Source organism: Glycine max, chromosome 8 (assembly GCF_000004515.6).
Source record: "Glycine max cultivar Williams 82 chromosome 8, Glycine_max_v4.0, whole genome shotgun sequence".
NCBI classification, from domain to species: Eukaryota; Viridiplantae; Streptophyta; class Magnoliopsida; order Fabales; family Fabaceae; genus Glycine; species Glycine max.
This window is the reverse complement of record NC_038244.2, coordinates 43,627,283-43,770,215: the sequence shown is the minus strand read 5'-3', so window position 1 is coordinate 43,770,215 and position 142,933 is coordinate 43,627,283. Positions and strand designations below refer to the sequence as shown.

Below are 142,933 nucleotides of genomic sequence, written 5' to 3'. Positions count from 1 at the left end.
TACCTAACTTCAACTGAAATATATGAGCAAATGAAAATTGTCTTAACATCTTTGTTAAATATTCAATAACAAATTAATAATTGACCATAACATACATTTCTTAAGGCAATAACAATTTTTCCTTTAATATTTGACTCTTACTTCATTGTTGTTAACACTTGAAGAAAATACAGCTCTTAACTAAGACACTATATCAAACACCTAACCATAAAAAATAAACATTTCAAAGAAAGGAGTTAAAAACACAAATGTAGGAGCAAAACATTAAAATTTGAAACAAATGATCATATTTAATCAATAGGCATTGTTGGGAACATGCTCAAAAAAAACACAACAACCAAACGACCCAACACGTATCAAAAAAACTGAACTAAAAAGAAGAAGAAGAAAAAGGAAGGGTGTTAACACATTTGTATCAACAAGGTGGGTCCATGTCCAACAAAATATTAGGTTCACGTTCAATTAGAGAAAAAAAAAAGAATGATAAGTGTTAAAATATTTTCGGGTTGAAAATGATGTCATGTCTTTTATGGAGTTAAGATGAAGAAGATGAGAGTATTTTAGACTTAAATTTTTATTAAAAGTCATGTGATCAATATGTGTTTACTTTCTGTTAAATTATTAAACGGTGTTTAAGAGGAAGATAGTCTAAGTATAATGTAAGTTAAACAATTAAGAAGTTTTCTGTAGGGTGCAAGAAAGGAGGAGTGTCGAGTAAACTTGAAAAAACACAGGGGATGCAAATTTGAGGAAGAAGATGAGGGTGTAATGAACATGTGCTTACTTTTTATTAAATTATTAAACTGTATTTAGGAGGGAGGAGACTTCAATGTAACGTAAACTAAATAATTAAGGAATTTTTTGTAGGATGCTAAAAAGAAGAGATGTCGAATCCAATTTTAAAAAAAAAACACAAAAAATACCCGTGTAATCTATCTCTACAATTTTTATCGCATCTATATGGGGAAATTTTTTACCCCTCCTTTTAAATTTGGATATTAATTCAACCTTCTGTCACAATAAATAATGGAATGTTGGCAGTTTGGATGGATATACCATAAAAAATTGGAAAGAGTAAGTTTTGATATGTTGGTCTCATCACCCTTTTGAATCACTTATTTATTGATCATGGAGAAAATAGCAAGTTGTCAAAAAGTGGTTAAGAAAATAATTTTTGGTCCACATTAATATAATGGTTTACAGGCTTTAATAAAACATGGTCTAGGAAAGGGTAAGCTAAGCTATGTATTACCTGAGAGAGAAAATGAAAAAGAAGGGTGTACTTATGCCTATGATTAGGCGAAGATAAAGGAAAACAACCGAAAATCTAAGCCTTTAACGGCTTGAGAAGTGGTTAGAGTATAGTTCTGCTTTCTATTCTAATTCTTTACCACTTTTTTTAATAGGGTATGAGGGTACCTCTTTTCTTCCTTGATGAATTGTACTAATATTAAAATGTGTCACATTCAATGTAATTGCATATTATACATTATATTTTATCCAGAGTTGCCTCCATTCTCTCTCCCTCCCTCCGGTCTTTTCTATATTACTATTTAATAAACTTAAAGCATGAATCACTCATGTACCATAATAGTGCTAAACTACCTGCAAATTGTCTTGTTTTATTTAAAAGCTTATTTGCACTGAATATGTAAGATCAATAAAATATCATATTAATGGAACTTTTATTGCAGGAATTTGATGTCATATTATAAAGAAATGTGATATGCTAAAAGCATTATCACATATTGCAATTCTATAGAGGTAAATTCAACCGTGACTTGAATAGATAGAGAGCCTGAATCAAACTAAACGTATTATTTGAAGTTTGATCAAACTGCAAGCCAAATTATATATCATCAAATTAGATTTTTAACTCTTATAGTAAGAGATTTGTATTAGATAGTAAAGTAAAAAGTTATAGTCTAATTGGTAGGGGTTAAGGTAGCTTGCATGAGGTCCTAATCAAATTTCACTGTCGTCATTACTTAGCCATGTAACTTCTCTTACATTGATTAATTAATTTTATCTGAAATTTAATTAAAATATTTTTTTATACTATCATCCAATTACATATTATTTTGTATCATAAATTTATTTACATTTAAATAACTATATTTACAATCATATCAGTTATTTGTAATTGGTTGATGATATAAAACATTTTACATTAACAGTGCAAAATAATTATTTGTATTTATAATTTTTATTCCTTTTAATTATTATTTCTTAATTTAATTTTAATTTGAGTTAAATTTTAAGTCTCGACGCATGTCTTATCTTTCTTTTTTAGATTAACTGAATTTTGAAAATATTGTAATATTAATCAAGCATAATTTGAATTTGTTTTTTAATTTCAAAATTTGAAATTTACAACAATTCTTATTATAGAGATAGATGGTGTAATGCATTTTTTGGATAAAAGAAAATGTCAATGTAATATATAGGAGTGTTAGAGTAATAGATTTCAAATAATAAATAAAGAAGGTTAATGTAAAGATAAAAGTAAAGAAAAATAGCATTGACCTACCTTTAATTTATGAGCATGATCTAACCTAGACTTAGGTGAATAAACTATAAACTTCCAACAAATGAACAAATTATATATACAATTTTAAATCTAATCATAAACATACTAAACCTTTTTTTTATAATAGTTTAATCATCTTCAGCCAGTTAGGTAAAACTGAATTTCAATAATTCAATAATGTTGTCGATGAATATATCAGCCCATCTTTTCTTATACAATAAATTTTTGAACGACTCAACATTCTACCTTTATCTAAGATGAGTTTTTAGATGTGATCTGATCCACTAACATGTCAGTACATTATTAAGAGATTGAAACATTATTGATAGGTCGTAATAATCAATTTTCTTTCATAATTGTATGCCGCAATATATTGAGTGTAGAGGAAGATTGTCGCCATGAATGCATGTTCGGTCCCAATACATTTTTAAAATATCCATAGTTTATATTATGTTGTCATGGCGATTGTAGGGAAATGTCTAATTACGTCAAATACATAAATAACTGTGACTTTAAATGTCGTGAAGCAATTCATTCCCAATTACTAAAAGTTGGTGATAAGCCATTCATTTTTTTATAGATAACTTGTCCATTTTCGTCTGAATGAATGAAATTCTCAGCTCTCACTTATAAAATTTTGTGGAACACATTGAGAATATGTCACAACAATCAATGTGGAATAAGCATTTTTCCACACAATGAAAACAAGGTCTCTCACAGGTTACATCACAGGAAAAAAGGTTGTGGTTTTTGAAAAGGTGGCACAATCTATACAACAAGTAGTAATACATACAAATCCTTTCATAGGTAAAAAATCACTTCATAGGTAGAACAGTGACATGTTTCTCCAATACATTAACTTTCTAAGTAGTGTAAAACTCGAGCCATATCTTTTAAATAATCTACTAGTAACTTCCTCCAGTTAGAAGCACCTCAAATAAATGATTATAGCTTCAACGTAAGACTAACAAAAACAACTTGTGCAGAAATTGATAACAACAGAGCACTAGTAGTATTCATCAAGACAAAAGTCAATAACTTTTTTAATGTAAAATTTTTTTATACTATTATTCAATTACAAATTGACATGTATGATAAGTTTGCTACTTTTACAATAACTATTTTAAAAATCATACCAAAGATCATTTCTGATTGAGTCTAAAAAAATACATTGACAACAGTGCATAAAAAAAAATAAACTAGAGAATATAAGAACCATACCCACTTTCTTAAGTAATCATAATCATTCTTATCAACCTTGATAGTAAAATTTTCTCTATTTATCGTCATTGATGTTCTTTACGGGTTTCATCAGCTTGAGTGATACTTTAGTTTATTTCTTTCTACCTTTTCATGTCACTTCCTAAGGATTCAAAATCAAGGGTTGCCACTGCCAGCCCATGGTTTATCAATTTATGACCGATGGGAACCCGCACAGGTCCCAATTTGGGCTGTTTTTCACAAAAAAGATACCTCAACAATTATAGACCAAAGCATGCATAACGTGTTTTGCTCAAAAATCATTCTTAAAAAAAAAAAGCGCACATATCATGATCCAACTACATATCCCCAGCATCGAAGACAACTAATATCAATTCATCTACCACTACAAAATACAAAAGTTACAAGTGGCTCAATTTGAATTAGTTTTAGTCAAAAAGAAGCAACCCATAAATTTATGTTTGATGCCAGCAATTAAATTGTTGATAGACAATGAGACAGTTCGTACAGTACAAACCATGAGACATAACAAGGACCCTTCACCATTAAAAGCTGTGAAGTAAACACATGATACAAAAAAGTAGAATACAAATGCAATTGTATACAATGTCAAGTTGGTTTTGAATTTTATACAAGACTATTAAATAGCCAAAGCAGAGAAACAAGAGACGAGAATCCGCACTACATATTAGTCTTGTAAGAGAATTCTGATAAATAAGACTGATGATGAAAAGAATAAAGAAAAGACATGAGTAGAAAGATAAAATTAATGGAAAAATTACAGTATAATGCATCTGGCCTTTGCCATCCAATATGGATAGTGCATTATGATTTTTTAATCAATGCAATTCCCCCAAGCCTAATGTTAGAGCTAAAATGTTTTTGGATTAAAACATTTCACATTAAAAAAGTGAGATTTTGGGATAGTAGAGTTTGATGGCCTTCTTTCAATTTTTCATCCAATGTCAAGATTAACAATAAAAGCCTCTAAATATGATGGCCTTCATTCAATTTTTCAGACTGGGACATAAAAAAATTGCCTGTTTTATCAAACTTCACATGGGTTGTAATAGGCATTTGCCAACAGCCAATGAAAACTTTTTGAATCTTTCATGATATGGAATAAACAGAAAATCAACTACAATTGTAGAACACTTGAGACCATATGATGAAAATCCTTTAGTAAAGACTAGTTCTATATGGTTTTATTGAAAATTTGATAGTTAACAAAAACCAATGATGACTGATCCATGTAACAGACCCACCTAGTACTAGTAGGATACAATTTAGGTTGTTGACATTGGACACAAACTCCTTCCCCCCAAAATAATCACATGAATAACAACAGACTTGTTTAATAACTCATCATACACACTTGAAACTACAACTTTGTAAAGATTATATTCAAGATAACTTTAGCTGTCCAAGTCCCATTGCTTACTCAAAACAACAAAGCCTAGGAAATAGAGAAGAAAGAGAGAATGAGAAAACTCATGACCATGATTAACCTAGAAATAATTTTATAGATACAATTAAGAAGTGATTCAAGTAATTAAAATTGTAACAGTAAGCATTCCCTCACAATTCTTAATTACTGAATCTACTTCTTGTCCTACAATCATGGTCAATGGCGCAAAGTTGCAAACTAGCTTTTGATAACTAAGCAGTCAAGATGTAAAGTCAGGGAAAAACTAGTATATCAACCCTCCAGTTCAGTAATGGCAAATTAAGTGAATTATTGATCTATTGAGGATAATAAGATGCTTGGTAATAATGTTGCAGACCAATCCCACCATAAGTAGAGGCTCTATCATAATAACCAACAGCTTGCACATGTGGCTCTGACGAGCTAAGATGAGAACCACCAAGACTGGGGTTGCCGCTGGGACCCATTGGGACACCATCATGACCATAAGGCCCAGCTGAAGGACCTGCATAAGGAGGAACATTTGGGGTAGGAGACACCATGCCAAATGGCATGGCTGGCAAGCTCATGTATGGATTTGGATGCTCTGTAAACAAACCTGATGGATGGACAAGATGTTGCTGGTAGTGGTGTATAGTTGAATTGACATTATTGACATTCTTGAGGACAGCTGCAGATCCAACTGGTGCTGATGCTCGAGGACGCTTGATCCCAGTTTGCTGCGGCTGCTTCTGCATATTTCTCTTTTGCTGCTGTTGTTGCTGTTGCTGTTTATGCTGAGGAGGCTTTGCAGCAGAAGTCGGTGCAGCATGTTTATTATTTGTCTTCTGCCTCTTTAATTGCTCTATATGCTGCTCCAGGCTAGCAAGTGGGTACTCAGATTCAAGCTTATAACTCTCAATAGTCTTGATCACCATTCTCAGTGTATTAATTTCTCTAGATGTACTCTCATTCTGCAAAAATACCTTAATAAATATAGGGTTTAGGGCACCATGCATTGGATTTATTAATCAAGGTGACACTTACCAATGACTTTCCTTCCTGGAAAAGTCTTTTACCAAGTTTCTTAGCTTCTTCTACACAAGCTTTCAAAATAGGAACAGGTGAAATCCTGTCAGCAAGATTAAACTCAAGAATATACTTGACAGCCGGAATATGTTTGTCCTTATCTATAAGTTTTTGAACAATATCTGCAAACCACAAACGCCTTGTGTTAGCAAGAAAACTACTTTAAGTGGGTAACACTATAAATTAAGCATCATTTGTCTATAATATATTATCAGAGAAACATAGAAGTGATAAAACTCTTGTATCATCGTAAATTAATGAAAATTCACTCTTGTTCCTATAACCTACACCACCCAGTGCCTCCACTCGCATACATGCCACATGCATGTGTGTGATTGTGCATATGCTAGCCTCCTTGTATATACAGTTTAGCATCCTCTAAATGGACAAAAACCTACTCAATTTGGAAACATACAAATTTTACAGAGAGATAAATACTAGGCAAATTTTACAGTTTTCAATTTTTTTTGTTGTAACATAAAACTATGTTTTTACCTGTGAAACTTGTGTTGTTTCCAGCTAAAAGAATGAAATTTTTGTCCTTTTTTAAAACTTGGAGGATGCTAACATACACATTAAAGGAGGAGGTACACTACACACCTAACATTTTACCAAATCTCTTCCAAGACAAGAAGCCCTTTTACGAACTTCACTTTGCACACAATAAAAGTAATATCTTTAGGCTGCAATTAGTGTGTTTTTTTATTACTTATATTCATCATTTACAAACCATATTTTTTGTTTTCACATTGTTTCCTATTTTTATCATTTCTTATGGAGTATCTACAAAACAGAAAACAAAAGTTTAAACAAGAGCCCCATTTCAATTCAAGTTACTTGCACATACAAAGCAAGTGCATAACTCTCATTACCATTCATTTCTTCCCTTCTCTCTTTCTTATCCTTATTCATCAATACCAACAATTCTAATAACCCTAAGTTAAAATATGTGCACAAAACTCAGGTCCAAGAATCATTTCTCTTTCAAACTATATCCTTATATTTTGAAATACTAAACTCCAACAACATACATAGCATTGGTATCATCCTCCAATCAGTCAAAATATCAAACACCATCAATTCATAAAAAAACGTCAACATCCTTACCGGGAACTCTCTCCGTCAACCCGATCGTCCGGCACAGCTCCGGGAAGTCCTCCTCGTTAGTCGGGGCAGCGACCGAAAAGTCAACAAGCTCATCCAAGCTGAATTCAGAGACAAAACCAAAGGCACAAATCAAATGCAAAAGCCCCAAAGCTCCAAACATATTGTCCTCATCACCCACCAACCTCTCTTTCCATTCCAAAGCCAACTCTCTAGCTCTCACACTTGCCTCAGCACTCACACTCAGAGCAGCAACCCTGAACTGCTTCAACAGCACAATGCAAGCCTTCCTAATCCTCCTTAATTCCCATTCCTTCAATTCACTACCTTCTCCGTGAAACACCTCCAACGCTCCCAGAACCATCGTACCGGCGTCCGGCGCGTGCCGAAACGCGCCGGGAAGCTCCGCCTGAACCCTGGTTCTATCCTGAAAGTTGTCATTGACGTAATTCATCAACCCTACACCGTCCATTTTCTCGCATAAAGCGACCAATTCGTTCCTGGGCGTGACCGGGCCCGGAACGACGTCGTTCTGGAGGGACACCCCAGGTGATGATTCGTCGTGATTCGATGATGGGTCGGTAGGGTTTGACGAAAAGTTCACATCTTGGGGGGTGTGGGGTGGTGGGTCGGGAATTGGGGTTAGGGTTTGGGAATGGGATTGGAGGAGGTTGAAGCGGTGGGTGAGGGAGTGGTGGAGGGTGGTGAAGTGGGAATCGAGGTCGAGCCATGAGAGAGGGAGGGGGGAGAGAAGGGAATGCAGATTGTCGAAGGCTTTCTTCAGATTCTCTTTCTTGGAATCGACAAGGTTCAGTGCTGCTGAGATCGTCTTCAGTGTAGCCATTGTTAGAGCTTTGTGAATTCAGAGGTTAATCGAGTGGGAGGTGCTTTCTAAAATTAGCATAAATAAGTATTTATTTTATACAATCAAAATTTATAATTCATAATAAAATAAATATTTTTAAATACATAAATTATATCTTAAATTTATAATAAATCATTTATATTAGGTTATATTATTATTTTTAATTATTGAGGATTTTTAAAAAAATATTTAAATTTAAATTAGAACTAAAAATATTAAAAATAATAAATTAAAAGAGATTGAAAAAATTAAGCTAGATCATTTCGTTGATATTAAAAATTTAAGATGGTATATTATATTATGTTAGGATTTTATTTAAATTTAATATATATATATATATATATATATATATATAAGATGTTATTTTGATTATTAAGTTGGACTAAAATATTAATAAAAAATTAGACTAAAATAAAATTTTGTATTTTTTTAAGAAATTATACCCTAGAAAATGTAATCAAGTTTTTGTATTTTGGACCAATTTGATTTTCAAACTTTAAAAAATATGTAATTTTAAAAATAAATTATGAAAAAAAAACACGGTGAATTGTTAGAAACAATGAACTAAGTCTACATAATTATTATTTTAAAAAAATTTGATAATCAATATAAAAATACAATAAACTTTGATAATGTTTGATAAAAAAAATAAATAAAAGACAAAATTGTAAATTTGATTCCTTATTTGTTTCTAATTTTAATTTTGGTCTCCCTTTAAAATTATTCACGCATTTGATCATCTTTTTGGTCCCCGAACTCAGATTTTGACATTAACAGTTGAAAATTTATATTGATTAACGCGTGTCAACGATTGATTCTTCGCTAATAAATGCATCATTTTTAACTCAATAAAATAATTACCGCAACCCTTCAATGGTAATCAACGATAAAGAGGGATGCGGTGAGAGAAGGAAGGTGAGAAGGGGGGTGGAGGGATTTTGATGAACTCTTGAACCATGGATTTGAAGTTGTTGGTGAGAACGGTGGTGAGTACATGCCTTGAAGCTCTACTTTGTTTCTTTGAGTTGCGTACAAGGTATTTGGTATGTGGGGATGATGGGAGTTGTTGTCTTGCATTATTATTAATGTTGTCTTGGTCAACAAATATTGATTTGTTGTTGTTGGTGTTGCTAATGAAGATGGGAGGCTTTCATGGAGGGTGCAATAGGGTTCAGATCTTTGGCCTTGATAGTCTTAAGTTTAAGAAGGAATTATGGGGATTTGGGTGGGATTGTGAATTGTGAGAGAGAGTGAAGGTAGTTTGAGGAAAGATCAAACATTGAGGGATGAAAAGGAACAAGAGATGGTTGTTGCGAATGGGAGATAGAACTCAAAATGATAACTCATTAATAGACGAATCAGTCGTTCACACGTGTTGGTTAACATAAATTTATAAGAGGTTAATGTCTAAATCTGAATTAAGGGGCTAAAATTGTGTGATTGGATATAAAAAGAGGACTAAATGCATGAATAATTTTAAAAGAAGACCAAAATTAAAATTAGAGATAACTAGGAGATCAAATTTATAATTTTACCTAAATAAAAAACACATTTTTCTTATTTTTTGTTTCAATTTTATTCTATATATTTTTTAAGTTTTAAAATAATTCCCTAAATGAAGACTCTTATCCCGATTTTAAAAGATTAAATTAAGTTATTAACAATTTCACAATAATCAAAATTATGATTAAAATCTAGTTAAGTGTAATTTACGTCATATTTTCTTAAGTTGAAAACATAAAGTTGTTTATTCAAATAAAAAGAATTCAGAGTTTTTAAATTCTAAGTTGCCATGAATTAAACTTTATATGTTGTTTATAATCACTGTGAGAAGTTATATTTTTTAGAATTTTTTATTATTCTCGAAACAGATTTTCACAATCAACACAGACATGTGTCCATTTTCATGTTTCACCGTGATATCCATGTAATTGAATACTCCCTCCCTTACATAACTTTGGGTGTTTTAACTTTTTATTTTTGTTTCAAATTTTGGTGGTTTTAGAATTACAACATATTGTTTCAAAAAAAGAATTCCAACATATACATATGCAATTTTTTCCAGTTATAACCTTTTATGTAGTTGAGTATTTTTTTAATTGGCAGGAATTAAAAACAAGTATGAAAGAGTCATTTTACTCAACCAATTAAATTAGATTATTTTGGTATATTATAGTTGAATAAAAATATATTGAAATTATTTAAATCATTTGGTGATAATAAAAATCAGTTTGAAATTTAATATGGACAGACGTGTTTGAGATAATTATAAATTGAGTACTTCGAAATAACAGAAATTTATTTATAAGAGTATAATGAAGTGAATTATATTAATAATATATAAATGTGAAATATGAAAAATTAGAAATATCTTTTTATTATGCGGTAAAGTCTTTTAATCATTGTTTTTTTTTTTGTTGATGTTGTGATTCGTGATTCCTACGTCTGGCGTGGATGTGATTCTAGAATTTGAAAATTATAAGCACTTTAAGAAATGAGATTCACTTCGATTATTGCAAGAAAAATAAAATTTAACAAAGCTCGAGAAAAATAAAATTTGATTATATAATGAATTAATAAAACATAAGATCATTTAGATAAGATTTCATTACTAAAAAATAAAATTATTACTAATTTTATAATTTAAAAATTCAGGGGATGAAAATTCATTGTTTAATAACTAAAAGATGATAAAAGATAATATTTAAATAGAATTTCCTAAAAAAAATAAGATTGTTATTGATTTGATAGTTTAGAAAGAAAAAAAAAAGAGATAAAATCAGATTATATAATAACTAAAATTTAATAAAATATAATTTTAAGATGAGATTTCTTTTAAAAAAATCACTTAATAATCTATTAGAAAGAAAACATTATTTAGAACAAAATATTATTTAGAGCAAATTAGCTTTCAGACAGCAAAACAAATCAATTTGCACACCTCTTGGATCTCCGACTGCTTCAACCGCGCGGAGAGCCAGAGGTGGCGCTGGAGCGTCTCCGGCTTGCTGGCGGTGAAGACCTTGCAGAGGAAGCGTTGGAAGGGGAAGAGATAATGAATGGATAATTTGGAATTTCTAACAACAAAAAAAAGAGCAAATTTTTAATAGAAATTAATTTTAAAAAAAAATATGTCGTTAAATGAGACCAAAGATATGATTTCAAATGAGGGTATGCATGTGTAATTAAAATAAAGTAAATTCTACGGTGCCCCAATTCATTGAAGGGTTTTTAATACCCTCAATAAATCAACAGTATAATTTCATGTGTATTAATTTGTAAAAAAAGATATAATACATTTTATATTCTAGAATAGGAAATTTTTAACTCTAGGAGAAATCTTATTTTGGAACAATAAAAAAAATCAAATAAATACTATCAATTAAAAAAAATTAAATTCTTATTTATACAAATTAATTCTAATATATATTTAATTAATAAAACACTAATAATTAAGGAATTAATAGCTATACACTTTGGTAACAAAAGAAAGCTATTATGCCATGATAATATAAAAAAATTTACATCGTTAACCAATAATTTTTTTATAATAATAATGTATATCAATTAAACTCAATATTTAATAATATTATAATAATATAATTTAAGAAATTAAATACATGAAATAACTTAAAATATGTTTAAGTTGAAAATATAATTATAACGTTATATTATATTATTATTTTATATTAAGGTGTAAAAACATTTTAAAAAAATGTGTGTAACAAAATATATAAATATTAAAAGTAAAAACATTATATAAGAATCTCACAAAATGTGACATTAAAACATTAATGAATAAATATTGATATCCAAAATATTAAAAAAATATAAATATTACACTTAATAAAATGTTTTCAAGATATAAAGTACTATCAAAAAGTACTATAATTTGCTCAAATGATCTTGTTTGCTGAGAACTCAAGAGCTCAAGTAACCTTTCAATCATTTTTTTAGGATTCAGGCTACGAGGCTTCAAAGCCAAATCTAAGGCAAGCCGCATTCTTGTTCCATTGTTCATGTATAAACAATTTTTTATTCAATTATTTTTTAATGGGATATAGTTGTAAAATTTAACAATAATATAAAACAGTTAAGTAAAATTAATATTTAAACTTACTTGTATTTTGTAATCATTTGCACCTATTTACGTCATCCAAGTGCTAGCCAAATACCACAATCATTCCTATTTTATAAAATCATCAATTTTTAACTTGTAATTTAATTAGTGTACATATTCAATAAACTAAATATAATAAATAAACTTACAAGTCATGCTTTTGTATGTCTCTTCCTTTAAGATGCACAATTTCATATTTGCTAATTTGCAATCTCTTTGTTGAGGAACATAAGTAGAATGATGCATGCTACATAATTTTTTTTATATATAAAGTCTACATAGAAAATTCATTTATTACATTAACAATGACAGTTGAATTAATGTCATTTTAAACATTATAATAGTAAGTAATATTTACTAATAGTTTAACATTAAATTTTCGTTCATCTCTAGTTGATGTTGTTAAAAGTGAGTCAAAGACAACAATCTGTTTCTTTGACACATCAACAATCATTAGAAACTAATGAAAGTTTTTCTCGTTGACAAGATCAAATATCTATTCATACACAAACAAAAAAATTAGACTATCAAAATGTAAGAATAAAATGACAATGAAAGTTTATTGATGTTATTCACCTTTGTCAAAAATTTAAATTTACCCATAAAAGAATCTTGATAATATTCTCTCACTTTGTTGGGGGCTTAACTAAATCAAGAGGACAATGCTACCAAGTGAAAAGATACATTAATATTATTTTTTAAAAACAAAAAGTAAAAATAATGTTCAAATTAACGGAATAGAATGATGTCATATGGAAAAAAAAATACTAAAACATAGGTAAGCATGAACCAAACACTTGGATGGTTTGATTTTGATCTAACTTCATAGGTCATCTTATAGGTCTCCAGATCAAGTATTTATAAATATTATCTGTTAGTAATGTTAATTGATAAATAAAAAATTAATAGCAAAAGAAAGATAGATAGATATGATTACTTCTTGACAAATTTCTTTTTTTGGCGCCAAGTCTTTTAATATTTTTCTACTACCACTACAAAAACCTTTGGGTGTAGTTATTAAAATCTCATTGCTAAAATATTACGAATAGGTAAATTAAAATCCAATAACAACAATTATGCAAGTTTTTTTTTTTGAAAAAAAAATCAAAATCATCTCACTTCAATTCATATTCAAGGCAACTATCATTAGTTTTTAACTAAAAAAACTTACCTCTCCATTTTATCTACATTTGGTTTTCAAAAAAATGTACAATAAAACATAAACTTATTCTATGGTTAGACGGATGACTTGGAGTAGGTGTACTTCAAGCAATCCACTTAACCGCTACATGTAGGGACAAAATATAGTAGGTCTATTGTTGATATGATACCCTGCATTATAAGTTGTGATTTGCAAAACCTTCGAAGGTTTCATATTTTTTTAAAGGTGAGAATAATTTTTTTCACTTGCTTTCTTCTAGAAGTGTTTACTATCACCACTTGCATAAAAATTAAGTCAACTTCCTTGTTTGTAAGGCATCTTGAATGGTGTGCCAATAGTAACGTATTTTGTTAAATTCAACACAAAATCATGAAAATCATCTATGTTTTTCTTTACATCTTTCTTCTCATCCTATTCATTGGAAGAACATAAAAATTAAGAATGATTTTATTCATATGAATTTGTCACACACTTTGTAAGAAACCTAACAATAAAGAAGGCAAAACATATATGGTTACTCCATGTTTGACCTGATCAACCTCTTTAAAATTTGTTTGAACATGATTTTCATTGTCATGAATATTTTGAACAGATTGTTGGGCATACCTAATATACTTTCATCATTGATAGTTTTGTGACCTTTTTTGCGATTTATTTCACCCAAAGATTTCATTGAGTTGAATGAATATAAAATCTTATTTAATCTTGTTAAGAAACAAAAATTAAAAATGCAAAAAAATTATTATAATGTATATTGCAACTAGTAGGAATTTACCTTAAAGATGTTGATAATTTATTTATTGGAGTTTTGTTTGGAAGACCTAAACCTCTTTGTGTTGATTATCTTTAATTTAGGTTATCTTAAAAAATAATTGGAAAAGAAATTTATAAAAGCATAATTATCCAAAATAGAAAATGATTAATATTGTGTTAAAGTAAAAAAAATTATTCTAAATTATTTAAAAATAACATTTAATAATAATAAATAATTATTAAAAAATAATGAAAACATAACTGCACATAAACAGAAAATTAAAATAATGTAAAATAATTATTAAAATTGAAAATTATAATAATATAAATTCAAATTATTCAGAATTAAAAAAATACTCTTAATAACTATAAAATAATATTAAAATATATATAATTATTACATATTTAAAATTAAAAAAAATAATAAAAATGTTGAGTAATATTATATATATTATATAATTTTGAAACAAATATAAAACAATTCAAAACAAAACTATTACTGCACATAAATAACATATAAAAAGATAACGACGGATAAATGGTTAAGAAAATCAAATATACCAATAAAGATAAAAAAAATGGTACTTAATTGATTTGTAAAAAACAAAATAAAACAATTGCATAATATAAAAATTAAACTTCCTAAAATTTGCAACGGTTTTTAAAATATTATTATCTTATTTTTAATATATATATTTTAAAATGAGACGGTACCAAACCCGTCAAGTATTAACTGCATCGAAGCAAGCACCTTAAAATAAATCTTAAAGAGAGGTTAGTATAATTTGCTCTGTTATTTAATAAAATAAAGACCATTGCAGATATTTGTAGCGTTGCTCTATTTCTTTCCTCCCTCATTTTTTCTAGCAATCATCAATGGTGGCATTTCCAATTTCAACATGCAGACCAATAATATTCTATTGAATTCAAAACTTAGAAAAGAAAAAAAAAAGTCGAGGGGACCCCTCCCTTGTCCGTCCGTTCCTGTTTATAATTTTTACGTACCTAAATCTAATAAAACAAATTTTATATTTTATATAAATAAAAAAATATTCAAAATTATATTCTAAAATCAAAAATAATTTGAAATAATTGTTCTGACTAACGTTAAAAACATAAATAATTATATTGAACTTTTTAAAAGATAAAAAATTAATTTAAATATAATAAAAACATAAAGCACTAATAAAAGTATATTATAGAAAGAAAAAAAAAATACACCACTTGTGTTTAAACTTATATAGTAGGACAAACTTGAAAAATTTTCAACACTTTCGACTAAAATTTGCTTCGTGATACCATATGTCTCTATGACACCATCATCGTTGACGCTGTTTAGCCATGCCATGCATGGTTCTGTCTTCCTCAACATCATTCACGTGGAAGTGAGAACATATATTTGGTTTCCATTGAACATGGATGGGAATTGATCATACCTTAAAAGATCACAACTGCTCATTGTTTTATAAGTGTTTCCGTTGGGGAAATTTATAACTAAATAGACACATCAATTGATTCAACTTAATTTCACAAAAGCAATATATACACTTCAACTTACAGAAGAGATAATAGGTCCAATTGTTTTAGATATTTGTAGGATCGATTTTGGAAGCATTATTTTGAAAAAAAAATATTTAAGAAAATGATTTGTGTTTGGGTATGATAAGTTAAAAGTGAGTTGAGGAAAAAATTGTTTCATTAGTAAATAAAATTACTTCTAAATTAAGTATCTAAATACATATAATAAAGTGAACATTTGATTTCCACCTTTTGAATACCTATTTTTCTAATTTTAGCTATTATAAATCACCTATTATTCTATTTTAATTTCATTTCTCATTTTCTTCTACATATTTACCCTTTAACCGCTATATATAAATCCCCATAACTTCTCGTATCTTTTTTATTTGTCAAATGGAGGCATATGAAGTGCCTTTCATCCATTCATTGTTTTAAATCTCAGTTATGTATTAGACCGATTATGCATTTGGTCCGACTAGACTCAATCAATTTGGGGTAAATTTGACTATCTGGACCAATTTTTAAAATCCGTTTCACGTAAAAAAGTAAAAACAAAAAAAATGCTAAAAAAAATTGAAAACTTGTGTAGTTGCGTTAGAGAATTATTATTTGTGAACTTATATTATCAACTTTAATATTTCAATTATTATTTTAGATTTTAAAATATGAATGAATTTTTCTTAATCAAATAATGTTATTTACATAATTTTAAATTTTTTAATATATATCGTATTAAACCGAATCAATTACTGATCCATCAGATGGACCACTCATTGACTACTTCAATCAGATTAATCACCGAGTTTCATAACTTTGTTTCCATTAGTAAATAATAAGATTATAATTTATTAAGAAAAGATTTTAAAAATTAATTCCACCAAGCATAAAATTAATTTTGGAAACCACAAAAACTACCCAAACACCTTCAATCTCCCTGTACAAATTGATTATAGTAATCGCAAATTATCATTTCGCCTTAGACACACGCACTTCAATTTTGATAAAATTGATCATTTAACCTCAGTGTAACTGTGTAAGTAAAAATGTCCTTGTACCCCCCACTTATAATATGCGTTCTGTTGGCTGATAAAAAAGAGTGTATTAAAAGCAATTTGCGCGTTTTATGTTTTTAGTTTTTACAAAATTTTAAGGATATTAATTTAAGCTTAATTAAGCTTGTTTAAAGAATTTCTGATCATGTATTAGTACAAAACATTAAAGGACACATGTGGCTATTACTTATATCAAATTCTTGATTTGAAAAAGATTTTGATTTCCATTCATATTAATAATTAAGTTTATTTATAGGTTGTGAAATGCTGGATCATAAACTCTAGCAGTCTCACATATTACGGAGCACTATCTCACATACATACTTAGAGCTGCAAAAAACTTCATCTTACGTTGCAAAAATGGGATATTGAAGATGGCAATTTCGAAGAAAAGAAACACAGTCACATTATTCTCACACTGAGAAATTATGTGGTGGATGAAAAGATAGTACTATAATATATCTCTCAACATGTGACCTCATATCTTCACATGCATCACAACGTTATTTTCCGTTGAGATATTTCTTTTAACTAATACCAACAAAAAAACCGCATGCAAAACTTTCCAGCTACCACTTGGTTTCATTATTGAAAGGATATGTTGTAAAGCCAGCAACTATAATTCCATCTTATCAATTAAGTGCCCCAAATCAGGCACACCGTTTCTCAGAAAACCAGCCGTGGTTTCTAATAGTACTCGATCAATGACTCATATTTTTCGTGGCATACGACACTATATATGCTTAATTAGTAGTTGCAAAGGCCATGCAATTTGTTCATATCACATGTTCTTTCATGTATCCATAATTCCATTAAGTGCAAAAGCTAAGGCTAGGATATCACGGGTATAAGGTTGGCCTTCAAAGTATTAAGGATTCATATCTTTTGCCAGTTATAATGCTATACTACACATGTTTTGCAAGATTCATGGAATAACAAAATACTTCAACCCATGATTATCAAATTCTAGAGTTAACTTGCTAACTCTTACGAGTTTACGAGTTTACTTGTCTTCTAGTTAATAAGTTAAAAAAATTAGACCAAAATGTAAGTTATTTTTTTATTATTTTCTATCTGTTTAACATTCAACATATATTTATTTAGCGTGTTATTCTTAAATACAAAATTCCTACCTTTAATAATATCAAATTCTTGTTCTCTAATAATATCAAACTCTCGATGAAAATGATTTATCACTACTATAACATTTACAAGTTATGGTCTAGTAGTAATATATTATATTACTGGACTTGATTATTTAAATATTCTAGACTTATAATTTACTTTGTTACTTTATTATATTGTTAAAATGTTTAATTAATATATTATTTATTGATATTTTGTTATTACGAGTCTACGAATCAAGTTTATAAAACTCTCATGAGTCTGCGTAAACTCTCAAATTTGATAACCTTGTTTGAACCTTTCAAATATGAGGGTTTTTTTTTTTAAGATGAAAACTTCGTTAAACCTAAAAGGTTGAACTACGAACCAAAATTAAACTAGATTTAAGGTGTCATTCATGCACACAGAATGATACAAAGTTTTTCTTTTGTTTGACGGCTTGATAGAAAGTTATTGCATCCGAGATACACCACCTTAAAACATTTGTACCTAAGTTAATTGTGAAAATTGAACACTGCTACAATGATTTATCTTACTCTTTTAAAGTATAAACTAAAAAAGTAAAGACAAAAAATCACGAAAAAATTCTCGTTATTATTTAGTCATAATTATCTTAAAACTTTTTATTTAAATAATTTCTAAATATTCAACAATCTAAAATATTTAACTGACGTATTCTCCTTGATTTTCTGTATATATAGCTCCCACCAATGGCTCCTCTTTTCTTGTTTATGTGTCCCATTCTACTACTTCTCACATTAGGTGGTGTTTCTTCAGCTTCTCTTTTCTTCAAAAGGCAATTGATTTTTCTTCATGGTAATGATCACTACCTTTCTCTATTTTGCATTATAATTCTTCTGCTGAATCTGCTAAATAAAACCAATAGCTACTGACAACGTCCAACACAGTTATTGATGATTCGTTTTCTTAAACATGTTGGTTATGTGCCTGTGCATGCGTATGAAAAAATTATTGAAAAAGACAAGATCTACTTAGTCTTAAAGATTAATTTCATGACTTTTGATTAGAAGATATAAAAAAAAAAACAGTACCCATAAGATTTGATTTCTTTTTTCTTATTTGCCTCTTGGATTAATTTTGATCAGAATTTCGTGCATACTAATATCCGAGGATTTTTTTTCTTTAATTTTCTGTTAGAAACTGAATCTTTATATGAATTTTTATGATCGGTTGCTTACTTTCTTCCTTTTTTTTCTCCCACAAATTATAGTTACCATGATGATTTTGTTCTCTGAAAATTTGAACTAAGAAGCAAAATTTTGATGGTACTGTGATCTATGTTTTGGTGCTAGATGCCGAGTGTTAAGCCTGATGCATCTGACAAAGACTCAGAACCATTTGTTGAAGTTGATCCAACAAGAAGATATGGAAGATACAGTGAACTATTAGGATATGGTGCTGTGAAAAAGGTGTATAGGGCATTTGATCAAGAAGAGGGAATAGAGGTGGCATGGAACCAAGTGAAGCTGAGGAACTTCAGTTATGACCCTTCCATGGTGGATAGGCTTTACTCTGAAGTGAGGTTGCTAAGAAGCTTGACCAACAAAAACATCATTTCCCTTTACAGTGTTTGGAGGGAGGAGAAACACAACACCTTGAACTTCATCACTGAGGTCTGCACCAGTGGGAATCTGAGGGAGTACAGGAAGAAGCACAAGCATGTGTCCATGAGGGCCTTGAAAAAGTGGTCCAAGCAGATCTTGGAAGGGCTGAATTACTTGCATTTGCATGATCCTTGTATCATCCACAGAGACCTCAACTGCAGTAATGTGTTTGTGAATGGGAATACTGGCCAGGTAACTTTCTTTTTTTCCAAATGAATTTTTTTCTTCAATCACATGTTTTCTTTTGATTGTCAAGATGAAAATCAACCAAAAGAGAAAAAATAATAGCAATTGTGGTCTCATTGGCCACATTTATTTACAATTTCCCACAACATCATTTTATTTTAAAACCTGAGAAATTGTTAAGTGCTTATGATTTTATGGAATTTGGTTTCATTTGATACATGTTTTAAGGTATAATCAGTAAACTTTAATAAGTCAAGAGGTAAATCTCTTAAATATATCTCAATACTTTGAGAAATTAATCTCGGCTAGGGGATACCCAGAATTTAAAAAAAAAAAAAAACTTAACATGTCATGGTCAAATTAGCAATAGTTATGATTTACTTTTTTGTTGCTCTTAATTTATTGCAAGATGTCAAGAGTGATATTTTTGTTTTCATGTGTATTAGGTTAAGATTGGTGACTTGGGCTTGGCAGCAATTGTGGGGAAGAACCACTCTGCACATTCAATTCTTGGGACACCAGAATTCATGGCACCTGAGTTGTATGAAGAGGACTACACTGAAATGGTTGACATATACTCATTTGGAATGTGTGTGCTAGAGATGGTGACACTAGAGATTCCATATAATGAGTGTGACAGTGTTGCCAAGATATACAAGAAAGTGTCATCAGGTGTGAGGCCACAGGCCTTGAACAAGATCAAAGATGCTGAGGTGAAGGCCTTCGTTGAGAGGTGCCTTGCTCAACCAAGGGCTAGGCCTTCTGCTGCTGAGTTGCTCAAGGACCCCTTCTTTGATGTGCTTGATTGTGACGAAAATGATGATTCTAATGCTTCATGACTAAAATTAATTATCTTATCTTTACTTTATAAGATAATAATACTAGTATATTGATATATTGATTTTTTTAAATGATTTATCCCTTTTTTGAGTTGATAAGTCAATTGGGGTAGGCTTGGTGACTATGTTATATTTGCGTTTATCTTTCTCTTTTTAGGGTGTGTAATTGGATAAGGGTTGAACATGGGTGAACAATGAAGATACACAGGGGGAAGTGTTTATCTTCTTTTTTTTTTTTTGCTCTTCCCTTTGTAGGGCTGTGAAATTGGATAAGGGTTGAAGGGTGGGCTTGATTGGAGATATTGTCATATTGTACATTCAAAATTCTACCAAAATTTAATATTTTTCAGTAAATGTTACAAGTGTCCAGCTTAAGTATCTGTGACGGCAACAACTAAGAAAATGAGTGGCAAATAAATTTAGTTTTCATGTATTACAGTACTATATAGTACCAAGTTTGTCAACTCTGCAATTGTAGTTTAAGATTTGTTATTTTGTACTCATTTCTGAAATTCTTAGAGATGAAATGTTTGCACTTTGAAATAGTATGTATTCTTAATATTTTAGTTTGAATCAAAACATTTGCTATTTTAAAAAAAATTAAGAAAGTATTAAATGGTATTTTTAAATAATATTCTCATTTATTCGCATATCACATAAATTCGTGTGGTTTTCCTCATTTTTGTTATTGGTATCTTAAAACAAAGAATATGATACGAAAGTATTAACTAAATCTCTTGTGTAACAACTATGAGAATAGAAAGATACTAGCTAGTATTTCGTATAATGAACTATCTGTTTCCTTGCCTCCTCTTGATCATGATAATCAGATCTTGGAACAATCCAAAGCATTGGGAATTTGAAATATATGTACATCATTTGATTTGAAGTCAAACATAAAGTGTAGTCAAAAGTTTGAATAAGTCTTTGATCAAAATCACATATATAGGCTTGGAGGCCAGCACAGAGATGATAACTTCAACAAGCAAATGGTTTGTTCAAATTTTGAAAATTGGCCTAATGACTTTTGAAGAAGAGGAAAGGATCGTGATAAAGGGAAGAAGTGGATATGACGAAAGGATCAAATTTGTTGGGAAATTATGGTAGTTACCAGTCTCGTTTGTTTTTCCTAACAAGCAATGGCAGTGTTAGACTTTGACTTTAAAATTTAATTTGATTGCCAAAAGAGAAAGAAAAAAATTGATTGGTAGGTTTTGAAAGGAAGGTTGCTAATAGCCGGAAAGTCTATTCAATTATAAAAAAATTACGCTGGTTTTGGTAACGGACTTGTAGATCAATATTCAACAATTCAATTCATCCAATAACATAAAATCCATGGCGTATCTAATAATGGGGTTTTAATGGGTCGGTTTAATGGCAAGGATGGAAATGAAGATAAGGAAATGATAAACTTTATCTATTCTAAGTCATTATTTGGTGAGATATATAAACTTATCTTATTAATTTACAGGAAAAAAAAAACTTATCTTATTGATTAAGTTAAATTAAAAATAAGAAATGATAAACAACACTCTTTTTGGAAACTCTTTTAAATACTTTTTTTTATGGATATCATGCTTTATTTAACTAATATTTTAGTTTGTGTATTTCATATGATAAATATTTATTTTTGTATAATTAAAATTCATAATAAGTATTTTTTAAAACATAAAAGTTAAATACTTTTAAATATATAAATTATATTTTGAATTTACAATAAATATTTTAAATTGTGAGACAATTTTATTTTTTAATCTATTGAAAATTTCTTTTAAAAAAACTGTTAAACTTCAATTTGAAAATAAAGATAAAAGAAAATAAATTGAAAGACATAGTCAATTAAGAACATCAAGTACACATATAAAAGTAAAAGAAAAGTAATTTGAGATGGTTGAAAGATAATTTTTTTAGAGAAAAAGATTATTTCTTTTTTGGTGTGAGAAGATAGAGAAGATTAAATTAATAACTGGTATTTTAGTTTGTACAATACACATAATAAGTATTTATTTTATATAATAAATTTATAATAATAAATACTTGTACATTTTAAAATTATATTATAATTAAATTTTTAATAAATAGATATTTAAATATATAGAGTGTTTTTTTATAGATTCAATATTTTGCTATAGCTAAAATTAGCATTTTAGATTTATGATAAAATTTTTATTGGGATACATGATTATTATTTATTATTAATTATTGATAATTTATTTTTAGAATATTTAAATTCAATTTACAACAACAAAAAAAGATGAAAATAGTTTTAAAAAATATTTTATATGTGTATTTTTTTTAAATATAAAATATATATTTCAAAATTAAAAGAACGAAAATATTAAACCACATTTAAATATTACTTTTAAATGCAAATTAAATTGGCAGGGTCTTCTTGATCTTAAAGCATCAACTTTAATGAGTGGCACTCCCACAAGTACTTAGATTTTAGATTTGCTCATTTTCTGGTAAAATACGATGACAACAGTCATGGTATATGCTTTAAACAAGAGACAACGACACTTTTCTCTGAAAGTGCTTCTGCAAATTGCAAGGACTTCTTATTTTGCACTCTCCTCTTCAGTGTAAATATGCATTGCCCGTTTATCTATATTGGTCTCCATGTGATTTCAGTAATGTAAATTAAATCTTGTAAAAAAAAAAAGGTAATGTAAATTAAATGAATATTGTTTATGGGTTGAAATTTAACAAGTTAGTAAAATTAACTATCTACACGTTTCAAAAAAAAAAATTGATCTTCTGAATATTGTGGTGTATCACCACTTTAGTTTTTAAAGATTATTATATTTATTTATTTTTATAAGATATTAAAGTGATCATTAAAAAATAAATATTTGATAAACACTTTCCGATTTTAAATAAATAATTTGACAGTAAAAATATTTTATAAAATTAATACAATGACGTGCTAATTAATATTTAAAAGACAAATCTAATAAGAATTTATTTACAACATTTAATTTTATTTACTGACTTTTTGAGCACATTTCTCATCGTTTCAACATATAATAAGTGTTTGATGCATTATACAAGTATTTAAGAATATATAATAAGGTATAATATACTTAAGATACTATTAATTTAATTGATATAAATGTTATTGTATCGATAATAAAAAGTTAAACTCAAAATATAAATAAGTAAATTTTTAAATTTTTTAAACTTTGAAAATTTTAAAAATTATCTTCATAATTTCATGGATGTTGCAAATTCTAGTTTCTCATTAATTATCATTAACTAAAACAAATATATAATGTTAAATATTTAAAGTTAAGCTTATATATTGTTCAATATCATACTAAATTCGTATAATCTTTAAAATAATAATTAAATATGAAATATCATGCACACATGGTATATATATATGATATAAAAGAATTTGTTACAATTTGATCTAAAATATGTAATTTTATTAAAATATTTAGAAAAATAATTTTATCTTTCATAGTAATTTTATCTTTTTTTATTGATTATGATATTAATATGAAATAAATCTCACACGCAGCCATGATGATTCATCTTTATGGGATTCTCAAACACACAGATAAAAAAATTTAATGGTAATTATATTCTATATGACTTGTTAAGATTATATCTCATAAAAATACCTATAATTTATATCAAATAAACTATCTTTTTTATCTTTTTAAGAAATAAAAATATAAAACACTTATTACGTCGGTGATGTGCATGGAACTTTTAACCGTTAATAAAGAATTGCATCAATAAATTAATATTTTCAAGGTAAAATAATCCCTATTTTAGACGGTTCAGAAACTATATTTATTTATTTTAGAAAAACACTAGTCATTTCTTCAACATAGTGAAGCTCCACTAAGCAACAAAAGCTTCTCTTTGTGGTATATTGAGGATCTATCACATCCCATTGTCAATACCATTAGAATCAACTTGGCCTTTTATGGGAATGCCTCTTTAACGTGGAGACATTCTTGTAAAAAAAAACGTGGAGACATTGATTATTTGAAAGACCAAAAGAAGACCAAGAAAAAGAAAAGGTAAAAAGTAAAATGTAAATTCTTTATCATTATTTTCAAGAGGAAAAATTTGCATATACTTGAACAGAAGTCAACATGTGACTTGGGACTAGTTTATTTATTTGACTCACCGAATAACCTAGATTGGAGAAATATCTCAAGATTTTTATTCCCAGCAGTAATCTGTGTGACTTCTTTAAATTATGTCGAATCAAGTTCTTAATTACGAGCATTTTTTTTATAAAAAAAATGCACTTCTTTTTTTATCATTCAGAAACAAACACACACATATCCATTTTATTTCTGTTTTATTTTCTTCTTATTTTTCTCTTCATTTCCTATCACATTTTATTACGTATCATTTTATCTTTCTATTTTTTCTCTCTCTTTCTTCTTTCAATCTCAATTTATCCTAAAATTAGATTGCCGTTTATTATTTTCCATTTAAGAATGATCTATGAGTTATAGTTTTTAAGTTTAAGTTTCTTAATATTAACTCAAAAAAAATTTTGGCCGTGTATATAAAAATTGTTTTATTAGAAGAGGTAAAATCCACCTTCTAATCTTTATACTTCCAATAGATTAATTATTAGACTCGATTAAAGGCATTTTTTACGAAGGAGACGCACACACATTTCATTAAGAAAAGAAATGCAAACTATAGCTAGTAAAAGACTATATATTCTCCACTCATGTGGTTAGAGACATCATGGATTCCAAGGGAGAATTATCAAAAACAGAATAAAGGTTTAATTTATACTATAATAAAAAGATTAATCACTAAGTATTTAGTGAGAAAAAGTATAGTTACTAGTAACTCGATCACTTCAAATGGGCCATGAGGTTATGAGTGGGCGCACATGGAGCAAAAATGCAAAATATGACACTGACTGGAAAAGACAAAAACCAAATTATAGATGCTTCTTCCAAGAGATTTTTAAAGATTGTAAATTTCTGGGGACATGATTAAAGATAAACTAACTCATGATTTTATTAAGAGATGAGGGGGCAATAAATTAAGTAGCACATGCTTATAGCAGTTTTAGTTTTTGGTCTAAAATAGATGTATCAGATAGAAGATGTTTTACATATAACAAGTTAACTAATTAGTGACAAATGATGTTATTGATTTAGGTTCTGGACAGTATTTGAGAATTTATAATTAGCCAATGTGTCGTGGTTCAATAACCCAAATTCTTCAACTGAACCTTAAACAGATATGCATCCAAATTGATTCGGTTCTGAATGAATTATGACGAATGAAAACAAAGTCTTAAATCGTTATAATTCAACGTGGCATTAATTTTTCATGTCACTTCACAAAAGAAATGCCAAGATAACCAATTTAAGAATGATATACATAAACCCTATAGGGTCTAATTAAGCTATATAACTCTATAACCTTATCTTTCATTTATATCTTGCATATATATATATAAACTTAAGCATCAAAAGACCTTATTAGTATATCATCGAAGTTTAGCTCTCAAGAATTTTCAGATATTTCGTACGAATGTGTGCATAAAAATTACAGTAATATGAAAGTGTGCATGCATATGATTTAAGACCAATGTTAATATATTGTGAACATTACGAGTTAACATAGAGTGCAGAACAGTTTAGATTAAGAATTGGAAAATGATTGTCCAGAATATGATAGCATGTTTTTTTCGGGTGTAATCATGCAAGACTTGTATAGAGTAATTCTGGAATAATAGCTACATTCAACGAACAGTTGAAACTAACCGTAGAAGGTTAATTTGAAAGAGTGTTTATATTTGTTGTTAACAAATTAATCTCTCAATCGATAAACAAGAACAAGTAGTTGCGTGTGGTGCTTATGCCTGTTCATGATTGGCAGCATGTACGTAGAGACCACCAATTTCAACCTATGAAACACAGACGTCAACACAGGCACGAACACGAACACTACACGGACACACGTGGATATCTATAATATCCAAAATATAGAACTTAGTATGAGTGTTGTGTCGGTGTCAGACAGACACTGACACGGACACGTGTCGGACACCGGACTCGACAATTCATAGATTTCAACGACATGCAAATTAATGTGTAACAAATTCAGTCATGTATCAAACCACATGACACATGCCACATACAGGACATTTTAAATGTAACATTGACGCTGCATTGTTTAATTAAAAAGAATAGGAATCGTTGGAGTAGCAGCATCCATTAGGAATCACTCCATCTTGTATCCGGGATCTCTTATTCAGCTATCCTAATAAAATAATATAAGTATCTTGCAGTAAACAAAAATATAAATAAAAATAAGTGAAGCAATGGTATTCTCTTTACATGAGTATATAAATAACTAATCTCAATATTAAAATTTATTTAAAAAATTGATCTCTTTCGATATAGATCTTTTTTATACATACAATGATCATATTTGAGGATCAAATATTTGATTAAGTGATTAATTAAGAGAAATAACTATTCATATTATATCAAGTTGATCCTTAATTAGAAATAAAGTAGAATAATAGTCATTAATCAAAAAATAATCATTGATCATGAATGAATCATAAAATTTGGCTTTGAATCCTTTGATCTTAACTTTCATCCATGCCGAGGATTCATGATCATGAATGATTTGATCAATAACCTTCTCATCAATGTCCAACACTTCCTCGTTAAAAATAATATTGTTCCAGGCAGCTGCTGCCCAAACCGTTTGCCATGCCCTTTTTGTTAACTTACTTCCCAAGCCCATCCCATGTTGCATGAAGTGAATCGTTGGAGATTATGGCACTGATACAAACGAATCCAAATGGTATGGGAGAAATTACAAGAAAACATTAAATGAGACAACTCTTCTTGTTCTTGATAATGGCCGACATTTGGTGGGCCCATGGTGAGATAAAAAATAAATATTTTTTATATAAAAATATATTTCATGAGAAAATACGCTTATAATTTTATTATAAATGATACATTTTGTTATTATGCACAAAACATAAAAATTATTAAAGTAAGTTGTGTCTCTTCTAACAAAACAAACTTTATACTTGATAGTGTTTGGATAGTTAAAATTTAAAAATTGGATGAGTTTTAAAAATATCAACAAGATGAAGTTGTTGCTAAAAGAATTAAAAAAAGATAAAACATATATCTTTTTGTATTTGCTAACAAACTTGATTTTAGTTCATATATTTGATCAAGGATCATATATTTTAAAAAATAGTTGGATTTAGTGTCATAGGGATAAAATTGAATGATTTAAGATTATAAGGAATCAAAACTAAGTTTGATAAAAAAATATTAAGATACAAAACATATTTTAGCCAAAAATATTTTTCTAAATAATAAAGTTATCTCAAAATTTTTGGAATCCTTTCAACCAGGGGCCCTGGGTTAACCCTAAGGTTGACATTGTTCTTGATGACAAAAGGGATCAAAAGAGACAGAATTATTATCACAAAAATATGAACTAATCAAGTTTGATTGTTAAATATTTGACCAAAGTTTATTTATTTAATTAATTAAATAAATAAACTCAAAGCTTGATTATTTAAATAAGTCAAACCTAAGCTTTACAAACTCAACATTAATAGCTCCTTAATAATTTGTTTACTTGTTTATATATGGGTGAGTGAGAGCGAGAGGTTGAATTGTGATTTTTGGTGTGAAGGTTAATGATTTCTTCTTAATAGTATGTTTCCTTGTTTATATATGAAATTTTAGGCAAATTTTTTAGCGAGTAAAAATAAATTAAGGGGGATGTATTGGATTAGGATTTTAAAATACCATTATGGCATAAATAAAATCTATGGGTTTTAAAAGACTTTGTAAGAATATAATGAATTTTAAGATTTTTTTAAAGGAATTTAATTTAACGATTAGAATTTTTTAGTTTGGATTTTAATATGTTTATAAAATATGAATTCTTAAGATTTGAAAGACATTATGGATTTTTAAGATTTTAAAGAATTTCGTGAATTTTTTTAAAATTCAAAATTATTGATAAATATCTATGAATTTTCTCACCTAACATTTAAAATATAACTCATCCTATACAAAGAATCATAAATTTATTACATAACAAATCAATCTCGTGTAGCATATTTACAAGCATGATAAGCTCATTCTCCTTTAATCATCAATCATGTTAATTATATAAAAGCTATATACTGTCATGTTTGCTAGTACAATGAATATTTGTAATCATTCTCACAATAACAATCCCACCAAACAAAAAATATGTCTAACAATTGTTTCAAACTTCATTTATACATGTACCAAAAAGAACTCATGTACAAAAAAAAATTATATATTTATCCACTTATGCATGAGTTAATTTCTCCCATTCACTAAAACCAAACATGTAATCAAGATGTCCCAAATTTAACGAATTCTGAAGTTCTCTCATATTATTCCAGGACATGTTATCCATGGGTCGAAAAAGTTAAAAAAAAATTATGAATATCTATCACTTTCAACAAAGATACAAGGGATTATGTATGATGAAAAAAAAAAACATGTGAGATGGCAGGAAAAGAAAAAAATAAAGTCTCATGAAATCTCAATGATTTGAGTGAGATTGTTTGATGTGTATTTTTTACTAAAAAAATCTCATAAAATTCATTATAATAAAGGATTAATCAAAACCTGTATACTTTCGAATATGACAAAACTTTTTTTAAGTTACTAAAAAATCTTAATTAAATACTAACAAAATTTATTGACTTACTTAAAATTTTTAATAATCTTGATTGAATATCACATGAGTTATTTTTATTATTTAAAAATCTTAATTAAATATTTCACGACTTTTTAAAAAATATATTTTAAAATCCTTATTGAATACCCCTAAAGTTAGCTAAAATAACACTAATACATAACCTAACTCTAGAAGAATAATTCTTTATTTTCATATTTTCTTAATTTAAAATTAAAATATGAGTTACTCGGTATGTCATATTTATTTAACGTACTATCAAAAATAATTTAATTAATTAAATATATAAATAAAAGAAATAAATATATGTAAAACTAAAGATTTAATTAAAATTGTGAGATTTTTAAAATATGAGAACTAAAATAAAAAAAAATAAAAACTAAAATTGCAGATTAAAAATTAAGGGAAAAAATCATTATCTTCTTTATTATACTAAATTTGATTAAAATTTACTTTACCACGCTAAATATAACATAAAATTATAATCAGTATGATAAAAATATTGATTAATTATTTATTTATACAAGCTAATAAATAACTTACCGTATCAAATGAAATACAATAAAGTACACTTTTACCAAACTCATTAATTGCATGGTGATGGTGGTCACTGATCAGAGACTCGGAGCATTTTTGTTATCGTGTCCATGTGTACGTGTTAAAATTGGATTGCCTTGGGTCAGATTCTGGATATATTGAGTTTTTGTCTATCTAGGTAGCTTACTGCATTATTAATTAAATCTTTAATATTATAGAAACCTTTCAACTACTTAATTATTTGTTTATAATGAAGTGCTGTCGTGACATTACATTACTATATAATAGGAAAAAAAAATCTTAATTATACTTTTATTCTCATAATTTAGTTTACTTACGAATTTGATTCATTTTAATTACTTGTATCTAACCTTTATATTTTCTCAATTGTTAAAATTAAATTTCTCCTCTTCAAATTTTATATAATAATGAATAAGAATGCAATGAATATGACATTAACTTGTATATAGATTCATATAGAAAAAATATATGTAAAATGATTAAAGAAAATAAAAAATAAAATGCATAATAACCTAATTTCCCACAAATTAACGAAACATTTTTTCCTTATCTTATTCTTGTTGTCATTGTGTGCATGTTTCTTAATCACATGAACTTTCTCGTGCATATAAATTTGTTTATGATCCTTTTTTTTATGATACTCTTGTTTTATGTAAAACATATTCTCCAATTACTCAAAAGAAATATCATTTTCTTTTATATGTTTGAAACTTCTTTTGAATTTTTTCCATGAAAGAAGAACCGAAGAAGTTTGTTTATGGTTTCAAGAAGACAATGATGACTTCATTCATCTGACTCTTACGTAATTTATTCTAGACTCTTTATGGCCACTTAGGCCCAAATAAACCAATAAAGCAAACATGTTGGCCCAACTCTAAAATTAAGCCTAATTATATAATTGTTGCACAACACTTTTTATAGCTTGAGATTTTCCCTTCTATATATCAAATTTAATGCAAATGCAAAAAATTGAATCATAAATGCAATTCGTTTGTAAAAAACACGGGTCCGGTTCGAGCTTAAAAGACTTAATCCACCAAAAAAAACACTACTATAGCATCCACTGAGGGGTAGGGAATAAAAAAACCTAGACTTTTATATCCACGTGAGTGATAACTCTAATACTTGGACATTGGATGCTTATAATTAAAAATGAATATATAATTTAATTAAATACTATTAATAAATCTTTTATTAAACATTATAGTAATTTTTCACAATAACAATTTTACAAATTTATGAGTCTGATGTGAAGGTGGTGCACTCTCAAGTTGTGATACTCTGGAGGGGTGCAGTTTTATGGGAATGGGTCGTAGGGAGGGAAAGGAAAGGGATTTGGGGTTTTTAATAGATGACATCGATGGATTGAAGAGAAAGACAAGATTAAGGTTTTAATCTTAGTAGTGGAACCAACACCTCCAAAAATACTCATGAATGGAGATTTGGTTTGGAAAGTGGATTTGGTGCAATTGAAAAAGGAAATGAAAAGGGGAGGTGAAACATTGTTAGAAAAAAAATGAAATGTTGCGATCAGTAATCGCGGACGGTGCTCTATGACGATAAGTGTAAAGAGGAAGATGAATGCTGATTAAAAGACATGTTCCTTAATCATGTATGAAGAAAAAAGACATTTTGGGAAGATGTCCTTAAAATATATGTTAGTATTTCAAAAGATTTATCTGAGTCTCAAACTAAGGAATATTCAAATTTTCAAAATAATATCATTGTGACTAGTTGTAATTAAATGAATGTAAGTGCAAAAATCACAAGAAATATGGTTGAATTACGATTTAAAAATTTGTACAATTCTTTTTACAAAGAAGATTATCGTCTAATCAGCATAAACTTAAAAAAAAGTTTTGATAAAAACATGTCAAACAAAGAACTTAAACAAATTTTAAAGAGAAACTTTTCACAAAAACAAAATCACAACCCGGTTAGTAAAAAGATAAAGTGAAATAATAAAGATCAAACATTTTTGTATTGGTCCGTCTTTATCATTTAGATTATGTCTAGTTCTTGACAACTCATAAAGTTTTTAGTATCTTGCACACAAAGATACAAATAGTATTCATTGCCATTTTTAGCTCCACTTAAGTAGATTTACAACAACTTCTCCAAGCTAATAACCCCAAGCATTATTTCCTACCAAGTCATTTTTGACTTAAAATAAATCAATAGATTTGATTAGGTTGGGTGTACATAAACTATGCTATCATCTTACACATGAATATACAAGTTAAGCTCACAATCTTCTTCTTTCAGGATTTACAAAGTGTTTTGAGAGCGTTTACAACTTAAGAGAATTAGAAATAAAAAAGTTTGAAAGCTAGAGAGACTGCTTTGTTCAAAGTGTGTATCTTCAACTTGTAAAGACAGATATCACAAGAAAGGGGGGTGAATTATGATTTTAGAAAATTTTAAAGTCTTTTCACAAATAGACAAATTTTTTGTCTAAAAGAAAAACTTTGTAAAAATAGATAATAGATTTTTAAGGCTCGGTTAAACGATATAAAACAAATTTCACAAAGCAAAAGAGATTTTCGAATTTCTAAAATAAATTCAAACCCTAGGTCAGTTAAAGCAGAAAGAATACAAGTAAAGATTAGATGTAGGAAATAATACTAATTCATCTCTACCATTGAGGTTACATCTAGTTTTTTTGGCAAACCATCAAGTTCCACTAAGTTTTCACAAGTTACAAGTATTTTGTCACAACCACTTCTAGCTCTAGAAATCAAGTTCTACCCCAAGTTTGATGAAATCTATTATTCTTTATCTTATCAAGTCACTGCTGGCTCTAAATAAATAAGAAGAGATTTGTTGTTTGTGTTTGCACAATGAAGAATTTTATGATCGTCTTATAAACAATTTTGCAATCAACACTTAGTTTTTTCTCTCAATATGTTCAAGTGTTTTGAGAGTTTTTCTAATCTTTACAAGAAGCTTTTTACATAAATAATGTTGAATAAATGTGTGTAAGGTTTGTATCTTTTTATTCAAAGCTTATGGTATTTACAACCTTCATTCTTAAGTGTTCGTTGTCTCACAACGGATAAATTTATTCACTTGTTATTTGTCTATTGATCATGGGTGTTATTAAATGTACACCCTTTCTTCATGTAGAAGGTTTACTCTAGTTGACTTTTGTGTAAAGTACTTCAGCAAAAAGTCACTTTCCATTGGTCAAAGCATGTCTACACAACAGAGTGCACCTTTTGATGGAGTTTGGCAACTTTCATATCTTGTGTTTCATTTATTCTTCATAGGATTCGATAGATCATAGGAGAATGTTTATACAAAACGAATCTCAGACACAAAGTATTAAATGCCGACTCTTACATGTTGTATCGGATCATGACTTTTAGCTTGCTATTGTTTGATGCTTCAAGCGTAAACTTGTGAAGCATGATTTGATGACGCATAAGACAATTTTTAATATTTGTATTTATTTGCATGTAATCAAAATAATTAGGAATCATGATTTGCATTAAGACACAAATGTCTTTTGGCTTAACACAACTCTTCTTATATTAATTGGCTTCATGAAAAAGTAATCATTGTCTCTAAACGACATTCATTATGCATCTTAGTCATCGTTTGAAACTAGGTGTTTGTTGGAGCATTTAATGTAACATTTAATGTTTGTTAACTTTCGGTCACTACAAGCTGATAAAACAATCTGCTTATCTTTCTTGGAGAGAATTCCAAATCTAATCTTAGAGGTCAAATCGTCTTTTGTTCCGTGAAACACACACTCTTAGTCTTAAATGATTTACAAATTAACGTTTGTCTACTATGGTCTTATACAACAAATGTAGATGCAACACACACACACACTTAGTCTTAAATGCTTTACAAAATTAACGTTTATCTATTGTTGTCTTAGACAACAAATGTAGAGGCAATATTAACATTTGTTAACATTTCACACACAACTTTTTTAACTTAGTATTTATTTATATCAAATTAAAATTATTAAGACTTATGATTTATATTATAATTTAACAATGAAACTTTTTAAAGTAACTTTAAGTTAAGTGAATATGTTATTTATTCTTCTCTTAATTATAAAAAATAGTTACAAAAATAAAACATTTTTTTTCTAAAATAACATCCTTATATTGAGTAAATTCATCTTCATTTTTAAAACGAATTTTAATCATTATTCATTCACATTTTTTCTAAAAGAAAAAAAAAAATCTGTTGTCATCTCTTGGCTCCTCTAAATTTTCTTGCACTAGAGGATTTGCAGTCTCTCTCTCTATTTATATATAATAATGTCTCTCCATATGTTAGCTACAAATTCCTTTTCCTTACATTTAGATTAAGGAAGTGGAATAACCAAGAACAAGAGATTTTAAAAAAAGAAAAACAAATTAAAAAAGCAAGAGAGAGAATAGATAGAGGATGATGGTGAGCACATCCTCTGTTTCCATTCCCAGTTTGTTCTTTTCCTCTTCCTCCCATTGAAGCATTTTTTCACAAGCCCGTGATTTTTTCGCCATCTCCATCATCAAATGGTAAATTTTTCTCATCTGGGTTGCTCCTACTTTCACCGATCTCTCGTAAAGTTTTTGAATTTTGTTGTCTGATCTAGTTCCTTGTTCTTTTTCCTTGATGGGGTGTTGAGATTAGATTTTCTGGTTCGGGTTTTGATTGATGCTCGGAAGATCCGATGCTGCTAGATCGAATTTGACAAAACCCACTTCGTGTCTGATCGAAGCAACAACTGGGTTCTGTCTGAATTTTGAGATAAGGTGTGTCTTTTCTTCTCATCTGCATTTCTGATCGGTTTTTGCTTTGGTAGAAAGGTTAGATTTATCTGTTTATATTGAAAACTGTGCATTTAGATTGATTCCATGGCTTGAATTTTGGCTATCATTCAGTGATTTGGATATGGATTATTGAATTGTGAATTTTTTTGTGCTTTGAGATGAAAATTTTGACTCAAAATGTGTGTCCGTTTTGAATTTTGTTCAATCTCAATATTGGAAATTTGGAATTGGTGATTGATGGTCTATTGGTGATGGTTGGTGTTGGAACAGATGGAATCGGATCTTGGCAAGCTCTTCATTGGGGGAATATCTTGGGACACTGATGAGGAACGTCTAAAGGAATATTTTGGGAAATATGGGGAGGTGATAGAGACTGTGATCATGAGGGATCGAGTAACCGGTCGCGCTCGCGGCTTTGGTTTTGTTGTCTTTGGTGATCCTTCTGTTGCTGAGAGAGTCATTATGGATAAGCACATAATTGATGGCCGCACAGTGAGTTGTTTCTATATAGATACTTGGCATTGTGTCAATACTTTGTGTTTTAGCTGATCTGTAATGGAATCTAGCTAAACTTTTGTTCAAAATAGAGATCATTGTCTCCCATGCTTAGATTTTCTACTTTGTTGATGATCAAAGAATCATTTTCGCTTTTGGTGCTATTCACTTTCATATGTACATTGGATCAAACTCGGCCCTTTTTAGTGTATAAAATAAGAAAGTGGAAATGGGTTGCAGATTTTGATCTGTTTGATGTTCTCTTAAATTTCAGGTTGAAGCAAAGAAAGCTGTTCCTAGGGATGATCAGCAAAACATTAATAGGCAATCTGGTAGTGCACATGTGTCTCCCGGTCCTGGACGCACAAAAAAGATTTTTGTTGGTGGTTTACCATCAACTATCACTGAAAGTGATTTTAAGACGTATTTTGATCAGTTTGGTACAATTACTGATGTTGTAGTTATGTATGATCATAATACACAGAGGCCAAGAGGTTTTGGCTTCATCACTTATGATTCTGAAGAAGCTGTGGATAGAGTTCTTTACAAAACTTTTCATGAACTCAATGGAAAGATGGTTGAGGTGAAGAGGGCAGTTCCCAAAGAACTTTCCCCTGGTCCCAGCCGAAGCCCATTGATAGGATATAACTATGGTTTGACTAGGGCCAGTAACTACCTAAACAGTTATGCTCAGGGTTATAATATGAGTCCAATAGGAGGATATGGAGTCAGGATGGACGGTAGGTTTAGTCCTCTTACTAGTGGTAGAAGTGGGCTTACTCCTTTTGGCAACACTGGTTATGGAATGGGAGTGAATTTGGATTCAGGATTGAGCCCAAACTTTGGAGGGACTTCCAATTATGGGAGCAATGTAGGTTATGGTCGAATATTTAGTCCTTTCTACAGTGGCAACTCTGGCAGATATACCACTCCTATAGGCTATAGTGGGGGTAATGGGAGAAGCAATTCTCTTATGAACTCACCTTCTCGAAATGTATGGGGAAATGGGGGCATCAATAATGCCAATAACCCTGTGAGCCCAAGTCCTTTCTTAGGATCTGGAAGTGGTGCTTTTGGTGTTTCAATTGGAAATAGTGGCACAGGTTGGGGTCCATCCATTTCAGCTCAGGGTGGAGGGGCTGCTTCTGGCTATGCTTCTGGGAATAATGTTTATGAAGGTGCAGATAGCAGCTTTGGATTAGGTGGGGGAGGGTATGGAAGAAACAGCAGTACTGGTGTGGCTCCATCCTCTTCATTTAATGTGTCAACTGGTGGTTATGAAGGATCCTATGGGGACTTGTACCGCAGTGGCAGTGGCTCGGTTTACAATGACTCTGCTTGGCGTTCTGCTGCGTCTGAGATTGATGGTTCTGGCTCATTTGGTTATGGTCTTGGTGGTATAGCTTCAGATGACCCAGTAAAGAGTTCTGAGGGTTATATTGGAAACTACAATGTTACTAGTAGACAACCTAATAGAGGTAAGATTTTAAGCTACATTCTTGTCTCGAAAGAAAATCAGATTATTTTTTATAATTTGTTTGCTTTTGATTTCCAATGATGTGTTTCTATGCTTCTGAAGATGAATTTTTCTGAAGGAACTTGGAAAGGAGATCTTTATTGACTCGTTTTCTTTACACTTGTCTTTAAGCTTAAGACCAATATATTTTTAACTGTGATATATTGATGAAATTATCATGGCTGCTTTGTTAATGTGTTCTTTTACTTATGCTGAATACTTCTTGGTTTCTGACTTTTGTTATGCATGTCTTCTAATTTTATATCTTCAGATTCTTGAGCATTCTCACGAGTGTTTACTGCAATCCAAGTAGAAATATTCCTTGCAACTTCCTGTACTTATGTGTAGGTTTCGTTATCATTTCATTTAAATTTATTCGACTTTGATTCTATTTGTAAGTTATATTGGGTCAGTTTGGATAAATTTCTCAATAAACGCTTATATAAGAAGAAATTTTTAAAAATGAATCAAACTTTTTTCACTAGTTAAAATCAACCTATGCATGTTAGTTTTTTGGAGAACTCGGACGAGAGCTTCTATAAACCTATGATAGAAGCTTCATTTTACCTTCAAATTTTCTTCTCCTATAGGTAGTTAAGTACTTATTAAGAAGTTTATCCAAATTGGACTATTATATTAACCTGAAAGATGCTTAAATGTGGATAGAGATGACGCTTAGAGCTTTTATAAAGTTGAAGTGCATAAGTTAATTTTAACTTGTGTTGCGAAAATATTCATTTTATCTTATTTTCTTCTCCTATTAGTATTTATTGAGAGGTTTATCCAAACTAGACCGTTATATTAACTTGAAACTGTTAGGTGGTTTTTAGCTTGTAGTTGGGTCTCATGCGACTTGGTGTATCTTAAATGCTTTGGTGTCTTGAGTTGGGCACAACTTGTGCTCAATTTAAGCATCTTTTATAATGAAATATTTTGCTTATAAAAAAAAGAGTCCACAATCTCAAGTTGAATACTATGAATGATTATATTATCACGAAATAGGCACAGAAAGGTGTTACATTTCTGTGTTATTAGATACTTATTCTCTTGAAGTATTTAAATTTATAATGATCAAAGACCAAAAACTTGAATCATTCTACTCATTTATATGTTCTCATCTAGAATCAGTACACCTTTGATTATTGTCAAGAACGAGTTTGTTATTGGTTATCCTCTGCGTATTATATTCTTGTTAATTGGTTGACTATTTAGCATGTTCTTTATATTTTTATGATGTTCATAGTTAACTTTATTGCCAGCTACTGATTTTCTTTTACTGAATCCCCTTGCTTTCAGGAATTGCTGCCTAGGAGATATGATAGTTGGAAAGCTCATGGTAGCAGTAGATCAAGGAAAACTGGTTAAAGGTTAATGAGGTATTGTGAATTCATACATCTCCATCACCTAAGAGATACAGCTCATAAGGAAATTCGACATATATAGCTAACGGTGTTCTTTCTTCTTTCATTTGAATTATACATATTCAAAGACAAAGCAGTTACAAGTGATTTTGTGTAAGGCTTGTTTTTTTTTTCCCCCTCCTTGTTTTGGTCCTCTTCATTTTTCAAGACTTAGGTTCCTTTCTTGGAATTGGATTGAGGTGTAAAATCAGATTTGCGGGATATACTCAGGAAGATTTGTTCCATGATAGTGTAATAGTACATCTCCGGAGAGGCGCTCTGTGTTAGTTGTTTTAATGTCAGATTATTAATTTTTGAATTTCTTCTTTCTTTTGCCACTGTAATGCTTGGCATGCAAAAGTGTTGGTTCTTGTCACCATCTTTTTCTTTTTTTTTTCTATGGTATATGTAACTCTGATCAAATTGTAAGCGAGGTTCAGTTTGATTTATCAAGTGTGAAACATGAGTGGGATGCCCATGTAGGATCCCCATCAAATAATTAAGTTGTTGAACAGTTTTATTAGTTTTTGTCACACTTTTGTCATACAACTTTGCATTTGGTCTGTTATTGAAGTCAATTGCATGCTCTTGATTTTCAAGATTAGTCAATTCTTACATCCTATGTGTTGTTGTAGCAACTGTTTGGTGAAAATAACATAACTGTTGTTGAATAGCATAGAACAAAGTTGATTGGTTGCATGCGACTAGTGGGTATGACTCAATATAGAAACTTTTTTTGTTTATATAACTGTTTATTTTTATGTAGCTTATTATGCTTATCACTAGCAACTTTTATGGCAATTTAGCATTCTGCTTGTTACTTTCATGGGATTCCATCCTAATAAGAATTGAGATTTGGATCTTCAAATGAAACATGTGTGGCCATGCTTTCACCTTATCTTATGGATTAGGATTTGTCTTAACCCTTTTATCTTCAACTGAATTTTGGACATCATAATCATTAATCACACAACTTGTACATAACAACGTTACTTTTGTGAAGTTGGGTCTACGGAAAATGATATTGGCCTAGGTTTGATTTCTTGTTTCTTGATTAAATAAACTCAAATATTTCTATTCTCAAAGCTAAAATCTTTTTGATAGTTGTCGACAAAAAGTGCTAATCATTCAAAAATTGCATTTCTAAGTAATGTTTTGTGCTTGATAATTTTCCCAAAAGAGGATTAAGAGAGATATTCTAGGGTATAGTATTTGACAGGGTTGATTGAGACAAAATAAGAACATTTCTTTTTCGACGGAGAAGAAAGTGACAAGTTATTAGTTTATTATAACTTCTTGGTTTTATTGTATTTATTTATTTTATATAAAAAAAGACTATTTAAAAACACCAAAATGGGTAAAATCTTATTTAAACAAAATTTCAAACTTCTGATTGGTTAATTGTGTAAAAACAAATTATACTGGCTGCATAGAAACTAAACTCAAACAAGTGCATTTGCAAATCTCCTAAATAGAAACTATTTGCAACTTCAAAGGTAGACTTGTTAGGTTTTAAAATAAAAACTTTCTTACAGAGAAAGTTGCATACCAAATAAAGTTGAAATAGCTTTTGTTTATAATTTTTCTCTATTTATTCGTTAATAAGTTTCGTCCACAATCTTGGTTAGAACTAATTCCCGGTTTTATTCTAGTTCTTATGCAATTAGGATGTTTTAATAATAAAAAAAACTGCGTAATTAAAATTATTCAGATAGATATTTTAATTATATTTAACTATTCAAAATCAATTTAATAGAACCGTTTTACTCAAGACAAACGAGTTCTAAGAACTCTTCTTTTTAATAAACTTAAAAACCTTGTTGGAATGAAAAAAGATTTATTTATACATTTAAAAATATAATTTATATTTTTTCTCAGTTTCAATGTAAGAATTAAAAAAAATATAATTTATACATTTAAAAATATTTATTTATTATAAATTTTAATTATATAAAATAAATATATACTTTGTACATAAGATACTAATTTTATATTAAAATATATATTATGAAATTAAAAAAAAAATTGGACAGCTTATATAAGCTACTGGACTAGTTAGCCGCAATTTGCATTTTGCAGAGTTGGAAATTGCAAAAGTGGAAGGGCCCACTACAGCTAGTGTATGATGTGACTGCCACTAAGATCATACATAGGGAAGAGGCCCAATCAAACTATTTTTTGTTTTTCAAGAAAGAGACATTCATAAAAGCTTTTCTGTAAGTAATCTAATAGGATCTGATTTCTCTGCTGTTCTGTTCTTGTGTGTTGTCTCTTAATAATTACACAATTTTAAAATTGAATTATAAAATTAAATATTAGTACAATTATATAGATAACAAAAACAGTTAGAAAAAAGACAACAAATAAATCAATTTTAACTATATGCCTTGCAATTGCATGTCAACAATAACTGCACCAAGGAATTGTAGTTTAATCTTTTGTCATACAATTTCTTTTTTTCCCTATTAACATTAAGATTCAAAAGTGTGTTTAAAATCTTATAAAATTGTTTTCGAAAATGTGAGCTTGAGCATGCATGGCAAATAGCCTCGAATTTGTAGATATTTATTCGAATTCGTCTTAATTTTAACAAGAAATATTCGTTTTGATCCAACTTGTGTATGCATTGGCCCACTTATATAAAGTTCAGGCCGTGTAAATGTATTCCTTGAATTTTATAAGTTACATATAAGTTTTTAATTTTTTTTCTTAGTTAAAAAATTTGTTTCACTGGTTAGTAAACATATTTTTTTAAAGCAGTTTTTAAGATTTTTTTAATGCGACTTGAAATAGCGTTTCTTTTTTTAATTAGCTTCTAATTATTTATATTTTATTTTTTTTATCCTTAAAATATTTATTTAATTTTTTAATTATCCTTTTTAAATATTATTTATGTTAATTTATATTTTTTAGTTACTTCAGTTAATTTTATCGAATATTTATATTTTAACGCGTTAGCTTAAAAGCTTTTAATTATTAGTTACTATCTAATTTTTTTAATTTCAAACTAATTTTTAAGTAATTTTACTGAACATAGCATAAACACTAGCGCCAAGTAAGCTTCTTTGGCCCTACTAATCCAAGGTTTGGGGACGGAGACGAATATCTAATTATCTCCGTTCTTGCTATGGTTACATTTTTTTTGGATAATTTTTTGTTACAACAAATAGATATAATATATATATATATATATATATATATATATATATATATATATATATATATATATGTATATATATAAGATTTTATTGTTTATTTTTTATTTTTTAAAATATAAGTTAACTAGTTTGAAAGTTAAATAATTTAACTATAATAATAATAATTAAATAACAAACTTAAATTGTACATTTAACCAAAAATATAATTTAATTCTTAATTCTTTATCTTTAATTTATTTGTTATTTATTATTTTTTTGAGTTAAAATATAATTAATAACTCAATATATAATTTATTTAAAAATATATCAATAAATTAAAAGAATAAAACAATGTATGTTGTGTTACTTATGGGGTATACCTGAACCCGATTAAACTCGACATGAATGAGAACTACAATTAAAATTTTAAATTTGTCTCTTTCATATTTGAATACATACTAACTTTATCTTTTACAAGAATAGGGATAGGGAGAATTGAATCCATCCTCAACCTGGTTCGTTATCATGTCTAAGCTTAAAAATGTAACATTCTCATGCTTAATCCAAGTAACAAAAATTTATTGTCGAACATTTTTTATTCCTAAAATATACATAGTATTACACATATTTTTAACTCTTTATTATTATATAGAAGGGTGAGGGAATTATAGTTTCTTGAAAATATAAGTTCTCTCACCTCATTTTACTTTATCTTTTTTAATGTTTTTACTTTTTAATTGAAAAATTAAAAATATTCTAAAGAATGATAAGTAGTTATCAAACATTTAGTATGGGAATAATATACTAATCCCAAGAATATCATTTTTGAAAATATAATTTAGTTGGTGAAACAAACACTTCCTACGTAAAGGAAAAATAGACTACCTTTTCCCCTATTTTATTTTATAAAAATTAAAACTCTCTTGGCAATTATGCAATCTTTAGGTTAATGATTCTCACTTTGTTAAGGAGGTTGTCTTGATTAGCAACCCTTCCAAATGGGTGGGCTCAAATAAACACGTAAGGGGCCAATGGCATTAAGCATGACATTAGAGTGATCGCAATTGCTTTCTGCACTTCAGAAATACTTCCTGCACCTCCTTTAACTTAAATTTTTTTTTACAACATTCTGAAACAACTTGCGTGACATAATTATTATTTAGTAATTTTCCAGAACGAGGAATCCGGAAACAAAAATATTTGGTGGAGCCTTCTAGAAATACAAATCCAGAGTTACTTTTTGATAATTTCAGACCAAGCAATTTGGATAGGATTGTTTTGTGATACAAATTGATTAATCCATAAGACTATTGGGTATTTTGTGTATTTCAGATTAGACAATCCGGAAGTAATTTTTTTTTTCTCCCGATCAAGTGTTTCGAAATAGCACACATATTTCAAAAGGTAATCCGAAATAAAAATAAAACATTATTTCAGATGACCTAATCTGATAAGACTATTACTTTGTTTTGGCATATTCATGAAACACAACGCCACTTGTATGATTCTTTTGCCTCCTTTAAACACGTCCTCTGTGAAGGCTGGCCATTTTTTAATAATAATAAATATGTTTTTTTGCCTTTTAAAAAAAAAACTTAATGTGTGATGTTAATTTGTGCTTGCACTGTGTAAATTGTAGATCGAATCCAAAGATTATACAGTGAGTATTCAATATTCATTCAAGAAATTGGCAAGGACACTTGAAGTTGACCAGGGGCACTTATGAAAAAAGAGAGACATAAAAATGTAGGGTTAAGAGAATAACTGAATAAGTCTATTATATGAAGAAGGATAAATTTGAAATTTTAGAAAATATAAAATTAAGAAGAGGTACAAGAAGTATTTGATGGGGTGCGGGAAGCAACTTCCTAGAGTGATTTATTTCCCCCATTCAGGAAAGATGACTTTGTGGTTTCAATTTTATTTTTCCATTTTACATCTATAATCACTTGTGTTAACCTGCATTAGTGAACGGAATTTAATTAGAATATATTCATAATAAAAAATATCATATTGTTATTTAATTATAAACTTTAAGGTATAATAAGATTTTTTATTTTCTGTAGAATGATAACACTGATATTTAAAGTTTTGAAACTATAACTTTATGCATACTATTCCAACTCCCACTAGACCAATCCTAGTGGGTTAAAATATAATAAGATTATTAACCTTTTATGATAATTATTTTAAAAAACATATCTAAAATTAATTTGCAATTAGTTAAACGTGTAATACAGTAACAGGGTTTCAAAGTCAAACGAAACAAAAGTAAAATCTGAATCACCGAGGTTAATTAGTTGTACTTTAAACTTTGAAGAGGTTTATTAGTCGGCAAAACATATATTTGTTCATAGGGTCTACCATAACGTAGACAAAATCTCACGCGGTAAGGCACATTGCTCCACAATATCCGTTTAACACAAGACCAAAGTCTAAAACAGTTTATTTATTTTTTGCTTTTTTCCCACTATATCATATGATTGTCAACTTTGTTTTACGCGATTAGTTTATATTAGCTACATAATAATGGACCCGTGAGTAATCCAAAAAACAATCTTAATTAGACAAAGACAAACACAGGATTTCTTCACTATTAGGATCCTTGAAAAGTGGTTAAACTTGCCCACTAACTCACCTCTTCTCCCTTACTTTATAGGATTCTATGTTTATTCTTATGGGAATGAGGAAGAAAAGAAGAAATCATAAACTTTACACCGTGCCAAAAGGTCAAAAAGCAGATACCCTACACTCATCAATGGGCCCCACATTCATTCACGGTAGATTTATGGTAGAATTCAATCAAGTGAAGTTCTTTTTTTCTTGTTGAAAAATGATATCAAGGTGAGACTTCTTTGTTAATTACATGTGTTAGTAACTACAAGCAATACTTTTCCAAAATAATGGGGTTTGCAAAGGTTTTGTACAAGCATGAAGCATGCATAAAGAGGCTTTTCACATTGGAAATTTTGACCAGGTGTTGATGCACCAAACTTAACATGAAAAGGAAATAGCTAGGATACGTGAAGAATCAATGTCAGTGAGAACATTCATTTCTTGCTAAAGAAACACCATCAAGCCAAGTTAAGAATCAATCTCAAATGGTTCTTATATTTTTTTATATATTTAAATTATAAAATTAAATAAGAAGAAAATAAAAACTTTTTTCATAAACACTTATACAAGAAGAGAATAAGAAAATAACATGAATTGAGTTTATCACAGAGACAAAAATAGACCTATGTACTTAACTTTTACATAAGTTATTTTCATTTAACTTCTCCAAAAGTTAAGGTACATGAGTTGATTTTTAACTTATGGAAAAGTTTAATGCATTTTACCTTCTTATTTTCTTTCCTGATAACTGTTTATGGATTAAACAAACAGGACCCTAGTCCCTTTGAAGAACTACATTGTCAAACATTTGTGCATTGTCTTCCATAGAAGCATTTGAGTTTAACATTGTTGTTGATGTTCTGGTAAGGACACAAGTCCAAGCAACTCTGAAAGAGTTTCGAGGTGATGGCATCAAACCAGACCCTGAAAGAGCTACAATGGGTTCAGCAAGCAATCAAATCTGAGGCCCTAAATCTGCAAAGTATTTCCTTCTACCTCTCTCAACCAACCTCAGGCTGTTATCAAGAAACAGACAACTCCATAAGCATAAACATTTCCAAGGAAAATCTTCCATTCTTTTCCCTCCTCTTGACAACACTAGCAGCACCTAGGAGTACCAACTCTTCCTCCTTGAGAAACTTGGAGTTCCACAGAGTTGAATGGGACTCACAACATGTAAGAAATCTTGGCACCTTGCTTGGGAATAACCAAAATGTACAACAAGTGGTTTTTAGAAGAAACAGGTTCAATGGAAAAAGCCTGTTAGAGCTTTCTGACATTCTGAAGACAAATAAAGTGATCAAAGAGATCATGCTTTCAGAATCAGGTATAGGGTCTGTTGGAGCTGGACTCATTGCTTCTGCTCTTATGGTGAATGATAGTTTGGAGGAGCTTCAGATATGGGAAGATTCAATAGGGTCAAGAGGTGCTGAGGAGCTTTCCAAGATGATTGAAGTTAACTCAACTCTTAAGCTTTTGACAATTTTTGACTCAAATGCCATCACAGCTACCCCTCTTATATCTTCCGTTTTGGCAAGGAACAGAAGGATGGAAGTTCATGTTTGGAGTGGGGAAAATGGGGACAAAAGTTCCAAGGTGGTTGAGTTTGTACCTGAGAACAACACACTTAGGATTTACAAGCTTAACCTGTCAGGCACTTGTAGGGTTACTTGCTCTTTAGGGATGAACTTCACCGTGAAGTTGCTTGACATGACTGGTGTCAAGCTAAAGTCGCGGTGTGCTAAGGAATTTCGGTGGGTTTTGGAACAAAACCAGACCCTCAAAGAGGTTAACTTGTCTAGAACATGCCTTAAAGACAAGGGCATTGTGTATGTTGCAGCTGGCCTCTTTAAGAACAGAAGTCTGCAAACCTTACATCTAAGTGGAAATTTGTTCAGTGGAATAGGTGTGGAGCATCTACTATGCCCTTTGAGTAGATTTTCAGCACTGCAAATGCAAGCCAACACTACCTTGACATGTGTTACTTTTGGAGGAGGGAGAACAAGAATAGGAAGGGATGGTCTAGCTGCTATTATACAGTTTCTTATAACCAATGAAACAGTGAGGAAATTGGGGATTCATGATGATGAGAGTTTGAGATCGGATGACTTCGTTAAAATTTTCAAGAATTTGGAGAAGAATGCTAGCTTGAAATGCTTGTCTCTACAAGGCTGCAAACGTGTGGAGGGAGAGACATTGCTGCAGACAATTATGGAGACACTGCAGATAAATCCTTGGATTGAAGATATTGATCTCTCAAGAACACCTTTACACAACTCTGGAATGACTCGGGGGATTTATCAGAGATTAGGCCAGAATGAGAAGACTGAACCAGAAATGGATTTGGTCAAGGACATGCCACTAACAGAACCCAAGAGTTGCAGAGTTTTCTTTTGTGGTCAAGAATGTGCGGGTAAGGTTGAGTATAATTTTTTATCTTTAACAAGGTATAGATCTGTGCATTGCAGGGTGTAGTAAAATTGTATAAATCGTATAATTTTAGAGACTTCATATAAATTATTAAAATTGAAATCATTCCATAATTCTTCAAATAACAAAAATAATGGCAAACATTAATCATCTTAGAATAAATTTTGGTATGACCGAGAAACATTTTTTTGAAGAGACTAGAGAGAAACATTATAAATTAGTAATTGTGAATTCGTTTGTGCATTCATCAAGTTAGTGGTACTTCATAGATTTCTATGTAGAAATTTGCTCTGAAGTTCATTTTACTAAAAAAGAAAGAGATAAATAAGATCAGCATTGACATACCCAAATGTAGCTATTCTGTTAATCTTACTGATCCAAGTGTAGTTTGTATTTAATATCACTTGTGATAGTGCCTTTCTTGGTATACCTTACCATCTTTTCTCCAACGTTCTCGACCTTAAATTTTTAGATAGCCAAAATATACTTATGTCTTCACCATTGTTCTATCTTCTTAAATGAACTGTATTGTGGAATTCAGTATTTATCACTTATTTATCAATAATTATACTTAGTTAAGAAGTATCATAACTGAAACATTCTGTCCAATAAATTAAATATTAAAGTGAAGTGAGAATTATAATAGAATGAAGGATGGATGATGTGGTTTCATAACAAACAATGTTCATGCTGACATGGCATGATAAGAAAGAATGTTCATGCTGATGTGTCAACTCTACAACTCAGGCTTCAGGTTTTTTATAATATAAACAGATGTTTTACTATTGATTCATTTCATGGCACACTATCTCAATACTATATAAATAAAATAAGTTCATGGAACCAAATTAAGCTCCATTCTTTTAATATCAGCACAAGCTAATGACAGATCAACTTGAACCATAGTTAATAGTTTAAATTCATATTTTTCAGGCAAAACCACACTTTGTCATTCAATATCACAAAATTTCTCTGCTTCATCACTTCCCTACTTCGATCAAGTCAGAACAATTGTGAACCCAGTGGAGCAGGCTGTCAAGACAGCAGGAATGAAGATAAAAACTTTCAAGGATGAGGATACAAGGATTTCAATATGGAACCTTGCTGGTCAGCATGAGTTTTTATCCCTCCATGATCTTATGTTCCCAGGGCATGGAAGTGCATCATTTTTCATCATCATATCAAGTTTATTCAGAAAACCAAGTAACAAAGAACCAAAAAGTTCAACTGAAATTGAAGAAGACCTGCAATATTGGCTCAGGTTCATAGTTTCCAACTCTAAAAGGGCAATACAACAATGCATGCTACCAAGTGTTGCTGTTGTACTCACACATTTTGATAAAATCAACCAACCATCACCAAATTTGCAGCACACAGTAGATTCAATTCAGAGATTGAGAGACAAGTTCCAAGGTTATGTTGAATTCTACCCAACTGTATTCACAGTTGATGCAAGATCATCAGCATCAGTTAGTAAACTCACTCATCATATCCGAAAGACAAGCAAGACAATTCTCCAAAGAGTGCCGCGAGTTTATCAACTTTGCAACGATTTGATACAGATTTTATCAGACTGGAGATCTGAGAACTACAACAAGCCAGCAATGAAGTGGAAGGAGTTTGGTGAGCTATGCCAAGTTAAAGTCCCGTCGTTGAGAATTCGATCAAGAAATGATAATAAAGAGAGGGTGGAAATGAAGAGAAGAGCTATTGCTACCTGTCTTCATCACATTGGTGAGGTGATTTACTTTGATGAGTTGGGGTTTCTAATTTTAGATTGTGAGTGGTTCTGTGGTGAGGCACTTGGTCAGCTGATAAAGTTGAATGTTAGGAAGCAACACTCCTCAGAAAACAATGGATTTGTTAGCAGGAAGGAACTGGAAAAAATCTTAAGAGGAAGTTTGCAGAGCCCTATTCCTGGTATGGGTTCAAAGGTATTTGAGAACTTAGATGCTAGTGACCTTGTGAGGATGATGTTAAAACTTGAACTCTGTTATGAGCAAGACCCATCAGATCCAAATTCTCTGCTATTGATTCCCTCAATTCTTGAAGAAGGAAGAGGAAAGCCTCAGAAGTGGCAGCTAAGCATGCAAGACTGTGTTTATGCGGGACGTCATCTTGAGTGTGATGATTCAAGCCACATGTTTCTAACTCCAGGATTCTTCCCTCGTTTACAGGTAACAGTTTCTATACCACACCTTTTTCCCTAAGTTTCACCCTCTCCAATTGTTTCTTGCAACAACTTCTTTTCCCTGAAATTATTCCCTGCACTTGATATCTCAAGGTTTATCTGGTGTTGGTTACTTTCTGATGGTGGATAACCTAGGTTCACTAAATGTAAAAGCATATAAAATGTAGTTTGGAAAGAAACATAATTAGGACTCACCTGCTTTGGTTAATGGTTAGGACTTAGGACACATCATACATTGTACCATTAATTATAGGACTAAAAATGAGTCGAATTGAGTTGAATTTGTCTTAGCTCAACTAGACTCAATAGGAATTGATTCGGTTCAAAACCTGAATCAATATAATTTTTTTTTTCTAGCTCGAACTTCATTTGAGTCAAGCTCGTGAACAACTCGATGTCTTGATGTGTCTTCAAATTGCTTATATTTTGATCTTCACTCCTAAGTCTTTAAAGCAACAATAACTAGGATTTCTGGATTTTTCCTGGATATAATTTTGGATTTTCTGACTGAATTTGTTCCTTTGGTGTTGCAGGTGCACCTTCACAACAGATTAGAGGCTTTAAAGGATCAACATGGGGCAACTTACAGTCTTGAGAAGTACCTCATTTTAATCAGCATTAATGGAATCTACATAAGAGTAGAACTTGGAGGGCAGTTGGGTTACTATATTGATGTCCTTGCATGCTCCACAAAAAACTTAACTGAAACTTTAAGAGTCATTAATCAACTTATAATCCCTGCGATCCAAAGCATTTGCCATGGGATCACCTTGACTGAAAATGTCATAAGACCTGAATGTGTGAGAAAATTGACACCCCCTAGATACAGAAAAACTCAATTTGCTTCCCTGCAGCAACTGAAACAAGCACTACTTTCACTTCCAGCAGATGGCATGTATGATTATCAACACACATGGAGTCCAGTCCTAGACTCTGGTAGGCCTATTCTCCAAGATGGATTTGATTTTGCGCGAGACCTTTTATCCGATGATGACTTCCGGGAAGTGTTGCACCGAAGGTATCATGACCTGTACAATCTTTCACTAGAGCTGCAAGTCCCACCTGAAAATAACCCTGAAGGGCAAGGTCAATCTGTAACCATGATTGATGAAGCTGCAAAGGTTGAACCAACCTTTGGTGGCATTGCAAAAGGGGTTGAAGCAGTTTTAGAAAGACTCAAGATTATTGAACAAGAAATCAGAGACTTGAAACAGGAAATCCAGGGGCTGAGATACTATGAACATAGACTTCTCCTTGAACTTCATCGCAAAGTGAACCACCTAGCAACCTTCAATGTCCAGGTTGAGGAGAGGAAAGTCCCCAACATGATCTATTTTGTTAAGACAGAAAACTACACAAGGAGACTGGTCACCACCATGCTTTCTGGCATGAATGCTCTCCGGCTCCACATGTTATGCGAGTTCCGGGGACAAATGCATGTTGTTGAAGATCAGATGGGGTGTGAAATCATGCAAGTCGATAATGCAGCCGTGAAGTCTTTGGCTCCATACATGAAGAAGTTCATGACACTGGTAACTTTAGCTCTTAAAATAGGAGCTCATCTTGCAGCTGGGATGGGGCAAATGATACCAGACTTGAGCAAGGAGGTGGCTCATTTGGCTGGCTCTTCGGTTCTGTATGGTGCAGCTGGGGCAACTGCAGCTGGTGTTGTAGGGGCAGCCGCTATAGGTAGCAGAAACAGGTCCAGGGAAGGTTCAAGGGACATTCAACAAGACTTAAGAGCAGCACAGCAATGGGTGGTTGATTTCTTAAGGGAAAGAAGCTGCTCCTCAGGGAAGGATATTGCAGAGAAGTTTGGACTGTGGCGAGTAAGGTATAGGGACAATGGTCAAATTGCATGGATATGCAGGAGGCACATGTATGCCAGATCTGCAGAGATAATTGAAGTGCCTGTTTGAAACAGTTGAAATCCTTATGTAGCACTAGGAGCCTTAGCCTCCAAGTTTCTTCTCTTTATTGTTGTGTGTTTATATTTTCCACTATTAATATGGCATGTAATGATGTTCTCCAATACATTTAAAGGAAGCTCAATGGCTCATACACACACTACCTTTCTGATTATGAGCGTGTATTTCAAAATCATTAAGAATGAGTTTAATTCATGCACTGTCAATGTAAAAGCTATTAGCCAATAAATTTGTTATATAAGTCAATAAATTTACTATTCATGACTATTTGTGATTCAAGGATGGTATAGAGACTTTTAAAAATTTGAAGTATGAGTGCATGTATGAATAAATATGACCATTCCAAAAAGTGGAACTAGGACAAGGAAATACGGCCTGACAAAAGATAAAAGATCTAGGATCCTGTATGTTATGAGCTTTTTCATGCGAAAGAAAGCAAATTTTTGTAGATTTTGCTTCATCTACACTTTGGCTTTCACCGTATGAATGTGGGATCACAGTATTACAAGTGCTTACTGATTATACACATGATTAATATCTTGTGAGTTGAAATAAGATTTCAAAATTATTGGCATCCAAATCAAGAGAACGACAAAGGAAGAAGGTAACACAAAAGTTCATGTAGCAGTTAAGATAGCAACAAGCTTGTGAGAGTACAAAGTTATATTCCCTGTAACCTACAACCAACCAACTTGTGATGAAATACAGAAGGGGAAACCACACAGGATAGTACATTGATTATTTCACTTCACTACTTAATATCAGTTTTCTTCTAAGGATCTACAGCGACTGCCTGTATTCTCTTGAACAAGGGAAGCAAAAGATCAGAAGAAAGCTCTGCTGCCATAAAACACGCGGGAATTATTGCTCTTTGATGGCTGTAGTTTCTGCTCAGTGGTTGAATTTCCTGAACTGGTTGGTTCACTTTCCAAGTCCATCGGAAGCTTCATTTTTGCTAGCGACTCAGTGAATTGCTGCATGCTTTTCATGTACATGTCTACTATATCCTGCTGCACAACCTTTGGCTCAGGCTCAATGTTCACACTCACAACAGGCTTAGGGAATGAATCAATAGGAACCCCACATGAGGAATCACTCTCACCATCTTTGGCATCCACATTTTTGTCCTCTTTGGTGCCTGAAACTTGCTCCTGAATGGGAGACTTAGAAGCAGCAGCAGCAGCATCAGATGATTCTGAGTTTGCTGGCACAGAAGGGGAAGAAACCCCATTTGTCGACACACTGCTAGGGGGGGAATCGACCTTAGTTGGCTGAACAGACTCAACACTGCATGCTGAGAAGCTTTCCACAAGCTGAACACCGGCTTCGGAACTGTGATTTTCAGCATCAGAAGTAGCCAAGCTATCAGAACACTGAGTCTCCTCACACCGAATGCCGAAGTATTCTGAAACCATCAAGTGGTCTTCATTCACAATCTTTGGATCTGGGAACTCGATTTTGTCTAAATCCCGGGCCAGTGACTCGGACGTATCTGAGTCCTGCACGGTACCATCTGTGGCCACCTTGTTTGGCATTGCAGAAATTGCCATAACATCAGGTGAAGCACCAGTGTAGGAAAGCGACAACTGAACAAAACCTGAAGGAGAATGGAATAGATCAGTTGAAGAAAGAGAGAACTCTTTCTCAAGTTTCCCATTCTGGACCAGTACTTCAGACAAGGGTACCAAAGCAAAACCAAGCAACTGGTCTTCAAGGTAGTTCTTCACCCTGCTAAGCATCCATATCTCACACTTGAGAGATGCATCAACAGTCCTAACATCAATACGAAGATTCTCGTTGAAAACAGGGTTCCTTCCTCCTCCATTGATGGTTTTGGTAGACATGGTGGTCTCAGGATTACTGGTCAGACTAATCTTAGCATAAACATCTTGCTTGTGGTATATGCAAATGTTTTGAATGTCCCTGGCTTGATGTATGTAAACATCAAGCACTCCAAGAAACTCCTCTACATTTGACATGACTACTTCCTTGCCATTCACTTCAATGTCCTTGGACAAAGGACTAGAGTTTCCTGAGAAAACATCAGACTTGTGCTTCTCACCCTCACCCAACACTGAGCTCCTGAAGGGTGACACAACAGATTGTGGGGAATCCATTATGATATCACAGTAACTGGCAACCTGGCAAACCACAAAGAGCTACAAGAAAGTCAATTCACCCTTAAGTTTAAGAAAACTAAGACACAAGACCACAGCAAGAAACATGTGCTACATCAAATACTAATTACTAACAGAGCAACCTAGTACTAGCTGAAAAACACAAAATTCACTAATCCAAAACCTAGCTCAACAAAACACAAACTTAAACAAACCACCCAAAAACCTAGGCTTAAGCAGATCCAAAAATAGAAACAAACTTTCACTGCGTGTAAACCAACTTAGGCAAAAGAAGGAAGGAAGGAAAGGCAACACTCAACCCCAAAACGTGAGAGAGAAGTAGTAGGAAGCTTGAACTTGACTACTTGAGTTCTGATTACTTGAGTTCCCTCAAAAGGCAACTCAGAATTTAACAAAACCAGAAGCAGAAGCCCCCCCAAAATTGAAAATTTCCAGTGAAATACTCGAAGACCCAGAACCAGCAAAGGTTAAAAATTAGCAAGAGCAATAAAGGGTAGTGCCAAGTTTCATCATATTCCAATAAAGCTACCAACTTTATCTGTTTTACTGCACAAAAAAACACTAGCAGCGGAACCCAAGGGAGGGCACGGTGACCCAGAACGCGTTAGTCACAGAATTCTAAAACCACAAGCCACTTTAAAATTCCTCCTTCAAATCACACACCAGCACTAGAAAACAAAAGAGAATTCAGAGAGAAGAAAAAAAAAGATTCAAATACAAAAAGAAAGAAAGAAATATGTATCTAGAAAGGGTATAGACAAAGGAAGATGATGAGATTTTATTTGATTTTATTACCTGGTTTTGGGTTGAAAGTCAAAGTCTTGGGGGTGTGGTGTAGCTCAAAATGAAATCCAATAATCCACAATCAGAGGATGACCCAGTTCGTGAATCGAGGTGAAAGAACAAAAAAAGCTGTGAACTTTGTTTGGTGTCTTGTGGAAAGGAAAGGGGTGTTGTTGTTGCTGACTGGTGCTGAGAAATAGAATGAAAAATGTTTTCTGGGAGTGTATGGATCCGTGTAGGGAACATGCTCGCAGAACAAGTGTGTATTTGGAACAGTATTATATAATATGGGACATGATAGCCGCAGCAGATAATACTATATTTCTTACGTATAAAATCAATCATATGTTTTTTTTTTCTAATGTACTGTATGGATACGATAAGTATTTGATCCGGTGATATAATTATTTTAAATATAAAGTACGATATGCATGACATATATATTTAAATTTTAAAATATAGATATAATTAATAGAAGTGAGATAATTCTTTATAAGATTTTAATGTGTTGATATTATGTGAGAGAATTATTTATTTAAAGATAAAATTTATATGTTTAAATTTCTGTCCTTAAAATTTTATGACCTGAGCTTGAAAGACACCTATAATAAAAAAAATTATAATATATATAGAAATTTATAAATATAATTATAATTATATATATTCAAATTAACAACATACTTCTAAGAAATTATTTAAAATTAAATAAAAATTATAAATCACTATTATAATAAATCACTTTATATTCTCTACAGACTAAAATTAAATTAGTATTGAACTCATCCCTTTCTTAAATTGATTTAAAAACAATGCTGAGATGTTTCTAATTTTTTATATTATAAATATTTTAATGTCTATTTTCTTTTTTATGGTTACTTTCATATTCGAGATCTTATCTATAGAGAGTCTAGTAACACTTAAATTAACGATTTGTTATTGTTCAATGTCTCGAATGTAATGTAATTATATTGATTTTCATATTATTTTTTAAAGGCTTAGATATTTTACAAATGTATAAAACATCAGTGTTTTAAACGTATCGACTATGAATATATGAAACAAATTATAGTATTGGTGCTTCATAAATATACATCAACAATAGTAATGATGTTTGAATTTAAGGGCTCGGGCAAACATTCTTTTTTTAGGGCTCGTGCAAACATTCTAAACATTTATTACTAGGCCATTAAAACAATCGTATATATGATTAAATATGAAATTTACAGTGAAGATCAATTTATATAATTAATTTCACTCAATTTGAAATTAAATATATCTACCTAAAAATTTAGCTAGTTAGTTGAATATGATGTGTTAATTATTTTTTTATTCAAAATATTTTTTTTAAAAGAAACATAATTATATCATTTAATTTTATTCATGACTTGTGAAACAATATAAGAGACATAATTAAAAACATGAGAGTTAATATAAAATTTTGAAGCCATTACTAAGTTATGAATTATTAGATTAATTTGTCTCTTCACAAAACCCATCCTTGACTTTGAAAAATTAAAAAAAAAAAAAAAAAACCTGCTCTACATCTATGAAGAATGGCATGGAAATCTTCAAGTGGACATGCAAGCAAAAACTTCAAATTGTAACTTCTCACAAAACATATGTATGAGAACTTGTGCCCATTTCCTGTATAAAAAAAAACTTTTGCCTTGTGCCCTTATGTTTAATACAGAATACAGACATCAATTATATTTTAATGTTTAAATTATTAAAATTTCCCGCAACTTTTGTCTTTTATTTGTTCTTCATTTATTTTATTTTTTTATAATCTTATATAGAGTTATCAAACATATTAATTTGATTAGTATTGATGATTCAAATCAAACTAATTCAATCTTAATCAAATTAGTTTAGTTAAAACTAACCAAAAAAGAGTATCAAAATCCATACCAAACAACTCATTGAATATAATGAATAAACTTACACTCAAAGCAATTCAACTTATGAACACTCAAAATAAGTTCTGCTTTCACAGGAGAGTCTCATCTTTTTCTTTGTTCTTTTCCATTTATTTTCATTCTAACAAACAAACAACGTATATCTCCTTTCTTTCCCTCATGAACTGCTGATGAAATTCAATGACCTTCTCCAAAGAAACAAACCGTTGGTGAAAAGGACATGATATAACTATAAATTAATACTATATACTCCATTTTTGTAGCATAGTAGAGGGATGGGGTATGGGACACACCGTCCCACGCCATGGCCCCATCTCCACACAGACCAATCAGAGAGCATTTGAGTGGGTTTTTGCAAGTGGGACATGATGCTTTTAGTGCATTTTATGTCACTTTTCTTTGCATACAGCATACAGTCCCACACCTCTGCCTCTGCATCAATCAACAAGAGTTATGTTTCTATATTCCAACTTTCTAATTTTCTATTCTACTTAAGGGATTCTATTTTTAAATTCCTTTCTCAAGAGCATGTTCTAACTGATTTCAAGAGCATGTGATGTGATAACTGATGAGATATGGATCTTATCTTGCTTTTTTTTTTCATTCTCTTTCTAAACAAATAAACAAAACCTAAATCTAGAGACGTTTATGAACAGAGAGAAAAAAATGATACTCACAATTTATAAAGTTTTTTCTTTCGATATATACAATTTATAATGTTTTTTCTTTCGATATATACAATTTATAAAGTTTTGATTCATACAATTTTCTTGTTTTGAAATTCATGCATTTGAACTAGCTTTGGTGGTAGTTCCAGCTTTTGTGCTTGAGTCAAATTTAAGACTGATATCAGTTTATCTAGTTAGTGTAGTTGAATTTATTGAGTGACCTATTATCATGGCATTATTATTTGCTAATATGATGTGTCTTACAAATGTTACACTCAAAATAATTAATATTCAGCCTAAACTATGTTAAAAATCTTATATAAACAAATAATATGACAAAAATAAGATGTATAAATAAAAAATAACTATAATTTATTAGTTAATTTTTTAAATTTAAAGTTGAGTGCAAACCTACAAATTCTAAGAGATATCAACATATTCTCATAGTTATTTATAATTTATAATTTGTTAAAGAGACTAACCCAATTAATTGAGTAACGTGAATAAATTAGATGTTATTTGTTTTTAATTCCTACTTGTGTGCACATAAATTATGGTATTATTTTTAATGTTTCATTTTAATTCTTCTTCTTTATCTAATCTTATATTTCCTTACATAAAATCGAATTTTGTGAAAAGCAGTTCATTACTATATAACAACACATTTTGACCACGAGAGATTCAGGTCCACCGTAATTTTCATGGAAGCGAAATCATTTGCGGTGCAAAAAATCATCATGGCTATTTTGTACTGCCTCCAGTTTTAAATATAAGATAAAAAAATAAAATTACGTTAGATAAGAAAATTAATTAATTACATGTAATTATATTAATCTCAATTAAAAATATTTTTTTTTCTTTCATTAAAATTTGATATAAGAAATAATAAAAAAAAATCATTGAAATTAAAGCCTTATGAAAATTGAAAGTTAATAATCATCCATACATTAGATGTTACATATCTAAAATATTTTCTTTAAAAGAAACATTTAAAGTGAATTAGAATGAACCTAAAAGAGAAAGAAAACAGGTAAGAATATATTATTTCATATTGTGATTAAATTACATTATAAAAATTCAACAAAAATAAATTACATTATAAATTTTATAATTTCGGTCAAAATATATTTAGGTAGCTAAACTTTACATGTTTATATATATGTACTTAAGAGAGTGATGAAAAAAAACATAGACTTAGAGTTAAGAAATTTATGAACAGAAGAAACCTAATCTTATCGATATAACGAACCAAAATTTAATTCTGTTGAGAGAAAAGTCTAGTTAATGTTTGACCTTTCCTTAAACAATATTGCTTCCAAAATAGAATATCTGTGGGGGAAAAAACAATTATATGAATTTACAATGCTTAGTTTGGCTTTATTTTCATATAATTGTTTTTTCCCCACAGATATATGACAAGAGCTTTTGCGCTTTAATTCTAGAAGTTTTCCCTTAACTTAGTTTTCTTTACCCAAATAAAAATTGAAAATAAAGGCAGTTGCTTAGAATTTACTCTACTATCCCAATCAGATAATGGGTAATTAATCAAATAAAGCCAAACTAAGCATTGTATTAAGTATTAACGGCATCACCATCTTCTTGATTAACCTGAATAAAATATATATATATATATATATATATATATATATATATATATATATAGCCAAATTTGATCACACAAAATCGTATGCAATGAAAAAGCATAAATGATTACTTGGACAAAAATAGTGTAGAACTGAGATCAGCATAAAAAATCGCCCACTTATAACAAGAGCTTTTGCGCTTTAATTCTATAAGTTTTCCCTTTTTATTCATGCATTGGCCCCAAAGAATCTTGTTCGTTCGCCCAAGGTATCGTGCAATTATTTTGCACCATACATAAATTGTGCATACAAATCATAAGCTTAATTATGGTAGGATCTTGTGTTTTATGACTATATTTGATAAGTCATTTTATTTATATTTTTGTTTTTTTATTAATTAAAAAATTTGTTCGATTATTTCATAAACAAATTTAAATTAAAAAAAAAGAATTATACAATTAGGTAATGTGACAATATAAAATATATAACTATATAGTCATTCAATCATATCCTATAATATATGATAAATTGATTATCTTTTATAATAATTATCTTAAAAATGATATAAATAATAATTTATAATTAAATAATTATGTAAAATTATTTTATATTATAAGTATATAAAAAGTGTCAACGTTACACCATTCAATTAATGACTCTTAACTACTTATCTTTGAAATGTTTCAAATTCCATCCAATGTAGGCCTCGAGATTCCTAGAAATGGCCTACTGTTGGTACTAAGTTGTCCTGCCTCTTAATGATTGTTGCAAGAATAGGTTGGGACTAGTTATTCGAACTGAAAACATAGTCACTGGGCAATTTGATTAGAGATTTTGACTATTTTTTATGTATTACACAATAGTTATTTTTCACAAAAGAACATCTATAATATAAGGGAATTAGTTCTTTTATTCTCTTCATAAGGTTTAAAGTCGACAGTTAACTTAAAAGAAAATTAAATATGGACATTTAGCATAATCACTCATTAGTAGACTTTGACTATCTTCAAATGATATAATTTAATGCCCAATATAAATATAACTCATTAAAATCTACTTACTAGTTTAAAGGTGGTTAGGTTAATACTTAGTTTGAATTATTTTTAAAATAATTTATCTTATCCTTTTTTTTTCTTTCTCTCTACAATCAGCAATCGAAAAAGTATGTTACAAAAAAAACAGTCAAAATAGTACTAACTTCTTTCTATATTTGTAGTTGTTTACGAGGTTAATGAACCTAGATTAAGAAATATTTTTTAAAAATAAAATATTAAGTTATTTTTAGATTAATTAAAACATCATTATTTAAAGGACTAAAATCAAAACATAAATATTTAGTGGACTAGAAAAAAATTATTTTATAGAGACTAAAATGTTATTTAAGTCTTCTTATTACTACCTCCATTATTTTATATAAAACCCCTAGCACAAATTCACATAAATTGGAAAAATTATTAATTTATTTAATAATATTAAATTTGTTAATCTTTAAATTACTCTAAAAATTATTCAAATTCATGAATTTACTTTTTCACTTAATTAATTAATGTTTTTTTAGTTTTTTTTATTAAAACTCGTCATATCAATTTTTTCTAGTCATCTTCTTGGATCCTCATAAAAGAAAAAAAAATAATCTGATTAATTTATAGTATTTATCGTTTATTGAGAATAAAAAATATAAAATAATTAATAATATTTTAGTAAAATAAAATTAATTCATGAAAGAGACGGTTTAAAGAAATTCTTATAAAAAAGACTGCAAATTTCTCAAAATGTTTTTATATAACACATCAGAGTTAATATCTCACTTTATTTAACTCTTCCAAAAAAAAAAACAGAGTAAGAAAAAGAAAAATTAAATTTAATAAATATGCACGCACGTAGAGGAATAGAGGTAAATAGGTGAATTTGTACTACAACAATGCCAATATGACCCAATCTCATGGACACGAGACTCACACAATTACATCCCTTCTAGTAGTCACTTCCAAAATCATAGAAACAAGTTGATACATAAATTGACAAAAGATTGTTCAATTAGACAACGCGAGACTTTACATTTTGGAATACCTCCAAAATTACAACAAAAACTCCAATATGAGATTTCTTTTGAGGAGAAGGTGCATGTATATTAAGAGTTGTTTCATGTGCTTTTTCTACCTTTGATCACGTATATCGATTCCGTAATTTGCGTGTGAAGACTTCGAACAATATTAGACAAATAAATGAAAACGACCGACCCAATAAGCATAGAATTAGATTTCAACTTTCAAGCTCTTTGGGATAGTATTTAATTAGGTGACAAGTGATTGGAACTTAAGATATTGCAAACTTTCACTTTGTCAATATATATGGGGTGAATATTGTCTCTTCTAGAACAAAAAAAAAGATAAGTTTATTGACTGAGTTATTGGAGCTAATTAGTTTGGGATTTGGAAAAAGTAGTTACAAATTCTATAATTTGTCTTAACTTTCTTTCTTCGATCCTTGACCATTCAACATATAGTAAGTCTTGCATGACTAGGTATTTTCATAAACAGTAATAAGAGATATTTAAGACTACTCAATTTTCATAAACAGTAAGTCTTGCATGACTAGGTTGTTTCAACTATCGGATGCTCCAAATACTAATTAATTATCTTCTCTGAGGTTTAAACTAATTCTCTTTTGATCATAATGTAACTTGCTTAACATGGGACATGCTCTTGTGTGTTTCTCCATAACTCTACGTGGATAGTTTTTAATTAGAGTGCGATTGTCTTAAAGGTCATTATTTTTTTTTTCTTGAGGAACTGAACTTAAAAAATATGATATATTTTTGTTTTACACTAGAGCTTTGAGAATATATTTTTAGGCATTATTATAGTTTCTACAAAAATGACATCTTATGTTTTGCTTGATTTTTTTTCCCCACCAAAAACGAATTATTGAGCAAGCATGTTTTTTGCAAGAGCATTTATTTTGACAGGCCCAAGTTGTTTAGAAATTGTGTGAAAAAGAAGAAGAAGAAGAAGAAGAAAATGGCTTTGATTTCCGGTAACAAGTCATAGTACGAGGGTATCATTTTAAGCTTAATGTCTTTTTATTTATTTGACGGTTTTAAAATTAATAAACAATTAAAAACATTAATTTGTTGATTAAGAAGCCATGGTGTAGTGATGTAAAATATGAAAAGAAATTGTTAAAAGAGTTATTAGACCGCAAGCTAATGTTCATTTCTTCCTCTTTTTCTTTTGTCATTATAATAAAATAAAATAAAAATGATTATTTTATAACAAGGCAATGACGCAGAGGATGATTGCATTCCTAACTAAAGAGAGACAGCATTCAGCAAATATTGACTATAAATTGAAACCATATTGTGTGATTACTTGAAGAATCAACATGCTTTGAAAAATTTGCATCTCATAACCCTTTTCATCACTTTCATGTGTTTTTCTTAGATGGCCCTCTTTGACTTAGAAAACCCCGTGCCTGACATGGAACTTACCTACTCCCTCATTAGTCATTCTTGATGTACAAAATACATAAAAAAATCATACTTTGGGAACATTCATGTCCTTTTAGCCACCATGGGGAACCCACTTCTCAATGTAAACTAATTTAGCAGCAAGGTAACGGTGTCCAAATTTTCCTTATATTAAAGTTAAAATATACATTTTATTTAATATTTATTATTTCTCTCTATCTTTCTCAGCATGTTTTAGATCTCTGGTTTTGTTTGTATAAAAAAAATCTGGTTGTTAAACCTAATCTAAGTCTAAGTAGGAGTTATAAAAAATAATTATTGTATTTTTCTCTTTTAAAATTGACATGATTTTGAGAGATACATACATTGTAATAACAAGCCTTCAAGCATACATTTTTTTGTTATATCATATCATCTATCTATTTTTTTTTTCATCTTTGTCCCTCATTAGATGTTAAATATGTTGAGATGTTTTTGGGGTTGTAGAGTAAAATTTTCCAAGAATAAGAAGTCTATTTGATATATTTTTGATTTATTGGAAGAAGGCTCTATAGATTGTATAACTTAAGGATTTGAGAATATTTTTTTAGTGGAAAATGGTGTTTGCTGAATAAACATCCAAGGGTAACTTTGAAGGATCAACTTGATGTTCAAAGGGTTATTATGATAAAATCAAGAATATGTTTTCGAGGCAGAAGAAAGACATCTAGTGATGGAGTCCAAGAACAAAAGTCGAGTAGGATTGGTTGATTAAATTGATGAGTAACAACATTTATGGGCGCGTTTATGGTTCTAATGATTTGAAAAAGCAAGGAACATGTGTAGTTCTCAACTAGGTGGTTGTTTCTCAAAAGACACATGCATGTTCAAGGCAATTTATTATTCCATTATTTTTACATTTCTATAAATAAGTAATTCTTTGTAATCTTTATTCGATTTTTGAACAATACATTACTCCTACATAGCAATTATGGCGTGCTCATCGTGACAATCACGTTTTATGAAACATGCATGTTCTGATCCAATTTTTTCTTTTTGTTTTTCGATTCGTTTAGTTTTACTTCCTTCCTCTTATCTTCCTCTAAATAACTCTTGGGACCTCTAAATAACTCTTGGAAATAAATATGTATGCATAATATTTAATTTATTATGTTATTAATTTTAATAAATAATTATTTTTTATTTTATTATCATATTTATTGTTTTATTAAATTATTAATTTGACAAGTTATTGATTAAAATTAAAGGTTTATTATAATGATAGACACTATGATAATAAAAAATAATTTTTTTTATAATTTTAATCTAAATTATTCTTGATCATAGTATTATTATGAATAAGATATCAATAATCTAAATATATCAATATATATAATAATCTTTATTAAATAAAGATTAATAGATCTCATTTATTCAAATGCATTAATTAAAAATTCATAACAGTTAATATTACTTTGACATGTTAAGAAAAAATATATAATACTTTTCTTTGACATGAGATTATCATGATAACTAACAAGTTATTTGTTATATTTTAATTCTGGACACCTAATGTCGTAGGACACTAGTTGAATGAATATTGGATATGATTAAATACCTATAAAATTAATGATTAATCAAGAAGGAATCCATCAACTCTAGGTAATAAGTTTGAGTTCTATTTGAATGAAAGAAAGAAGAAAAGAGTTTTTCAAGTCACTCATTGATTAAATGTGTTAGTTTAATAGAATTTGATAATGATACTATATTCTAGAATTAACATTGAGCTATAAACGATGAAAGAAATATTATATTACTCTTCCATTGGTTCTTGAAAGTAAAAATGTTACTTCGTGCTATTTGGACGTTAAGAAATGTTCTTAGAAGCTTAACTTAATTAATAAATTCATTATGATTAATTTAATATCGGTCTAGTATTTGACCTACGAGGTCATAGATAAACAAGTGTTCCAATTGTTGTAAAAGAAAATAATATGATAATTAAAGCATCAGGATCTTTATCTTATACCAGGAAACTTCTTAAAATAAAATATATGAGATAATTTTTATTTTTATAAAAATAAAAATATATGAAATTATTTTAAATAAATTATCTTTTTTTCTTTAAAAAAGACTTAAATTCATCTCTTTAATATTATAAATAAAAACATTTGCACAAGGCAAAATGCAACAGACAAAAGTAAAGAGAGGATTTGCTCATCCAGCCATAAACATTGAAAAAAAATTGTGTTAATTCAAGAATACAAATTCAGGTACACAAATTTATTTTTTTCTATTTATTATTATTATATATTTTTAAATGTAAACTAAATCATAATTTTCCACTACAAGTATTAGAAACACTATATGTAACTATCAATAACTCCTCTTTTGGATTGCATTTATGATATTATTGAATTTATATCATAAATGTTGTTTGTGCAAGTATTGCAGACCAAGATCAATTGTATTTGATCTTAAGAATTTGTCATTTTGTCAGAAATACAAATACTTTGGTTAAAATCTATGTAATTGTTAAAATTTGATTTTAAGTTAACAGTTTTTCAAATTGAAAACAAACTTTGTTGCTAGTTTGATTAAAGAATCTTAAAGGCATTTTGATTAATGTAAAGTCCCGTATAAATATCTTATTTATTGATTAAATCGTTTTTCGAATCTTTAACAAAGTTCTCTATCAATCAATTGGCTTCGAACCCTTAAAGGCAGTTTCGAACCTTAATTGTTGGCTCTCTATGCATCTGAGATTTAATGAAAAATTATTGAATTAAAGCACTTCTAAAGTTATAGTCATGAGTAAAATGCTAAATAATCATTTTTTTTCAAGATGATTTAATTCCAACGGTCCCCAGCTACCATTTTAAATTATTCACCAATAATCACTCTTTTGTTATACTGAATTACTATAATATATAAGTTGTATTAACAAGGTGCGGTCCCCTTCAACGTAGTTGATTGCCACACTAATTTTGTATTTACACGGCTAAGGTACTGTCTACAGACTACAATGTTGTAGCACTCCAAGCAATGCTTCAATTTTTCTACACTAACACTCACTGTGTATTTAATTGAGATAATCAAAATAGAGAAAATAGAAATAGAAGAGATATTTAAATTAACGTATAATATAGAAGGTATAAGACTTAGGCAGAATTCATTATATTTCTTCTCTATTTCTCTCTTTAAGTTGATTGACTTTTAATAATTCAAATTATAATTTAAGATTACATAATAATATAAAATTATTTTATACTATCATTATATCAATATTAAACTCATATTTTATTGAATAGTTTTGTAAACAGCTGCAATATGGGCTTTTGGTCCAAAACAATTTATCCTGCTTTTGTTTTTGCTTGTCTTTTTTTAGTGCATTTTTTGGATTGGACTCAATTGGTCTGTTTTCATTTTTCTTGTTATTTTTGTTTTTTTATTACTAGGTGTAAAATGAATGTCGTTACCTAATCATTTAAGATAGAAAAAAAGAACATATATAAATAGAATAAAATAAAGTAGAACAAAATTATGTGTTTGCCACACTTTATAGCAAAACCACTTTATTGTGAATGAGCTTCTTATAAATAATTTATTTTTTCGCAACTCTTAACATCCTCGGTAACTAGTTTTAAACCCCTACTATTGACTTTAAAACTTTAGAAAATAAAATGAAGATTATAATTCCAAAGCGAATTGTATATATGATTCTATAAAACATTGTTTCATCTACTAAAATCCTGAAATCAATAACACGATGTTTACAACCAGTTATTAGTGATCTTATAGTTTATTTATACTATGAACTAAAATGTATAATTTCTTAAGAAAATGAAGTGTTAAGGATGTTAGTGCAGTTTAACTATTTAAACCTCTCTAGAAAAGGAGTGTAATTTGCTCTAATAATTAAAGTAAAGTTAAACCTTTGTATTAATAGCAAATAACAAGCTAGAACGAACTAATTGCAATATTCCTTATGAGCCAGAACATATTTATGAACTCTTCACCTCATTTCCTTTATATGCAAGTAGTTTCCAGAAAGAGGTTAATTAGTAGCAAAGAACAGAGTGGAAAAGTGTAGCATCATTGCATGTCATGTGGAAGATGCAAAAGAGTGCAAATGGTGTTCTTAAGGGCTAATGATGAAGAAATTGGGTACTTGAGTTGATATACTAGCAAATGAATTGGCCAGGCAGCCTTTTCTAACCCTCCAATTCACATCATGTTGGCACCAAAATGCTAGCTGCAGCTTAATCATGTTTATAAATGAACATCATTTATTAAAAGTTATATAGTGTGTGGAAAGGGTTGATCAGTGTATTGACATATGTCAAGTACTTATGTTATATCTTAACATGCATTAATGTATTCGTGGAAATAGTGTGTGTAGCTACTCACTCAAGAGACAAAAGTATCTTAAAACGTGAGGGCATGTATATACATACACAAATAATTTGATATTTTGAGAATATACTGTAATTAGTAACCACACCTCTTATGTCATCTATTTATTTCGAGTGATTTGGTTGAGTTCAAATAAAAAGGAAAGAAAATATAATTTTTAAAAATTAGGTGGGTTTCACACCTTTATTATTTTATTTTAATTTTAATTTTTTTTCATTCCATTTCACTCAACCAAATCCAAACTTCATGTTTTATGTGCTCTAATAATCAACTAACCACTCTTAAAAAAAACCTAACTAATGCATTAAAAAACAACAACTAACTACTACTAGTACGTTAGATTTTTTTTTTTTTTTTGCGGTTTAACTTAGCTTTTCTTTTTCTGAATAAAAAATTGCTGTTTAACTTAGCTTGTTTAATGACGATTTATTTAAATAGTCTTTTCATTAAGATTTGTAAAGATTAAATTCATAACTAAATCAAAACATAAATAGTACTAAATGGATTATATATTAAAACATTTTTTTTTATTTTTCTCTAATTAAGATTTATCAATATAATAAAATATTAATTTATACTCTATTAAATATCTTTATATTTCTTATTGTTAGTTGTTTGAAAATTGAAAAATATCCTTAAAATTATATTTTCTAATATCATATGACAATTCTAGTAGAAGAAATTTAGTATTATAATATAGATTTTATTATATATTTTAAAATTATATACCTAATATCTAATTAAAAATTTAAACTATTGTTTGGCCAAATTTTCACAATTTAAAAAATTCTTAAAGAGAAAAAAGTTTGAGTTTAAAACTTAGTGTGCTTGCGTAAAGAATAATCGTGGTGTAAGAAATAATCTTGTAATATCAAATTATGCATGGTAAAAAAAAAATATAATCTGTGTGTCATAGACTAGATTTAAGAGTGAATTAAAATAGTTTTGTTGCGGGTTTTTCTTCATTATCTTTTTTTGAGTTTTAATTTCACTAATATTTTGTTTGTTTTGCAGGGAATATGGACGAACAAACAGAGGAGTGAAAGAAAAGTATTTTTTTTTTAATCCATCCTTCATTTAGTAGGAAGAGAGGAGTCACTTTTGTGCAATCAACTTTATTTTTATGCTTTTATAAAATAAATACTTTTTGATTATCATTATTATATAGGTTGACCTGTCTCAGAAAAAAAAAATACTGCTCACCAAAAATTATATGCGATGATCTATGGGTATCAATAATTAAAAGAAAGTGTAATTTTGATTTCCTAACTTTTTAAATTTATAATTTTTATTTTTTTATTTTTAATCATAATATTTAATCTTCTAATTTTATAAAATTGTAATTATAGTCCTTTGATAGTTAAAATCTAAGAGACCCAAATCATAAATTTATAAAACTAGTTTAATTAATAATTAATAATTGATTGTTAAAGATGACAGGAGGGAAACGGAAGCCAGAGTCAGTCCCTCCCACCGGCCTCAACGACTAGTTATTTGAATCTAATTTTCTGCATGGACAATTTTGACCCTCGGTGCCTCATCAGTCTCTTGGAGCGCTTTCTTTCTTTTAATTTTTTCCCACTATAAAAAGTAATCATTACTTTGGTTAATTTGAACTTTTAAAAAAAAATAAAAAAGAGTTTTGGGTAATTAAAAGAGACGATATGAATTTAAAATGTATATTATAAAATTATTGATTTTATGTTGATGTCATTAGTCAAGTAATAAGTAATAGCACTTGACTTTTATTAAATAAATATTATACGTACTACAATTTATATAACAAATTTGTAAAGTTGATTGAGTAAAAAAAGAGAGAGAAAATGTTGTGTGTTTGATTCTTCTACTAAAAAACTAGTAATTAATCAGTAATATTTGTTGATAAAAAACAATTGATATAATATCAATTTTTTGTTTTTTTTAGAGAAATCAATTTTTATACTTATATCTCGTTATCATTGTAACATGTAATAAATGATCTGCACATAAAATAGATATGAAATTTATTATATTAACTGTTGAATGAATTATTATATAAATAATTTTTCTCTTTATATAGTAAAAAAAACATTTTTTTTTATAAAATTTAGCCCTGATAATGATAATATGATCTATGTAAAAGATTTTTATAATCATATTGAGTTTTTAACCATTCTCAATCAAAACCATCATAGTAAAGATTTTTATATTGTCAATGACTTAAATTTATCTTATAAATAATTTATAAAATAAATTTTCAAAAATTAATAATATTATCACACATGATAATTGATAATTAGATGACATTAGTTATTAACATTTTTTTATATAAATATTTTGGTTAATATTTCTTTTTTTTATACAATAACATGTTTTGTTAATAAAAAAATAACACCTTTTAAAATTCAATGCATATATACGCACATAACAATTTTCAAAGTGTAGTTCTCACCATGTTATGACAAAAATAGATGACCTGAATCATAGAGATTAAATTACAGTAAAAACTATCATATTTTAAGCTTACCTTATTTAAAAGCAATCATTTTCCCATTAAACCAAAAAGGACAATTTAGGGATTTCAGTTGAAAAATTCATAACGTTCATCTTGGCTCCCCAATGAACTACTACTCCAATTCAAACACTCTTCATCTTCACTTTCACTCTGCATCCAACGTTTGAATCCAAACTCTCTCTCTCTCTCTTCTGAGCTAATTTGCCAAAAATCATGAGGCAAAAGACCAACAACGCAGGTTCTAGTGGTTTCTTGGGAAGTATATCTTCCAATTTTCTCAGATCCATCTCTTCTTCAAATCGCAAACCCACCTCTTCTTCTTCTTCAAACCCTAAACCACCAAATTCTGACGCTGAAAACACACCCCCTACTACCCATCCAAACATTCCCCTCAATATTCACCACCAATCAAAGCCCAACGACCCATTTTCTCACAGCGACTCACATGTGAAGGCAAGTTCACAATTTGCTTTCTTTTGGGTCGCATTTCAATATTCAAGCTGTAGTCTGAAACCCCAGAAACGAGGGTGTAAAAAATTTTATTTTGGCTTATGATATGTTTTGTTGTTTTGGAGCAGGTTGTGGTGAGAATTAGGCCTGAAAATAGTAATGGAAAAGAGGGAGATTCGCAAATTAAGAAGGTTTCTTCAGATGCCTTGTGTGCTGGGGACAGAAAGTTCACGTTTGATGAAGTTTTAGATGCCAACTCCAATCAGGTATGAACTTCACTTCACTGTGTAATTGTGATTTGTGTTTTGAATCTTCAACTATTTTGCTTGATGTAAGAAAAAGGGTAATTTGAAATTACATTAGTTTGCTGCTATAATGAGGGAATGAGGACTTTACCAATGTTGTACTTTTTTGCTTGGTTTACGTATGATGAATGTGATTTGTGAGCTGCTGTATGTTCAGGAGGATGTTTTTCAGTCAGTGGGTGTTCCCTTGGTTAGAAATGCTTTAGCTGGTTACAACACTACAATTCTGTCATATGGCCAGGTACATTACTACATTTTGATGCTTACTATATTTTTTATGTTCTTAGTGACAATATGTGTTACACTTTTGATGGAATATTGAGGGTTATTTTCCATTTTCACTTGTGTTGTACTTCCTTTCTAGTCTGGAAGTGGAAAGACTTATACAATGTGGGGTCCCCCAAGTGCCATGGTTGGTGAGTCCTCGCGATCTAGTCAACAGGGAATTGTTCCTCGGATCTTCAGAATGTTATTTTCTGAGCTTGAGAGAGTATGTTCTATTTCCAACTTTAATTACTAATTCTAGTAATTTTTCATATGTGTTTTTTTAATTTTGAATGATTGAGTTTGAATTACAATATCAGGAGAGGCTTGTGTCAGATCAGAAACAGTTCAACTATCAATGCCGTTGTTCATTTCTTGAGGTAAATTTGAACTTGAATTTCTTTATAAAGCTTCCTGAAATAGCAATGAGCTTGTCCCTTAATGCTGCTAATGAGTTTCTTCCTTCTACTTTCGTTCTGTGTTTTAAAACAGATATACAATGAGCGAATTGGGAATTTACTCAATCCTATCCAGGAGAACCTTGAGGTAGGCATATGATGCTATCCTCTATGCTATCTTCTGTTTCTAGTTGCTTCATGCTTATTAATTATAATTATGACTTGGTGCAAATGATTGTAGATGAAGGATGATTCCAGCAATGCACCATATATTGAGAATCTGATTGAGGAATACATCACTAACTATGATGATGTGGCACAAATTCTGGTCAAGGTAGGGAACCATCAAAGCATATATTTTGTTGAAGCTAGATATTTATAATGCAATTTATGTGAAGCTGAAATCTTTTTTTTGTTAGCTAATACTTTTGGTCAAGCAATTGTATGCACTTGTCCATTAATGACTGCTGTTCATTTCTAATCTTATCAGCTAAGTTGAGTTTTTTATGTATGCTGCAGGGTCTTTCAAGGAGAAAAAATGGAGCAATGAGCTTAAATTCTAATAGCTCTAGATCACATATAATTTTCACATTTGTCATTGAGTCTTTGTGTAAGGTACTGTCAAATTTTGTGATTCTACCCAACATTACCAGCAGTTGTGTATGGAAACTGTTGTTTTCCTAAGATTGAAGGCAGGTTTATATTGTTAAATTTTTTCGTTAGTTCTGTTGCTAAACATGATTTTCGTAAACTGATGTTGCAGGGAACCGCAAAAAGTTTAAGTACCTCAAAGACTAGCCGAATCAGCCTTATTGATCTTGCTGGACTGGATAGGGATGAAGTTGATGATGGAGGTAGCCAATGTCCAAGGGCAAGCGGACATGTAGATAAATCATTATCTCAGCTTGAGTAAGATGCCATGACTAAATTACTTCTTAGAGTTTGTTTGGGTAAACAAGTTATTAAGTACTTATTGAAGCCTAAAAAAAAGATTAAGTACTTGTTGAAGTGCTTATCATGTAAGTGCTTATGTATAAGTTGTTTCTAGTTCTGTAATTGAAAAGATAATAGGGTTAAACAATTTCCATATAAGCTGTAAGTTGTTTTTATAAGCTATATTGAAGATTTTGTTGAAATAAGCTGAAAATAACTTACGGACACATCATAAGCTATTTTCATAAGTTCTCCCAAATACTCACTCACACAAGTGCTTTATGTCAGAAGATAAGCCTAAATAAGTTGTAAACAAGCTCTGACAAGCAGACCCTTAGTTCTGATTTATAATTTCTGCAGCCTGATTGGATGGGTTTTGCTGTTATGTAGGTTGAAAGATAAAAATAACACATTACTCTTCTTATTTTACTATGCCAGATAATTCTATATATTGCTGTGGTAATTTTTTTATTCTTTGAAAAACAATATCCTGGTCCTGGTACTTCTGAGCAAGTTGCTTCTATCACTAATTAATGGCCAAGTCCATGACTATGATTGTTTTCTATTTGTAACCACTTTTATATTTCATTGGTGTAGGCATTTAGTGGATGCTCTAACTAACAAATCTCAGTCTGGAAAAAATGAAGACATTCCACACAGCGACTCCTGTTTAACACGCTTACTACATGGATCACTTGGTGGAAATGCCAAACTCTCGGTGATATGTTCCATCTCCCCTGATAACAAGTATATATTACCTGGATTGAAACCATAATTTGTTCATGTGTAGAGAGTAGTGGGAGGGTATTTTTGAGTTTTGGAAATAAAGATTGTGTTTGTTGATTGTAGGAGTAATGATGCAACACTGCACACACTCAGATTTGGGGAGCAAGTAAGATCCATTAGAAATGAGCCAGTTATCAATGTACTAAAGGAGGCTGATGTTGATTTGAGTAATAATATCCGACACTTGAAGGTATATTCCTGGACTTGTTACTGGTAGTAGTTATTGAAAGATTAAACTTATGCAAATCTTTGAATTACAATGTGTTTTCTATGGTTTAGGAAGAACTTATTAGAGCAAAGGCTGATGTTCATAGCTCAGCTGGGAGTAAAGATGGATACTTCCAAGGACATAATGTGCGGGAAAGCCTGAATCAGATGAGAGTCAGCTTAAACCGCTCTCTTCTCCTATCTAACATAGATAGTGATACCAATGAACATGTAAATGTCAATGAGGATGACATAAGGCAATTACGCCAGCAAATTGATGAATTGGATAATTCATCTGAAGGGAATCCAAAGGATATATCTGTTGATGAAGATTGTGTCCAGTTTTATTCTGATGAGGAAAATTGTGATGCAGACACCATCACCAGTGGTGATGAAGTTAAAAATGCTGAGGTATACTGTGGAGAAACATTGAGCAACCCCTCAAGGGAAACTGAATCTTCACTCAGAGATAGTATTTCAGTCAATTCATGCAATCATTCTCCAACACTTATTGGACCACAGTTGTCTGAGTCTCCAAAATTCAGCAAAACTCAAAGGAAAAGTGTGGCTATTTCGTCAAGTTATCTGGGAAGTTGGAACAATGTGGCTGAGAGTTCAACATTCAGTAACAATGTGTTAAGCAAGCCATATAAACAGGGTGAGCATGTGCAATCCTCATTACAGTCTAGCAAGGCCAAGTCCTTGGCAGCAAGCCTTCAGAAGGGATTACAGATTATTGACTATCACCAGCAGAACTCAGCATTGAGCAAATCTTCAACTTCCTTCTCCTTTGAGCACTTAACTTTGACACCATGTCTAGACATTGACAAGGCTGAATCTTGTGACCAAACAATGCGACAGAAACCTTCCAGTGATGAAGTAACTGCTGCTTTCCTTTGTGCATCTTGCCAGATGAAAATATCAAATCAGGATTCCAGTGAGGTCCAAGCGGGAAATCCTGATGAAGTGACAGATAAAATTCCAAGAGTATGTTCTGATTTAATTTTCTCAAATATCTTTTTAAATACTGTTTCTTGTCGTGTGACCTCATTTCTCCATTTTCTCCCTTTAAGCATTTGGAGAATGTAATAGCAAAAAGCATCAAGAAAGAGAAGGAGCTGGAGAATGTTTGCAAGGAGCAAGCAGCCAGAATTGAGCAACTAAATCAGTTGGTATTAATATCCTTCCCATCTTCCTTTATGAACTGTGGTTTGGATTTTACATTTATTAACAGCATGTGTCAAATCTCCAGGTGGAGAAATTGAAAGGAGAAAAAGAACTGGACTCCATTATTATGTACAACTCAATGAAAGATGAAGAAAAGGTCAGTTGAATGTTATACAATTTATAGTCTATAATATAAAGTCTATCCAGTTGAAAGTTAGTTTTCATTTGTTTTGGCTGATGTTGTTGAAAGTTAGTTTTCTATTTGTTTTGGCTGATATTGTTTGCAGCTTCTAAGGGGAATTTCCTCAAGTGGTCATTTACCATGTATTATAGAGGAAAAATGTGAAATTAAAGAAATCCAGGAAGAGTTAGCCCAAAGAGGTGTCTCTTTTGATTCAAATGAGAAGGAGTCACTTCTTAAGGAAATTCAGAATCTAAGGAGCAAGCTGCAATTATTTAGTGATGCACAAGTTAAAAAGTCTACAGACAAACTAAGGTCTTCTTTGGTGTCAAGATCCATACAACTGCAAAAAAGCGGTGTATTTTCTTATGAAAATGGCAATGAAGACCTAGATAATGAAAGACAGAGATGGACAGAAATGGAAAGTGAGTGGATTTGTCTTACTGATGAACTTAGAGCTGATCTTGAGTCCTACCGCCAACGTACAGATAGGTTGGAGATGGAACTGAAATTAGAGAAGTCGTCTTCAGTGGAGATGGATGATGCACTAAAGAGAGCTGTTATGGGACATGCTAGAATGGTAGAACACTATGCTGATCTACAAGAAAAATATGATGACTTGGTTACTAAGCATGATGCTATAATGGAAGGGATAGCAGAGGTGAAGAAGGCAGCAGCAAAAGCCTCGAAAAAAGGTCATGCCCGCTTTGCCAAATCTCTTTCTGCTGAGCTTTCTGCATTAAGGGTGGAAAGAGAAAGGGAATCAAAATTATTGAAAAAGGAGAACCAGAGCTTGAAGATTCAACTTCGAGATACTGCTGAAGCTGTACAGGCAGCTGGTGAATTACTTGTTAGACTAAGAGAAGCTGAACATGCAGCAGCTGTTGCAGAGGTACTGTTCTATCTCATTAAGTGGTTTCCTAATCAATGTATCATATTTCAAAGGTGTTATTCTGGTATCAATTAGGGATGGTGTTTTGGCACACCAATTACCAAATAAACAGGAAAAAGAAAGGTGTTATTCTGGTATCAATTAGGGATGGTGTTTTGGCACACCAATTACCAAATAAACAGGAAAAAGAAAGGGACTGGCATAAATTATACAAAATTAACAAGGAAAGACTCTATAAGGAATACAGAATGAATTGTACTTCTGCCATTCTATCATTTATATTCCCCTAATTTCTTGGACCAGTAACTGCGGTTCAGGAGATTGAGCATAGTTCTGTCTTAACACATTTCTGATTCTTATGTTATACAGGAGAACTTTGCAAATGTGCAACAAGATAATGAAAATATGAAGATGCAAATTGAGAAGCTGAAAAGAAAACACAAGACAGAGATTAATACCATGAAGCAGTACATTACAGAGAGCAAATTACCCGAATCTGCACTGCAACCACTGTATAAGGAGGATTCTGATGGGGCGCACAATGCAACTTTCTCCTATACATATGATGATCAGGCATGGAGAGCAGAATTTGGAGCAATATATCAGGAGCATTTCTAATTCAACTGTAATATTAGCAGTTGATCAATTTGATAGCAGAGACTGCACATATGATCAAACTCAACTATTTGTCTGGCATCAGATCCTACTTGGATCAAAAGCATCCCTAATGCCACATTCTTTTTTGAATTCCTAGAAATTCATTATATCTTTTTCCATGTTGTGATCATTCATGCCGTGTACTGATATGATAGGTAAATTCATTGTTCTTTACCCCTAGATTTTTCCTGGTAAACAAATCTCCTTGATGCTTTTCATTTCAGATTTCTTTTATTCCCAGAACAGAAATGCAAATGCTGCTATATGTTGCCAAAACTTTTCGCTAAATGCAATATGATTCAGACGTGGCAGACCGACCCACCATTTCAGAAAACATTGTTGTTTTGTGTTGTATGAGAGTCAAACAGAAAGTCCCATTTCACAACTCTTTCGTTATGCTATTAATAAACAGTTTAATTTGGTTCCTTATTTTTTTGAACTTCATCCCACTATTAATAATCAATGTCAAGTGAATTTGGACGGAAGAGACCAAATTGTATCGATTTGGAATTAAGGGACCCAATTAAACCTTTAATTATTACCATGTCAAAATTGAATAAAATAAATAAATAGTAAGACAAAATGGTAATTTGAGTTTAATAATATGTACTGAACCATTAAAAAAATATTGATATGAATTTTGAAATAATTATAATAGAAGTTAACAAATGTATCATACTTGCAAGGGATTGATAGTCTAAAATTACTTCACACTGACAATGCTTATTATTTTTCATAAATTTTTTAGTTTAAAGACTATGTGTAATGTATGTATAATTTTTTTTTACATTATCAATCATTTAAAAATAACTATCGATATAATTTTTAAGGTAATTATTGACTATTATAAAGGTAAAAAAGTTATCATATATAATAATTTGTGATTAAATAATAAGTATAGTTGTTTTGCATTCCGTGCATAATCTATTTTTTCCACTTACTCATTTTGAAAAATATGAGACCTAAAACCGAACATTTAAAATTTTTGGTACCAAAATTGCTGAAGTAAGAGGATTAAAGTACTAATCCAAATCCAACTTGTTTTGTTACAGTACGAGTTCACCAAACCTTAACATGTACAACCCAAATTTTCACTCCAATTCAAGTAAGACTTTTGATGGCTAGTGACTAATGAGTGACCACCACATTACCGCGGCACCACACCCACATATGCAAACCACAAATTTGATAGCCAGGAACAACAAATTTATCATATCTTTTATTGATTCCAATGGATCATTAGTTAACTCGGAGTACATCAAAGACAAGTTTAAAAGATTTTCGAGTCGTGGAATCCAATTTGGCAACTTTTTTAACTTCCCCCTGAGGCAAAGCTTCCTAAGTGCAGATTGGGTTGACTTAAAGCTGAAGTCAATCACTTCATTATAACCTAGTGCATTAATATGTAGTTTCTCCAAGAATTGCATCTCATTGATTGAGGAACATAGTGTGTATCCAAGTTCTCCCTTGAAATTAGTTATCATCAAATCCCTTAATTGTTTTAGCTTTCCTACGCCTCTAAGACTATCCTTCACTGAACTGGAAGATATTTTGTTAGCCAGAAGATGGGTACCTTTCTAAGCTTGCTAATCTCCTTTCGTATCTCAGACATATCTGTTTGTCTTATATCCAAGGTCTCCAAGTTCTGGAGCTCACCAATGGAATTTGGAAGGCTTCCTATCCATGTATTCCTGAAGCTTAGATACTTCAAAATGGATTAAATTCTCCAAATTTTCAGGAACCTGAAATAATCGAGAACCATATATGATCGAGCATCATATATTCGATTGTTTTCACAATCAAGTACTTTCAATGGCATGGCATGTATTTTGCAAGAATTCCGCTGATGAATTGTTCATATAACCCTTTCTTTGTGAAAGTTAGAATTTGATCAATTGTGTGATCTTTCAATACTTCAGATTAAATCATCGGAACCTGTTGCTATTGTTAAGGGCCTAACAGTCCCACTTGAAACCAATTGATTTCATACCTCATGAAAAATTGAAAATTAAAATAAAGCTCATTTTTCAAGATGGAAGACTCGTTGATTTCAATCCATTAAGGTTATCCACCAATGAATGTAAGACAAATATTTAAATGCTCATTCAGGTTAGTAGGAGGTATGCTAGATAGTCATTACCGAAAAACACTTTTTGATGAGAGAGATAAAAAGCTTTGAGAAAACAAGTGAAGCTATTCAAAATTGCATGTTCCATGGAGATCCCATTGTCCAAGGAAGTTGGATGCTATTTCAATGACATTTCAAATATACACTAGAGTCTCAACTCTCAACGCTATGCCAAAACGAATCAAAAGTTTGTAAGTGGGAAAGATGACATTCAATGACAAAAGTTTAAGCTCACAACATCGATTAATGATAAAACTAACCATAAATGGCAGTGTACTTGAGGATAAAAATAACTAAGGGGAGTCATTAAATAAACTTCTCAAAAGTTGAAAGATAACAATTAGAGAAAACTCATTTCCTTTTGCTACTTTATCCAAATCACAAATGTGATTACAGATGAATCCTAAGATACATTTTTGGTGCAATTAGAACTTGATACTGCACATGGCTACCATCAAACTTGCTAATATTGCAATAATTCAGGAGAATATTCTACAGTTCAAGCCTTTTAAAGAAAGAAAACAATTATTAAGAAGAAGAAAAAACAAAAGAAAAATTCTTATGAGGACGGTGATTCATACGTGCTATACAGTTTAGTTACATTCTTACTTTTGTCACTAGAAGAAATGCCATAGAATTCTTCTAGGTATGCCAAAGCTTCTGAGTTGCTGTTACAAACCTTCCACAATGATGCAACCTCTCCTTTAGAGACAGTTCCCCAACCCTCACAATCATTTAAAAATTCAAGCAGCTTTGAATAAAATGAATCATAGTTCATCAACAGGAAGGGAACAGGAAACTTTGATCCAATCCGTTCTAGCTGAATCAATGCCAATATCTCAAACACCTCATCTAAAGTACCAATCCCACCAGGAAGGGCAACAACAGCAGTTTTATCAAACGAATTGTTCCTCACTACAGCGTCCACTAGCCCATGCTTCCTTGCTGAGAAAAACCTGAACTCAAAAGTTAAAACAATATAAGCAGTCAATTTCACTCATGTCAATAGAAAAAGTTATTGAGCAACAGTTGTAGATTACCGGAAGGTGAGATAATTTTCTGACGGTAAGTATGGATGAAAGTTAGACGCAGTCCATTCCCCAGCTTCTCTTCCTATCTTGAATCCACCAACTGGTTTTCCTGCTAGCATAGAACCTTGAGTAACAGCGTCCATTAGCCCTGGTCCAGCCCCTGACCAAGAAGTGCAGTCCAAAAGATTTGCTATCTGTGCATCAAGATATGTTGCAAAAATAATCAAAACTTATAATTACCTTTGCCACTATCACTGTTGTTAATGCCAGAAACAATGTGATTAAGTAACAAATGAATGAGATCTTATACAATACACACTGGCAAGTAAGCTGAAAAAAGAGGTAGGAAGCTATTGTAAGAATATTTACTTGCCTCTTTAGCCAGCTCTTGTGCTTGCACATAATGTGAATGGCTAGGTCCCATCCTTGAAGAACCCAGATACACAACTCCTCTCCCTAATCTGTTTATGAGTTCATAACATTTTTTAATCTCTTCTTTAACCTGTAATATTAAAATAAAGAAAAAAGTGAGTCAGTTTCCTGGATTTTCGCTGGAATTCCAAAGGACTACAAAAATTCTTGATAGAAGAACTCTGTGCAAAGTGCTTTTCTTGAGAACTCAAATATGTACACTTTAGAATCATTTCCAGCCATAACACAATTTATACCAAAAGCTTGAGCTATTAATTCCTTATCCCTTCATACAGCTGCTTCAAACACCAAGGGGTTGCACAAATTATAGGCACCCGAGATTGAAATGTTAAGTCCAAAAACCATAAAGTGACACCTGACGGATTAAGCCAGAAATACATTACCTTGAGTCCAAACTAGGCATAATATACCCTAGGTCATGCAACACTGTCCATCATACATTGCTGACCTGCACTCCCTCAGATGAGGTTTATCCGGTGATATTTACCATAATGAATAGAACCATCCACCAAGTGGAATGAAGAAAAATAAAATGAAAATTGAAAACAAATTTCAGAATTAATACTCTCTGAGGCAGCAAAGTAGGAAGAACTAGTAGACATCCTAGAAGCTCTACAATAAAATGACTTTCATGACTAGCCAACATGAAACCTTGTAGATACAAATAATGTTATGTTACTTTTCTAGATAGAAAATGTAAAATTTTAATTAGAACTTAGTTTTTCATGGAATATCAGGATTAAAAGAAAAGGTAAGCGTGGTCCTAGTGTAATTCTTGTTTCTTATATGGCTTAAATATGAATTTAGTCTCTGTAAGTTAGCTTTTTTTCCATTTTGGTCCCTGTAAATTTGCACTTTTCAATTTTAGTCACTTTAAGATCCATTTTTCTTTTCATTTTTAGTCCCCGTAAATTCATGCTTTAGGGACCAAAACTTGAAAAACTAAAACTTAAAATAGACCAAAAAAGAACAAAAAAAACTTGCAAGGACAAAATTCATATTTAATCAATTTACTGAGAAGAACTTCTTGCATATTCAGAGAAAGGTATCTAGCCAAATAAGCAACCTTACTCTGGTCCTAAAACCTACACATTTGTGTGTTTCAGTTTCCCAATGCACAACCTTAGCATTCACAACACAACAAAAAAAAAAGAACTTGTACTACAAAAGTAATCAATTTCCATCAATAGATTGAAAACTCTCCAGAATACCAATTCCTAGCTTCCCATCACTACAAAACAGGTAATTCTTCTATCAATTATCAATAACATATTCCCAAGAACATATTCAATCGAACACATTCTTACCAATGGACACACCCTTTGTCCTTTGAACTGAAACATAACATTGCTAGTAGTTGTCACCCCCACAACTTACATGGATTTAGTAGGTCCTCTTCAAGCAGTCCAACTAAACAGTAACTTTCACGACAGAAATGGGTTTCCACTTTCACCAATTCTCATCACATATATGCACCAAGAAAAAAGAAAAAAAACTAAAACTAAAACTAAACCAAACTAAACAAATAAGCAAAAGGGAAAGCTATAAGGTGGGTTGGATGGTCAAGGGAGAAGAGAAGGGGAGAAAGGTCGCGGGTTATCTGTTAACAAAACTAAGATTCTAACAACTAACATTTGCCGATAGAAAAAAAAAAAATAAAAGAAGCAAAAGGCCCTAACTTCAACTAGAAGATGGTAAATGCTACCTCATCTGAGCTCTTCCTCTCATCCAAATCAGTGAACTCATGCTTGCTAAAAAAAATTGCACTTTGAATGGCCTTGTGCTTTGAAAACTTGAAACCAATTCTACTATTCTGTTCTTTTCTGCACAAAAATTGGCACTTGATTCTTGTTTCATGAGTGTCTCTCAGCACAACATAGGTACCCAACGAAGCTGCCACTGAGAAACCCATCCTTGAGAGATTCCTAAAGGCGTCAACTACAAGCCTTATAAGAAGCAAACCAACAATTCAAGGTCTGAGTTTTCTAGGAACACAAACAATATATGCTCATTCCATGAAACAGAATCAGTGTGAACAAGACACAGTTGTTTTTTTTTTTTTTGGTCGGTTACAAGATAACAAAAAAGGAAACTCACGATGTAAAAGCCTAATATGTTATGCATTTAGGCCTCCTTGATCAGGTTATAACAAAACTAAGGCGATTTCTATTTACAACTTTTTTCTCCTCTCATTGCACTCAATTCACATAAACTTTTTGGTTACCTATAATTTTTATTTAATTTGATTTAATTAAAATTTAAAATTACGTATTTTAATCATTTTTGTTAACTCAAATTTATTTTTTATAGATATATTTTTTTTACACGGCATTACGTTTTTATAAATAAAAAAGGATTTATTGGAAAAGAAAAGTCATTTTTATCTCCTCATAAATAAAAGAAAAATATAAATTATAATTTTTTATTTTAACTAATTTCAATTTTTTGTATAATTAAAATATTTTTGTTAATTTCAATTCATTTTTTTCGTACAATTAATAGCTAGCTTGATAATAATTTGAAAGAGATGGTAAACAAAAGATTGTTGGAACCAGGAAATGAAAAATTGCTTAAGATTTAAATTTTTTATGTTTTGAAAAAACTATTTTGTATATTAAAAAATTGGGGAATTTATAATAAAAAGTATCTTAAAACCTATCAAAACAAATTCATGAACTTGATTTTATATGTTTTGCAAAAACTAATTTGTATAATTGATTTTTTAATTAAAATTATATTAAAATAAAATAATAAATTTAAATTTATGCTCAGTAATTACTTTTGAACAAAATAGCTTGGGTTTTGTAGACCGAATAATCAAATTCATTCTTGAAAGTGTGATGGGATTGATAAATTGATTCTTGAAAAATAAAAAAATACAAATTTAATTTCTAAATGTGTAAAAAGTAAGAAAAATTAGTTATGTGATTAATTTTGTGAGACAATTTTGTTCAAAAATTAATTTGATAATAAATTATATTTTTTAGGATCAATTTAACATTAACTAGTATAGGAATTAATTTGTTATTAAGTTATCTGTAGGATTAATTGATGCAATTTTTTACACAGGGATTAAGTTTAAAATTTTCTTCTTTTAAGACCAATTTATTAGTAGGTCATACTTTCCGCTACGAATTTGATTATTAAACCTAAAAAATGAGGATAAGAGACAACAAAGGATATTTTTGTTCGTATGAGGTGCAAGAGAAAATTTATGGATACAGAAAGAAAGACTGCCTACAATAGTTACAAAGTGGGCCTGGATTTCTAGGTGTAGGTCAACGGTAGCCCAATGGGTTCTTAACCCTGTCCCTTCTCTTTGATCAGTAACCCTACCCTTTCTTCTTTTTCTTCTTCTTCTCATTAGCCAGAGCTCGCAGCACCACCACCAGCACCACCACCAGCACCGTTCTATTCTTCTTCCACAATGGGTACGTTCTCTCTCTCTCTCTCTCTCTCTCTCTCTCTCTCTCTCATAACATGATGATGCTGATTCATGTGAATTTATCTAGGTATCTCTCGTGATTCCATGCACAAGAGGCGCGCCACCGGCGGCAAGAAGAAGTCTTGGAGGAAGAAGAGAAAGTAAATTCTTCTAACTTATTCTTATTCATCATTAACTGATTGCATTTTTAAATATTTCAATGTTACCTGATTCATCATTTTTTAACTAATAAGAATTAGTGTTAAAACTCAGCATTTTAAGGGTTCATTAGTGTGGAACCCTAATTTGAACCAAAGAAGTTACATTGTTTATTATTATCCTGTTTTTTTTTTTTTTTTCAAATGATTATTTTGTGTTTAATGGGGGTGTGTTTGTTTTGCAGGTATGAGCTTGGGAGGCAGCCAGCAAACACAAAGCTATCAAGCAACAAGACGGTGAGGAGGATTAGGGTTCGCGGTGGAAACGTGAAGTGGCGTGCTTTGAGGCTTGATACCGGGAACTACTCTTGGGGGAGTGAGGCTGTGACCCGCAAGACAAGGATTCTTGATGTTGTGTACAATGCATCCAACAATGAGCTTGTTCGGACTCAGACGCTGGTCAAGAGTGCCATTGTTCAGGTCGATGCAGCGCCCTTCAAGCAGTGGTATCTGCAGCATTATGGCGTTGAGGTTGGCCGCAAGAAGAAGAGTGCAGCAGCTTCTGTCAAGAAGGAAGGGGAGGTACAACAAGTTGAATTGAACTGTGTACTAAATGCTAATACTTGTTTGTTTGTTATGTACAGTTTCTCTTTTAGATGCTTTAGAAGATGAATGCTTGCTGTGAGATTAGAATAGCTTTTGTCAATGTTGGTTGTTGAAACTTGGAAGCTTGAATCTTTTGCTTTATTTCTGTGGATTATACTTCAATTTCAACAATATGCACTGTGCACTTTATTTGGTTACGATGCACATATTATTGTCATTCCGCCAATTCTCTATATTTTATAAGAATTTATTTTATATGCACTACTTTTTTACACAAATATCCAATGAGATTTGATCATTTTACCACGTCATCTATTTCATTAATATGATGTGACCACACTGCAGCAGGGTAAATTCCTGTTGGATGTCTATGCAAAAATGTTTTACATTGAGCCTGCGTATAATTAAACCCATTTTGGAATTCTAGTTTTGAATTATTCAAGAGCTGTAAAGTCTTAATGCAGGAAAAAAAATCTCTAAAATGTGTTCTGGAACTGGGTTGCTAAGGCTACATATGAAATAGTTTTTATTTTTTTAAATTAGAATAGGTTTATATTTTTTTGTCAATGGTGATATTTTTTCTTCAAATTCTGTTTTTCTTGCAGTTTTGATGATAACCTTGGACTGTTTCTTTACATTATTCAATATTTCTGTTTTAACAGGATGGTGAAGCTGCAACTGAGGAGGTGAAGAAGAGTAACCATGTTGTGAGAAAATTGGAAAAGCGAAAGCAGAACCGGGTGCTTGATCCTCACATTGAAGAACAATTTGGAGGTGGTCGCCTTTTGGCTTGTATCTCATCTCGACCTGGCCAATGTGGCCGTGCTGATGGGTATGTTACTTTTTACTCATTTAGCTATCAGAGATATATCAAGTGCATGCTTCCTGCATCCAGTGAGAGTAAATTTTAGAATTGCTTTTCATAGTTAGAACAACCATCCCATTTGCAAGAGCATATATATGATGAGCTAGAATTTAAAAAATGATAGGTCCAAAAAATAAGGGATTTTCCTCATTCTAAAAGTAGCTCTCAGCAACCTCTCATGTTGTATTGCGTTCTCCAGATGGTTTAGATTTACTTCAGTAAAAAGGAATTGCAAGACATGGATCTAAATCAGTAGTGTTCGGTTCCTTATTGGCAATCTTATCCTCTAATCTGAAGCAGCATGTATGGTGATGCTGACTTCAAATGTAGATTTAGAGTTAAGGGCAAGTGAACAATATTCTTCAATTTTAAATTTAATGGTCCTGGTTGTTGGAACTTAATGTCTTCTGAATTTGTGGCAGATATATATTAGAGGGCAAAGAGCTGGAATTTTACATGAAGAAGCTTCAGAAGAAGAAGGGCAAGGGTGCTGCTTAAGATATTGTCTCTCTTCCTACTCGTTGTATCAGAATTTCATGAAGCTCTTAACTATCCACCAACAGATTATCAGTTTTGCTAGGAACTCTATTTTCTTTGGGAGGGAAGGGTTTATGGGTGTAAACATGACCGAGAACTTTTATTTGTTTACTTATAGTGAGTCCTGTTTAAATTGATTATTTCCACCATTACAATTTTCTAGTGCATTGACTTTCTTTCCTTACATTTCTTTAGAGCAGACAGAGTACTTGGAATTATTTACATTTGCCCTTTATAAGTTCTTAAAATGAGTAGTTCTTTTGATTTCTGAACTTCCTCTTCATGGATTTTGATTCTCATGTTGAGTAAAATAACAAACTCATATGGTATTTATGAGATTTTTTTAAATTTTATTTAATAGACCAGTCTTTTGGATTTATTCTCTTTATAACACAAGTTTTGTAGATTCAAGGAACTCGTTTACATTATATTGGTTGATTGATCATTTGATCTAAGTGTCTATTTGAAAATGAGGGAACTAAAATTAATACCAAAATTATATTTTAGTTATAAAAACATTACTCATGCAATAATTTGTTACATAACTGAGCAAATAACAAGAGAAAACATGGGACAACATCAAAGCATGATAAGGCTTCAACAACTCAAATGGTAGTCAGGAAAAAACACAAACTTCTGCAACAGCACGAAAGACTAGGAAGCAAATGACCCCAATTACTGTCCAAAAAATTCCTATTTCTGTCCAGAAAAACCCAACTGCACCAATCAATAGAAAGAATAACTCAACACCATCAACTAACTCAGCACCATCACCATTTGTAACCATTCTGCAAGATGTGTCCTATGGATGAAATCCAATTGATACACCAAGGTAAATGCTAAAGTTCAGTTTAAAGTCCAAGACTTTAAGGCTCCAAGACCAGTCACTAGGGGTTCTACCACAAGATTGAACCTGTCTCAAGAAGTTATCAGCAATCCAAAGAAGTCACCATGGAAGATTTAGGTTGTATTCATGTATGTAAGGTGCCTTTGAGACACACGGTAACTAATCCCAAATTTATGTATGTAAATACATGGCAATGATCATGTAATGAAATGAAACAACTGTATGGTTTATGAATGAATATTCCATTTATTACTGTTTAAGACAATTCTAAATGTTAATGACATTTTATTTTACTAATACTGTCAAAATGCTAGGGACCAATTACAATACCATCACATTTTACAGGGACTAAAGCAAAATTATCAATTTCTTAGGGACCTAAAAACAAAAAGTTAAAATTTCATAAGGATTTAAAACAATAGCATCATATTATATTGGGACCAAATGGACCACATACATGATTCACATAATTTTACTTCCACCAGCATGTCATGTCATTACAATTGTTTATGCTTCGCTATGACAACATTATTATACCTACTAGAACACCACTTCTTTGCAATTGCAATGCTAACAACACTCAATCAATCCCAAAGGAATCCTAAAACTTTGACCCTCTTTTGTTCAGTGTTGATCTTAGTATGTTGCTCTGCAATTTTTTTCCTTAGTTGAGCAACATCAGAATTTGCTTTAGATTGATGTTCTTTTTTAGCCAACATCTTCTTCAACTCCATGATTTGTTCAGTAAATGCACCTTTCAGTGGTGCATAACATTTTTACGCCGAATCAAATATTTTAATTGGCACTGTGAGTCAATTCTCTAGTCCTTGTTTATATTTTTTTTTTTTTTTTTTACTTTTAAGAGTAACAGCATGATTCTAGCAAACCACTGGCGAATTGAAAATTGGCTTCACTATGAAAATCAGATGTTTAGGTTTATCAATCAAACCATACAGATTCACGTTTTGGCTTCTGGGTCTTTGGAAATAAGCGCTTCTATTATTACTAAACGGCGGTTGCCTCCTCCTCCTTCATTGTCTTTCTCTGTCTCTTATTTGTTACTGAACCTATCTACACTCTACAACGCTTCCTGCTTCCTTCAGTTTTAATCAGGGATGGAAATAGGATGTTCAAAAAAAGGCTTTACATATATTGAGCTTGTTTAATGTATTCATTTGTTATTTTTGTTCAAATATTTTTCAAAGGAACTAATAGGAAATAAATATAACTTATTAGAGGCTAATTTTTTTTGTTAATTTATCAGAATTTAAAATATATTTTAGTCTTTATTTTTCTATATTTTAAAATGAGTCAAAAAGATAGTTTTAAAACAATTATCATTATTTTTTTTTTGCTGACAATGATAGTTTTCTCATTTTGATACACGATTTTGAACTATATAAGCCACCTGAAGTTCAAATCAAAAAGGGGCGATTAGTATCATTTAATTTTACTAATTACATCTAAAAAAATAAACTTCTTTGTTAAAGTGTTATTCATTGATCATAAAAAAACAAGTGGTTTTCATTGGAACATCTTTTAAAAAATAAGAGTCATACAAAACATAAGCACAGTTAATTGAAGAGTATTTATGTAATGATATCATTAAAATAGAATGAAAATAATTACAAATTATTTATATTTAAGTCCATCAAACCTTTTTTTGTTGCATATAAATTATATAATTGAATACGAAGGAAGTATTAACTAATTACTCTCTCCTATCCTTTTTGATTGTCAAATTTTTGAAAGAAAAAAAAAACCTTATTTATATGTAACTTTCAAAGTTCTAAATTATATTAATTACTCTTTTATCAATTATATTTTTCATTGTTTTAATTTTTAATTAATTTACACATGTATTTATTGGTGAAATAGAAATAAAAAAGAATAAAATAAAAAAGTTCACAATTATTTTATTAGGATCAAGAAAAATTATTGTATTTATTACTTTCTAGTTTCTAAAAATCTTAAAAGGCAGATAAAAAAAACAACAAAATCAGTAAATGTAAACATCAAATTAATTAAAATAAGCTATTAACTACTATCTCCAGTCCATATAGTATAAAAAACAAAAAAATCTTTTTTTTTACCCAAATTGTAAGAAACATATGACTACATAAAATTAAAATTTATGATACTATTAAAAAAAATCAACCAATTTAACAATTTGTATTATTCTTAATTAGATATTTATTTTTTAAACATAGGACCGGAGATATATTAACTAGATGACATGACAAAAACAGTCTAAGTAATATTATTTGAGAAAAATAAACTATACAAATAATATAAAATAATTTTACATGATACAATCAATGGTAAGTCATTAAACTCATTCATTTCTTATCTTTCTCATGTTAAGTTTCTCATACATCCTTTTCGGGCGGTCAAGAGTGATTCATTTAAAGGATTTTGTTGCCATATGCCCACTACAGTTACATCAATACTATTAAATACCAATGATTAAGGGGAAAAAAAAACCATAGTATTGTAAATAAAACGAACATGTATTTTTTATCTGAAAATTCCAAAAAGCATTTAGTACTTAGTCAGTTATTCTTGTGAGTAGTTAACATGATGTAACATGCTATTTTAAACTCTGAACATACTCATGACACGCATCAACAAAACCCTAATAAGAAATCACAAAAAAAAAGAATCAGTCTATAGAAATATTATGTCAGCCAAAACTCAACTCATAAATGCGATTTGTATGTATTACCTAAATATTAAGTAACATAATACCTGTGTCAAAATTAGTCAGACAAAAAAATGAGCTAATGGAAAACCTATTGTACAACAAAGCCATTTAAGTGGGAAAAATCAATGTACAAACAAAAAAATTGAGACCCTACTTCGGTATACAACGTGGGACAAAGAGCAAGTGAAGGTGAAGGAAACAAAATCCACTGCAAGATGCTACATACTGTGCCAGCTACTATCATTCCATCATGCTATAAATCAAGACAAATGGACCTTTGTCTTATGGCTTTGATTCTGCACCTTCAAGGGTATTGTAGAATTGTTAAGTTAAATTCAGCTTAGAAAGTAATGCTATTTCTGCTCCAACAAGATATCAGCATCTTTGAATCACATGGTAGTAACCAAACTGGCTGCAATTAAAGGTAAAACATTGCAAGACACATATGAGATGTGAATCAGAAAATTAAAGATCACCTTCCATTCCACTACAAAAGCTCGGATATCAACCCTTTCAACCCCAAAACACTCAACATCCAAGGCCTTTCATTATGTCAACCAGCTCTTTGATCACGGTTCCAGTATCAGCATGTGATCCAGCAAGGTTGATTGCATGATACTCTAACCCTTTCCACCGCGAAATATATGCAAAATGGGGTCGTCTGAAATAGCTGCTAATGATCTCCAGAATCACAGTTTTAGGCAATGCAGATACTATATGAGTAAGACCAGCACCATGGGCGCCAATGATGACTGATGCATCTTGAATGGCTTGTACCTGATCCTTCAAAGACATGTGCGCAAACAATCCATTGACAAGGTTAATTTTACATCCTTTATAATTAGATGCCCAGCTCTTCAATGAGTCAAATACTTCTTGCTCATTACTTAGTCGTGATTCAACTTTACCACCATGACGTGGATGAGCTAAATAATCTTCACGACGAACAAAGAGGACATTGTGTCCAAAGAGTGGTTTTCCACCACGGAATAAATTAAAAGGTAGCCCAAATGCTGCTCTGATCATTTCTCCAAACTCAGAAAGGCGTGCAGTTTTGTGGTCATCGGGGTTTTGCCGTAGTTCTTGAGCAGGAGCTCCATAACAATCTATATCTTCTGTTAGTCCTTTAAACAATGCTGTCTCATATCCCAAAGGTGAGAGAATAGCATGACGAAAACAAACTGAACCACTGAAGTTTTTAGCATATCTGAGGCTTGAGAATAAAGCTTCCCATGTCTCTTCAAGAGGAGCCTGAAATTTTAGGAGGAAACTAGTAAATTAACAACCAATTTCCATGGTTGTTAAGAAGGTAAAGAAAACTAATCAATAAGTGAAAAATAGTACATGTGTTCATATAATTTATGAAGAGAGATCAAGACACTGGTGTCCAACAAAAAACTCATAATAATCATGTTGTTGAGACTTCACAAGAGGGAATTGTAGAATTGTTGAGAATTGGAAGTTTAGAAAATTATACTTTGGATTGGTACACTGTACCGAAATCCAACCCCTCTAACCTAAAGAATAACAAAATTATTGCAAAGGCTTCGGAAATGCAAAAATAAAAGGAAAAGCTAGAAAAGTTAAACTAGGTCAATTTAACATCAATTTTTCGATTATAATCAATATTTAATCTAAAGTTTCCTACCAAAAAAAAAAAATTAAGAAATACAAAGATATACTTCAAATAATGATTCCTTTTATTTAAATCTGGAAACCCAGCTAGGTCCAATCAGTCCCTTTTATGGAAGAAAGCAAAAAGCATCTAGATTCTATAAGAACATCCCAAGTTATCAATAACTAGTTAATTTTAAATTGGGTTACAAAAATTATTCACATAGTTAATAACCTCTTCTTCATTCTTCACATCTCAACATCCTTTTTAAATTTTGTATTTTAAAATCCTACATTTCACTTCCATAATTTTTGGGCGCTTAATCTAACAGCTAATGCAAAAATCATTTAAAGAGGTAAAATGTATGCAAACCAACATTACCATAGATACTGCATGCTTTACACTTTCTATGTTTTCGTAGAATACAAACCAACAGCATTAGAATGTTGAAATTAAATGAAACAAATTAACAAAACTGATCATGCATACCTTGCTGTGGCCGTCAACAAAGATCAAATGTGGTCGATTAGGCAGACCAGTGACTCTAGAAGAAACATAAGCACTGTACCAGTCTGTAACAGTGTGAAAAAGATTAGCATACTCAAAACGTGTCACCAGAAGTGCAGGTTCCTCAATCCACTGCAAGTAGAAACTCTCTAGTCAAGCACACACAAAAAAAAACAAAAGTTGTACAAATAAAGAAAGATAACAATATACAGTAAATTCTGTCAAGAGAGGCAATTGTGAAAATTAAAAGCTAAATCAAAGAGAGAAAGTATACACGGAATGGTAGGTTTTATCAATTGAATATCAAAACCACGAAAATTCAAACTTTCCATTTCCTCACCTCATCACACTCAAAATCCTTGCCTCCCATGATCCGATTCTTGCTAATTATAAACTCTGCACGGTGTGCATAGTAAATACTCACCATAGCCACAAACGAAACCCAGAAAAATAAAATAATAAAGAAAAAGAAACCTCCAACTTTCTCGCGAGTCCAAAATTAGAAACCCTACAACTAAGGTTTTAAAAATCAGTCCGTCACCGCGATTCAAAGGCAATATCAAAGTTTTTAGAGTGTCTACAACGGCAATTTTGGCTGTATAAGCCACATTTATCCGCAATTTCCCACATTATCAAGGATCGGAGCAAAACTACGACCGCAATTTAAAACCTCGTATAATAACACAAAAAGTAAAAAACCCAACACCACCAAACCACACACACCCACATGATGAAAACTCAAACTTTCTCCCTAGTCCAAAATGAGAAACCCTAAACACAAACACCCACATGATAAAAACCACGAAAAATTCAAACTTTACACTTCCCTTCTCACCTCATCACATTGAAAATCCTTCCCTCTCACGATCCGTATCTTGGCTATCAAGTCCCGCATGGTGTGCCCATCGATCCCTCCCCTCGGCACATACTCATCCAAAAACTTTTGGTCAACCAGAAGCTCCCGGTCAACGATGACTTCACCGCCGTCAACCTCAAACGCACCGTTTTGAAACCGGGGAAGCTCCTCGCCCTCCCTCCGCCCCATCACCGCCGTGAGAGGCTCCCCTCCCTTGGCCATGGCGATCCTCTCCGGCACCATGCGGAGCCTCCCGCCCTCGCACACGGAGCTCCGGAGCGTGTCGCTGTGGCGGCACCGGAACCAGCCCGCGCCGGCGCGGGGGCGGAGGAGCTCGCGGCGGCGCGTGAATCCGTTGCCGAAGTAGGCCTCGCAGGAGCGGGGAGGGGCCGTGGTGGGGCCCTGCGACCACGGGAGGTAGGAGGGGAGATTCGGCCATGGCTTTGAGAAGTGCGTTTGGTGGGAAAGTGGTGTGAGATAAGTGTGAGTGTTAGGTTTTTTGAGTTGTGAAGAAGAAGAGGGTTTGTGGTTGAAGTAGAGGAAGAGAGAGAGGGAGTTTAGGACGAAGAGGAACAAAAGGGTATGAACGAGCAACTTGGTTCTTCTGTTCATGGCTTCTTCTTCTCACTCTCTCTCTCCTCCTTCGGAGAGAGGGAAAGAGTAGGTGCGTGGTTTCCTCAAACAGAGACAAACCAATGGGGTGATGCCATGTGTCAACATATGACGTGAATTTGGTCTCTTTTTCTTCTTTCATAAGGTTTTCTGCTTCCTTCTTATGGTTACATTGTGTATTGTGTTTGACGAGAGAAACACTCGTATAATTTATTTAAATTTATTTGTTGAAATAAATTTTCATTTTAGTAAAAATAAGTAGTATTTTATATTTAAATTATTTTTTTACTTAAATAAAGTAATTTTTTATTTTATAAAATAAATTCTATCAATTTCTTAAATAAGCACTTATATGAAAAATATTTATTTTAAAATAATTTTTTTAAAAAATTAAACAAATTCATCCAATATTAAAATTTATATTTATTTTTGGACTCAAACTTTTTATATTTTATTTTTGTTCAAAAAAATTGTTTTATTTTTATTCTCTAAATCAAAGACATTGGTAATGAGAGAGATGACGATAAATATTTCTATCAGTTTAATTTTATATGACCTTTTTTTAGAAAAATAAAATTAAAAATCTGTTACAAAGTAGTTATTATTTTACAAAATTCATTTAAAATGTTTTGTTTATAAAGAATTCTTAATTGGAAAGAAAGTATGAATCGTTGTAAACACTTTTTTTATGGATAAAATTGATATTATGAATATTATTTTTTTCATTCTTGTAATTAGAGATAAAAAATACATGCTAAAATATAATTTTTATCTTTTTATTTTTTTATATTTGTGATTTTAATCATTTTATTTTTTAATTGAGACATTTATTTTTTACTCGTAATTTAGTCTCAATTTTTAATTTAGACATTTTATCTTCATTTTTTTAAAAATTATGATTTTAGTTTCTTTTTTCAATTTTAGACTTATTATATATTTTTTTAAAAAAATTATTTAATAAATTAAACTTATTAGCCATTAAATAATTAAAAAAAAACATTTAACAAAACATTTAACACATGAATAATAAATAAATACATGTAGACAACGTTTACAGATTACTTACCTTATGATTTTTTTAAAAACAAAAGATAAATTGTCTCAATTAAAAAATAAAATACTACAATTACAAGCTTTTTAAAAGTGTATGATCTCAATTAAAAAATAATTAGATAAAAATTATATTTTAGCCAAAAATATATTAAAAACTTATATAATATTTTTGTTTGGAATTTAAAATATTAATCATATCTTTTAATATCTAATGTTAAAATTTTAAGCGTTATACAAAATGAAGCGCGTGTTTGAATCAACCTTAGAAAAATTGATTTTGTCTTAAATTATTCAATACTGTATCCATTAAATACTTCAGAAAACGACTTCCCTGAAAATGATATCAGCCAAAAGCTTAATGTACGTACAAATTCAATTTGTATAGATTACCTCAACAATTAACAGAGAATCCGTATCGAAAATACACAGAAAATATGAAACCGTGGAAAAGCCTATTATTGTACAACAAAGCGGGGTAAGTATGAAAGTATCAATACAAAAATAAATAAAAAATTGAGACTCCTCTGTATAATGTGCCAGGTACTCGCAAGGAGAATGTGAAGGAAACAAAATGAACTAGAAGATGCCACAATATTAACCTATGAAGCACCAACACTGACACGAACACAGATACGTAGACACCAAAATATAGAACGTAATGCGGGTGTCGTGTCGATGTCGGACACTAACATGGACACGTGTCGGACATCAGATACCACAAGAGACTAGAGTGTCCGTGCTTCATAGATACTAACAAACCAAGGCAAATGGACGTTTCTCACATGGCATTGATTCTGCATCCTTCACAAGCATTGTAGAATTGTCATGTTAATTATGCTATTTTTGCTCCAACAAAAGATATCAGCAACTCTGAAGCACTTTGTAGCAACCAAACTGACTGCAATGAAAGGAAAAAAAAAAAGAAACATTGCAAGCCACATGAAATGTTAATCCGAAAATTCAAGATCACCTTCCATTCCACCACTCAAGCTCAGATATATCAGCAGTTTCAACCCCCATAACACTCAACATCCAAGGCTTTTCATTATGTTCGCCAGTTCTTTGATCACAGTTCCAGGATCAGCATGTGATCCGGCAAGGTTGATTGCATGGTACTCTAACCCTCTCCACCGTGAAATATATGCAAAATGTGGTCGTCTGTAATAGCTGCTAATGATCTCCAGAATCACAGTTTTAGGCAATGCAGACACTATATGAGTAAGACCGGCACCATGGGCACCGATGATGACCGATGCATCATGAACAGCTTGTACCTGATCCTTCATAGACATGTGCGCAAACAATCCGTTGACAAGGTTAATTTTACACCCTTTATAATTAAATGTCCAGCTCTTCAAGGAGTCGAAGACTTCTTGCTCGTTACTTAGTCGCGATTCAAGTTTTCCACTGTGACGTGGATGAGCTAAATAATCTTCACGACGAACAAAGAGGACATTATGTCCAGCGAGTGATTTTCCATCGCGGTGTATGTTTAGAGGTAGCCCGAATGCTGCTCTGACCATTTCTCCAAACTCAGAAAGGCGTGCAGTTTTTTGGTCATCAGGCTTTTGCAGTAGTTCTTGTGCAGGAGCTCCATGACAATCTATATGTTCTGAAAGTCCTCTAAACATTGCCGTTTCATATCCCAAAGGTGAGAGAATAGCATGACGAAAACAAACTGAACCACTGAAGCTTTTAGCATATCTGACGCTTGAGAACAAGGCTTTCCATGTCTCTTCAAGAGGAGCCTAATTTTTTGGAGGAAACTAGTAAATTAACAACCAATTTCCATATTTGTCAATAAGTTAAACAAAACTAACCAATAAGTATAACATAATACATGTGTGTTCACACTATTTATGAAGAAGGATGAAGACAGTTCGTTATATTTAAGCAATGTAATTTAACTTGGAAACTTAAAAATGCAAAAAATGTCAAACACTGGAGTCGAACAAAAAACTCAACAATAATCATGTTGAGACTTAACAAGAGGGCTTCAACTTGACTTGAAAGTTTAGAAGAATATACTTTGGATTGGTACAACTACAAAGTACCAAATTTTATTTTACTTTTGACAAATAAAAAGTACCAAAATTCAACCCTCTTTTTTCCTAAAGAATACCAAAACACCAAAATTATTCTACAGGCTTTGGAACAATAGGAGATGGTAGAAAATTTAAAAAAAAACTACACCAATTTGTCATGCAACATTTTAGATTAAAATCAATATTTAATCTAAAGCTTCCAGCCAACAAAGGTTCAAGAAATGCAAAGATATACTTCAACTATTGATTCCTTTTATTTAGATCTGGAAACCCAGCTTGGTCCAATCAGTTCCTTTTAGCAATCAACAACTAGTACTTGTTAATTTCAAATTCAGTTACAAAAATTAACCACGTAGTTAATAACCTCTTCCTAAATTCTTCACATCTCAGCAGTTCTTTTCAATTTTTGTATCTCAAAATCATACATTTCACCTCCATTTTCTGGGTGCTTAATCAACAGCTAATGCCAAAAATTCTTTGAAGACATCAAATTTATGCAAACCAAAGTAACTGCACCATTGGCTTTTTTTATGTTTTCATAGGATGCAAACCGGTATCATTAGAATGTTGAAGGTAAATGAAACAAATTAACAAAAGTGATCATGCATACCTTACAGTGGCCGTCAACAAAGACCACATGAGGTCGATTGGGCAGACCAGTGACTCTAGAAGAAACATAAGCACTGTACCAGTCTGTAACAGTGTGAAAAAGATTAGCATACTCAAAACGTGTCACCAGAAGTGTTGGTTCCTCAATCCACTGCAAAGTAGAAAACCTCTTGTCACAAGCACAGAAAAACAAAAGTTGTATAAAGAAAGATAGCAATAAGACTACAGTAAATTATGTCAAGAGGAGAAGGCAGGCAGGCAATTGTGAAAATTAAAAGCTAAAACAAAGAGAGAAACAGACAGGGAATAATAAGTTTTATCGGTTGAATATCTCATACACATTTATTATAGAAAGAAGAGAATGATTGCATCTCTAAGGAAGTCTCTTAACCTAACCCCTATGCTTGATATAGAATAAAGCTATGTTTATGGACACTCTTTTGGGGTTGTGCTCATGGTTTATTTCTGAGGAATTGCTATCTCTCTAATAAGCAGAAAAATTGGGCAGGACATCCAGCATTCTTAGTTTGTTTGTTAGTTGCACTTTCCCTCTTATCTCTCAAAATAAATAACTTCCCTTTCCTATCAAATAACCGATCTTACCCAATCATTGGATTACACACCGCACTGGATAAGTAAAAAGACAAAACACACTTATTTCCCCCCTAAAAGTGATCTCAAATTAATGAATCTTTTAGACTCAGACAAGGTAATAAATTAATAATGAATCACCATAACAAAGTCCAATTCAGAATCATCAAAACAAGGAAAACCAACACCCAGAGTCAAAAACTCCACAACGATTCCCACTCAACCCAAGCACCACTTGTTAACACTCACATCACGAATCAAAATTAGAAACCCTACCCCGACCCCTCCCATGATCCTAACATTGCTAATCAAAATCCCGCAGGGTTTGTCTTGTAACATCACTCATAAACACTCACATCACCAAAGCCACAAACAAAACCCGGATAATAATAACCATGAAAAATTCAAACTTTACACTTCCCTTCTCACCTCATCACATTGAAAATCCTTCCCTCTCACGATCCGTATCTTGGCAATCAACTCCCGCATGGTGTGCCTATCGATCCCTCCCCTCGGCACATACTCATCCAAAAACTCTTGGTCAACCAGAAGCTCCCGGTCAACGACGACTTCACCGCCGTCAACCTGAAACGCACCGTTTTGAAACACGGGCATCTCCTCGTCCTCCGTGCGCCCCATAACCGCCGCCAAATCCTCGCCACCCTTCGCCATCGTGATCTTCTCCGGCGCCATGCGGAGTCTCCCGCCCTCGCACACCGAGTTCCGGAGCGTGTCACTGTGGTGGCACCGGAACCACCCCGCGCCGCCGCGGGGAAGGAGGACGTCGCGGCGGCGAGTGAAGCCGTTCCCAAAGTAGGCCTCGCAGGAGTGGGATCGCGCAGAAGTGGTAGTCCAGGGGATGTGGGAGGGGACAATTGGCCATGGCTTTGAAAAGTGAGGTTCGTGTGAAAATGGTGTGAGATATGTGTCTGGTTCAAGTTCAGATTTTTCTTGTTCTTCTTCTGAAGAAGAAGAGGGTTTGTGGGTGAAGTAGAGAGAGAGATAGAGGGAGTTAAGTACGAAGAGGAACAAGAGGGTTCGAATAAGCAACGTGGTTCTTTTGTTCATGGCTTCTTCTTCTTCTCACTCACTCACTTACTCTTTCTCTCTCTACGGTAACAACGACAGAGTTGTGTTGTGGAGCGAAGTGGGTGCGTGGTTTTTTTTCTCTCTCTCTAACAAACGAAGATAGGCCAGTGGGGTGCTGACACGTGGATTTGGTCGTTGTTCTTAGTTCTTTCCAAAAGGAAAAGCAAAAGTGAAAAGTTTGCTGCGAATCAAATTCTATTCTTTTCATAGTGCTGGTAAAGGGATCAGGATTCTCTACGGTTAACAGAATGTTTCATTTTTTTATTATTAAAGCATGATTTTGAATATTCCTTCAGGATAGCTAGGTTGGTTAAGTTGGAGGCACATAAGGCTTGTTTGCTGATCCAATTTGAAAACATATGAATAGAGTTAGGGACAAAAATTAAAGCTAGATTTCAAAAAGGTTTTGGAGCAACTGATATAATTCACTTAGGATCAAAGAAATCACCACCAACACAGAAGATAGGGGAAAACTTCAAAAGGATTCAACCAATGCAACTTGGATCGTGAAATCAACTTAATTTCTTTAAGAAGCAAAAATTAAGACTGGGTGGAAAAAGATCGTGTTTGGATAATAGTTTGTTAGTAGTCTCTACTTGGTCATTAGCCTGTGTGTAATAGGGAGTTGAATTTGCTTCTCTAATGCCTTTTTCTTTCATAGACGGTGAAAGAAATATTCACAAATTAAATCCAAGTGAATTTTTAAATTGATTCAACCAGCGCAATGTTTGACTAGTTTTTTTTCATTTTTTTATATTTTATTTGAATATTTTATAAATTTATTTGATAAATGAGTTTATATAACATTTTTTTCAAATATTATTTGAAGTGTTAAGCTTTATACCTTGTAAATTATTATTATTATTATTATTATTATTATAAAATTCCTCATTTACCTCTTTCTAATTCAAAAATGACTTCATCACCACCTTTACTAATTGTAATTTTATTTATAAAAATCAAACTCAAATATAAGAGATTTAGGGTAATTTACAAATATTGTTCAACAATTATATGATTAACGGTTAGTTTATTAATTTTATTAATAAAAAATATCAAATAGTAACATTTCTTTTATTTCTTCTCATCTTAATCATTCAATCCATCTTATATTTTATTATATTTTTATATTCCTTACTCTTGTAGTATTTAACAATTTACACATATTTTTTAACAAGTACATTTCTATATCTCTTACTCCCTTAGTATTTATAAATTCCAATACTCATTTTTTTTCATTTCAAAGTTGTACCCACCTTCAAGATACAAACCCTCACCAATATACTCACTTTCACCTAGGAATAACAATGGATGGGTCGGCCATGAATAGGAATTATCCGTTACCCACCCATTAGAAAAAAATTTGTGATCGTTATTCGTCCATTATCTATTAAATATCTGTTTAAAAAAAATATGTAAAGTATCCATGAATATCCATGGATACTTCAAAATTTATATATATATATATATATATATATATATATATATATATATATATATATATATATATATTATAAAAAATGAATTTCAACCTCAAGTAAAACTAGTTAATTAAAAACTAAAGATAAAAAAGAAACATTAATACAATAGAATTAAACATTGAAATAAATATCTTTTAAGCATAAATAAACATAAATTTAAACTACAAATAAAATTACAATATCTCAAAGCATAAGTTACATTATTTATTTATATATATAAAAGGGGAATGTAAGCGTGAGAATGAAATAATATTAAAATTAGATATAAAAATTAGAATTATTTTCTTTGATAAAAAGATACTTTTATAACTTTTATGGATAATGGATACCCATGGACAGAATGCTATGATATCTGTATCTATCCATTAATAATCATCGGGCAAAAAAGTACTCAGACCCATAAATAATAAATATCCATTTGAAGTATGACCTTTTACTCATAATAGATATTATCCACAGTTATGAATATTTTTCCCATCCACTTTGTTCATTAGCAAATCTACAACAATCTTCATGGAACCCTTAAATTTCGTGGATAATGTCGTAATGTTTTATACTAATTATTTTAATCATTATAAGGTTTACATAATTTATTTTAATTTTTATTAAAATGCTTAGTCTTTAATAAAAAAATAAATAAAGGTCAAAATTATCTAATAAGAAACATAAAATTATAATTGCCTAAAAATATATCTTTGTCTGTGAAACTAACCATATAATTTATATGAAAGAATGATATCAACATATACTTTTACGTCATTTCATATTTATTAATTAGTTCTTCAATTACTTTTTTCCAAATTCGCTCTAAAAGGAGGAACAACAAGGAAAAATGAAGTCTTGATTAATTAATTTGGCTTTCAGATGTCCAATGTCTTGCCTTTTCAAATCCGTTGGCAAAGTTCTCAAAATCATCAATGGTTTGATCAATCTCTTCTTGTGAATTCATGACAAAGGGTCCAAATTGCACTAGAGGTTCCCCCAAGGGTTCTGCTCCAACCAAAATGAACCTAAGGAGCTTAGAAGATTTGTTCCATGCCTCTAGGCCATCCCCAGGACCAAGAAGAAGAATATGGTGAGAGTTTGAAGGCTGAGATATCATGTTTCCAAATATACCCTCTCCTTCCAATATATAGACAAAAGCATTCCAAGAATTTGGTATAGGTTGTTGCAAGTGACCTCCAGGTTTGAGAGAGAAGTCCAAGAACATGGTTGGTGTCCTTGTGTAGATTGGAGACTTTATCCCTAGTGCTTCCCCAGCTATAACTCTAACCTTGATACCATCATCCTCAGCTTCTGCTATGTCCTTACTCAACACTTCTTGATACCTTGGTTCAATCCTAGATAATATATAGCAGCACAAAAAGGTTATACAAGGTTAGCTTAAAAGTATGTTTGGATTAACGTTAAAAAGTTTTTAAACATTCGTTTGTGCACTCTGAGGCACCAAATGCAGAAGTAACTCTTCTGTCGGATTGGAAAAAACGCCAATTACGTCCAACAAAACTGGCTCCCAGACACGCAGAAATTGATTTTAAAGGGCTAGGATTCTCTTATGTTAGCAAGCAACATGACAAAGTCTTGTTATGAAAGAGAATTATACATGAAAGTTAATGAAGCCTACACAAGTAATGTGGTAGGTCCTACTATAATTATTTCATATCTTTTTCATTTATAGCATGGCCAAAACTAACATGAGAGAATCATAATCCTTTCTTAAATATGGCCAAAAACCAACTAAACATAGCAAGTAGCACTTCCAAAAGGCTATAGTGAGAAAGTAGACTATATCTATATTGGGTCACTCAAAACCTGACAAACTTTGAAACTAGCAGTGGCAATATGTTGCCTTTATTATTGAAGTTACCATCATCACAGGGAATATGGATGAGAGGCACATATGCTTGCCATTTCAAACCGTTATGCACACTTGCATCATGTAGCTACTCAAAAGCACTTCTAGGAAATGGTCCATGATGGCATGGGAGTCATGAGATAAAGTGGCATGTGAAACTAAGCAAGGTATATATTAATTCCAAAAGTTAAAAATATATTTGACTTTTTTTTTTCTTTGTAAAGAGAGGAATCACTTTTTGTCTTATTGATGGTAAGCATCATCCGAATTAAACGATCACTCAAAATGACATAATGATGATGACCAATGACGCAAAAAATGTTATCTAACCCTGAGGCCAAGGCAAAGGTTGTTGTTTGAGAAATTGAGAAAACAGAAAAGCTTAAAAGTCTTCTCCTTGATAGTTACCTCTAATACCCTTATTGGGGGATCTTTGTTATTCAAATCTTATTAAAGGTGTGCTAGGTAAGATTTAATGAAACATAAAAGTGTCCTAGTCAAAATCCAATACAACAATACCAAAGCTTTTTATCCCACTAAATGAGATAGACTACTGTACTAATCACACGACACCATTGGACTCGTTTAAGGACCAAGGTTTCAGAAATTGCCTGATCATCAAAATCCAATGAGAAAATAAAAAGGAATATAATTCACTTACATTTTATATTTGGAAGCCAAGTTGATCCACAATTGTAGACCCTTTTGGGTGCCTTGAGCCGCAGGCATTTCTGAGTGAACAATCCCTCTCCCTGCAGTCATCCATTGCAAGTCACCAGCTTCTATTGTCCCCTTATGTCCTTCAAAATCTTCATGCATTATAGCTCCCTGAATGAGACAAAAGATTGTACACTATTAATAAAAAATAAATGCCCAGGCACAAGGGAAGGGACTTACATAGCACCTTCACAACTTTAGGTACAAGTTGGTAGTAGCTTAGTTGGTATTCTACAAGCAGATACAAGACATTATAACATGTGGGGTCATTCTTGTCTTCTTGCTTATGTAACCAGCTTTTAGGGGTAATTCTTTCGTGGTTGTGTTTAAATGTCACTTATTAATATTGCTTGATTTGGCAGCCGGGCATTAACTTTTAACTTATTTGTTGCCATTCCATCCGCACAAAATTTGCAACCATGTATGACCTGATAATATATGGTTATACTTCAAATCAGAAAACCAAATACTAATATTTGTTTTTTTTTATTGTCTCTAAAAAGTTGTTTTTGAAATTTTTTCCGTCATCTAAGTATATTTGAAAGTGTTATCTCTTGATTTTTGCTTTCTAAAAGTTTGTTCCTTAAGCACTTAAATAGAATACTTGAAGAAAATAGGAGTGAGTAAGTATCTCTCAAGTGTTCCTGTCTTTTGGTTTTTGAAAACAATTTTCAAAAACATAATAGAAATTAGTCGATGAATACTGTATTTCTTTTATCAGCAAATATTAACATATTAGAATGTTAGTTTTGTTCAATATTGTCACATGGCCGTTATGGTGGTGCCCTTCTCCCTTGACTATTCAACCCATCTTATACTATGAAATTGTTTTACAAAACGATTTTAAACATAAGAAAATGAGAAGGGCATTAAACATGGCCTTAGTTTCCATTTATGTATCATTTTGTAACCCTCACCTTTATGATGGCCATTAGTCCATTAAAACAATATGTTTCCAACTTTGAAAAGGATTTCCACAAAAGTAAATAACCAATAAAAAGATTTGTCCAATGATGGCAAACAGTTATACAGGCAGCATGAGATGTTTGCCATCGGGAAAACTGAGCATGAGAAGAAGCCTGTGAATTGAAACATTCAATTTTGCTCTACCTGCAACATGTATGTGACCGTCTCAAAGCCTGTTACAGAAGAGCATCACAAAGAAGGAACAATTAGTCAATATATATCTCAGCAAAGAAAATTTCTCTAGAACAAAATAGAATGAGAAAGAAAAGGCCAATTTTGAAACCTCTATGGGGATGATCAGGAAAACCAGCAGGAGCAGTAACTGCAATGTCACAAAATTTCACGTTCTTGGAAAACATACAAACAAACAAACACATACACTTTCCCCTGCAATATAACAGAGCAAAAAACAGAGCTTCTCACCTGAGAATTCATCCAAGACAATGAAGGGATCAAAATACTTGAGCTCAAACCTGATCAAACCCACTTAACAAATCAACTCAAAGATCCCAACTTTGCAATGAGTGCAAACTTTTGATGCAAATTGAAAAAAGGGTCTTGAAGCTTTAATTTTAATTTTTTTTTTTCATTTTCTCTTACTACTTACCCTCCTATGCTTCTTCTAACAACAGTCCCAACACCCTCAATCTGAGGTCGTGCCAAGAATTTCCTGGCAACAAGACGAGGCTCATTCAGAGAACTGCAACCTTTTCTTTGTGGCATTTTGTGAAACGGTGCAAAACAAGAATCTTTGATTGCTGAAAAGTGTGAGGAATAAGAGAAAATGGTTGAAGGTATATATAGGAAGGTGGCGTGAAGAGAGAGAGAGAGAGAGTTACCCTTTGGAAAGGTCAAATGAATGAGAATGGAAGTGAAGTGAAGGAACTTCTAGTTTGTTTGTTCTGAGAGTTTCTATGAACGTCAGCATAACGCAGTGATGATGTGCAGTTCAGGGGATCCATCTCAGCCACTACATGACTGCCACGTGGAGCACCGGAAAAGGAAAAAAATCTTCCATAGTGCTTTTTATTTAGCACCAAACACGCAATGTAAATGTGGAAATAAATCTTTCTTTTTCAGATAAATATTGAAGTTTAATAGGAGTGTATTGTTATTAACCAAGAAGAAATACTTAGATATATCATGAGTGACCGTAAAAAAAAAGATATACCATGGAATTATAAATTTTTAATTTAATGACAAATTAAATAATATAAAAAAAACAAAAACAGAATATATGAAATGAGAAAATAAGATTCATCTATAATTTATATCTATCAAGTATTATACGAGAATGATCATTTTATGCAAGGACCAGACTCATCAATTTCAATGGTTAAATTAAAATAAAAGGTAAAAATTAAAATATTTTAAATTTAAATTAAAACTTTATTTAATCTTAAAATCTTTACAAGATTATCAAATAAAAAATCAAATATCTTAAACATTTAATTTATATCATCTTAAAATATCTTATATTTAACACCTACAATATCATCACTATCATCATGACTGTCCATCATAACTGTTATGATCATCACTATAATTATTATCATGATTATCAACTCCTATGACTGGTTGCGGAATCATATTGGTGGCTATAACAATAGTCATGACAACAAACATAATGATAGTGATGATTGCGGTGACGATCTTGACATAAGTTAATTTTTTTATAAACATAGATTAAAATTTTAAGATATTTGATTTTATGTTTGATAAATCTTTTAAATATTTTATTATTAAATAAATTTTTAATTTAAATTTAAAATATTTTAATCTAACTGTCAAATAGTAATTCTCTATATAAAATCACACGTTTTTATTTTACCTACACAAGCAAACGACAACGAGGATGTTTTGTTTAAAGTTGGAAAAGTATATTAGCAAATTCTAATACAAATTTGTGTGTTCCAATGCTTAAAATGAGAAGAAGGAAAAAAAATTGTTATCTTGGAAGGTAAAAGTACTTTTTAGCTTTCATAACTTTAATTCAAACATGCATAATAGTAGTTGTGGATTACTTCTATCGATTTTAATGGAGTTCTTAACTTCACGGGCATAGCCCAAGGCTTGTTAGGGTTATAAGGAATTGGTTAAGTTTGGTTGAAGAAATGAGGTAGTGCGAAAAAAGAAATGAGACAATTATTATTTGTCAAGACAACTATTGTGGTTGAGTTATTTAATTAGTTAATGTGATATTAATCAATAGTTGAGGAATGTCCAATCAAGTAGAGATACGTAACCATATAAGATTTGTTTTATCATCCATAAAAATCATTTATTTGTAACTTAAACTTAAATTCAATTCAATTTTTTAATTGAACTTTTATACATAAAAAAAACCTTTAACTAATGTCACGACTTTATCAAGGAAGGATGAATGTGAAGAAAAAATGATTTATATATAATTACCATGAGATGTTGACTTGACTTACATGTAAAGTATATTAAGTCTATGTGTTTTGTTTTGTTTTTTTTTTGGCTTAATTTTGATGAATACAAAAGCTTTATTATAATATAAGATAAATTATGTGAAAATTAAGTGTGCACAACAGATGTCCCTTACAATGAAAATTCCTATATAATCTCAGAAAAATACATAATAACTATCTTAATCACGAATTGCCATCTTCACTAATTCTTGAGATCACCATACAGATACCACAATTCTGAGTTACATCATTCGTCATCAACTGTTCAAAGCCTCATTTGGAGGAAATCAAAAAAAATTTGAAGATTGTTTCTATGAATTATATGGCAGTCACCTTCAATTCAGTGATATTTCCATAGTAAGAGAATTTACAACGAAACGAAGAAACTGCTCTCTAGTTTCCTCATTGCTCTTTTCAGTCCCCTTAATTTCTTTTTTTTTCAATGAACTGGACTCACTTTGATAATGAATTGAAATGAGAAGTAGACGTGACGGTAAGCTGACGTGAAAGATTAACTTCTAAATATGAAATGAACTGGAGATATATATATATTTTTTTCATTTTCATTATCGATTGAAACTTTTTAGGTGTTAAGCATTTCTAACTGAGAGTAAAAGATTAACTTCTAAATATGACGATTTATTTTAAGAAATTGATATCTCCTTACTTATGTTTTTTTCGTACACACGAAATTCAAAATCAAATCCGAATTCAATTACTTACAGTCTTACACCACTTATATTTTAAAAAATTATCTCAAAAACAAGTTTATAGTAAAATCCCAAAAAATAAAATACAAGTCAATGAAATATTTCAAAAGACCCATAACTAGGAGATCAATGGCAGTATAGTAAAATTTAAAAATTAAGTGCATATTAATATATAAATATTTTAATTTAAAAAAATAATAATTATAACATACTAATAATATAAAAATCTTTTTAGAGTTCTACAATATTGTGCACTTGCGGCACGCAAATACCTACACAAATGTAAGGATTTGATAAATGTGCTATTCAAAGTGGAAAGAATTTCTATCCAAAACCATGTTTTGCGTGGTCAAGGAGTTTGGCATGGAAGTCAATAAATTAATGTGCTAGCGAGCTGTTATTTACCAACAATACCAAGCATTCTTTTGTTGTATTTTTTTCGAATTTTAGACTAAATAATAATATTACATAGACTTTACTTAAATCTCTAAAAAAATTGCGTTAATGAAAGAAAGACATTTATTTCAATAATTTCTAAATTAATTTATGATTAACGGGTGAGAAATATCCTTAATCCTTTTTTTTTAAAAAAAAACAATAGCTCATTTATCTTGATGCTAAGCCAACAAATTAAAGCAACTTTCGTGGAGAGAAGATGCACTCCTTCAAATACAGCATTGAAATTAATGACATCACTGGAACAAAAGCATGACGAAGGGGAAAGGAAGCTCAATTTCTTTTGAGACAATTAACATCATCACGTAGAAAAGTCAAGGGATATCCTTTTTTTTTCCTTGTATTAATATGACATTTTAGTTAAAAATAAGTAACAAAACCTGGGATAAAAATATTAATCTTAAAATTCAAAATTGCTCTCCATTACAACCTAAAATTATTTTTGAAGTGAAATTGCGTAGATTTTTCATTTAAATTTTTTCTCCCACATATGTTGGTGGAAATAGTTCTTTAAAGGACTGAAAAAAAATATGTATATCTAAAAATTGTGAATAATTGCTTTTTGGTTCACTAATCAACACTGAATGTCTCTTATTACTATAGATTTTCTTGCTAATTTTGGTCTACAACAATTCTTTTTATAGATAACAATTTTGTTACGGATTCTAAAATCTACAAGAATATTTTGTGAAAACATTGGCATGAAAATTTCTTGAAATAAAAAATTCCCACATGTTGAGATCTGTAAATTTTCTGCAAATTTCAATTTCGCAGGTAAGTTTTCTGCAAATTTTAAGTTTGCAGAAAATACCACATGTTGAAATCTGTAAGAAATTCCTCATGTAAATTTACTGCAAATTAAAAAAAAAAAAATACATATGCAAACTATATAGTTGGATTTCTTACTTCCCAAGAGCTGTTTCCTACTCCACATGCTACTGCTACAACAGGAAGAGTTTGGAGAGGGGGGGAATATACCTAGCTACAATAGCTTATGGAAATAATTTACTACGGCAAGTAAGCAATAAGAATTATTCAAGCACTACTAAAGCTTCATTCTGCTTAACCCAGAAAGAAGTAGGGGAACTAGCATAACCAACCCTTTCTATCTTAGTTTTATTTTTATTTTTATTTTTCCTTTTTAATGGGAATTAGGAAGCCTGCACCACTCAAAGCAGAAGAGAACCTACAAGCACAGTAGTCAGAGTGGACAAAAGGAAGACGACGGTGACCTTAGCCTGTGCATTTCGCGGCGGTTGTGCTCCTGGTTCAGTCCCAGCAATAGGGCTAGATGGGGCTATTTTAGAAAGAGGAGGCAATGGTGGTTCTGTCACCTCAGCTTCAGTCAGGGGAGGGACAGGAGCCAATGCCGGTGGCAACGAAAAATTGTCTATTTTTGACAAAAGGCCGGGCAGTTGAACTGGTTTCATGTAAGGAGGTTTTCTGTCACCCAAATTTAAGCATCTGTTCCCTGCGGTAGGATGAGTAACAATCATATCAGTAATCAGATGTGAGAGTAAGACTCCATTGTAGTTCTGAATTGGACATGAAGGGAAAACCAACTTTACTATGAAAACAAAATGAGAGAGACACAGTATAAAATACGATGGAAAGAAATGAAAAGGGGAAAGTAATCGACTGTTTGTTGTGTGCTTATATCAACAGGAACTGTGAGGGAAAACTTACTACAATAATATAAAGTATGGAAGAGAACTGGAAGTAAAAAGTGCCTAAACTGTAAAGTGATTATACAGAATATATCAAAACAAAATAGTGCCAAAATTGCACCTTTAATTCCAAGAACAAGAAATAAAGGTATTCTACGCACTTACTTCTGTATCTATTAGCTGTTTTTGGGAAGTCTGTGATGACACCATCTATTCCGGCATCCTTAACAAATGTGTTGATCTCCACAGTTGCATCTGACATGAAATCCCATGCCTGAGATACAAACTCATTGCTGAATGTTTCTACATAAACAGTGAGATTAGAAGATTTGAACTTTGGCACAATCTTTGTAGAGCCAGTCACAAACTGTTTACGATCAGGATATACAGAGGCCTTCTTGACAACCACAGAATGAGCAAATCTTTTGATATCCGAAATAGCTGAATCAACAGCATCACGAATTATCTCATCAATCTTGTAGACAAGCTCGTACTTGGTTTTCTCCTTGAATTTCAGTAGTACAGAACTATTAGTGGATTGAATCATAACTTTTGGAGCCCCTGGTTTGTCATAACCTGCTTTGCTCAAAGTATCAATCACTGCTTCAGTCACACTTAAATTTTGTTTCCTTGCAAGATAGGCTGCATTCTGAAAATAGTAGAAAAAAACATAATTTCAATAAAAATGAGTTTTTTATATAGAAGTTCATTATCTTATCCGATGACATGTTAAGGATGCTAATTACGTCTAGTAATGCTGCCAACAATTGCTTGACTCCCTTCTCAACGTTATGTTGGTGTTTACAAGAATGATATTAATGCCCCTGATGAATAGTGACTTGTCATTTTTTATGTTTTACCATATGGCTTAGAGTTTACTGAGCATAACCAGCTTTTTACCAAAGATATTACATGTTCACATAATCTACAGCTAAAGGAATGAATTGAAAACTGAAATAACAGGCATAAGCAGAACACATACCTCAATGATGATCACAACACCTAATAGGGAAGTCTGAGCTTTTGTCAAGTTCAAGAAATCTAACAATGTTAAAAATTGCCCCTTCTTGTTAGATTTTGGGTTCCTATACAAAGAGCTTGTAGAATACGGGTTCAACATTGAGGCTGCAGGGAAAAGGAAAAACAGAAAAACACAGACATCAAATATTTTCTTACAATTTTTTTCAAATTTTCATAAAATGTAAAATATATCCACAACAGGCAGTGAAGCACAAAAAAGAAAATACAAGTGAGGGCAAAATGAATAAAAAATTTCATAGATTAATCTTCCAAGCAGCTATAAATAACTTGGGATTTGTCAGCAGGTTCTGGGCACCTCTTTCAGTTCCATATCCTGCCTTAAATAATTATGATAATATACCTATCATCTAAATTTATTATCCTGTAAAGAGAATCAATATGGAAATTTTCGTCCCAACTATTCCTTACATACGATTTGTTTGTGTTGTGTATATGTTTCTCATTCTACATGAATTTTGACTTACGGGCCAAGCTTTTTATATCATCCCAAGCCAAGTCAAATGTAAATATTCCATTGCCAGATTTGATCTCTGGGATAATTTTGCCAAGTTTGCTGAAACTTGATAGAGCAACATCTGTGCTCTCTATAAGATCAATAGAGCTTAAGCAAAATGGTATTCCATCCTTTGACATTTGAACAGGACAGTCAAGAACATCCACACCATCTGAAATAGCTTTTTCATATGCCAAGTCAGTACAAGGAGGATAATCTCCACTCGCTCCATATTTTGAAATGACCAAGATGTTAACTGAAACATGAACATAATGAATGTATCTGGTTAACAATGATGCAATCTACACTAGCACTGAAGTGTAATACAAATATACAATGAATCAACCAGGGATAGACTAAAGAACAAGATGAGAGTACATATTCATACAAGCATAACAAAGCATTGATTTTAATGTACCTTTCTTTGGGGAATTGAGGCCTATGTGAGCAAAGCAGTCTGCATAATAAGAAGAGAATTCAATATTTATTGAAAGGGGGGAAATTGTTTACTCTTGCATACACATATTTTTCTGAAGTTAGTCAGGTTAGGACTGTTAAGTTATGTAGAATCCAATCCAGAAAGAACCAGCATACATTTTTTTAGAATTTTTAGAAGATGCAGAACCATAGGAAACCAATACAGAAAATTTCTATTTGGAAAGATAATCACATGCAATACTTTGAGAAGATATCTATATTTGTGTTAAAGAAGTAAGGAAAATGAACATCATGTTTTTACAATGGTTGCCTATAGTATATAGTTGGAATCTTCCAAAAGAAGTCCAGTCCAGTCTAAACTGGACTTTGCTTAAAAGGTGGAAACATAAAAAAAGGAGTTGGTAGTGGTCAACTTAAGAGATCTGCTTACACTATTTGATCAAGGAGAAGGCGGGGGCCTCTCTTTCACCCCCAAAAGAAGAATGATTGAATCATAAAAAATTTGGAGGGTGAAGTGCCCTTTCTTCCATGCTAGAAGTGAAAGCCCAGCCAAGTTCTTTCAGTCAAAAATTTGATGCACTGGCTAGCCTTTTTAGTAAGATTATGTGCATGCACTAGCACCAGCATTAAGACATGAAATCCTATATGCGATGGTAATTATAAATTCCACCAGTGTCATTTCTTTGATCAAGAAATCCATATTGTATAACTCTCTGAGTGGAACCCTCATGGAAATGCTATATACCCTTACCATGATTTTTAATAAAAGAAGAAGATAAACTAGCTTACATATATATAAATATCTGAGTACAATAATCTCGGAATTCCAGCATTATACAAAATCAGGCATGGTGATTCAAACCATATATCCTTGCTTTAAACATGCATGGTGTTCATCAAAATACTATGCACACAAGGCCAGCAGTAAACAGGATCATAGCTTCATCAACTCCATTAAATGAACAAATACAATCTTAGTAGAAAAAAAATGATAACAGGAAACAAGATTTGATCAGTTCAAATGCATTAAATTTATGGAAGGCTATTCTAGCAAAAAGAGAAAGACAACTTACCTATAGCTTCAGATGGCGTTAGGGGGAAGTCAGACAACACACCATCAACAGAGAAGTTTCCATTGTCAATGAAATTGAGGTACTCAGCAACAGGGTCATAACTGTAATTATAGCTTATTGGAATATCGTTCAGAATATCTGAAGCAAAGACTTCAAGTCCCACTTTGTGTGCATCAGAGACCAAAGATGTATGTGGTAGTAGATAAAGACCTGTTGGATCTACAGGCCATATGTATCCTTTGGGAACAAGTATTCCTGAAGCAAATGTCTTGATAGATGCTAGGTTTTTTAACAGTGAACCATAAGTCCGGTTGGTTGATGGATCTACTTCATCTTTTTCCAGAAACCTGAAGACCACTTTTGTTATTCTTGGGTTGATGTGTGCTTTTATACTTCTCAGGAAACCAGCTTCAGGTGATGAGATATAACTGACATTTACTGTTCTAGAAACAGAAAGTACAAAGTTTTTCATACTCAAATTGTGTTGAGCGTAGAATGCATCATACTGCAAAATATCAGGAAACAAAAACAGTTTTAGCTCAGTAAAAACTAGAATACTGAGATGAAAATGCATTATACCTGAATATTCAACCACGGTCCAGATGCGGGTGTTATTGTGATCATTTCATTCACAGTAAGAATTTCAAAATTGTCATCAAAATTTGGATTTCGAGCGAAATCTCCCTGAATCACTGTCCAGTAACCAAAAACAGACAGCAATTAATATACCATACTTAAACTATAATAAGGAAATGCGGGTATTTTATATAACTCAAGGCCTAAAAAATTGCCAGATAGCATAAATCACTCCCAAAACAACCTATTATTATGTGGCACTCGTTAGTCTTAAATGTATAAGTTGCAAAGAGACTAAATTATCAAAATGATAACTATCAAATAATAGTAATTGAAGATGGTGATCATATCCATGAGATAACTGAATTAAAAGGGATAATCTGAAATGAACTAAGGTTATCTTGATATCAAGTAAAAGAAACAAGGACTGACTTAACCTGGCAGGAATATAACTTCTCCATCATAAATTTCATATTTCCTTGGGATTAACCTTTGATGCATTCAGCAAAGAATCTGATGAAACATAGACTTAAAGACAGTAGAACTAACACAATGATCTATAATTTTAATGTAAGGTTGATTATATATTATATCTCCTTAAATTAGAAGGAATTATCTGTTTTAAAACTTGAGAGGCATATTTTCCAGTTTCTTCCACTATTATATTTGGCAGTACAGTATCTCAGTAATTTGATAGCGTGATTACTAAGTACAATATTTAGGCCTTCCCATTTAGCTTATATGGAGTTTTGTTTGGAAATTATTTGCATGTTATTAAATCCCAGGCATCATGTTTCCTCTCATTTGTGTCTCAAGACTGCATATTCCTAGTGTAAGGGAGTATCTAGGAGTGGAAAGTAGAAATAGAATAGAGTAGCTTCTGAATCAGTGAAGCACTATCTTCAAGGTTCAGAAGCCCAAGAATCCTAGATGTAAACCTCAGGGTTTTTGTACTCAATTTTTCTTCTTCTCCACTTCATCCATCAATCCTCATATAAGTCATAAAGTTAGTGCAAATGTATTAGCAAGAATATGAGTGTACCTCACAGCTGTTAGTGACAGCTGTCAACAGTTTTTGTTAGTTAGACAATTATGTTGTTTTTGTTACCTATAACAAGACAGTTGAAGTGCAAGTGTCAGGTGAAGTCCCATGTCGGTAATATGGGAAGGTTAAGTACCATATCAGTGAGGATAAGACCCATAAACCTGAGCCACAACAAATCGTTTGTGTGTATGTGTTTGGGATAGATCCTACCATGAATCTTAACAAGAATTACAAAACTAATTTGAAGAGTTTGCTACTGTTAACTGCTAAAATTATGATAAAACATAAATGTGTTAACCTTGATCTATTGAAAAGGTAGAAAAGAATCAATTAGCCCATCAATTGCTGTAAGTATGTAACAATAAAATCACATCTTTAACATAAGTTGAACTTACATAAGACATTGGAACGCAGCTCTGTTAAGGTGTAGTCAACAGCAAAATAGGCACTGGTTTGTACACCATTAACTGAGTATGTCTTACTTCTATTTTCAAAAATTTTATCAATGTCAGTAGCATTTTCAAGCTTGATGTTTGAGATGCAGATCCCCTCCCCATCTTTCGTTAATTGCACATCACACCACACAATGAGATTTTTTAAACTAATTTGTGCTGCCAATTCGTAGGCATATTCACTGGAATCAGGAAATATCCCTGACGACCCACCACGTGCTATGACCAATGGTGGACTTCCTGCAACAAAGAACTTATCCAAGTGAGTTTCAAGACACAAAGTACAGAGCATAAGTTTTTCCTAAACAAAAGAAAAAAAAAAGGTGCATAAATCATTCAAGTACATGTCAAATACTATTGACAATGGCTTCTTATCTTATTTTATAAAGGAAGAAAACTCTAAGACCTAATGATATCTAGAGTTGTGTTCATTGTTTAAGGCCTCTCCATTATCACCAAACAAAGATTTGAATTTGTCGAATTCACAAACAGTCCATTTCACCAAAAAATGTGCTCTTGAAACTAATTTTCCATTGTAACATACGATGAACTTGCTATATAGTACAATGTCTAGAATTTCCAATACCTATATGCTTTCAAAGTTTCCATTTATCTCATGCCAGGTTTAAAAAAACAGTCCCCGACCGCGATTTCGGGCTGCAACATGAATGTTTTGAGGTCTCTGCCACCAAAATTGTGGCCGCATTTGTCTGCAATTTCTCGCAATATAGGATCCATCGTCGACAGAGTTTACCCATATGATTGCAACCTCAATTTAAAACCTTGATTGCATGCAGAAACAGACTAACCAATATCGGATAACAACTCACCGACACCAACTTCAACAAGTTGATTCCCTGCTCCAGCTCCAAAATTCTCACTTCCCCACTCACTCTAATTCTAAAAACATCAAATACAAACACATAATTTTCCAAGCACCAGAACACAGTACACTACATACAGCATCTCAAATCTCAATCCTCAGCCTCATATACTTCAATAAAAGTTCACATGCAAGAAATGCACCGATCATTTGATTAATAACAACGTGGAATTAATTAACACAAACTCAACGAAGAAAAACAAAAGGAACACCAAAGCAAGAAAAGCTAAGTTTCGAACACTTTCTCTGTTATTTTTTCTTTTTCTTTTTTTGGGGTGCATTTTCAAAGCAAAACGTGAAGAAGCGAAAAAAACACAAAAGGAATAGAAAGAAGAGTGAAAGGAAACAACACGAACCAGTGAGAGTGTTCCAAGTGGTTCTGTGAGATCCTCGTGCAGAGACCAGAGCGAGCAGCGAATGAAGAAGAAGAAGAAGAAGAGAGAACGCATTGGGAAAAGCGCGTGGCTTCAGCATTCCGGCGAAGTTTCAGTTTCCGGAAAAAAGCAGAGAGTGTTGGCCAGCTTAGTATGAGTAACAAGCTTGTTTTATAGAGAAAACAGAGAAGTACTTCATTTATTAAGGTGGACCCACTTATTACTTTGGAAATTGGATTTTTAAGTTCAGAAAAGAAGTAATACACCTTTTAGCATATACTCTAGTACTTTATAGTTTGTAAAAAAAATAATATATATATACTTTATTATAATTTATTGAAAGTTACCAAATCAAGAAAGAGGAAAGGAGACCACAGAAATTTATAATTTTTAATAAATATCATCCGATAATAATAGAAAGTGTTTTAAAGAAAATAGTTAAAGAGTATGTTGTTAATCTTTCTTATTTGAGAAAAAGGAGATGCATTGATATTTTGTAAAGTTTTTTATTATATTTTTATTCAATCGTAATTTATTGTATAGGATAAGTTTATTAATCTTAATATTATAATAATTATCTTGAAAATCATGTTAAAGCTGATTTTTAATTAATTAATTATATGATTTTTTTATATTATATCTTTTAAACTCTTTCAATTTTATGTAACGAAAAACTCTTTTAATTTTACTTTTTTTTTATATAAATTTCATGTTTTTATTAATTTTTTACTTAAATTGTAGTTTGTATAGTATAGTATTACTTTTTGTGCTTACTGATTTAAAATAGACCATTTAATCAAAAGTAATTTAAAATAAACAAAATATTTTGTGCTTACTAAATGTTCCTTATTTTAGAATGATGTGAAATTGGGCAGATAGTTGCAGACTAATTTATTTTAGGTGGTTTTTTATACTCAAATTGGAGAGAAAATAAGTTCAGAACCAATGGGTCTCACAATCCCAATAAAATACATCTATAATTACACAACATGCACAATTATAGTCGTGGCATCCGGATAATTGTTTATGGTGATTTTTTGTACATCATCTATGAAGGATCTTTTGATAATTTTCTTAAAAAGCCAAATATTTTACAATATTATTTTCACTCTATTTTCCATTCATTTCTCTTAAATCAAACAATCCAATTTTAATATTATTTATACTTTATTTATCGGATTTTAATATTATTTATACTTTATTTATCTTTTCTCTAATGATTTCTCTTTTATATTCATCTACTGTATTTCTTTCCTGACACCCAAATAATGAATAAATGTAGTAGCTAGATTTAACTTTTTTTAAAGAATATTATAACCAATTTAAAAATCACTTCAGCAACCAACAAATCATTTATATATTTTATATTGTATAAGGGTATTTTAAATTAGATATATTAATATTTTACACTCCTTAATATTTGCGTACTAACCATAAAAATCAATAATTTTAAAACGAAAATACAATATCTAAAGTTGAGTATATATACATTGCTTTTAAAAAAAATCAAAGTTGTATTTTTTTAATTTCTCTTTAAGAAACAAGGAAGTACTATATGTTAGTAACTTCTTAAAAATTCGCTGATATATTTTTTTAACAAAAAAGAGTATTTTTTTTTTAAAAAAGATATAACTATAACTCCCGGCAATATTTATTTTCTAAAAAAATATTATGTATAAAAAATATCACTGATGAGTTTGTGTGTGTGCATGTGTGTTGGCGCGTGTGCCTCTTTGCTCTGTGTGTATGTTTGCATTGTGTTTTTAAAATAAGTATTATTTTATAAAAATGTATTACTAATAAGTATTAAATTATAGAAATTCAGAAGTATTAAATTATTATTTTAACGAGAAGTATTAATATTATTATTAATGATTGTAATTAAAATGTATTAAATTATGATTTTATTGGAATAATTTGCATAGTAAAAACTTATATTTTAACAATAAATTGTGTAAAATTTAATGATATAAAATAGTTTTAACTTATAAATATGTTTTTAAACTCTAAAATTTGAGGTAATTCTGTTTTGGGTTTTCTAAATTATTATTTTTAGTTAAATTTTGATTTTGGTCTTTTTTTTTAAAAAAAATTATCAGTAATTTTGAATTTTGGTCTTTTTATTTCTCTCTTTTGTTATTTTAGTTTAGCCAGTATATTTTAGTAAATTCACAGTTTTACTTTAATTATCAATTTTGTTTTATTTCTTTTACTTTTTACATTTTAATCAATTAATTTTTTTTAATAATCATAGATAAATATGTTAGATCTATAATTCAATAGAACCAAAATATAAAACATAAAGAATTGAACCAAAATTATAAATTTATTAAAATATGAAAAAAATAAAATCGTATAAAAATATATAATCAAAATCATGGATAAAAAATTAAAGAAACTAAAATTACAATTTAACTAAAAACTTTTTAGTCCCTATGATTTTTCTTTTATAAAAAAAAACTTGTTTTAATCCCTATCTCCAAATGGCGTAAGTGGTGTTGCTTATGCAGTAAAAAAATGTGGTATTGCTCAAATGACTAACAGAGGACATGCAAGTTTATGACATGTCAACTTATTAAATGAGGTGAAAATTTGTTTTCCATACTTTGGGTTTAAATATTTTTTTTCTCCTTCTCCCTCAAACTTGGGTCAAGTTCATTACTAAAAATAACTTGATGTCTTTTGGTTCCCTTAATCCCCCTCAAATTTAAAAGTCATTTGTTTTAGTCTCCTAAATTTTAAAAAAATTCTTTTAGTCCAAAAATTAAAAGTTTTCTTTAGTCCTCTTAATTTAAAAATACTCCTATTATTTTGGTTCTTAAAATTGGCACTATATATAAAAAATTCTATTAACACTAATCATTTTAGCAGTTTTAAAAATATAATTTATGGTCACTAATTAACAGTAATTATTTTAACGTTCTTTGTGAAATAGATTTGCAAAAATTCTTATGTGTGGTTTTAAGTTTGAAAAGCATTTTTTACAAATTCCAATACACAAATGAAGAAAAAAAAAATAATTGTTGCTATGAGAATAAAAAAGTAATTTTGAACTCTTCCAAATTTAATCCTAACATGCAACGCCATTCAACTTCCTTATTGTATTTTCCTATGTTCTACACAGATTAATTCACTTGTCCTTCTTTAATATCAGATGTTGAATAATTTACTGTATAAATATATCTAAAAATGAATGATTCATCCGTACCCCACCTATCAAAGTATTTCAGGATAAACCAACTCACTAAGTAAATATATCTTGCAAGTTACAACTGAAGATACAAAAATCACATCTACTAAAGTTTTCAGATGAGATATGCACCCGTAAACGTAATAGTTATTGCTACAACAGAAAGATCGGAGAAGGGGAAGTATAACTAGCTAGCTACAACAGTTAATAGAAATGATTTACTGGTGCAAGTAAAAGATCAGGATTATTCAAGCAGTCTGAAGCCAAAAGCTTCATTCTACTTAACCCAGAAAGAAATGGGGAATTAGAGGGCTAAAGCCAGCATAACCAACACTTTCCTTCAATTTTTTGTAATTTTTTTTTCTATTTAGTGGGAAGTGGAAGCCTTCACCAGTCAAAGTAGAAGAGAAGCTACAAGCACAATCAGAGTGGACAAAAATACGCAAACAGTGACCTTAGATTGCGCATTTTGCGGTGGTTGTGCTCCTTGTCCAGTCCCAGCAATAGGGCTAGATGGGGCTGTTTTAGAAAGAGGAGGCAGAGGGGGTTCTGTCACTTTAGCTTCTGTCAGGGGAGGGGCAGGAGCCAAAGCTGGTGGCAAGGAATATTTGTCCATGGCTAATAAAAGGCTACCTACTCGAACTGGTTCCATGTAAGGAGGTTTGCTGTCACCCAAACTTAAGCATCTGTTCCCTGCGGTAGAATGAGGAACAATCGTATCAGTAATCAGACGTGAGACTTCATTGTAGTAATGGAATTTGAGATAGGGAAAACTAACTTTACTATGAAAACAAAATGTGAGAACCAGTAAAAAATATGATGGAAAGAAAGGACAAGGAGAAAGTAATTGACTGTTTGTTACATGGTTTTTATTTTTTGATCTGTAAGAATCAAAGACAAATACGAGTGAGCTTACAACAATTCGTGCACTATGCTTAAAATAAAGGATGAAAGAGAACTGGAAGTGGTAAAAAGTGCCTAAACCCTAAACCGATTACACCGAAAATATAAAAACCAAATAGTCCCAAAATTGCTCGTTTAATTCCGAGAGCAAGAAATAAAGGTTTTGTATGCACTTACTTCTGTATCTATTAGCTGTTTTCGGGAAGTCTGTGATAACACCATCAATTTCAGCATCTTGAACAAATGTGTTAATCTCCACAGTTGCATCTGACATGAAATCCCAAGCCTGAGATACAAACTCATTTCTGAATGTTTCTACGTAAACAGAGAGATTAGAAGATTTGAACTTTGGCACAATCTTTGTAGAGCCAGTCACGAAGAATTTACTAACAGGATATACAGAGGCCTTCTTGACAACCACAGAATGAGCAAATCTTTTTATATCCAAAATAGCTGAATCAACAGCATCACCAACTATCTCATCAATCTTGTAGACAAGCTCATACTTGGTTTTCTCCTTGAATTTCAGTAGTACAGAACTATTAGTGGATTGAATCATAACTTTTGGAGCCCCTGGTTTGTCATAACCTGCTTTGCTCAAAGTATCAATCACTGCTTCAGTCACACTTAAATTTTGTTTCCTTGCAAGATAGGCTGCATTCTGACAATAGTAGAAAGCAACATAATTTCAATAAAAAAAGAGAAAATAAATATATAGAAATTCATTATATTATCTGATGGCATGTTATGAAAACGCTACTATTATCATTCATCCTCAAAAAATATAAACCATAACTCTCTTTCTCAGTGATTTGAAATGGGTAACTGAAGTAGGGAATGGGGAGGTAAAACCCATAATGTGTTTCTAGAGCTAACAATTCGAAACCCATTGTTTTTATTATTGTTTGAAATGGCTTACAGTTTACTGAGCATAACTGCTTTTTACCAAAGATATTGCATGTTCACATAATCTACAGCTAATGGAATGAATTGAAAACTGAAATAACAGGCATAAGCAGAACGCACCTCAATGGTGATCACAACACCTAACAGGGAAGTCTGACCTTTTGGCAAGTTCAAGAAATCTGACAATGTTAAAAAATGCCCCTTCTTGTTATATTTTGGGTTCCTATACAAAGAGTTTATAGAATATGGGTTCAACATTGAGGCTGCAGAGAAAAGGAAGAAAAGAAAAACACAGGCATCAAATATTTGCTTAAAAACTTTTCATATTTTCATAAAATGTAAAATATATTCACAGCAGACAGTGAAGCACAAAAAGAAAATACAAGTGATGGCAAAATGAATAAAGTTTTTGTGAGATTAATCTTCCATGCAGCTATAAATGATTTGGGATTTGTCAGAGCAGGGTTCTGGACACCTCTTTCAGGTCCATATCCAGCCTTAAAGCATATCTTTTACACATATAAAAACACCAAATCAAATCTGATAATACATCTGTAAGAAAAATTGGTAATTTGGTATAGGGAAGCAGTAAAGTCATTTCCGTCCCAATTATTCCTGACATGTGATTTGTTTGTATAGTGTATATGTATCTCACTCAACATGAATTTCCACTTGAGGTATATATCATTTAATGTTTGATAGGTATTTTATATAAATGACCTGAATGAAGAATATTGGACTATTTGACTTACGGGTCAAGGTTTTTATATCATCCCATGCCAAGTCGAATGTAAATATTCCATTGCCAGATTTTATCTCTGGGATAATTTTTCCAAGTTTGCTGAAATTTGATTGAGCAACATTTGTGCTCTCTATAAGGTCAATAGAGCTTAAGCAAAATGGTATTCCACCCTTTGACATTTGAACAGGACAGTCAAGAACATCAACACCATCTGAAATAGCCTTTTCATATGCCAAGTCAGTACATGGAGGATAATCTCCACTTGCTCCATATTTTGAAATGACCAAGGTGTTAACTGAAACATGAACATAATGAATGTATCTGGTTAACAATGATGCAATCTACACCAGCATAGAAGTGTAATACAAATATACAATGAATCAACCAGGGATAGACTACAGAACAAGATGACAGTACATATTCATAAAAGCATAATAAAGCATTGATTCTAATGTACCTTTCTTTGTTGCATTGAGGCCTACGTGAGCAAAGCAGTCTGCATAATAAGAAAAGCATTCAATATTTATTCCAAGGGGGAAGATTGCTTACTCATGCATACATGTATTCTAAAGTTAGTCAGGTTAGGATTGTTAAGTTATGAAGAATCCACATGCAACTAAAATCAAGTACAGAAGTACATAGACATTTTTAGGTGCAGAACCATAGTAAACCGATATCGAAATTTTTGGTTTGGAAATATAATAGCGTGCAAATATCTATATTTGTGTTAATGCAGTAAGGGAAACGAACATCGTGTCATTTTTTACAATGGTCGCCTAAAGTATATAGCCGGAATCTGCCTAGTGAAAGAGCCTAGTCTAAACTAGACTTTGCTTAAAAGGTGGAAGCATAAAAAGGGATTTGGTAGTGGTCGCCCGAGAGATTTTTATTAAGATTATGTGCATACAAGCAAAAGCATTAAGACATGAAATCATATATGTAATGGTCAATATAAATTAAAAAATGCAATTTCTTTGATCAAGAATTTCATATGATATAACTATCTGAGTGGCATCCTCATGGAAATGCTATATACCATTACCTACATTTCAAAATAAAGATAAAACTAGCTCGCAGACAAATCAATGTCTGAGTACACTGATCTCAGAATTCCATCATTAGACAAAATCAAACAAGGTGATTCACACCATAGATCCTTGCTTTAAACATGCATGGGCACTTACAAAATTAACAAAGTAAAACTAGTAACAGGATCATAGCTGCATCAATTCCATTCCATTCATCAAATATAATCTGAGTAGAAAAAAATGATAATAGTAAACAAGATTTGATCAGTTCAAATGCATACCTATAGCTTCAGATGGTGTTAGGGGGAAGTCAGACAACACACCATCAACCGAGAAGTTTCCATTGTCAATGAAATTGAGGTACTCAGCAACAGGGTCATAACTGTAATTATAGCTGATTGGAACATCATTCAGAAAATCTGAAGCAAAGACTTCCAACCCCACTTTGTGTGCATCGGAGACCAAAGATGTATGTGGTAGTAGATAAAGACTTGATGGATCAATAGGCCATATGTATCCTTTGGGAACAAGAATTCCTGAAGCAAATGTCTTGATAGATGCTAGATTTTTTAACAGTGAACCATAAGTCTGATTGGTTGATGGATCTACTTCATCCTTTTCCAGAAACCTGAAGACCAGTTTTGTTATTCTTGGGTTGATGCGTGCTCTTATAGTTCTCAGGAAACCAGCTTCAGGTGATGAGATATAATTGACATTAACTGTTCTAGAAACAGAAAGTACAAAGTTTTTCATACTCAAATTGTGTTGTTCATAGAATGCGTCATGCTGCAAAGTATCAGAAAAAAAAGTCTTAGTTCTGGAAAAACTAGAATACTTGGTGATGAAAATGCATTATACCTGAATATTCAACCACAATCCTGGCGGGGCTTCATTTTTAACCAAGTCATTCACAGTAAGTATTTGAAATAAATTGTTATCAAACTTGTCCGACCGAGTGAAATCTCCCTGAACCACTGTCCAGTAACCATAAATAGTCAGCAATTACTATTAATATGTATAAAACTCAAATGCAAAGTTAGAGAGAAATTTCAGACCATCTGATGAGTAAAATGTGGATATTACCAGTGTAAAACTTAAAGTATGTAAACAATTAATAACCAGGGTAAGAAACCTTAAGTTGTTTCAGAGAACATTCATCTATACAGATTGAAAAAGAGATTTTGGCATAAAACTATCAAAATGTTAGCTATTGTTCTATTATCATCATCATCATCATCATAACCCATAATACCATACTAAAAAGTGTAATAAGGAAATATGGGTTTATATATAACTCAAGGCCTCCAAAAATGCCAATTTCTATTGCCAGATTCCCAAAACAATCTATTATTGTGACACTCATTAGTCTTAAATGTATAAGTTGCAAAGAAGACTAAATTATCAAAATAATAAACTATCAACATAATAGTAGTTGAAGATGGTGATCATATGCATGAGAGAACTGAATTAAAAGGGATAACACGAAATGAATTAAGGTTAGATTGATATCTAATAAAAGAAATAAGGACTGACTTAATCTACCAGGAATATAACTTCTCCATCATAAATTTCGTATTTGCTAGGGAATAACTTTGGATGCATTCAGCAAACAATCTGACGTAACATGGACTTAAGGACTGAAGAACTAACATAATGAGGTATAATTTTAATGTAAGGTTGATTATATGTCATATATTCTTTAAATTAGCAGGAATTACCTGTTTAAAAACTTGAGAGGCATATTTTGTTTTAGTTTCTTTCACCTTTATACTTGACAGCACAGTATCTCAGAAATTTGATAGCGTGATTACCAATAACACTATTTAGACCTTCCCATTAAGCTTATATTTTTTTTTGGATATTAATAGCAATTTGCAAGTTATTAAATCCAAGGCTCAATGTTTTCTGCCATTTGTGTCTCAAGTCTGGAGGTTCCTACTGTACCAGAGTATCTAAGAGTTGAAAGTAGAAATAGAATATCCCAGTTTCTGAATGGGTGCAAGTGTGCAACACTATCTTCAAGGTTCAGAAGCCCAAGAATCCTAGATCTAAACCTCAGTTTTCTTACACAATTTTTCTTCTTCTCCACTTCCATCCTTCAACCCTTTTAAAATGTGTTAGTGTATATATGTTAGTTAGAGTATGAGTGTACCACACAGCTGTTAGTCACAGCTGTCAACATTTTTTGTTAGTTATACAATTAAAGAGTTTCTGTTACCTATAACAGGGCTAATAGCTTGTACTAATCTCAGTGAATAGATGATACACTCATAATTTTTAGATTTAATTCGTGCAAAAGAACTTTGTGTGTGTGTGTGTGTTCTTGAAAACAGGACTTACAAGCCTAAATTAAAGTGTTTGTTACTGTTAACTTCTAAAACTATTAGAAAACATAAATGTGTTAGTGTTGGATCTATTGAAAAGGTAGAAAAGAATCAGTAAGTCCATCAATTACTGAAACTGAAAGTATATAACAATAAAATTACATTTTTAACATAAGTTGAACTTACAGAAGACCTTGGAATACAGCTCCTCAAAGGTGAAATCCACAGCAAAATAGGCACTGGTTTGTACACCATTAACTGAGTAAGTCTTACTTCTATTTTGAAAAACATTATCAATGTTAGTAGCATTTTCAAGCTTGATGTTTGGGATGCAGATCCCCTCCCCGTCTTTGGTTAATTGCACATCACACCATACAATGAGATTTTTCAAACTGGTTACTGCTGCTAAATTATAGGCAAATTCACTGGAATCAGGAAATATCCCTGAAAACCCACCACGTGCTATGACCAATGGTGGACTTCCTGTAACAAAAAACTTATCCAAGTGAGTTTCAAGATACAAAGTACACAGCATAAGATTTCCCTAAAATAAAGCAAAAAGTATATAAGTCATACAAGTACATGTCGAATGCTATTCACAGAGCCTTCTTAATTTATATAAGGAAAAAAACTTTAAGATTATATAGAGTTGTATTCATATTGAGGGCCACGCCATAATTACCAAACATTGCCAAACAAAGATTTTAATTTCTCAAATTCACAAACAGTCAATTTCACCAAAAATATCCTCTTGAAACTAATTTCCCCGTCACATACTATGAACCCTACAATTTTTTTCTCTTTTAATTTCTTTAGATTTAATAATTAATAATTCTTAACTTTGCTATACACAGAAAGCATTGAATATCTCAAATTTCCACTTGTTATATGCTTTCAAAGTTTCCATTTATCGCATACAACGCAACCATGATTTTGGCCACAACTTCATGTTTTCTAAGGTCTCCACGACTGTAACTGTGGTCACATTTATCTGCAATTTCCCGCAACATAAAAGGATCACAAAGAAACCGACCGTGACCGCAATTTAAAACCTTAATTGCATGCAGAAACTGATTTACCAAATTCTGATAGTAACTTATCCACACCAACTTCAACAAGTTGATTCTCTGCTCCCACTCCAAAATTCTCACTTCCTTAATCACTCTAATTCTAAAAACAACAGATATAAATATACATAATTTTCCAAGCACCGGAACACAGTAAAACAGTACAGCATTTCAATCATGAGCCTCATTTATTTCCATTTTCACCAACAAAATTTCAATTAAAGTTCACATGCAACTAATAACAGCGTGGAATTAACACCAACTCGACGCAGAACAAAGGAATACTAAAGCAAGGTAAGCTAAGCTTCGAAGAATTCCTCTGATTTTATTTTTTTTTGGGTGCATTTTCTCAGCAACACATGCAGAAGCGAAAAACAGAAGGAAGAGAAAGAAGAGTGAAAGGAGACACGAACCGGTAAGAGTGTTCCAAGTGGTTCTGTTAGATCCTTGTGCAGAGACCAGAACCAGCACTGAATGAAAAAGAAGATGAAGCAGAGAGAACGCGCGGGGGACAGCGCGTGGCTTCCACATTCCGGCGAAGTTTCGGTTTTCCGGTAAAAAAACAGAGTGTTGGGCAGCTTCGTATGACTGTATGAGTGACAAGTGATAAGCTTGTTATATAGAGAAAAAGAGAGAAGTACTTTCATTTATTTAAGGTAAAGCCCACTTATTTTTTTGGAAGTTTGGATTTTAATTTGAGAAGAGGATGGCTGACATCATTGACACGCTTTTTCTAACTGTCTTTTTTAAACATATTTGCAATGTTGGAAAATTGGAGGGTAGGAGAGGAATAGATAGAATGAAAATAGAATAAAGTGAAAATAATTCAGAATACTATAAGGTCTTGTTGCATTAGGAATCATTTATTTAGTTGGAAAATTTGTCTTTCATTTTTATTGTGTGTTAAGAAATTTTAAATTAACAATAATCACATGTTGAAATTGAGATTAATTTCTGATTTAATGAATTAGGGAATATTGTGATCTCTAATCAAAAATTAAAAAATAAAATGAAATTAAAATTGAATGTTAAATTGTTTGGTTTTAAAAAAAATAGATGTGAAATAAAATAATAAAGTTGATTGGGTTGAATGAAATAAGAGGATGAAAGAAAATTAATTACACCCTTGCAAGCAAACACATTCATACCCAAAATTACTCCCAGAGGAGCATTTCTATCATTATAAGCAATCGCTGTAAAAAAACTTGCCAGTATGAAAAAGATTCTCAGACCAGTCACGTGTTCAGCTCTTTCATCCGGGAGAGAGAAATTGCTTTTGCGGGACTCTCATTTAGTTAACTTATTTCCACTATTAATCTCCTCAATCAAACCACGGGCCATGTTTATGTCTTTGTTCATCCACTCCAAATCACCACTGTCAAACAAAGTATTTGTTTACATAAAAAAAAAGAGAAATTGAAATTCTTGTATGGCTTAAATAGCATTTTTGTTCCCATAATATATATTAATTTTCACTATCAAGTAAAAGCTATATAACTGATGACATAACAATGATATCGATATATTACTGACTTTTCAGATTATCAATTATCAAGAAGTGTGAGTGACCAATCAAATTTAATCTTTTTGGTAAATTGTGTTCAAGCAGTCTGCATAATAAGAAAGCATTCAATATTTATTCCAAAGGGGAAGATTGCTTACTCATGCATACATGTATTCGGAAGTTAGTCAGGTTAGGATTGTTAAGTCATGAAGATTCCACATGCAACTAAAATCAAGTTCTGAAGTACATAGACATTTTTAGAAGGTGCAGAACCATAGTAAACCGATATCGAAATTTTCGGTTTGGAATGATAATAGTGTGCAAATTATCTATATTTGTGTTAATGCAAGGAAAATGAACATTGTGCCCAGTGTCGGATCCAAGACCCTAAGTCAGTGGGTGCAAATTATAAAAAATAAAATCAATAGATTCAATTATATAAATATAAATAAAATAAAATATAAGATTTTATTTACAAATTTGATGAATTTTAAAAAATGAGGAGATGCAGTGCACCCCCTCACAACCGTGTAGATCCGTCACTGATCGTGCCATTTTTTACAATGGTCGCCTAAAGTATATAGCCGGAATCTGCCTAGTGAAAGGGGCTAGTCTAAACTAGACTTTGCTTAAAAGGTGGAAGCATAAAAAGGGATTTGGTAGTGGTCGCCCAAGAGATTTTTAGCAAGAATATGTGTATACACTAGCAAAAGCATTAAGACATGAAATCCTATATGTAATACTTAATATAAATTAAAAAGTGCAATTTCTTTGATCAAGAATTTCATATGATAAAACAATCTGAGTGGCATCCTCATGGAAATGCTATATACCCTTACCTACATTTCAAAATAAAGATAAAACTAGCTTGCAGACAAATCAATATCTGAGTACACTGCTCTGAGAATTCCAGCATTAGACAAAATCAAACAAGGTGATTCACACCATAGATCCTTGCTTTAAACATGCACGGGCACTTAAAAAATTAACAAAGTAAAACTAGTGACAGGATCATAGCTGCATCAGAAGAAAAAAATGATAATAGTAAACAAGATTTGATCAGTTCAAATGCATACCTATATCTTCAGACGGTGTTAAGGGGGAAGTCAGACAACACACCATCAACAGAGAAGTTTTCATTGTCAATGAAATTGTGGTACTCGACAACAGGGTCATAACTGTAATTAAAGCTGATTGGAATGTCATTCTGAAAATCTGAAGCAAAGACTTCCAGCCCCACTTTGTGCGCATCATAGACCAATGATGTATGTGTACGTAGATAAAGACTGGTTGGATCTACAGGCCATATGTATCCTTTGGGAACAAGAATTCCTGAAGCAAATGTCTTGATAGATGTTAGATTTTTTAACAGTGAACCATAAGTCTGATTGATTGATGGATCTACTTCGTCACGTTCCAGAAACCTGAAGACCAGTTTTGTTTTTCTTTGGTTGATCTGTGTCCTTATACTTCTCAGGAAACCAGCTTCAGGGACGAGATATAACTAACATTTACTGTCTTAGAAACAGAGAGTATGTAGTTTTTCATACTCAAAATGTGTTGTGTGTAGAATAAATCATGCTGTAAAAAATCAGAAAAAAGGATCTTAGTTTTGGAACCAAGTCATTAACAGTAAGAATTTCAAATATATTCAACCACTGGGTGATGAAAATACACTATACCTGAATATTCAACCACAATCCCGGTGGGGCTGCTCTTGTAACCAAGTCATTAACAGTAAGAATTTCAAATATATTGGTATCAAACCAGCCCGCTCGAGTGTAATCTCCCTGAGTCACTGCGCAGTAACCAAAAAAGTCAGATATATATATATAACCGAAGACCTCCAAAAATGCCAATTTCTATTGACAGATTGTATACATCACTCCCAAAACAATCTATTATTATGTGAAACTCATTAGTCTTAAATGTATATAAGTTGTTCCGATAAAAAAAAATGTATAAGTTACAAAGAGACTAAATTTTCAAAATAGCAACTATCAATGTAATAATAATTGAAGCCGGTGACCATATGCATGAGAGAACTAAATTTAAGGGATAACACGAAATGAATTAAGGTTATCTTGATATCAAATAAAAGAAATAAGGACTGACTTAATCTAGCAGGAATATAACTTCTCCATCATAAATTTCCTATTTACTTGGGTTTAACATTTGATGCATTCATCAAACAATCTGACGAAACATAGCAGAACTAACGAAATGAGTTATAATTTTAATGTCAGGTTGATTATGTATTATATATTCCTTAAATTAGCAGGAACTGTCTGTTTTAAAACTTGAGAGGCATATCTTGTTCCATTTTCTTCCACTCTTATATTTGGTAGTACAGTATGTCAGTAATTTGATAGCAAGATTACCAAAGACACAATTTAGGCCTTCCCATTTAGCGCATGTGGTGTTTTTTTTCTTCTCCACTTCCATCCTCCAACCCTCTTAAAAACTGTTTATATATATCTATTAGACTATTATTCAGCATGAGTGTACCACACAGCTGTTAGTGACATCTGACAACAGTTTTTTGTTAGTTAGACAGTTATGGAGTTTCTGTCACCTATAACAGGACTCTATAAAACATCTTGTACTACTTGCAGTGAATAGATGATACACTCAATTTTTAGATTCAGTTCACAGACAAGAATTCTCTCTGTATGTTCATAGATCCTAGCATGAATCTTAACAACAAGAATTACAAACCTAAATTAAAGTGCTTGTTACTGTTAACTTCTAAATTAATCATAATACATAAATGTATTAGTGTTGCATCTATAGAAAAGGTAGAAAAGAATCAGTTAGTCCATCAATTACTGAAATTGTGTAACATAAGTTGAACTTACAGACGACATAGGAACACAGGTCCTTTAGGGTATAATCCACAGCAAAATAAGCCGTGGTTGGTACACCATTAACTGGGTAAGTCTTACTTTGATTTTGAAAAACACAACCAATGTTGGTAGCATTTTCAAGCTTGATGTTTGGGAAGCAGATCCCTGGTTATCTTTCGTTAATTGCAAATCACACCATGCAATGAGATTTTTTAAACCAGTTCTTACTGCAAAAATATAGGCAATATCACTTGAATCAGGAAATATCACTGAAAAACCTCCACGTGCTATGACCAATGGTGGAGTTCCTGCACCAAAGAACTTGTCCAAGTTGTTGGACATTTTAGTGTAATTGATCTCTTTATTATGTTAAAATAAGAGTGCACGCTTGTTTTAATGTAATAACGAGATGCTCGGTTTAGGCAAATTTTGGAAGTTACATGGAAGTCAAATTTTGGAAGTTACATGGAAGTTATTTTTCAAGAAAAGACAGTTTTTTAAAAAGATAAACTTCCATCAACCGCCAACCGTTTTTTTTCAAAGGATAAAACTTCCATAACTTCCTTCAACCGCCAAAAACCACTTGTTCTTTGATTATAAATAATCATCCTGGTTCAGAAAGCATAACATGTGAAAAACTCACAAGACCAAAACAAAACTCTTGAATTATAATCTTCTGATTTTATCCGATTGAACAATTTTGGTTGAACCCCGAAATTTGATTCAATCTGAAAGTGTTTATACACGACTTCAGATTTATCCAGGATTATCTCGATTTTCAAAATTAACCAACAAAAGATTGAATCAAATCTTTCGAGATGACGAACGATAGTTCGAAGATGACAAGCAAGTTTGCAAAGTTGGACAAGTTTGAAGGGCAGGATTTCAGAAGATGGCAGAAGAAGATGCACTTTCTCTTGACAACATTGAATGTGGTGTATGTGCTGAGTACACCGATGCCGGTGTATATGGAAGGCGAAACTCTGGATCAAACAAGGAAACGTTCGAAATGGGAGAACGACGATTACATTTGTCGTGGACACATTCTGAACGGTATGTCTGACTCTCTCTTTGATATTTATCAAAATGTTGAGTCTGCTAAGGAATTATGGGACTCTCTTGAATCCAAGTATATGGCAGAAGATGCCTCAAGTAACAAATTCTTAGTTAGTAATTTCTTTAATTACAAAATGATTGATTCAAGGCCTGTTATGGAGCAATATAATGAACTGCTGCGGATTTTGGGTCAGTTTACTCAACATGATTTGAAAATGGATGAATCCATTGCAATTTCATCTATAATTGATAAACTGCCTTCTTCTTGGAAAGACTTCAAGCATACCTTGAAACATATGAAGGAAGAGTTGACTCTGGTTCAACTCGGCAGTCATTTCATGATTGAGGAGTCGCTGAGGGCTCAGGAAATTGACAAAGTCAATAATAAAACCGTAGCAGGTTCCTCTTCCGTTAATATGGTAGAGGAAAGTGGAACAGTTAAGCAAAATTACAATGCTAAAGGTAACAAACGAAAATTTCAAGGAAATAAGAACAAAGGTCCAAACAAACAGACAAAATTGTCATGTTGGAAGTGTGGGAAACCTGGTCATTTAAAGAGGGATTGCCGGGTGTTCAAAGGAAAGAACAAGGCTGGTCCAAGTGGGTCTAATGATCCTGAAAAGCAACAAGGTCAGATTGTAGTGAATAATTTTAATTCGAATACGAATTCAAATTATGTATCACTAATATCTGATGCATTCTATGTGCAGGATGATGACGTTGCTTGGTGGTTTGATTCGGGAGCAACAAGCCATGTGTGCAAAGATCGTCGTTGGTTCAAGGAATTTAGACCAATCGATGATGGCTCTATTGTGAAGATGGGCAATGTTGCAACTGAACCAATCCTAGGATTAGGTTGTGTGAATTTAGTTTTTACTTCCGGAAAAAGTTTGTATTTGGATAATGTCTTATTTGTACCTGGTATTCGTAAGAACTTATTGTCTGGTATGGTTTTAAATAATTGTGGTTTCAAGCAAGTACTTGAAAGTGACAAGTACATCCTGTCAAGACATGGTTCGTTTGTTGGATTTGGTTATCGTTGTAATGGAATGTTTAAATTAAACATTGATGTTCCTTTTGTTCATGAATCTGTTTGTATGGCCTCGTGTAGTTCTATAACTAATATGACAAAATCAGAAATTTGGCATGCTAGATTAGGACATGTTCATTACAAAAGATTAAAAGATATGTCAAAAACAAGTATGATTCCTCCTTTTGATATGAACATTGAAAAATGCAAAACTTGCATGTTGACCAAGATCACTAGGAAACCTTTTAAGGATGTTAAAAGTGAGACTAAAGTCTTAGACCTTATTCATAGTGATTTGTGTGATTTGCATGCTACTCCATCATTAGGTCATAAAAAATATCTTGTTACTTTTATTGATGATGCATCAAGGTATTGTTATGTATATTTATTAAATACAAAAGATGAAGCTCTTGATAAATTTAAAATTTATAAGAAAGAGGTAGAACTTCATCAAAATGGGCTAATCAAAACTCTTCGTACGGATAGGGGAGGTGAGTATTATGATCCGGTTTATTTTCAATCTACTGGAATAATACATCAAACTACAGCTCCCTATACACCACAACAGAATGGTGTAGCCGAAAGGAAGAATAGAACCTTGAAAGAAATGGTGAATTCCATGTTATCCTATTCGGGTTTAAGTAAAGGATTTTGGGGTGAGGCTATGTTGACAGCCTGTTACTTGTTGAACCGAATTCCTAACAAAAGGAATAAGGTTACCCCATATGAACTTTGGCACAAAAAGACACCAAATTTGAGTTATCTCAAAATTTGGGGATGTAGGGCTGTAATCAGGCTTACAGAACCTAAAAGGAAAACCATAGGTGAAAGAGGTATAGATTGCATATTTATTGGATATGCTGAACATTCTAAAGTATATAGATTCTATGTGCTAGAATCTAATGATTCTGTTGCTGTGAACTCGGTTATAGAGTCACGGGATGCTATCTTTGATGAACAAAGGTTTACATCTATACCTAGGCCAAAGGACATGAATTCCATGTCGAAAGTCTCAGTTAATATTGAGGATATACCTTTAACTAGTACTGAAACTAGAAAGAGTACGAGAGTAAGAAAAGCTAAGTCATTTGGTGATGACTTTCAACTCTATTTGGTTGAAGGGTCAAGGAATGATATTGAATTTCAATATCAATATTGCCTTAATGTTGAGGAAGACCCAAAGACTTTTAGTGAAGCAATGGCTTCAAGGGATGTTGTATTCTGGAAAGAAGCAATCCAAAGTGAGATGGATTCCATCATGCAAAATAATACATGGAAATTGGTTGACTTACCTCCTGGATGTAAGCCATTAGGATGTAAGATGATCTTTATGAGAAAGATGAAAGTGGATGGTACTGTTGACAAGTACAAAGCCAGATTGGTTATCCAAGGCTTTAGGCAAAAGGAGGGTATTGATTTTTTCGATACATATGCTCCTGTTGCTAGGATATCCACTATTAGACTGTTGTTAGCACTTGCTGCTATCCACAATCTGATGATTCACCAAATGGATGTGAAAACTGCATTCTTAAATGGTGAATTGGATGAAGAGATATACATGAAACAACCTGAAGGGTTTGTTATGCCAGGAAATGAAAATAAGGTGTGTAAACTGATGAAATCTCTTTATGGCTTGAAACAAGCGCCTAAGCAATGGCATCAAAAATTTGATGAGGTTGTGTTGTCTAGTGGTTTTGTTATAAACCAAGCAGATAAATGTCTATACAGCAAGTTTGATACTCATGGCAAAGGAGTTATCATTTGTCTGTATGTAGACGACATGTTGATCTTTGGTACCGACCAAGATCAAGTTGATGAAACTAAGGCATTTTTGTCTTCTAAGTTTGATATGAAAGATATGGGGGAGGCGGATGTGATCTTAGGAATAAAGATCAAACGTGGAAACAATGGTATTTCCATCTCTCAATCACATTATATTGAGAAGATATTGGAGAAATTTAATTTTAAAGATTGTTCTCCGGTAAGTACTCCCATTGATCCTAACCTGAAGCTATTACCTAATAAAGGTGTAGCAGTGTCTCAACTTGAATACTCAAGGGCGATAGGATCACTCATGTATGCAATGATTAGTACTAGGCCTGATATAGCTTATGCTGTTGCTAAACTCAGTAGGTTTACAAGTAATCCTAGTTCTCATCATTGGCAAGCTATGAATAGAGTATTCAAGTACTTAAAGGGAACCATTGACTATGGTTTGACATATACTGGATTTCCTTCGGTTATTGAAGGTTACTCTGATGCAAGTTGGATAACCAATATGGAGGATTATTCATCCACAAGTGGTTGGGTATTCCTCCTTGGAGGAGGTGCTATCTCTTGAGCATCCAAGAAACAGACCTGCATTACAAATTCAACAATGGAATCTGAATTTGTAGCTTTAGCAGCAGCTGGTAAAGAAGCTGAGTGGCTAAGAAATCTAATCTATGAGATTCCATTGTGGCCCAAACCTATACCTCCCATGTCTATCAGGTGTGATAGTCAGGCAACTTTGGCTAAGGCATATAGTCAAGTGTATAATGGGAAGTCTAGACACTTGGGTGTTAGACACAACATGGTTCGGGAGTTAATCATGCATGGTGTGATATCAGTGGAGTTTGTGAGAACTCAGCATAATTTGGCCGATCATTTAACCAAAGGGTTAAGTAGAGATCTCGTAAAAAGGTCGGCTGTGGGATTAGGATTAAAGTCCATCTGAAATCTCTTATGTTAAGATACCCAATTCCCATCTAATATGACATTAGGTGCTGAATTCAATGTGGAAAGCTTAACATGTAGAGATTGGAACACATCATCGAAAGTATCCCAAAAGGAATGTGTTCGATTCTGTAAGTTAAGGAGGTTGAAGTATAACTTCTCAATGGTTCTTTTGAAAAATTGCATTTACAGGTGCAAGAAAGAAAATGACTACCTATATAAGCATGAAGTTTAGCCGCTTCAAGAAGCTGGGACTTGGCTTTGATATGCTTATGAAGGATAGGGACACAGGCTAGTAAAACTAGTGTCGAGCAAGAGTAATGTTATAAACTATTGTGCAGATTATCTTCATGTATTCATTATGAATAGAAAGGGTTCAATCCTTAGTGACACCCTGATATTCGAATATTTGAAACGTGTAATTTGCTAAGATGAAATTCAATCGTCACGATATTTCATCTATGCAGTAGTTTGTTGTATGTTATGACTTTGGTGATTTGATCGGTAATTACACTAAAATGGGGGAGGTCTGTTGGACATTTTAGTGTAATTGATCTCTTTATTATGTTAAAATAAGAGTGCATGCTTGTTTTAATGTAATAACGAGATGCTCGGTTTAGGCAAATTTTGGAAGTTACATGGAAGTCAAATTTTGGAAGTTACATGGAAGTTATTTTTCAAGAAAAGACAGTTTTTTAAAAAGATAAACTTCCATCAACCGCCAACCGTTTTTTTTCAAAGGATAAAACTTCCATAACTTCCTTCAACCGCCAAAAACCACCTGTTCTTTGATTATAAATAATCATCCTGGTTCAGAAAGCATAACATGTGAAAAACTCACAAGACCAAAACAAAACTCTTGAATTATAATCTTCTGATTTTATCCGATTGAACAATTTTGGTTGAACCCCGAAATTTGATTCAATCTGAAAGTGTTTATACACGACTTCAGATTTATCCAGGATTATCTCGATTTTCAAAATTAAGCAACACAATTAAGTTTCAAATTTCAAGACACAAAGTAAACATAAGAATTTTTCCCTAAAAACAAGAGTGCAAATCATTCATGTACATGTCAAAAGTCAAATACTATTCAGAGTGGCTTCTTAAACTATATAAGAAAGAAAACTTTAAGATCTAATTATATCTAGAGTTGCATTCATTGTAGAAGGCCTCTCCAATCCATTATTACCATACAAAGATTTGAATTTCTCGAATTCACAAACATTCCATTTCACAAAAAAAGTATGCTCTAGAAACCTAATTTCCCCTTTTTACATACTCTGAGCTTACAAAATTTTTCCTCTTTTAATTTCTTTATATTTAATAATTAATAATTCATAACTTTGCTATACAAAACCATGGAAGGCATGGATCAACTGACTCAATGTTGTTCCAGCTTAACCAGTGGCCTTGAGTTGGAGCTTGGTATACAATAGCATTAAATACTTGAAGGAGAGCTTTGTCACCACAGTAGTCCTACTTGGCTCTCCTGTGGAAGATACCAATGGTCTCCTACCGAAAATGCTTGGCTATACTAAAAGTATTGAATATCTTGTATTTCCACTTGCTACATGCTTTCTTAGTTTCCATTTTTTTTATCTGTAGGAACGAAAGATAGGACCAGAGGATTTAAAACAAACTCATGCACTCTGCTCAACCAACTGAACTAGACCCCTTGGTTCTTAGTTTCCATCTATAGTCTAGAGCATACAAAAACAGATTCTCAAAATTCTGATAACAACTCAGCTAAACCACACCAACTTCAACGAGTTGATTACCTGCTCCAACTCTAAAATTCTCACTTTCCTACTCACTCAAATTCTAAAAACATCAAATATAAATAAATACATAATTTTCAAAGCACCAGCTCGGCGAAGGTGAACAAAGGAACACTAAACAAGCTAAGTCAAGCTTCGAACAATTCCTCTTATTATTTATTTTTTTGGTGCATTTTGTCGGCAACATATGACGAAGCGTGAAACAGAAGGAAGAGAAAGAAGAATGAAACGAGACACGAACCAGTGAGAGTGTTCCAAGTGGTTCTGTTAATGCCTTGTGCAGAGACCATAGCGAGCAGCGAGTGAAGAAGAAGAAGCAGAAAGAGAGCACTGGGAACGGCGCGTGGCTTCCACATTCCGGCGAAGTTTCTGCTTCCGGTGAAGTTCCGGCTAAGCCTGCCGGAGAAAAAAAGCCGAGAGTTTTAGCCAGCTTACAAGGTTGTGTACTTGTGTGATATATATTGAAGGTGAAATAAAGAGAAAAGAAATTTTAAGAAAAAATAGAATTAATAAAATAGAAAAATTATATTGTTTAGATGGGTAATAATAAGAAAAATAGTCATTTCTCTTTCCTTTTTTTTTTTTTTTTTTTTGATGAAATGGGAAATTCCCCCTACAAACTAGAAAGCACGAGAAAACGTGATTGAAGAAGTGTTTACTAATCTCTAGTATGCCCATCAGAATAGTCATTCCTCTCTTAATGAAAAGCAATTAGATAAAAATATTTCATTTTTTAAGAAATTAAAATAAAAAGAGATTATTTTTCTATATTTCATGTCAATTTGAATGAAAAGTATTTTTTTAGGTCCTATAAAAGTAATAACGATAAATATATGTAGTTATTCTTACTTTTTTTTATACACATGTTTTAAAATATCCCTCAAAATTAAAATAACAATTTTTATTACCTCACTTTATTATTTACCAAACATTATCAATTGCTACTAGAATAGTAGCCCAGAAGACAAGAAGATTACAAGAGATCGAAGACCTCGAATGCAAAATTGGAGTCAATGAGTAAACGTGCATTTTTTTTTTTGTTTCTTTTTATTATTATTGCTAATCACATTCATAATCACACTCTTGTCTTCTGCACCTCCCATTCTCCCCCTTTTCTTTTTTGATAGCAACTAATAAATAATTTTAACAACCGTTTGAAAAGTCACATTCTTTTGATAATGATATATAACAAGACACATACTTAAATGATAATAATTATAAAATTATTTTTTTAATAGTTATTTGGAATCAATTATCAAATATCAGCCTTCTTGATATTTTAATTTTAATTATATTACATAGGGTTGCACTGTAGTGGGAATTAAACATGAGCCTTAATATTTGATTTAGGTAATAACGATTACCTTAATATTCATCTGTCGTGCTTTATGGCTATTCAATAAATGAAAATACATATATTTGATTAGCATAGGTTACATTGATTTGATAGTTTCGTAGACTTTGAGTTTGTCTACTATAAAAATAAAAACAAGTCAATTCATACAATATGGGGACATTGACTTGAGTTAATATGATCAGCTTGCATCAGTTAGGTCTCATTGTCTTTTTACACTTTTTGGTATTTTCTGAAGGAATCAACTTCATGGCTTAAGATATTGAGAATGCATTAGCCAACAACTATTTCAAAGTTCAATTATCGATCATTTTAAGTTTATCCCATAAAGACAGGGAAATGGTTTTTTATTTTGTATTTTTTGGTGCAATTTGATTTGATTTTTGAATAGAAATATTTTAAATTAAATAAAAATAAGATATAGTTTAATTTAATTAGATTTGGACATAATAAACCAAACTGATGATATTTGACAGTTTATTTTGAATCAGTAGTTTAACAGTTTTTAGATACTTTTATAATTTATTTTTATATGACTTTCAATTTTAGTCACAATTTATCCTTAAAACGGTATTTACATGACTATAAGTAATAAAATAAAATAAAAACAAAATCATTTTAAGCGATCAAAATCTAAAATTATTAAAAAGAAGAATAAATAAATAAGTTAAACTGCCAATATTCCAAGTCCCCAACCTCTTCGGCTCTTCCCCTCTCTCTCTCTCTACTTATTAAATGAAATTAAGAGACCAATTAATTGTCAATCATGATGGTGTTTATGTATAATTCCTAAACTAAATGGAAAGTGGATATGAAGATTCTATATATAGGTACCACCACTTGCTGAATCGCCACAAATTCCTAGTCCTAGAGGGTCTCAAATTACTTTTACTATTATTGGCAGTGATAAATTAAGTTAATATGCAAAAACGATTTACCCAAACCTCTTAGTGGCCAAAAGTTTTTAGTTGTTGAAGTAAAATGAATTAGCATTGCTTGAAGTTTCTGCAATTTCTTTTTGGAAATCCCCATTTAGCCATTCACCTAAAATTGGAAAGTTATATAAACTTTTTTTTTATTTAGTCAAGATTTATATAAGAAAAGGGAAGAAAGTGAAGGTGGTCAAAATTCCTCCTATTAAAATTTAACTTTCCTAAAAATTGGGGAGACTTAAAGGAGAGAAATTTTTTTAGCTTAATTTAATTAGTCTTTTAACTTAATAATTTTATTTTATCTTTTTAAGATATATATAATAGTAAATTAAGATTGATTTTTTTCTTTTTTTCTTAATCAAACAAGGTAATTTCTTCCTTCTTCTTTCTCCTCGGAAATTCCTCCCATCTTTCACCTTAAACTAAACAGTAAATAAATAATCAACATAAAATGAACACTTTCTTAGCAAAAGCTGAAAGAAATTAAAGATAAAGACTTCTAAAAGAATGATTTTCATTATGAAAACTAGTTGACTAAGTTTTCCAAAATTGTGGCCGTTGCAGTCGCCTTAAACCAGGAAAAAAAAATATATCAATATGCAAATTAAAGTCATCACAAATTATTGAGAAAACAGTACTATATCTAATACCCAAGGGAAAAAAAAGGCTGTTTAATTTATCTAATGTATATTTCATTCAAAACACTATAAGAAGATCAACGTTACGAAGTTTTCAATGAAAAAAACTGATAGCAACTTTTGATTTTGGACAAATCTTTTGTGCATTTTTTTAATTATGTTTTGAAAATTCTATGACCCATTCAATTTTTATTTTTATTTTTTTTGCGAATACCCATTTAAAATTCTTGACACAGAAATCCATGGATAATAACTAAGGAAAAAAACGCTATCAGTACAATATATAGCAACTATATATCACAATAACTCTAATGTTCAATTTAATAAAAAAATACTTCTCAGAGAAAGAAATCCTTTAATTCCTTTTCCAACTATATATGGAGTTCACAAAGTTATGGCATGCTGGGATGCCAAACTTGGTTTTCTTTTCTTTATGCTGTGATGGGGGCTGGAGCTGCTGCTCCTACTCCAGGAGCAGCTTTGCTAGATGGAACTTTTCCAGAGACACCAGGCAAAGGTGCCTCTGTCACATTACTATCAGTCAAGACTGGGAGTGGAGGGGGAAGTGGTGGAAGGTACAAGTTAGAAATTTGTTTAAAAAGTTTGCCAGGTTCAATAGGGCTCCTGTAAGGTTCTTTGTTGCCATTCTTTAAACACAAGTTCCCTGCAACAAGTAGAACAACAATCAAGTCAGCAATAGTGGCATTATAACTTGATTAGCTTCATACAAACAGTTACTAATTCTTTGGAGATTTAGATACATAATGTAAAAAATTCAAAGAAAAAGTAGTAAGACATATTTGTTTGATCCATAGGAATCGAACACAGCGTCAGAATCAGGAGATTTATAATAACTCACGTATCTTGCTTAATGCTCAACCAGGTGAGGTAAACCTCCTTGACAATAGTAAGACATATAAATGCATATTTCTACATTAGTAGATTAACCTAATAGCCAATAAGTATATCCGTGTTGGTAATAATCATGAATTTATATTACATCCATATAAAATTATTAATTTGCAGTTTGCACTATGCAGACTTCTGCTGCTATAGTATAAAGAATTAGTATCATCGCTAATGATACTAGCTCCCATCATCACACCATGTAAAACAAGGATCATTTGAGATTTTTTTTTCTTTTTTCGTCACTTGTTTTCATAAATAGTTACAAAATATTACATTATTCTCTTTATTTATTATACAAATCTTTAAAAACAGGAACTAAAGTAAACGTAAGGTGATAGTTTTGTAATTAATGAAAACAGTAAAATGTTTTCTTAAACCAGGTAGACTTTGAGCTTGCAAGTTCTACCAACACAAAGAAAGAACTAAATGATGTCAATTTTCAAAAATCCTAGTTCAACAAGCAAAAAGGTTGATATAAAAGGTTCAACTTACTTCTATATCTATTTGCTGTCTTTGGGAAGTCAGTAATAATGCCATTAACCTTGGTTCCAATGACAAATGAATTTATCTCAATGGATGGATCTGAGTAGTAGTCCCATGCTTGTGATACAAATTCATTGCTAAAAGTTTCTACATAAACTGGGAGCTTAAATGATTTTAGCCTTGCCACAGTGTTTGTAGAGTTAACTAGAAAGGCTGAACTTTCAGGAAAAACAGATGCCTTTCCTATAACCACAGAATCAGCAAATGTTTTGATGTCCTCAATGGCTGAGTCAGCCGCGTCGCGAATGTTCTCATCAACCTTGTAAACCCTTTCAAATTTGGATTTATCTTTGAATATCTTCAGCACAGAGCTATGAGTTGACTGAATCATAACTTTATGTGATCTTGGTTTTGCTTTTTGTAATGCATCAAGGACTGCATCGGTCACATGTAAATTCTGCTTCTCAGCAAGATAGGCAGCATTCTGATAACCAAAAAAATGAAAATGGAATTAACAAAGCATAAAAGGAATTAATCAAGGTGGAAACAATTGTTATATTGCTGATGAACTAATCAACCATTCTTGAAATTAATGAAATACAAAACAACATTGCCCAAGTAACAATCACTTGGACTTCCCTTATTCTAAAGAACTGAGGTTAAGGATCAGTAATGTGAAATTCACATGAAATTTTCAAGCAGCAAGCTCCTAGTCATGTTGCAAGAATTATAGACAGCAATGAAAGACCAAGTACCATACTCCTGTGTAAATTGGTTTCAGTATTACATAATAACACTCATGCCTTTTAATCCCTGTAACAAAAGTTATCCTTTATAGCCGTTATCAATATATTTTACTTTCTCTAACAAAATATTCATCATATGATCATTTAAACATGCTTAATGTCAGAGTATTGACTTGTAAAATGCAAACATCTTTCACATGAATGAATCCAGAACAAGCAAGATAGAAACGGAAAAACTCACCTCTATGCTGATCAAGATGTGAGAGCCTTCGTTCAAGGACAAAAAGTCAGACAAGGTTATAAGTTTTCCTAGATTTTTGGATTTTGGATTCCGGGACAATATGTATTTCTCATAAGGGTTCAATATTGAGGCTGCAATAAAAAGCAAAGAATACCAAAAATGAGGGATGTAGGCATTTATTGAGAACAAGTTGCATTCTTTATTTGTTCTTCCCTTGCTCTAGCTTTCCAATAAAATTATATCTGGGACTTTTAGCTAGTGGAAAAAAACTAGGAATAAATGATTTGAACAATTTTAAACAATTCAAAGTTCCCATTGCTAGATACTCCATAAGGAAATAAAACAAGGAGGGGGAATGGCTAAACAATATCACACCTAGATAATAAGCATTCATAATCATCATTCAACTTACGTGTCAATGTTTTTATCTCATCCCATGTCAAGCTGAATGTATATATGCCACTGCGAAATTTAATCTCCAGAATAGTTGTTGCACGGTTTTTGAATTGTGTATCAGCAACTGTTGTGCTCTCTAATAAATCAATAGAGCTTAAGCAAAAGGGTATTCCATCCTTGGACATTTGAACAGGACAGTCAAGTACATCTGCCCCATCTGATTTAGCTTGGTTGTATGCAAGGTCAGTACACGCAGGATTGTCTCCACTTGCTCCATATTTTGTGATAACCAAAGTGTCCACTATATCATGAAAAATATGAAAGAAGGAACAGATCACTAAAGACAACTTAAATATTATGTGATAATCATAGTGTCAACTATTAACTTGTAATGTAATATACCTTGTCTTTTTGCATTTTCCCCTAGACCAGAAAAGCAATCTGCAGTAGGAGATGAGATTTTAGGATCTGAATGGGATGCTAATAGCAATCTTAATTGTCAAAATGGAAAGAAAATTTCATACTTGCACGGATGTGATGACAAACAGCAATTCCATTTAAGTTTATTTAGGGAATGCATTATGTTTTAATAGAATGTACTTGGTAAGGTGTTGGGGAAGGGGGGACTTTGCTAAGAAAGGTGTAAGAATGGAAGGTTAAAGAAAATTCAAGTATCATATAAAGGGTGTATGAAAATAATTATAAAGCACCTCTGTGTAGAAATGTTTAGTCTCTATACAAAGGAAACAAAGCTTACTTATGGCTGCAGATGGAGTTACTGGGAAGTCTGACAGCACACCATCAACAGAAAAATCATCACCGTCGATGAAAGATAGACACTCAGCCAGAGGATCATAGCTGAAATTGTAGCTAAATGGAACATCATTAGTAAGGTCTGATACAAAAACTTGCAGCCCTTCTCTATGAGCATCTGTGACAAGAGGGGTATGTGGTTGTAGATAATGATCTGAGTCTACAGGCCATATATAGCCCTTGGGAACAAGAATTCCTGAAGAAAATGTCTTGATAAGTGCGAGATTTTTCAAGAGTTCACCATATGTCTGATTGGTTGTAGGTTCAATCTTAGACTGCTCCAGAATCCTGAAGATGAAGCTAGTTGGTCCAGAACTAAAGCTTGATTTTACTCTTCTTAAGAAGTCCACATCAGGTGATGAGATGTAATTGACCGGTACACTTCTACCAGGGAGAGATTGAAGAAAATTTTCTACACTCAAATTCTGTTGCTTGAAGAATGAAGCATGCTGCATTGTATTTTAGAATGAAAAAACATGATGAGTCAACAATAGAGATTAAAGGCAGAACCAAAATACAAAAATTCCCGACCTGCCTTGAGATTAAAGAAATTGTTCCATTTACCTGAAAATTTAACCACAGGCCTGTAGATGGTGATTTTATTAATTTAGCTACTTGTTCAACAGTGAGAATGGGAAGCTTGTTGCCATCAAACTTATTAGTCCGAGAGTACACTCCCTGGACAACTGTTCCAGTAACAAGAAAATTGTAAGTGCCCATATACAAATCAAAAAGGGGCAAGGACACTGGAACAAGTTTTCCACTTCTGAGATGTTATGATCAAAGGAAAGAACCAAGAACTAGTTCCATATGAATAAGTCAATTTGGTTCTTAACACTATCAAATCAGTCAATTAGTCCTTGAATTAGACAAATATTAGTTAATTTGATTCCTTAATGTTAGGAAACAAATTGACTAATAACTGCAATAGTAAAGACTAAATTAATTTTCAGTTTTTTATAATGTCAAGAACAAAATTAATTGATAGTTGCTAAAGTCAGGGACTAAATTTCCTTTTTTGTAATGTCAAGGGCCAAATAAACCCATGGTGCCAACCAATTCAGGGATAGATGTTTTCCTTCTAGTTCCACGTTTAAGTAATAAATGTCATCACTGACCCCACCTTCTTATCTTTGGAAATATCTTATTTATTTGATATAAAAAGATTTAAACATCATCCAAACAAGAAATCAAAATGTTCAGGTCTTGAGATAGATTGAACTCACCAGAGACATTTGCTAGTTCACCAAAGTTGTAATCCACTGAAAACCATCCCCGGGTTGAGACCCCATTAACTAAGTAATCCTTTGCCTTGCCTGGGTAAGCAATGGAAATGTCAGTGGCATTGTCTAGCTTGAGCTCTGGGAAACAGATCCCAACTCCATCCTTTGTCAATTGCACATCACACCATAGAGTCACATTTGGACCACAAGTATCAAGTGCCAAACCATAGGCAAGTGAACTTGAATCTGGAAATATCCCTGAAAACCCACCACGTGCTATGACCATTGGTGGAGATCCTGCATAGCTCACCAGACAAGCATGTGAGGAATTGCTATTAAACAAATATGGTCCTGATTTCTGAATTCGCATGATGTCAATAAGTGAGACAAAAGTTGGTATGCATTTATTTATTCATGTTCATACACAAGGCTGAATTTCTTGCATTTGTTTATGATGAACAAAGAGATGAAAACACATTGAGCAGTTAGTTAGCATTATCAATCACAACAAAACCAGCAGTTAGTTATACCTATTGATTGATTCAAGAGTTTAATTTCCTTGCACTATCAGTGTAATTTTTTTATATTATCAACCGATAAAAATTTATGGTAGGAATGACTTTTAAGATTGCTATTGTAAAAGACAACAAATTTAACATACATGTGATTGGATACCAAAGTAAAAATCTTTTACACTGTGAATGCATACACGGTTTATTCTTGACTCCATATAATAACATGGTTTACTTCTTATTTTCTTTGAGATAGAAAAATTGATGACTATTCATTGCTGTGACAATTGCTGAAACACTACTAACATAAATCAAACTAAAAAAGGTTGACATAATAAGTAATTCATTAAAATAAGACTCAAAGTCTCTAACTCGAGAGAATATCAAATACCCAATTTCCTCCCAGCCATGAGTCTCAGCAACCGCACAAAACTAGCTAATAGGAAGACAAATGAGGATCAAGGAAACATTAGAAGACTAAATGGAAGCAGAATAAGGAACACACCTTGCAATGTTTTCCAGCCACTTGGTGGTCCAGCTGAAGAAACCAGTGCTACCAATGAGTACTGAAGAATGAGTATAGCAAGTACACGAGAGAGAGTCATGAAGTGCTACACAGCTTTCAAATCTTACCAAGAAAAATCCTTATCTGGGTGACTGGGATTTAATAACTTCAAGGAGGTACCAATTATGAGAAATGTGCAGTTCTATAAGAAAGATAACCAAAACTGAATGAACTTGAATAGTTCAACCAGAGGAACTAGGCTATGAGGAACTTGAATTGTTCAACTATAGAGGAATATTCATAGCCTCATAGGCATGTAGGACAACACCCTTTACACATCCTTGGCTTCTTCTATGATCAAGTCTACTTCGAAGGCAGGGTCAACCATACAGCTATTTTCCAAGCATATATATGTGTGTTGACTTTTTATCCAGTTACTAGTATATGATTACGCGGTTTTTGAAATTTTCATGCAAATGCCTCAAACGTTACGCAAGACTTATAAGCTTTCATCTGCAATGATTGAAATAAATAAATAACATGGATTGGCAAGGAGAAGATGAATGGAAAATTCACAAAGGTGAGACACATAAGAAAGAAAAAGGGTCAGTAAACTCTTTTTGTAGCACTATGCTGTAGTTACTGTTAGCTAACATTTCTGTGTTTAT

General features: G+C 31.6%; 14 protein-coding genes across 20 annotated transcripts; 5 read left to right on the top strand and 9 right to left on the bottom strand.

The window, feature by feature from the left end:
- Positions 1-4,926: 4,926 nt before the first annotated feature.
- On the bottom strand, positions 4,927-8,240 carry LOC100818664 (FRIGIDA-like protein 1). Its single transcript, XM_003530735.5, has 3 exons — positions 7,353-8,240; positions 6,204-6,367; positions 4,927-6,130 (listed from the first exon to the last, which is right to left on the bottom strand). Exons 1-3 carry the CDS (start codon positions 8,191-8,193, stop codon positions 5,495-5,497), a joined length of 1,641 nt encoding a protein of 546 aa, XP_003530783.1. The 5' UTR covers positions 8,194-8,240; the 3' UTR covers positions 4,927-5,494.
- A 10,404-nt stretch (positions 8,241-18,644) lies between these two features.
- LOC100818126 (probable serine/threonine-protein kinase WNK11) lies at positions 18,645-21,138 on the top strand. 2 transcript variants are annotated; one of them, XM_003530734.5, is made up of 3 exons: positions 18,645-18,763; positions 19,261-19,764; positions 20,205-21,138. In XM_003530734.5, the coding sequence occupies exons 1-3, from the start codon at positions 18,761-18,763 to the stop codon at positions 20,595-20,597; spliced, it is 900 nt and encodes a 299-aa protein (XP_003530782.2). In that variant the 5' UTR covers positions 18,645-18,760; the 3' UTR covers positions 20,598-21,138. The 2 variants fall into 2 exon arrangements, with proteins under 2 accessions (XP_003530782.2, XP_014634908.1); XM_014779422.2 differs by having other exon boundaries at positions 18,687-18,763; positions 19,179-19,764.
- A 12,977-nt stretch (positions 21,139-34,115) lies between these two features.
- Positions 34,116-38,606, top strand: LOC100805131 (heterogeneous nuclear ribonucleoprotein 1). 2 transcript variants are annotated; one of them, XR_415733.4, is made up of 6 exons: positions 34,173-34,396; positions 34,512-34,633; positions 34,922-35,143; positions 35,421-36,624; positions 36,934-37,006; positions 37,959-38,038. XR_415733.4 is itself a non-coding variant. In XM_006586055.4 (5 exons), exons 3-5 carry the CDS (start codon positions 34,922-34,924, stop codon positions 37,970-37,972), a joined length of 1,440 nt encoding a protein of 479 aa, XP_006586118.1. In that variant the 5' UTR covers positions 34,116-34,396; positions 34,512-34,633; the 3' UTR covers positions 37,973-38,606. The 2 variants fall into 2 exon arrangements, 1 of the variants encoding a protein (XP_006586118.1); XM_006586055.4 differs by lacking the exon at positions 36,934-37,006 and having other exon boundaries at positions 34,116-34,396; positions 37,959-38,606.
- Positions 38,607-44,442: 5,836 nt separating this feature from the next.
- Positions 44,443-50,912, top strand: LOC100817598 (protein TORNADO 1). Its single transcript, XM_003530733.5, has 3 exons — positions 44,443-46,228; positions 47,179-48,422; positions 48,970-50,912. Exons 1-3 carry the CDS (start codon positions 44,722-44,724, stop codon positions 50,353-50,355), a joined length of 4,137 nt encoding a protein of 1,378 aa, XP_003530781.1. The 5' UTR covers positions 44,443-44,721; the 3' UTR covers positions 50,356-50,912.
- A 57-nt stretch (positions 50,913-50,969) lies between these two features.
- LOC100804602 (uncharacterized) lies at positions 50,970-53,564 on the bottom strand. 2 transcript variants are annotated; one of them, XM_006586054.4, is made up of 2 exons: positions 53,298-53,564; positions 50,970-52,523 (listed from the first exon to the last, which is right to left on the bottom strand). In XM_006586054.4, the coding sequence occupies exon 2, from the start codon at positions 52,479-52,481 to the stop codon at positions 51,189-51,191; it is 1,293 nt and encodes a 430-aa protein (XP_006586117.1). In that variant the 5' UTR covers positions 52,482-52,523; positions 53,298-53,564; the 3' UTR covers positions 50,970-51,188. The 2 variants fall into 2 exon arrangements, with proteins under 2 accessions (XP_006586117.1, XP_014634907.1); XM_014779421.3 differs by lacking the exon at positions 53,298-53,564 and adding an exon at positions 52,802-53,280 and having other exon boundaries at positions 50,970-52,505.
- A 14,371-nt stretch (positions 53,565-67,935) lies between these two features.
- On the top strand, positions 67,936-74,384 carry LOC100817066 (kinesin-like protein KIN-12F). The gene is made up of 16 exons (XM_014779420.2): positions 67,936-68,263; positions 68,389-68,526; positions 68,723-68,806; positions 68,930-69,055; positions 69,150-69,209; positions 69,322-69,375; positions 69,469-69,561; positions 69,747-69,842; positions 69,991-70,136; positions 70,758-70,907; positions 71,010-71,136; positions 71,226-72,140; positions 72,227-72,325; positions 72,406-72,477; positions 72,608-73,393; positions 73,763-74,384. The coding sequence occupies exons 1-16, from the start codon at positions 68,024-68,026 to the stop codon at positions 74,009-74,011; spliced, it is 3,435 nt and encodes a 1,144-aa protein (XP_014634906.1). The 5' UTR covers positions 67,936-68,023; the 3' UTR covers positions 74,012-74,384.
- A 2,244-nt stretch (positions 74,385-76,628) lies between these two features.
- LOC100803538 (probable cytokinin riboside 5'-monophosphate phosphoribohydrolase LOGL3) lies at positions 76,629-79,754 on the bottom strand. Its single transcript, XM_003532111.5, has 4 exons — positions 79,347-79,754; positions 77,583-77,711; positions 77,219-77,403; positions 76,629-77,134 (listed from the first exon to the last, which is right to left on the bottom strand). Exons 1-4 carry the CDS (start codon positions 79,551-79,553, stop codon positions 76,738-76,740), a joined length of 918 nt encoding a protein of 305 aa, XP_003532159.1. The 5' UTR covers positions 79,554-79,754; the 3' UTR covers positions 76,629-76,737.
- A 1,161-nt stretch (positions 79,755-80,915) lies between these two features.
- Positions 80,916-83,415, top strand: LOC100803006 (40S ribosomal protein S8). The gene is made up of 5 exons (XM_003532110.5): positions 80,916-81,072; positions 81,154-81,226; positions 81,469-81,805; positions 82,492-82,661; positions 83,117-83,415. The coding sequence occupies exons 1-5, from the start codon at positions 81,069-81,071 to the stop codon at positions 83,190-83,192; spliced, it is 660 nt and encodes a 219-aa protein (XP_003532158.1). The 5' UTR covers positions 80,916-81,068; the 3' UTR covers positions 83,193-83,415.
- A 3,357-nt stretch (positions 83,416-86,772) lies between these two features.
- On the bottom strand, positions 86,773-90,483 carry LOC100816533 (beta-1,2-xylosyltransferase). Its single transcript, XM_003530732.5, has 3 exons — positions 89,740-90,483; positions 88,887-89,036; positions 86,773-88,033 (listed from the first exon to the last, which is right to left on the bottom strand). Exons 1-3 carry the CDS (start codon positions 90,370-90,372, stop codon positions 87,311-87,313), a joined length of 1,506 nt encoding a protein of 501 aa, XP_003530780.1. The 5' UTR covers positions 90,373-90,483; the 3' UTR covers positions 86,773-87,310.
- Positions 90,484-91,786: 1,303 nt separating this feature from the next.
- Positions 91,787-96,034, bottom strand: LOC100816008 (beta-1,2-xylosyltransferase). Its single transcript, XM_003530731.5, has 3 exons — positions 95,100-96,034; positions 94,081-94,230; positions 91,787-93,173 (listed from the first exon to the last, which is right to left on the bottom strand). The coding sequence occupies exons 1-3, from the start codon at positions 95,736-95,738 to the stop codon at positions 92,451-92,453; spliced, it is 1,512 nt and encodes a 503-aa protein (XP_003530779.1). The 5' UTR covers positions 95,739-96,034; the 3' UTR covers positions 91,787-92,450.
- A 2,028-nt stretch (positions 96,035-98,062) lies between these two features.
- On the bottom strand, positions 98,063-101,650 carry LOC100802484 (pirin-like protein). 3 transcript variants are annotated; one of them, XM_003532109.5, is made up of 6 exons: positions 101,386-101,638; positions 101,202-101,251; positions 101,062-101,100; positions 100,923-100,951; positions 99,757-99,923; positions 98,063-98,580 (listed from the first exon to the last, which is right to left on the bottom strand). In XM_003532109.5, the coding sequence occupies exons 1-6, from the start codon at positions 101,499-101,501 to the stop codon at positions 98,085-98,087; spliced, it is 897 nt and encodes a 298-aa protein (XP_003532157.1). In that variant the 5' UTR covers positions 101,502-101,638; the 3' UTR covers positions 98,063-98,084. The 3 variants fall into 3 exon arrangements, with proteins under 3 accessions (XP_003532157.1, XP_014634904.1, XP_014634905.1); XM_014779418.2 differs by lacking the exon at positions 101,202-101,251 and having other exon boundaries at positions 101,062-101,165; positions 101,386-101,650; XM_014779419.2 differs by lacking the exon at positions 101,062-101,100 and having other exon boundaries at positions 101,386-101,641.
- A 3,572-nt stretch (positions 101,651-105,222) lies between these two features.
- LOC100815471 (glycerophosphodiester phosphodiesterase GDPDL4) lies at positions 105,223-112,584 on the bottom strand. 2 transcript variants are annotated; one of them, XM_003530730.5, is made up of 9 exons: positions 112,404-112,583; positions 111,108-111,404; positions 109,671-109,783; positions 109,092-109,596; positions 107,999-108,037; positions 107,552-107,836; positions 107,029-107,171; positions 106,212-106,695; positions 105,223-105,850 (listed from the first exon to the last, which is right to left on the bottom strand). In XM_003530730.5, exons 1-9 carry the CDS (start codon positions 112,519-112,521, stop codon positions 105,549-105,551), a joined length of 2,286 nt encoding a protein of 761 aa, XP_003530778.1. In that variant the 5' UTR covers positions 112,522-112,583; the 3' UTR covers positions 105,223-105,548. The 2 variants fall into 2 exon arrangements, with proteins under 2 accessions (XP_003530778.1, XP_006586115.1); XM_006586052.4 differs by lacking the exon at positions 107,552-107,836 and having other exon boundaries at positions 112,404-112,584.
- Positions 112,585-115,653: 3,069 nt separating this feature from the next.
- Positions 115,654-123,237, bottom strand: LOC100814941 (glycerophosphodiester phosphodiesterase GDPDL3). Its single transcript, XM_003530729.5, has 9 exons — positions 122,995-123,237; positions 121,701-121,997; positions 120,049-120,164; positions 119,472-119,976; positions 118,620-118,658; positions 118,173-118,457; positions 117,541-117,683; positions 116,692-117,175; positions 115,654-116,304 (listed from the first exon to the last, which is right to left on the bottom strand). Exons 1-9 carry the CDS (start codon positions 123,110-123,112, stop codon positions 116,006-116,008), a joined length of 2,286 nt encoding a protein of 761 aa, XP_003530777.1. The 5' UTR covers positions 123,113-123,237; the 3' UTR covers positions 115,654-116,005.
- Positions 123,238-136,710: 13,473 nt separating this feature from the next.
- LOC100813869 (glycerophosphodiester phosphodiesterase GDPDL3) lies at positions 136,711-142,842 on the bottom strand. Its single transcript, XM_003530728.5, has 9 exons — positions 142,266-142,842; positions 141,252-141,545; positions 140,590-140,711; positions 139,970-140,474; positions 139,615-139,653; positions 139,229-139,513; positions 138,817-138,947; positions 137,839-138,313; positions 136,711-137,101 (listed from the first exon to the last, which is right to left on the bottom strand). Exons 1-9 carry the CDS (start codon positions 142,363-142,365, stop codon positions 136,869-136,871), a joined length of 2,184 nt encoding a protein of 727 aa, XP_003530776.1. The 5' UTR covers positions 142,366-142,842; the 3' UTR covers positions 136,711-136,868.
- Between the last annotated feature and the right edge of the window lie 91 nt (positions 142,843-142,933).

What these genes read in the sequence shown, in the direction of transcription:
- LOC100818126 (XM_003530734.5), top strand. An exon ending in TGAATGGGAATACTGGCCAG is followed by an intron (nt 19,765 to 20,204) that starts GTAACTTTCTTT and finishes CATGTGTATTAG; the next exon opens with GTTAAGATTGGTGACTTGGG.
- LOC100813869 (XM_003530728.5), bottom strand. Translation starts at nt 142,365, where the DNA reads ATGACTCTCTCTCGTGTACTTGCTATACTCATTCTTCAGTACTCATTG. An exon ending in AACTCCATCTGCAGCCATAA is followed by an intron (nt 139,654 to 139,969) that starts GTAAGCTTTGTT and finishes CTCCTACTGCAG; the next exon opens with ATTGCTTTTCTGGTCTAGGG. An exon ending in GACAGCAAATAGATATAGAA is followed by an intron (nt 137,102 to 137,838) that starts GTAAGTTGAACC and finishes TACTTGTTGCAG; the next exon opens with GGAACTTGTGTTTAAAGAAT.
- LOC100814941 (XM_003530729.5), bottom strand. Translation starts at nt 123,112, where the DNA reads ATGTGGAAGCCACGCGCTGTCCCCCGCGCGTTCTCTCTGCTTCATCTT. An exon ending in GCTGTATTCCAAGGTCTTCT is followed by an intron (nt 120,165 to 121,700) that starts GTAAGTTCAACT and finishes GTTACTGGACAG; the next exon opens with TGGTTCAGGGAGATTTCACT. An exon ending in CCTCAATGCAACAAAGAAAG is followed by an intron (nt 118,458 to 118,619) that starts GTACATTAGAAT and finishes TTCATGTTTCAG; the next exon opens with TTAACACCTTGGTCATTTCA.
- LOC100803006 (XM_003532110.5), top strand. An exon ending in CTGTCAAGAAGGAAGGGGAG is followed by an intron (nt 81,806 to 82,491) that starts GTACAACAAGTT and finishes CTGTTTTAACAG; the next exon opens with GATGGTGAAGCTGCAACTGA. An exon ending in CAATGTGGCCGTGCTGATGG is followed by an intron (nt 82,662 to 83,116) that starts GTATGTTACTTT and finishes AATTTGTGGCAG; the next exon opens with ATATATATTAGAGGGCAAAG.
- LOC100817598 (XM_003530733.5), top strand. Translation starts at nt 44,722, where the DNA reads ATGGCATCAAACCAGACCCTGAAAGAGCTACAATGGGTTCAGCAAGCA. An exon ending in TTGTGGTCAAGAATGTGCGG is followed by an intron (nt 46,229 to 47,178) that starts GTAAGGTTGAGT and finishes CATATTTTTCAG; the next exon opens with GCAAAACCACACTTTGTCAT. An exon ending in GATTCTTCCCTCGTTTACAG is followed by an intron (nt 48,423 to 48,969) that starts GTAACAGTTTCT and finishes TTGGTGTTGCAG; the next exon opens with GTGCACCTTCACAACAGATT.
- LOC100803538 (XM_003532111.5), bottom strand. Translation starts at nt 79,553, where the DNA reads ATGGGTTTCTCAGTGGCAGCTTCGTTGGGTACCTATGTTGTGCTGAGA. An exon ending in AGAGGAAGAGCTCAGATGAG is followed by an intron (nt 77,712 to 79,346) that starts GTAGCATTTACC and finishes TTAATATTACAG; the next exon opens with GTTAAAGAAGAGATTAAAAA. An exon ending in GAAAATTATCTCACCTTCCG is followed by an intron (nt 77,135 to 77,218) that starts GTAATCTACAAC and finishes TTTTGAGTTCAG; the next exon opens with GTTTTTCTCAGCAAGGAAGC.
- LOC100805131 (XM_006586055.4), top strand. Translation starts at nt 34,922, where the DNA reads ATGGAATCGGATCTTGGCAAGCTCTTCATTGGGGGAATATCTTGGGAC. An exon ending in ACATAATTGATGGCCGCACA is followed by an intron (nt 35,144 to 35,420) that starts GTGAGTTGTTTC and finishes CTTAAATTTCAG; the next exon opens with GTTGAAGCAAAGAAAGCTGT.
- LOC100815471 (XM_003530730.5), bottom strand. Translation starts at nt 112,521, where the DNA reads ATGCTGAAGCCACGCGCTTTTCCCAATGCGTTCTCTCTTCTTCTTCTT. An exon ending in GACCGTGGTTGAATATTCAG is followed by an intron (nt 109,597 to 109,670) that starts GTATAATGCATT and finishes GATATTTTGCAG; the next exon opens with TATGATGCATTCTACGCTCA. An exon ending in TGATATAAAAAGCTTGGCCC is followed by an intron (nt 107,172 to 107,551) that starts GTAAGTCAAAAT and finishes TTTTCCCTGCAG; the next exon opens with CCTCAATGTTGAACCCGTAT.
- LOC100802484 (XM_014779418.2), bottom strand. Translation starts at nt 101,501, where the DNA reads ATGCCACAAAGAAAAGGTTGCAGTTCTCTGAATGAGCCTCGTCTTGTT. An exon ending in TCCTGATCATCCCCATAGAG is followed by an intron (nt 100,952 to 101,061) that starts GTTTCAAAATTG and finishes CTTCTGTAACAG; the next exon opens with GCTTTGAGACGGTCACATAC. An exon ending in TTGGCTTCCAAATATAAAAT is followed by an intron (nt 98,581 to 99,756) that starts GTAAGTGAATTA and finishes TATATTATCTAG; the next exon opens with GATTGAACCAAGGTATCAAG.
- LOC100804602 (XM_006586054.4), bottom strand. Translation starts at nt 52,481, where the DNA reads ATGGATTCCCCACAATCTGTTGTGTCACCCTTCAGGAGCTCAGTGTTG.
- LOC100816533 (XM_003530732.5), bottom strand. Translation starts at nt 90,372, where the DNA reads ATGAACAGAAGAACCAAGTTGCTCGTTCATACCCTTTTGTTCCTCTTC. An exon ending in AGGATTTTCAATGTGATGAG is followed by an intron (nt 89,037 to 89,739) that starts GTGAGAAGGGAA and finishes TTCTACTTGCAG; the next exon opens with TGGATTGAGGAACCTGCACT. An exon ending in TTGTTGACGGCCACAGCAAG is followed by an intron (nt 88,034 to 88,886) that starts GTATGCATGATC and finishes CTAAAATTTCAG; the next exon opens with GCTCCTCTTGAAGAGACATG.
- LOC100817066 (XM_014779420.2), top strand. Translation starts at nt 68,024, where the DNA reads ATGAGGCAAAAGACCAACAACGCAGGTTCTAGTGGTTTCTTGGGAAGT. An exon ending in GCCGTTGTTCATTTCTTGAG is followed by an intron (nt 69,210 to 69,321) that starts GTAAATTTGAAC and finishes GTTTTAAAACAG; the next exon opens with ATATACAATGAGCGAATTGG. An exon ending in TGACAGATAAAATTCCAAGA is followed by an intron (nt 72,141 to 72,226) that starts GTATGTTCTGAT and finishes TCTCCCTTTAAG; the next exon opens with CATTTGGAGAATGTAATAGC.
- LOC100818664 (XM_003530735.5), bottom strand. Translation starts at nt 8,193, where the DNA reads ATGGCTACACTGAAGACGATCTCAGCAGCACTGAACCTTGTCGATTCC. An exon ending in GTTGACGGAGAGAGTTCCCG is followed by an intron (nt 6,368 to 7,352) that starts GTAAGGATGTTG and finishes TGTGGTTTGCAG; the next exon opens with ATATTGTTCAAAAACTTATA. An exon ending in TCCAGGAAGGAAAGTCATTG is followed by an intron (nt 6,131 to 6,203) that starts GTAAGTGTCACC and finishes GTATTTTTGCAG; the next exon opens with AATGAGAGTACATCTAGAGA.
- LOC100816008 (XM_003530731.5), bottom strand. Translation starts at nt 95,738, where the DNA reads ATGAACAAAAGAACCACGTTGCTTATTCGAACCCTCTTGTTCCTCTTC. An exon ending in AGGATTTTCAATGTGATGAG is followed by an intron (nt 94,231 to 95,099) that starts GTGAGAAGGGAA and finishes TCTACTTTGCAG; the next exon opens with TGGATTGAGGAACCAACACT. An exon ending in TTGTTGACGGCCACTGTAAG is followed by an intron (nt 93,174 to 94,080) that starts GTATGCATGATC and finishes CCAAAAAATTAG; the next exon opens with GCTCCTCTTGAAGAGACATG.